Source organism: Ipomoea nil, unplaced genomic scaffold (assembly GCF_001879475.1).
Source record: "Ipomoea nil cultivar Tokyo-kokei standard unplaced genomic scaffold, Asagao_1.1 scaffold1421, whole genome shotgun sequence".
In the NCBI taxonomy this organism is placed as follows: domain Eukaryota; kingdom Viridiplantae; phylum Streptophyta; class Magnoliopsida; order Solanales; family Convolvulaceae; genus Ipomoea; species Ipomoea nil.
This window is the reverse complement of record NW_017617849.1, coordinates 2,061,302-2,193,283: the sequence shown is the minus strand read 5'-3', so window position 1 is coordinate 2,193,283 and position 131,982 is coordinate 2,061,302. Positions and strand designations below refer to the sequence as shown.

At 32.5% G+C, this 131,982-nt stretch overlaps 12 protein-coding genes and 1 long non-coding RNA gene across 22 annotated transcripts; 8 read left to right on the top strand and 5 right to left on the bottom strand.

Annotated features, from left to right (window-relative positions):
* Nucleotides 1–10,074: 10,074 nt before the first annotated feature.
* On the bottom strand, nt 10,075–11,148 carry LOC109187797 (VQ motif-containing protein 4-like). Its single transcript, XM_019338125.1, has one exon. The coding sequence runs from the start codon at nt 10,917–10,919 to the stop codon at nt 10,197–10,199; it is 723 nt and encodes a 240-aa protein (XP_019193670.1). The 5' UTR covers nt 10,920–11,148; the 3' UTR covers nt 10,075–10,196.
* A 25,686-nt stretch (nt 11,149–36,834) lies between these two features.
* On the top strand, nt 36,835–39,632 carry LOC109187210 (beta-glucuronosyltransferase GlcAT14A-like). Of its 4 annotated transcripts, none has more exons than XM_019337347.1 (5): nt 36,835–37,054; nt 37,819–38,564; nt 38,640–38,715; nt 38,802–38,917; nt 39,017–39,632. In XM_019337347.1, the coding sequence occupies exons 2-5, from the start codon at nt 38,021–38,023 to the stop codon at nt 39,514–39,516; spliced, it is 1,236 nt and encodes a 411-aa protein (XP_019192892.1). In that variant the 5' UTR covers nt 36,835–37,054; nt 37,819–38,020; the 3' UTR covers nt 39,517–39,632. The 4 variants fall into 4 exon arrangements, with proteins under 4 accessions (XP_019192892.1, XP_019192895.1, XP_019192894.1 ...); XM_019337350.1 differs by lacking the exon at nt 36,835–37,054 and adding an exon at nt 37,106–37,193; XM_019337349.1 differs by lacking the exon at nt 36,835–37,054 and adding an exon at nt 37,346–37,364.
* A 1,636-nt stretch (nt 39,633–41,268) lies between these two features.
* Nucleotides 41,269–47,366, bottom strand: LOC109188394 (protein SPA1-RELATED 4-like). Of its 2 annotated transcripts, none has more exons than XM_019339047.1 (7): nt 45,517–47,366; nt 45,278–45,435; nt 43,779–44,739; nt 43,525–43,695; nt 43,126–43,437; nt 41,991–42,050; nt 41,269–41,888 (listed from the first exon to the last, which is right to left on the bottom strand). In XM_019339047.1, the coding sequence occupies exons 1-7, from the start codon at nt 46,348–46,350 to the stop codon at nt 41,697–41,699; spliced, it is 2,688 nt and encodes an 895-aa protein (XP_019194592.1). In that variant the 5' UTR covers nt 46,351–47,366; the 3' UTR covers nt 41,269–41,696. The 2 variants fall into 2 exon arrangements, with proteins under 2 accessions (XP_019194592.1, XP_019194591.1); XM_019339046.1 differs by having other exon boundaries at nt 43,549–43,695; nt 45,517–46,573.
* Nucleotides 47,367–52,591: 5,225 nt separating this feature from the next.
* On the top strand, nt 52,592–59,247 carry LOC109188334. Its single transcript, XM_019338965.1, has 9 exons — nt 52,592–53,661; nt 53,829–54,074; nt 54,250–54,463; nt 54,570–54,679; nt 55,215–55,414; nt 57,304–57,407; nt 57,736–57,923; nt 58,002–58,201; nt 58,809–59,247. Exons 1-9 carry the CDS (start codon nt 53,409–53,411, stop codon nt 59,019–59,021), a joined length of 1,728 nt encoding a protein of 575 aa, XP_019194510.1. The 5' UTR covers nt 52,592–53,408; the 3' UTR covers nt 59,022–59,247.
* A 2,689-nt stretch (nt 59,248–61,936) lies between these two features.
* Nucleotides 61,937–63,023, top strand: LOC109187271. The gene is made up of 2 exons (XR_002055260.1): nt 61,937–62,086; nt 62,755–63,023. It is a non-coding gene; the product is annotated as an uncharacterized LOC109187271 (long non-coding RNA).
* Nucleotides 63,024–66,698: 3,675 nt separating this feature from the next.
* Nucleotides 66,699–67,170, bottom strand: LOC109187379 (nucleolar protein 12-like). Its single transcript, XM_019337566.1, has 2 exons — nt 66,940–67,170; nt 66,699–66,833 (listed from the first exon to the last, which is right to left on the bottom strand). The coding sequence occupies exons 1-2, from the start codon at nt 67,123–67,125 to the stop codon at nt 66,699–66,701; spliced, it is 321 nt and encodes a 106-aa protein (XP_019193111.1). The 5' UTR covers nt 67,126–67,170.
* Nucleotides 67,171–70,196: 3,026 nt separating this feature from the next.
* LOC109188316 (probable ubiquitin-conjugating enzyme E2 26) lies at nt 70,197–75,012 on the top strand. Its single transcript, XM_019338941.1, has 8 exons — nt 70,197–70,634; nt 70,706–70,802; nt 71,537–71,626; nt 71,719–72,744; nt 72,827–72,890; nt 73,710–73,849; nt 73,926–74,237; nt 74,446–75,012. The coding sequence occupies exons 1-8, from the start codon at nt 70,588–70,590 to the stop codon at nt 74,758–74,760; spliced, it is 2,091 nt and encodes a 696-aa protein (XP_019194486.1). The 5' UTR covers nt 70,197–70,587; the 3' UTR covers nt 74,761–75,012.
* A 1,079-nt stretch (nt 75,013–76,091) lies between these two features.
* Nucleotides 76,092–78,992, top strand: LOC109187378. Its single transcript, XM_019337565.1, has one exon. The coding sequence runs from the start codon at nt 76,092–76,094 to the stop codon at nt 78,990–78,992; it is 2,901 nt and encodes a 966-aa protein (XP_019193110.1).
* A 1,565-nt stretch (nt 78,993–80,557) lies between these two features.
* On the top strand, nt 80,558–82,882 carry LOC109188156 (E3 ubiquitin-protein ligase RMA3-like). Its single transcript, XM_019338706.1, has 3 exons — nt 80,558–80,818; nt 81,579–82,333; nt 82,536–82,882. Exon 2 carries the CDS (start codon nt 81,584–81,586, stop codon nt 82,331–82,333), a length of 750 nt encoding a protein of 249 aa, XP_019194251.1. The 5' UTR covers nt 80,558–80,818; nt 81,579–81,583; the 3' UTR covers nt 82,536–82,882.
* Nucleotides 82,883–85,949: 3,067 nt separating this feature from the next.
* Nucleotides 85,950–87,487, top strand: LOC109188155 (expansin-A12). The gene is made up of 3 exons (XM_019338705.1): nt 85,950–86,113; nt 86,209–86,521; nt 86,815–87,487. Exons 1-3 carry the CDS (start codon nt 85,972–85,974, stop codon nt 87,122–87,124), a joined length of 765 nt encoding a protein of 254 aa, XP_019194250.1. The 5' UTR covers nt 85,950–85,971; the 3' UTR covers nt 87,125–87,487.
* A 4,628-nt stretch (nt 87,488–92,115) lies between these two features.
* Nucleotides 92,116–93,815, bottom strand: LOC109188463 (F-box protein At3g26010-like). The gene has a single exon (XM_019339161.1). It carries the CDS (start codon nt 93,681–93,683, stop codon nt 92,325–92,327), a length of 1,359 nt encoding a protein of 452 aa, XP_019194706.1. The 5' UTR covers nt 93,684–93,815; the 3' UTR covers nt 92,116–92,324.
* Nucleotides 93,816–107,752: 13,937 nt separating this feature from the next.
* On the top strand, nt 107,753–112,241 carry LOC109188398 (choline transporter-like protein 2). Of its 2 annotated transcripts, XM_019339060.1 has the most exons (11): nt 107,773–107,832; nt 107,921–108,149; nt 108,837–109,195; nt 109,324–109,469; nt 109,722–109,905; nt 110,251–110,324; nt 110,408–110,521; nt 110,619–110,972; nt 111,055–111,315; nt 111,501–111,728; nt 111,832–112,241. In XM_019339060.1, exons 2-11 carry the CDS (start codon nt 107,953–107,955, stop codon nt 112,015–112,017), a joined length of 2,103 nt encoding a protein of 700 aa, XP_019194605.1. In that variant the 5' UTR covers nt 107,773–107,832; nt 107,921–107,952; the 3' UTR covers nt 112,018–112,241. The 2 variants fall into 2 exon arrangements, with proteins under 2 accessions (XP_019194604.1, XP_019194605.1); XM_019339059.1 differs by having other exon boundaries at nt 107,753–108,149.
* LOC109188399 (MLO-like protein 14) lies at nt 112,089–117,791 on the bottom strand. 5 transcript variants are annotated; one of them, XR_002055404.1, is made up of 17 exons: nt 117,392–117,791; nt 116,647–117,255; nt 116,279–116,336; nt 115,913–116,148; nt 115,544–115,660; nt 115,374–115,434; nt 114,852–114,946; nt 114,550–114,624; nt 114,115–114,200; nt 113,681–113,730; nt 113,491–113,531; nt 113,182–113,352; nt 113,066–113,101; nt 112,907–112,974; nt 112,767–112,827; nt 112,197–112,677; nt 112,089–112,146 (listed from the first exon to the last, which is right to left on the bottom strand). XR_002055404.1 is itself a non-coding variant. In XM_019339061.1 (15 exons), the coding sequence occupies exons 1-15, from the start codon at nt 116,794–116,796 to the stop codon at nt 112,255–112,257; spliced, it is 1,728 nt and encodes a 575-aa protein (XP_019194606.1). In that variant the 5' UTR covers nt 116,797–117,791; the 3' UTR covers nt 112,152–112,254. The 5 variants fall into 5 exon arrangements, 1 of the variants encoding a protein (XP_019194606.1); XR_002055405.1 differs by having other exon boundaries at nt 116,647–117,233; XR_002055403.1 differs by having other exon boundaries at nt 116,647–117,791.
* Between the last annotated feature and the right edge of the window lie 14,191 nt (nt 117,792–131,982).

The window sequence follows — 131,982 nt, the reverse complement described above, 5'->3', positions numbered from 1 at the left end:
ATGTGATTTCTGTGATTTCTTTCCTTAACATCTATCTACTATACTAACTAATAAGAGCTAATAAAGTAAGACTTTGATGAAATGAATAATTCAAGATTATTTTGATTTTATTTTTTTAATACTTTTACTTTACCCTGTATTATATTTTTTTTTCCTCTTAAATATATTCGTATGTTGTTAGTATAAACTTTACAACAATGCCACCGTGTAGATATATATTCGTATGCTGTTAGCATATTTTTTTTCCTCTTAAATAGATTATTTTGATTTTATTTTTTGTTGTAATTCCTCTTCATTTTGGACTGTTGATTTGGACTAGATCGATATATGGTTGAGATTTAACCCTTTTTTTTAAACCAAAAGCCTTCATTCGCGTATGATCCGTAATATATATATATATATATATATATATATATATATATATATATATATATATATATATATATATATATCCTGCATGGATAAATAGCTCAGTTTGTCACATGGGTGAAGTTTGAGAACAATGACAAGTGATCGAGTCTCACTAGCGTGTTAGCAACCTCTCAAAGTGAAGGTGGGGGGCTCCTTGTGCGCAGTAAGCAATAGCCCTTGTGCGCAGTAAGCAATGAGTTACCATAATTTACATCTTCGCAGATATTTTGTTGGCGGTAAGTAAATGTCTAACATATATGTTCTGTCGTGTCGGGGCGTGCTGGACCCTTGGGTTAGAGATTCAATCTTTTTTGGGAACAATATATATTCGGGTATTGATTAAAAAAATAATTAAATGGACAAATAAATGGCCTGTTGTTGTTCTTGTCAAAAAAATTAAAGTGGTGCATTAGTTGGGCCATAAATTACAAGGAGGAGATCTATCACGGATGGAGTGTCACACCTTTCTTCTAAAAGTCTATCTATATCATCTTTTTAGATTGATTTCTGTTCACAGTTCAGTTTATACTACTACCAACTTTAATGCTGCTAACAACGTCTGCTTCCAATCTACCAAAAAAAGTACCAAGTTTGGTGGCAACCTCGCATTATAGTACACAAAAATAAGGTAGGATTTCTAGAAATGTGAAATTAAAAAATCTCTTAATATTTAACTTTAATATAATATTAAAATCACACAAAATGACAAGAAATTAAATAATAATTGATTGGGAAAGTAAAGAAAAAAAATCAAAGAGAGAATATACGTGGAAATAAAGGGTATTTATAATTTTATATGGACGAACTTAAAATTAAAGAAAAATTGTCAAAATCAATGAGAAGAATTTTTTATTTTTTTAAAACATTATCTGAATAGCCAAGTGTCGCAGTATTGACGGCAAACGTGTCATAACACTCGAAAAATCAGATTGATTGTTTTTTTTTTTTTTGAAAAATCAGATTGATTGTTCTGAGTTCATACCCGTATTTCCACGTAGCTTTAAGAATAGACAAAGACGCTACGTAACGCCAGACCGCTAGTCAACCTTACTCCTTGGTGTCGGCAATTGCATTATACGGAGTAATTTACTTCTTAATTAAGAAAATACTAATTACTTAATTTTTTTTTTGGTGAGTACTAATTACTTAATTTGCATATACTTCAATCAAATCATTTATATTAATTAGATGGAACCAAAAAAATGGTAGATATAATATAGTATTAACATTTTATTATTCTCTTTGTTTCGTACAATTTATATATTTAAAAATTATATTAAATGTATTATTAAACATTAAAAATTGAATTTAAAAGTTATAATAAAATATTAATTAAAAATGAATAAGATAGATCTAATTTGACTAATATAAATCATGACAAGTAAAACAATACATAAAAATATATAGTATTTGTTTTTTATTATATATGGAATATAATTAGTGATAAAATGATTGAACTTAATTATTACTAACACGATAAGGATCAAAGGATGCCATCTAAATTAAATGTGATGTGCTCATGCTATGTATGTCATAATCTGAGATGACAAAGACTTTCAAGAAATAATTTTTAGAGAATCATTTTTTTTTTCAATTAAAAGAAAAAACGTTTTATTTTATCTCCTAAGCTTTTTAACATTAGTAGACCATACTTCTCAAACTGAGCACAATTATTTCACTTTAATTTACTGTATGTTTCATTCAATTGTCATTGTTTTTGCTGTTTCCTAACTGTTCCTTTATCTCTTTAATTTGTTTTTTTCTTTTTCTTTGTAAATATTTTCTTGATGCTGAAATAGAATATATTTTAGAGTTTAGAGGCATGGAAAAAGGAGGGCCAACAAATTAAATGGTTCTAAACTAACTTAGCATTTTGTACGTAAATTACGCAGAGTCATACAACCAATGAACCAAACAACTATAAGAGACAACCTTCGAGCTCTCTCTTGTATTTGGGTGCTCCGTAGGGTAATATGTTTGGCGTCCTGTGCTTTGACTAGGAAGGGGAAGCATAGAAATCCATATCCATTATTTCTGGGTTTCGTGCACCCTTAATCCTAGAAATAACAGGATGGCAATCAAGCACGCCCATCTCGCTATCCTCTTTCTCTTCCTATCCACTTTGGCTTTATCCAAGGTGGTGGACGCGGATCCCGCCTCCGTTTACACCAACCCCGCCACATTCACTGACGTAAACGGCGACGGCTCCTTCATAGAGTTTGGGGAGTCCGAGGGGGAGGAGATGACGATGATGGACTCGGAGTTGCCGAGGAGAATGCGCGCCGGCGCGGAGCTCGTACCTAAGATAATCCGTCTTCGAACGCTAAGGAATTGAATGTCCCCGGCCGTCAGCCCCTAAACCCGCGGTTGCAGCAGGTTCATTCGCTAGATTCAGCTGCGCTGCGGTTGCGTGCATGCATGGATTGGATCCATGCAGCATTATTCCACAACAAAAAAAAAAATCGATTCAAAATACTTTGTTTTCTTTCAAGGAATTAAAATTAAAGATTCCCATTGTGTTTTTATTCGTATTGTTGAAAATAATAAATAAAAATTAACACTGTTATTTTGATATATTAGTTTGAGTGGATTCTCCAAGTTAATAAGAAAATGAAGATTTCTCCTAGATAATGGGTAAATGATAAACAAATTTTTAGTAGCTTTTTATTATTATTATTTTTTTAAAATACTATTAATTATATTACAAGGTAGTTTCTGTTTTATACTTCCTCTATTTATTGTAGTTCAAAGAGTCAATACTCCATCACCAAGGTTAGATCATATGATTTCCTTAAAATGAACCACAAAGGTGCCATCTGAGGTGCTGGGCAACTTTTAGTAGCTTTAATTTGTTCCACCATAAAAAATGGCCTATAATAAGCTCTTTTACTTTATTCATACAAAAAAAAAGTGAATAATAAATTTTAAATTAAAAAAAAATCTAAAGTAAAATTAATAAAATACATAATTCTAACACTTACAATATTATTCTAACTTATAAAATTTATTATCTTAGTCCAGAAATTTCAATATTCTCACATAAAGTACATTATACATTATTCTAACTTATAAAAAACATATTATCTTACCCCAAAAATTTTATTATTCTAACACATAAAGTACATTAATCCAACTCATAAAATACATTATCTTACCTAGAGTATTCATTATGAGTACCTAATTTTTTTTTTTATTAACATGAAGATGATGTTGTTTTGGAATTGTGTGGACCATAATTTGCCCAATAGTTGTATGATGGCCCGGCCTTGTTTGATCTGTGGGCCTCCACAATATATGGATTTCTTCAAGTTCTTGAAATTTAATTGAGATTGGACTTACGAGTTCATTAGGCCGACTAGTGTAGTCCAATACATGAAATTCCGCAGTGGACTGCAAGTTGTGTCATGAGAATTGAGACCATTTGCAATGGGTATTCATCACTTTATAATTTGAGTAATATTACTCAATCCTCCAAAATTTTCACCTCCTAATTCTTCATCAAACACTATTTGAGGGAGCGTTATGCCGTGTAATTGTGTGCACCATGCATGGTACACACGATTAACGACGTCATTTTGATGTCTTTTTAATTTTTTTTTTAGATGTTTATTTCAATCATTCTGGATAGGTAGATGGGTTTTGTCCATAGGAATGAGTATGAAAGTGATTGTTATTGTTTGGTTGATAGGTTTTTAAGGTTCCCTTATTCATTCTCAAGCACTACTATTAGTAACAATTCTCAGTCCACCCTACTACCAAACATATTAAATACGTTCACCAAAACCTATTACCAATACCAAGTATTTGATACCCATTCCAATTCCGATTCCCATGAGCAAATCAAACACACCCTTAGTTCATTCATTCTGGATATTTGATTAGATATATTTTAACCTTCCATTATAAATTAGTGTGGTTAATCAATTTATAAGCACTTAATGATTATAAGCCACATTAGAAAAAAAAGTGAAGTCACATTAGGAGAAAGTGGATGCAGTCCCTTATAATTTTAATTGAAGATAATAATACACCGAACCTTAACCTTAAACTAGGTTGTCTAATTTTAATTTCTCTAACCTGAATGCTTAGCAGAAAATAAAAATGTTAAATATTAAATAAGGTATAACTGCATAAGACATAAAAGGACTCACTCAATTCTCTTTCTCTCAATTTAATGAACTCATTGAAAGTGAAATTTAAAGAAGAAAAGTCAATAGTGTAACATTATAATATGTGTGGATAACTGGATATAAGTAGGGGAAAACAACCTGGCCTGCTCGGTAATAGTATAGTTCCCTCCTGTGTTATGAAAACCAAAAAGTAAGAAATGTCGAATCCAGCATGTGGGTGCACAAGTACGCTTCCAATGCCCTAATTTCAAGGTAACCCTACTGATGGATAAAGGATAAATACTTGAGTTCTACTACATGTACTCCCTAATTTTATTTTCTAAATTTTACTCCCTAATGTGGCGATGTCTGTATGTCCAGAGCTGTCACCGGAACCTCCTCGATGTTCAGATCTGTCGTCGGGCAGTTGCTGCGGCTGATTTCCTTCCAAGAGCATTGTTCCGATTTGATTATTTTAGATTGGAATGAATTGTTTACCTGATAGATTTGGTCGGTGGATGACATTGGGTTGATAGCTAATCGTTTGTTTGCTTGATGGAGTTACCTCGCCGTTCACAAGTTTTAGCAGCTCCGAAGGTGGCGATGTGAATCCAGCACGCTGCAGGTTAGAAATGGAGGCTATTTTCAGTGGCTGTTTTGAGCGGGTCCAGCGATTTTGCCATCTCCATGACTAGTAATGTTGGCTTACCAGCCGATATATGTTTGCCGGATTGACCGACCTCTTCTTCTTCACTTGAAAGGCGGCTGTTTGAAGCAAAATTAGAGAGAAGGCAGAGAAACCAGAGGTATTATAGAGAAGATAAAGAATATTGGAACTTCCTATTTTGTTCTTGTATTTTTACGGTAAAACAGACCGAGGACCACTTTGGTTAACATTTCTATAGTCGAGGATGTAATTGGACAATTTTAAAAGTTGAGGACCAAAAGTCGTGAAATCTTAATAGTCGAGGGACCAAATCGTTATTAACTCTAATAACTAGTGTGATATAAAAAAAAATTCAAAAATTCAAAAATGCCATGGCTGGCTCAGAATTTAGTGGACTGGACATAAAATCTGAACCGCTAAAGGTTACTTTTATTTCGTAATTAATGTGAAATGAAATATACATTGATCATGTACAGTGTACGTAGTCTCCTCTTTAGTCTTGTTGGTTTGTTTGTTTAATTTTTTTTAATAATACTTTTATTATAAAATAAATTATTATTTATGAAAATAAATAATGAAATATAAAATTTATTGTCAATATTATATTATAAATGTAAATAAATTAAAATTTTATCTTTTAAAATTATAAATAAAAATCTATTTTATATGTTTTACATAAATTTTCATAAATTTTATATTATATATTTGAGTTGGAATTTGAATTTGTAGATTTTGATTGATTAAATGATGTTTCAAGTGTATATTTATTAATGTCAATTTGTGAATTTCTTAAAATAAAAAGATTATTTTGTATTTCGGATTTGATGATGATTATTTAATATATGAGTTATCTTATTTTTTAAAAAAATATAAAAAATTTTAATTGAATAATCCGACTATAAAGCCTTTTATGACTCAAAGGGGAAAATTATGGGGTGAACTGTGTCCACCTTACAAGGTGGACACGGTTCCAAAACTGTTCATAATTATGAATATATAGTTAAAAATTATGAATATATAGTTTTATAATTATGAATATAGAGTTGTAAACATAATTATGAATATATAGTTCTGTAATTATGAATATAGAGATTCAATAATTATGAATATGAAGTTCATAAATTATGAATATATAACTTTATAATTATGAACATATAGTTCAGTAATTATGAACATAAAGTTCTGTAATTGTGAATATAGAGTACAATAGTTACGAATATGAAGTTCAAAAATTATGAATATATAGCTTTATAATTATGAACATATAGTTCAGTAATTATAAACATAGAACTGTGTCCACCTTGCAAGGTGGACACGGTTCCACATTATAACGATTGGGCTCAAGGTATTCGGCAAAAATTTGTGTGAGATGGATAAGATATTGATTAATGAGGTCAAAGATTCGACCCATTAATCAAAGATTTGACCCATTAATTAAATATCCGACCTGTCTCACGGATTGTGACAAGTATTACCCGTTAAGGCAAACACTTGTCTGAGACCGTCTCACGGGTCTTAATCCACGAGACGGATCGGATCTTTGGTTAATGAGGTCAAAGATCCGACCCGTTAATCAAATATTCGACTCATTAAGCAAAGATCCAACCCGTCTCACGGATTGAGACCCGTGAGACGGTTTCACACAAGTGTTACCCAAAAGTGAATTGTTTATGTACATAAAGTACATTATTTGAGTATTAAAAGTATATATTATTTTGTATACTATCAAATAATATACATTCAGCACATATATGACGTACTTTTAATATATTAAAAATGTACCTTGTATTTAGTGAAAGTACATTATTTGAGTAGTAAAAGTACATTATTTTGTATAATGTACATGCAGCACACAAATAATGTACTTTTAGTATATTGAAAATGTACTTTTTTTCTATCCACACAGCACTGTGTGGATCATGGTCCACATAATAATTTGTCACACTGGTTGAGTAAGATTGACATCTCTAATTATACCATAATTAAAATAATAAAATATTATTTTCTTAAAAAATGTTTATTCAGAATGTCATTAAACAAAATCGAAATCAATAAAACGAGAATCTTCATATTAATATTTTAGTGATGCAATAGGTCGGGTGTGGGTCGGGGAGGGATACATCCATCACCCGACCCACCTTATATTTTCTCCACCTACCTCCACCTCCCACTCGCATCGAGTGGACATTTTCAAAATTCACCCTCAACCCACCGGGTGCGAGTGCCCACTACGAGTACCCACTAACCTACCATTTATCATCTTATTATTTTTTTTTTCAAAAAATAATACGAAGTATTTAAATTACTTACACATAATAAAATAATAAAATTCATTAGTAATACTAAAGCATAAAACAATAGAAATATTTAAATATAATAACTAAATTGTTAATTTTTAAAAATAAACATAGTAGTTTAGATATAAAAAATAGTAAAAAGATACATAAAGTTATATAAACTTTTATAAATAAGTACATACTAGTACTTATTTTACTATTAAATAAATAAATAAATATATATATATATATATATATATATATATATATATATATATATATATATATATATATATATATATATATATTGGTTCCTGTGAGGTCAGGTCTTCCCGTGCGGTCAGTGCGGCATACACCATTAGGTATGCATAAATGCACCATACAGTGTTCGAAAATACACCAGAATGAAATGTCAAAAAATACACCACACAAAAATAAAAAATGCACCACATATAATAGTGTATTCTCGAACACTGTATGGTGCATTTATGCATACCTAATGGTGTATGTTGCACTGACCGCACGGGAAGACCTGACCTCATAGGAACCTAATCCTATATATATATATATATATATATATATATATATATATATATATATATATATATATATATATATATATATAAACACACACACATGGTGGGTCGGGTGGGGGGTTCTAGGCGGGTTTTGTACATAGAACCCGAATCCAACCCGACCCACCGCGGGTTTACTCTTTTAAGACTCAATCGATATGCTGTGCAATCGTGTGCATCATGCATGCTGTGCACAGTTGCGAATGACGTCGTTTCACTATGGTGGAGTAACAGTGCCGTTAGTGGCACCGTTTAACTCCACCAATAATTTTTTTTTTTTTTTTTTTTAACTCCAATTGACGGGATTTTCACCATTTTCGGTGTGGATATATAGCTCACTAATTCTGAACATATAGTTCACTAATTCTTGATGTATATAGTTCATTAATTCTGAATACATAGTTCACTAATTCTGGATATATAGTTCATTAATTTTGGAAATATAATTCACTAATTCTGAATTTATAGTTCATTAATTCTGAATATACAGACGCAACGAACTGTGATAAGCCAAAACAGAGTATCAGTGATCGGTGTGGATATATAGTTCACTAATTCTGGATATATAGTTCATTAATTCTGAATATATAGTTCACTAATTCTGAATATATAGTTCATTAATTCTCGATATATAGCACGGCAATCGAAAATGAATTTTTTTTAAAAGTTGAAGGCGTTGTTTTTGCAACAGTGTGCACCATGCATGGTGGTCACGACATAATTTACCTTTAAGACCCACTCCCGACCCACCACCCACCATCACCCAAAAAAATTCGATGCATATGGGGTGAATATCCACGGGACGGATTAAAATTGTCATCCCTAAATATATATTATATAGTTATTATATATTGAAGGCAATAAAACGACAGGGTTGGGTTGCAAGTTCCTCAAGTTGTACTAAAGACACAATCATATCCGATATGCCCAAGTTGTTCTTTTTATTTTCTCATTATGTTTTTTTCCTGAAATAAAATTGCATGCTATGAGTACTGTATCACACCATCACTTGTTTACATCGCATGCCAGAGGGTAACTGGCAATCTGAATTCCGACCCCTTCCGTCCTTCAATCAAGCTGGCCTCATACAAAACAAAACCCTGCGTGTAGTAGTATCATATCCTCATCAGATCACTATAAAAATATTCTAATTTTAAACATTTTTGCATCACGTTATAATTATTTACACGTTCAATGTAACTAAGAGACATGTAATTTGATCATTTTTAGTAGTCAGAATTCTCCTAATTTTCATTTATAATGTTAATCAGTCACAATATATCATATATCATATCAGGAGATATTTTTAAATAATTAATAACAAAAGGAAAAAAAAAAGCTGTCACATTTATAATGAGAGGAGAGAGAGGTGAATATGATTCCAGAATCCAACAAATTTAACAAGTGTAGAAATAGTACTACTTTTCAGAGTGATGAGTGTGCAAATATGCGGTAAAGTTAGTGCAGCATATATGTAACCAAAAGAATCTGAATTTGATCCCCTTGCCCTGCCATTACCATTATTTATCCATTCAATTACTTATCATCTTTGTGTAAGTGTTTATATGTCAGCATATATATATATATATATATATATATATATATATATATATATATATGGATGCACAGAATATATGAATTATCTCATCCCACCACCAAATCTAGCACTCACTCTATACACACATTTATTCCTTGTATATATGCATCATCGAAAAGAATCTCCCTTCTCTCTTTGTGGGAGATGGAGCTTTTTGACATTCTTAAACCAAACCAAAAAATAACCAATCTCCTTATCCCTCTTTTACCATAAACTATTTTAATGTTAACGTAACATGTTACAATGAATCAATTCAGAATTACGTGACATGTTACTATGAATCAAGTAATTATTAGAATTAAGTGATTTTTTGGGTTTAATGTGTGAAGGTGGTTAATTAATACAATAATGAAGAAAAGAAAAACATGAGTCCCAAAATTAGTGCAGAAAGGCAGTAAAGATGAGAGGAAAGTAATAAGAAGATGGAAAAGGATGAAAGTTAAGGAAAGAAGTGCTTTTTTTAAATCATGGATGAAAGAAGTCAAATTATACATACAATTAATTGAAACAGGATCTCTGTTACATCGAGTTCCAATTAAGACGACGATGGCAACATGGTAATTAGGTAAGAATCCGGCCTGAAGAAGAAGAACTGGAAACTCGCGGCGAGGTGAGCGGGAAGAGAGGCAAGAGCTGAGGCTCAGAGTCTCTGGGAGTAGATGCCCTGGGAGATGGATGCAAGTAGAATTTCTTCTCGGCGATGGCTTTCTCTTCTTCTTCGGAGGAATTCCTCATGATGGACGGTGAGGATTTGTGGAACGGGTCTTCGTTCAACGGCGTGACGGGGCTGAGGGCGAGCGACGGGAAATCAAGAATGCTGGGCGACAAGATCTCCGGTTTCCGCGGCGAGTACCCGGAATTGGTGATGAGGCCGGCGGGGATCAAAGGGCTGATCATGAGCCCGTTCTTGAGGCTGTTCCTCCTCTCGTAAAGAGCCTTGAAGCCTTGTTTCTTGGGAGGTATGCTGCAGAAGCCCTTGTTGTTGGGCGGTGGCGGCGGCGGATCTGAAAGACCGGGTTTGGAGGCGTTTTTAGCAGTCTCCGATGAGCCGGTGAGCATCTGGACAACCTGCTTGAAGGTAGAAGTGTCCGCTTGAACAAAGGTTGTCGGGTAGGGGCTAGCATCAGATCTCGAAATGGGCTTTGGGGTCAATGGTGGGGTTGGGATTTGATGATGAAGCGGCAGCGAAGATGAACAATTGGCGGTGGTGCTGCTAATGCCGCCGTCGTTTTGGGAGGAGGCCAGGCCGGATTCTTGACGGGGCGGCCTTGAGGTGATTTCCATTGAAGCAGAAGAGATTGCGTATTTAGTGGAGTGAGTGGTTTTGACGAAGAAATGAGGGAGAGATGCAAATGCAATCAGTGGAAAACAAAACAAATTAAAGGCTTCAAGGCAGAAAGCAATGAGGGTTTTTGTTTTCTTTTGGTGTGGACTTGTGAAGTCTCTCTTTCTCTCTCTATATTTTATTTTTTCCACTCTCACTCTACCCTCTTCAACCAACCTGGCTATCTAGCTAGAGATGCACTAATGTTGTCTTCTAATAATGTCTGCGCTAAGGTAGGTACAGCGATATACACTCCTTGCAAGTATAAAATTAACTCACAAAATTTAATTTTCTGAGCTAACATCATCACAATAATAATAAGAATAATTATATAAAGTTCATAATAATAATAATAAGAATAATTATATAAAGTTTGGAGATTTCGTTATAGTTTTATTATTCTTCTCAAACTTCAACTCTATGACCAACTAAAGATTATTTTAAAGTAATTGAATTTGCTTTTACTTATACAACATGTCTTTATATGTATAGTTAATTTCAAGAATGGTCCATTGATTATAGATATTTACAAATTTTTATCATTCGACTTTTAATTAGACAATAAATGGTTCATTGACTATTATTTTTATCAATTTTCATCATCGACTTTCAATTTGACCATAACTAGTTCATTGACTATTGATTTGTTTCAAATTTAATCATTCAATTAAATATCCATTTAGTAAACATTCAATTTAAGAATAATAATGTAAAAATTGATTTGTTGTTGAGATGGACAAATTGAGTTTATAAATTTAATACATCGATGTTATCATTAGTGGAATGTGAAGAACTAAAATGTTTACATTATTATCCTTAAATTTAATGTTTATTAAATTGATATGTAACTAAGGAACCAAATTTGGAACAAAATCAATAGTCAATGGACCATTTATGGTTAAAGTGAAACTTGATGATAAAAAATGGTAAATGTCACAATAGTCAATGGATCATTTATGGTACAATTGAAAGTCGGGGATAAAGATTGGTAAATGTCAATAGGCAATGGACCATTTCTGAAATGCGAAGGAGTTCTCAAGTAAAAAACGGGGTGAAATATTGAAATCTTAGCCATTGATCTAGCAAAAATCAACAACTCTGAATGAAGAACAATTAAAAAACGCACGGTGACATGATAATTTTGCATAAGTTCAAAGCTTAAGCTCTCTATAGACTACAATAAACTAGCAACGTCCACGCGGTCTCACATTCGTACCCACATAACCGCGTTAATTACCACTTTCGAGTCAATATATGACTCAATTAGCTAATCAATTTTTTTAAAAAAAATCAAACTGGAGTGTTAGGAACCCTTACAGGGCGTTTGGTTGGAGGGAATTTAAATTCTCTTCCCACTTAATTCCCACCTAATTTTAAAGGCCATAAAATTCCTTAGTTTGGTTGGAAGAAACTGCAATTCTTCCATTTTCATGGAATTACAATAATGTACCCCTGTGATTTTAATTCTTGAGATTTTAGAAATAAAAAAAGCTAGTGATGAGACAAAATTACCCTTTTTTTTTTAAACCTAAAATTAATACCACATCGACAATGGGCATTTTGGACTTTATACTACTTATTCAGTTATTCCCTTTCAATTCTCCTGTATACCAAACATTGAAATTGAAATTCCCAGTAATTCTATTCCTGCGAACCAAACAATAGAATTTAAATTCCTATTTTATTCCCATAATTCATCTCCCATGACATTGCAATTTATTTCTCACGTAATTCTCCCCTTCAAATCAAACGCCCTGTTAAGGTTGGGGATTCAACTTTTTGAAAAGAATTTAAAAAATAATAATAATTTTATTTCACTGATAATTATAATTTACACATAGAAAAGAGCCTCACAACTTTACTAGAAAAGTTATGATCATGGTGTCAACTTTAATAATGTCAATAAATACATTCTTTTTTCCAAAATTTAATTGATGCGTCTCTAGAGGTAAAAGGAAGAATTGTTGGGTGGTGAGAAATGAAACGAAACGGAAGACATGGCGATGTAGGTGTAGGTGTTATAGATAAGTGGGAAATAGTTGAGTTGAGAGATGAAGGGTGGAAAGAGGCCAATTAACAGCAGAGAAGGATTGGAATATATTGGCGTCAGCATCAAAGGGCTGAAAAGAGTGGGAATTTCAATCCCAATTCCAATGCTCATGACATTTCAGCATTGACTTTAGAGCCAGAAGGTGTGTGATTGGGATTGCAGATGTTTACATTTTATCCACACCGAACCCAATGTCTTTTTACAACCAAATCCTGCTTTCAAGTAAAGGATGAAACTATACATATCATCCGCATAAGTAATTCAGTTAGTTATAAAGGTAAAGTTTAAAAATAATAATTTGAAATTAAATTTTTATTAATGATAATATGAGAGAAACCTCTTAAAATGAAAAAGTTTCTTGTGCTAAGTAAAGGTCTAGCTTTTGTGTTCAGTTGAGTTAGCATAATTCACATCCTCTCAAATACTCTGTTAAGCTGAGTTACAATGATTTACATTTTCCCAGAATCGCAGATACTCTGACGGGCAGAGACATGAGGGGCCCTTGGAGTTGAGGATTCAACATTTTGAAACAAAATAAAACTATATAGATGAGATTCAGGTTAAACGTAAATTAATTTTATTCTTCCAAAAGGTTGAACCTCAACCCTAAGGGCCCCCACACTTCGACCCGACAGAGCATTTGGGAGGATGTAAATCATAAGTAACTCAACTGAATATGAACCACATAGGCTAGACCTTTGCTCACTGCGCACAACGAATCCCCTTACTTTGACAGGTAACAACGTAAATTAATTTTATCGTGGTAGGGATATCAGATATTGTATAAAAATTTTAATTTATGATAATTAGTAAATATAAAATAATATGGTATGTATTTTAAGTCATAAAAGTAATACGGAGTATACAATTTCCTACCGGAAAATTAAAATAAATATGAATTATATTTACCAATTTTAAAATAAAGACACGGGACTCTATATGTCAGTGCATTGTTTTCGTCAATCAAATGATGAGTAAACACTCTTTTTTGACCCTACCTATTCCTAATCATTTTCCCCATTTTCTACATGTCATCATTATTTTAGTAATTGTCAAGATTCCCAACAAAACCTATCCATTACAAGTAAATATTAAGTTTAATCACGACAACAACAATTAATCACTCTATTTTTTTTCCCTTCAATTTTGTCTTCATTCTTTGATCTTCTCCCATGACTAAGCCAGATGGAAAGACAAATCTATAAAATATATCAATGTCATTATTGCAGTGATAACCTTTATCTCAGTAGCAAAAATTTGTATGAGACCGTTTCACTTATCTTTGATCGTGAGATAAGTCATATCAAGATAAAAGTAATAATACTTATATTAAAAATGTAATTCTAATTATAAATAAAATGTTTAATACTTATATGAAAAAGTGTAATACTTTTGATGAAAAATGTAATATGTTTACATTTTGATTTAAAAGTATTACATTTTCTCTTATAAGTAACATACACTTGTCAACATTACTTATAAGAAAAAGTGTAATACTTTTGATGAAAAATGTAATACTTTTACGTCAAAATGTAAAAGTATTACACTTTCACTTATAAAAAACAAACATTTTATTCTTGATTAGTACGAAGTATTACATTTTTAATTTTAGTATAAGTATTATATTTTTATATTGACACCCGACCCGTCTCATGGATAAGGATTTGTGATACGATCTCACACAAGTGTGATCCTTATATTATACCTAATATATATAATTTATTTTCAATTTTATCCTTCTTTTTTTTTTTTTTTTTATTTCTCGGTCTAATAACATCATTTTGATAGACCGAAATTGCAATTCCTTTTTCATTTAATTAAAAGATTAAAAAAAAAAAGGGAAAATGGCACTTCTTCCCCCTAAGTTATATACTTATAGCACTTTCTCCCCCTGAATTATTCAAGTGGCTGTTTTTCCCCATGAAATATTAAATGAACATATTTACCCTTAAAATAAATATTTCATTTATTTTCCTTCTCCAACAAATTATGACAATAATTTGGTTCAAACCAAACAAACACTATAGCAACCAAACCGAAATATTCCAATTACAATTTAGAATCGAAACTCGATATTTAGAGTTTATTAAAATCGCGAACCGGAACGGACGATTCATGTACCGAACTAAAAAAATAAAATATATTTATTGTTGAATTTAGACTATTTAAAATAAAAAATAACATTTTAAAACAAAGACGGTTCAAAATTGTGAACCGGATCTAGAACCGCCGATTCACAGTTCAAGATCCAATTTTTTTTATTCATAATTTTAATAAATTGAAATCTAAATATTAGGTTCTAGATCTGAATCATAACCGAAAACTTTTAATTCAATTGCTATAGTGTCCGGTTCAGTTTGATCTGAACCGTGGTCATCCCTACGTATACGCGATAATTTGTTGGAGAAGTAAAATAAATAAAATGTTTACTTTAAGGGTAGAAATGTCAATTTAATATATCAGGGGGAAAAATCACCACTTTTAGAATAATTGAGGGGTTAATGTGCTTACCTAAATAATTGAGAAGGGAAAATGACTATAAGTATATAACTTAGGGGGAAAAAGTGCCATTTTCCCAAAAAAAAATTCACAATTTGATGGGAAAAGGAATTACAATTCCACAATTGTGAGGAATTGCAAATCCTACCCCTTCGTAGGAATTGCAACTTCATGATTTAGGGGAAGAAAAGTTGAATTAGAAGGACCAAATTACCCTCTTTAATAATTCTACATTCTCTCTTATGAACTATAATTTTCTGGGCATTATGATATTTGTATTACTCAATTATTTTCAATTCCCATGTAAACCAAAAATTAGAATAGAAATTCATAATAATTCTATATCTACTAAGCAAGCAATAAATTTTGAATTTATACTTTATTCACACATTATGTCTTTCTCCAACATTACAACCAATGCCCGTAAGTTATTAAGACCTTAAATATCACTACTAAATGTATTAACTTCTACACTTACAAATTATATCTAATTTTAAATTCCTTCTTTATTTATTAGCTTCTATTTTTTTTTTTACTATAATTTTACTATATTGTTTAATATTACTAGACTTGCTACTTTAATTTCTTTGAAACCCCTATTTCAAATATAACAATGGCTAATAAATTAAAATATTCAAAAGACTTATCTATAAAGTATACCAAACTATTAATAAATTTTATGACTATCAGACTAATAATACTACAAATTATTTCTAATTTTAAATTTACATTATTTATTAGTTTTATTTGTTTATAAATTTACTATATTGTTTAATATGTTTATTTATTAGTTTTTTTTTTTTGAAAGTTATTTATTAGTTTTATTTGTTTATAATTTAACTATATTGTTTAATATGGCCGGATTGTATACGATGAAGTAATGTCATATATATATATATATATATATATATATATATATATATATATATATATATATATATATATATATTAATCTGGGACGATTGACTAAGTATTTAAATTTTTTGTTTTATGTTACAGAGTATATTAGGTGGGCACGCACATTTTATTGACAGTCTTGATGCTTTAAGTTATATTAATTAATAAATGTTGAGTGTAACCAGCTTGGTTGGTGTGAGTGGTTGTATACTCTTATTGCTTAAGAGATGTCGGGAGTTTAGACTCTCTTTATCCCAATTTTTAATTGGACCAGTCCAGTACAAACAAGATTATTTTAAATATGATACGGATTTAAAGTTGTTTCTTATAATTAGAGCATATTCAGAATATCTTATAAAAAAACAAATAATGAATGTTGATAGATTAAGTTAATCCCACTTTGGTTTTGGTGTTTTCCTAGTGATTTCCGGATGCCTTAAGCTTGTATTTTAAACTCCAACACCGCCCACCCTACAATCCTTCACCGCCCATCATCATTAATTTTACGTTACCTGTCCTCCAATCGACAGCTATGACAATTAGTTTCAATTTAATACATTATAATAGCATACTTTTTTTTTCCTTGGAAGAATGAAAATGTTTTATTAAACAACCCGAAATGGTACAAAAGGGGCCAATAGGATTGGATTTTCCCCTCGTATATGTTGACTTCGACCACATTCTTGTTATAGTACAAAATTCCGAATTTGAGAGTATGAAGAGGCCCATCGAGTTCATCAATTGGAATTTGGAGGCCATTTTCCACGACATTGTCCTAAATTCATGACTTTGTGTCTTGCTCTCTCTCTAGGATCAATCATGTGGAATCAATAGAGGGTAGCTGCTGAGTACTTTTTTTTTTTTTTTTTTTTTTTTCATAGAGTTTGATGGATTTAATATAATTATCCAAATTTAACACAAATTGAATAAAAACTATAATAAAGGAATGGATTATACATACTATAGTCAAGGTAAACTTCACTTTCTTATTTATATATGTGTTTGTATACTATACCATTGGTGGGAAATTATCTATTTTCAACCATCTAAAAAGTGGATAATTTATTTTTTATGTTTTTTATCTGCGCCGCGGTGATAGTTCAAAAGCTTATACCTTAATTAATAGAAACTCTAAATTTTGGTAGTTATTCTTATAAAATATACTAATTATTTTAAATTGATAAATGTAATAACTACAAATTAAATAATTTTTAAAAAAAAAAAAAAAGGTTTGGTGAACCAGATCATGCTAAGATTTTTTATTTATTTTATTTTTATTGTTTAGCCCTGCCAATCCAATCCAAGTTTAAATGGGGTAGTATAGCCTAGTCTAAATAGTAACTAAACATATACCTAGCCGGCTCAGTCATTCTACATAAGAGAAGGATACTAAGTAATGAAGACTAAGAACCTATACAAAAAATGTCGTGTTTGGTAACATAGTTAACTTATAAGTTAATTTTGATTTATTTGACTATTATCAACTGTTTGATTTGGTTAAACCATCAATACATGTGTTTGATTAATTAGTTTTTTGTAACACCTTATTGCTCCAAAATGCTAAAATGTAAAAAATTACTCAAAATAACTTTTTCGATCAATTTTTTTGAGAAAGTTAATTTTGCATGTAATCAACTATCAGCTAACAATTAATTTACCAAACATCTTTCTACAATCAAATAATGTTATCAACTAGTCAAACTTATCACTAACTCAATCAGCTAACAGCTATTAGCTAACAATTATTTACCAAACACCCAAAGTGAACCTGAAGGAGATTGTTTCCCACATAAATTCGAACCTTAAAGCTTAATATTACTGGGTTTCGACGCAAAGAAACTCCCCCAAGTCTTAGGGGGGTGTATTCAATCATGACTTTTGTAGAGTTTTAAAAACTTTTAAAATGATAGATTTTAATAAACTTTGATTGACTTTCATAGAGTCGTTCAAAACTTTTTAAAACTTTATAAGACTCCATCAAAGTCTATATAAAAAACATTCATAGACTTTTATCAACTTTTTATTTTAAAAAAGTCTACAAAAGTCATTGAAATTCTAAATTGAATACATCCTTACAAACTTTCAATGATTAGATTCTTATCATTTACAATTTTCTTACAAAACATTTATAATATATCATAAAATTCTTCTTATTATATAGTTCTTCACCCACATCAACATTCTCAACATTATTATTTTTATCAATAGTATGCTGAAACTTATATGCTAATTACTTATATATATTATTAATAAACATCAACAAAAAAAAAAAACTATTTCAATAGAAATTCATAACAATATTGAACAATAAAATTTATAATAAAAGACTTGATCAAATAAAATGTTTAAAATATAATTACAAGTTGCATAAAATAAATAAATAAATAAATAAATAAATAAATAAATATATATATATATATATATATATATATATATATATATATATATATATATATATATATATAATACTAATAATATATATAAAATTATACTTGACATATTGCTAGGCATCATGCAAAAAATTATTATTTGCAATAGCAATTTGAGACTGCAAACAACAACAAGGTGTTATTGTTTGCAACTCCAAATTGTTATTGCAAACAGTAATTTGCTATTCGTAGTAGGTTGTTAAAAAAAAAGAGAAAAATATATATTACGAATATAAACATAAAAAGAATAAAAATCAAAATATATAATTATTTATATGAATATTATGAAATATATACTAAAATTTGACGATGAAAAATTTGATTTGTTCATGTATTTAGGGAGAATTAGAGAAAGTTAGGGATAAAAAATTCATAGAAAAAAATAAAAATCAATATAAACAAGCAATAATGAAGTAAAAATAATATTATTTCGAATTTTTAGATGAAGATTCTAAAGTTTAGGAGAGAGAGAAAAATTGGTAGAGTTTAGGTATAAGGAAAATATAGGATAATGAAGAAAAAAATAATTTTATTAAATTTAGATAGGTTTATAGAGTTTAAATATGGAGAAAAAATAGAGTTTAAATAGAGAGAGAAAACATTCAAAGTTGTTAGAAAGAAAATTTGAAATCTTGGGGTTGATGGTTGGATTTCAACTATTTATATTTGAGAAGTAAGTCCAAGTGGCTTATGGTCCACTGGTATTGGATTGCTCTCCTATGTGGGAGGTCAAGGTTTCGAGCCTTGTTATAGGCATAGATTGTATGGGTATCCCCCTTCCTTTGTAAAAAAATAAATAAATAAATAAATATTTGAGAAGCAAAAGTTCATAACTTTTTGAATACCACACGACTTTTAAAGACTCTTTAAAAATCTTGATCTTGATTGAATACCGCATGACTTTTAAAGACTCTCTAAAAGTTTGAATTGAATACCTCCAAACTTTTAAAGTTCATAAAAGTCTTTAAAACTCTATGAAAGTCATGATTGAATACACCCCCCCTTAATTAGTCTATGCATGAATTGAATTTCTTCTCTCAAAAAGTTGAATCCCCAACCTTAATGACTCCCCACGCTTCAACCTGACAAATTATGTGAGAGGATGTAAATCACAATAACTCAGTGGTTCAGCAGACATGACCAAATGTCGGCGTACACAAGTGATTTGTCCATATTGGGCATAAATGCATAATACCCACACTGCCGCTATCGAGTTTCAAACCTTGATATCTTCTCTCAAATACTGCTTACTAAACAATTTAATTAAGTCCGGACGAGCTATGCAACAATTTCTGTATGACCATCTCGCATGACTGCGTGAGATAAATATCAAATATGTAATACTTTAATTTTTAGAGAAAATATAATATTTTTTATACAAGTCATTGAGTCAACAAGAATTATTACGTTTTCATTAAAATATACTACGGAGTACATATTTAAAATATGTCGTCCGAAAAACGATCTAAGAATATAATGAAGATCAACTAATAATTAGTGTAATATCCCACTTATCTAAAATTGCGCTTTAATTTGTATGCAGTGTGGCATAGTACAAAGTTTATTGTCCAGCAATGGAAGAACATGATGTTAATAGGAAAGCAGGATCGGAGCAGCAGCAAATTAAAGACGATTTGATTGAAGCTTTTGAAAATGAGGACCAAAAGATGAGTAGTGATGATGCATATACATTGCTAGACAAGATGTAAATATAATAATACAGTGCTTGATTTCATCACAAAAATAAAGAAAATTAATTAAAGCAACCCATCCACTAAAGTTGGGTCGAAAAGCAAGCTAAGTATAAAGGGAATCAAAGATGATTGTCTTTGCTTGGCAGCAAGGGCCAAGAGGCATGGAATCAATCCAGTAACCTAACAAACTAAAGTCTTTCTTGGATAGCTACCTGCCTAGCTTGCGTGTTTATTTGGTTGGTTTTACATGCAACTTTCTTACACTAATATTTGACTTCTTTGCTCATCTGTCGGGAGAAATCTTGTAATAATCGTTTGGGGTATACTATATTAGTTTAAACATGATAGCAATTAATTTATTTCAAGTGTGGACGGACAACATTAATTGAACTCAATTAATGTGGTGAGTCTATTCAAATTCAAATACAATAATTAAAAAATACAAATTTAACCTTTTTTTTTTTGTTATGATGAGATAAATTTGTACACACTATTTGAAGGTACGCTCTAGCCTCTAAGTAAATTCTGCTCATGTAATTGTCTACAAACCACACAAGATCACACTAAAAATACCTTGTGAAACATGTTCGATCAAGAGTGTTGGCAAAAATTTAACCTTTTCATAAATCAAAATACTTGGAAATTTTTTTTTTTTTCTTCTAAACTCTCTTGCAAAGCAATCAAGACAACAATTATTAAAAAAAATAACATTAATTGACTTATTAGTGGTCATTTTGATGTTTTTTAGTGGGGTCCACTAACAAGTTTAATTAGATTAGGATGGGTTTCGATTTTCCTAAACCTAGACTAATATATAAAAAGAAATTTATTTTTAAACAAATGTAAAATGTATTGTTAGAAAACTCACTCTAATGAAAAATATAGTTCTATGAGTAAAAGTTTTCGTCGTGATGAATCCTACAATATATAGGTGATGGGTATATAATATGGCTTAGTGGAGTAGTAAAGTCTTATGCTATCCCTAATCTATCTAATCTAAAAATTAATAAGTGTGAATAAATGTTATACATTCATTTATGTCCGTTTTTTGTTACGTTTTTTTTTTAATATATTATATTATAAAAGTTGTACTATACCATATTTTGGACAAACATACATATACCGTTATACCTTCTGTTATATTTTCCAATATTGTTACCCTGTACATGCATCCACCATATATTTTCTTATCTTGTTATATATATATATATATATATATATATATATATATATATATAGAGAGAGAGAGGCGAGTTTAGGTGCGACGGTGCGACGATTTCTTACGGTGCGGCAACACCAATAGTTCAACAAATATGCACCATCAACGTTAGAAAAATACACCACAAAAACAGAGTAAACAGAGCCCTGCATCACCAAACACACACCATTAGGTGTGAGTACAAACACCATACACTGTTCAGAAATACACCATTGGGGGTGGTGAGTTATATGATTTTTTTGAGTCTGTTGTGTATTTTCTGATGTTTTATTGTATTTCATTGTGGTGTATTTTTCTTACACAGTTGGTGCATATTGTTAACACTGTTGGTGTATTCTGAAATTCCGCCGCACGGGAAGACCCCGCCGCATTTGAACTTTATATATATATATATATATATATATATATATATATATATATATATATATATATATATATATATTACACACACACACACATTATATATCGATGTTATATGTTACTTATTTCCTAAAATATAAATATCAAATTTATAAAATATTTTACATTATTATTATTATTATTATTATTATTATTATTATTATTATTATTATTATTATTATTATTATTATTATTATTATTATTATTATTATTTACAATAATACAAATATATAAAATCTAAATAAATCTAAGATTTAAATATAAAGTACTAATATTGGACACCTATATTTGCACATCATGCATAGAAAATACTAATGTATGTAAGTATATATAGGTAATATGACATCGTCATACTATTCTTGCACTCGGGAATCGCATGGAGAGTTGTCCTCTCCCTCGCTTTCTGATCCGAAGTAGTAGGAGTCATGTTATTCGAGTAATTTCCCAACCATGATTGTTGTCGGGAGGAATCTTGTTTATTCAATGAGCATAATTTTTATCGGGTAGGTCGTTCTGAACATAATGGATCGGGAAACTGTTCGAGGGACGAAGAGCCTATAGTGATTGCCAATTAATCCGAATCAGCACAAACCAAACACATAGGGCGTGTTTGGTTGACAGTTTAGCTATCAGGAATGGGTATCAAAGTCATTGTTATTGTTTGGTTGACAGGTTTTGAGAACACTACTATGGGTTTTGATTACCCCCTTAATTGAAGAACTCATTCCCTAATAAAATAAGGGTTTCATTTCATTATTCCTTCTCAGCCTAATCATTCTCATTCCACCCTAGCTACTACCAAACATGCAAAATACTTTCACCAACACTCATTACCATTACCAAGTATTTGATACCCAGCTCATTCCGATTCTGATACCCATGTGCGAACCAAACACACCCATAGTATTGTTATATATATCATGCATGCATGTGGCTCGTCGGTTTTATTAAAGCACGTGGAGGCCGGGGGCAGAACTGTTGCACAGTCGTCTAGTGTACCCTCAACACGTGGCGAACATGTCGAAGGCTCGAATTATGTCTCCCTCTCGTGTCTATATAAATCACATTAAATGTATTGGGAGGGAACACTTTAAAGGAATATCTTCCCTATAGGTAGTTAGATACACAAACATAAGTCTTATCAATATGCATGAGCAAGTAAAGAATACATGTTGAGCTACCGAGTAATAATCTCTAAAGAAGTTAGATCAGAGCAAGATGTAATTGAAAATGAAATGAATTATTTAGTTATGTAGTAAAGATCCTTATTCTCATGCATATATAACTTAGTTGTTTTTTTCAGAGAAATATGTGCAACTAAAAGATCATCAATCTCGATCGAAATTAATTGGTTCCATCCATATGATTAACAATGAGAAAAAGAATGGACAATCTCAACGAAGTTGGTCAGATTGTTGACTAGGTAACCACAATGTTATAAGTTTGACAGTTGGGAGCGACCTATTTAGTTTGAGTCGGTCAACTATAGACAACCTAAGTTGGTTTATTCCCTTGTGGCCTGGTCCTTTGTCGGTGGCACATTGATCTCCTTATTTGAGCCAATTAGCTATGGACAATTTAAACTAATTTATTTCCTTGTGACCGCTTGGCTGTGAATTTCTCTCCTCATCCAAAAAACAATGAGAAAAAGAAAGGTAATTTATAGCTATATGATGGTGTGCAATAGTAGTTGATTAATAAAGAGATTGAGCGTTTAGGGCATGCATCTCCTCCACATCACCATCACTTGTATGCTTGCTGGTAGATGTATATATATATATACCCTTTATCTCTTTTGTTTCGCCCGTGAATGTAGAATTTCTTTAGATCAAATCAGACCCACGACATAAAACAACGTGAAATCAGATCCTCCTCGTCTTACACAACGTAACATTCAGAAGGCCTGGAAGAATGAACAGATGGAGCAACTTCATTTGGGTGCCTCTATCTACATCAGATTAGATCATTGAGATTTGCAAAAACCCATGTGAAAGGCCATGTACAGCAGGTGGTTCAAGCAGAAAGTATATATATTATTATAAAAAAGTTGCATTTCTGAATCTGAGTTGATGAGGTCCCCAGTCCGAGAGACACGGTATTATAGAAATGTGATAAAGTGAGGACCACTTCTGCTTCTATATCAACACAGCCCAGGTTCATGAACAAACTTCATTGCGGCGTGACGAAATCTTGCTGTCAGCTTTTGTGCTTATGTTTTATGCTTTCTGCACATTTTTTACACTAATACATACTTCTATCTACTACTACTATCTATCATGAACATTAATTAGATTACAAGAATTAAATCAAATACTTGTTAGAAACGTAGTATAGTAAAAAATGGTATTTTAAGATATTATTTTGTGGTACAAATACATCTTATGTCTATTTTCGATTTAAGTCAGGTCAAAGTGAATTTGAGTTTTTTGAGATGGGACAAAAAATTAATATATTGTACACTCAAAATCGATAATGAGTGAATGAGAAGTACAAATTAATTTTCAGAATGAGTCTTAGCAACTCAGGCGTGATGATGGATTCTCCTCAGACTATTCGGAAAATTCTTCTAGGCTATGAACTTGGTGGTTCGAGGTTGAGAACTATGTGTAGATAATATTCTTCAGAGTTCTGGGGAGATCCCAAAAAAAAAAAAAGAAAGTGACACCTTTAATGCCTGATTATTATACCATTGACCTGACCACTGATATAAAGTTTTTTTTTTTTTTTTTTTTTTTTTTAAATACATTGAATCATCATTTTTTAAAAAAGTTTATATTTTGTCATTTTATGTATTGAAAGTTCATTATTTAGTGTATTACATAAAAATAAACTTTCAATCTATTAAAAATAAATTTTTAATATATTAAAATTAAACATTTATCCATAATCTATGTTGCAATGTAGACCACGATCCGCCCAGTGTAATTTGCCCTTTACCACCTATGACGCTTATGTGCAATTTCATTACTATTTCGGAGTTTGGATTCATACTTCACTTAATTTGTTTTCTGCAATCATACTATGTTTTTAACTGCGATCCAATGATAAAATTTTGGGCCACAAAAATGCTGGAATTCAAATGGATACTTCAATTTTTATTGCAATTTCTGCCTGTCAATCGGCCCAATCCTTTTGGTCCGGGTTTCCAACATGCGCTGCAGTTGATTAGTAAAAAATCATCGTATCTCATTGACATTCCACAATTAAAATTATATAGTGATGGTTTTATCAAACAAAACCTATCATAGAGTTGGATTGTGAAGGATAAAATTGGTAATTAACAAAAACATTAAATAAATTAAATGTTGGGTCAAAGTAAGGGTGTAAACGAGCCGAGTCGAGCTCGAGCCTAGGTAGGCGAGAGCTCGGTAATTTTCGGGCTGCTCGAGCAACTCGATTATTCGAGTTCGAACTCGAGCTCGAAAAGTTCAAACTCAATTTTGACATTGAATTTGACATATTTAATATCTTTGATTTAAAATTTAAACTATTTTGTTTTATCCATACAAAAATAATAGAAATCTTTTAGGGATTTTGAGTTTAAAATTTTAATTTCTAATTGTTATTTTTATATTATTATATAGGGTAGAGGTGGGGTGAGGGGGCAGCTGCCCCCCTTTGCCTCCGTCCCTGTGCATTCCTATAAAATGTAGGAATAAGATGTCTAGCTAACAAAAATACAAAAGATCTAAGATGCACTCTATCTAAACCATCTACCGAATTTAACTAATATAAGGGCTAAATAAAATAAAATATTCCAATGAATTAAATAAATATTGTGCATAAGTTACCATATGGATGACACATGTCATATCTTGAAGATTAAATATTATTCTCAGAATTTTCTTACATTTCATGAATCCTAAACCTATATAAGCTCTCCACTCCTAAACCTACATAAGCCCCCCGCCCCCCACCTTCCTACCTACCCCACCCCCAACCCCTTAGCTCAAAATTATCTTTTCTCAAACTTAATTGTATATATTGGGTATATAATTAAATATTATATCACAATTTAGCTTGAATTGTAACTATGCACTATCAGCAACTCCGAGCCAATGACTTTGTGGTCTAATGGCACCAAGTGAATTTTTCATATGAAAAATCATGTGTTCAAGCCTCAGTGTGGGCGATATTGATTCTTTATGCTTTAGTAGATTGAGAAAGTAGTTATGAACAGACACTATATTATTACAGAGTTAGTAGTTCTCAAAAATAAAAAAAATAAAAAAAAAAACTTCATAAATTTTGAATTTTAAAAAACTATGAAAATTGTAGAAGATTCTCTATGTTTTCTTATAGAATTTTAAATCACTTTAATCTAACTTTTTATAAGAGAAATATGTCCAAAATATTTAAACATATGCAAATTGACAAATGTTAAAAATAATATTTTAATTACATTTGAACTCATTTACTAGGTTTCTAATCTAAATAAGTGTGAATGAAGATTACACCTTTTATTTATGTCCATTTTTTCGTTACCATTTTTTTTATATATACATTATGCTATAAGAGTTGTATTACTAAGTGTGAATGAAGATTATCTACTTACCGTTATAACCTCCATTATCTTTTCCAACTATTGTTACTATGCACATGCATCCAACATGTATTTTTTTTAATCTTCTTCAATGATAATAATATATAGACATTATATATTGAAGTATACTATATAATTTATTTCCTAAAATATAAATATCAAATTGATAAAAATAGTTTACATTATTGTTGTTGTTGTTGTTGTTATTATTATTATTATTATTATTATTATTATTATTATTATTATTATTATTATTATTATAAATATCTAAAATCTAATAAATCTAAAATTTTAATATATAGTATTAATATTGGGCATCTATTTTTACGCATCACACATAAAAAATTCTAGTATTATAATAAGTATCAAGTAATTTCATACTAGTATTATAATAGAGGGACAATTCAGTAAAATATATCCAAGACAAACAGGGGCGGAGCCACCCCTACCCCAAGGGGGGCCCTGCCCCCCCCCCCCCCACCCCACCCCCATTTTTAATAAATATATAGGTATATATTATTATAATAGGGATAAATTACACTTTTGGCCCCCTCCTAATTTTTTTTTAAAAACAAATAATCTATTATGTATATATTAAATGAACTCGAAAGTTACACTTTTCGTCCCTAAGTTATGAGATAATTGTAGAATTCGTCCATAATTGTTGGTCGTGTTCACTTTTCGTCTCTAAACTATAATTGACGTTGCAAATTTCGTCCTTTAAATGACATGTTGTGGTCACTCTTCCTTTCTAAGCTATACTTCGTTCCTAATGTTTTGTTAGTAAAGGGACAAAATTTGCAACATCAATTACGAAGAATATTTTAGGGACAAAAAGTAAGCATGACTAATAATTATGAATTCTTCAATTACCCTATAACTTAGTGGTTAAAAGTGTAATTTTTCTATTTTTTACTATTGTATAATTTTTGTGTTATGTAAAAAAAATTCAAAAGTAATGTTTGACAATCTTAACGATCGTACTCATATAATTATATATTTCATATATTATTGTACATAGTATAATTAAAAATAATTATCAATAATAATTGGCACAATCATATATGGTATATATATAATAATAATATTGTGTGATTGGTACTAATATGGACTAAGATAATAAATTTCTTCTATAAATTTGGCCCCTCAACCCCAGCTTTCTGGCTCCGCCGCTGAAGACAAATGCATCATATCAAAATAAGAATATTAGTCATGTTGGGCTATATTTTACTTAGACTGTCCTTAACACTTGGAATAAGATCATTATTATAGCATTGGATATACTATTCATCCAAGAATTCCCTTCAAAAATGACTGCTCGCTAGAGTCAGGTTGATCGATGACTTCTCACTTATTGTGTGCAAGGACGTTTTCAAATTTTCAATATGAACACTTTGATTTTACACTGATGTCTAAAGTATGTATGCTGGCAATTTATATTATGGATCCGGGTCCACATAGTATTATAGACCCTGGATTGAAACAACAAGGTACAGAATTCATACTCGTAAGACACAGAATTTTATAACACAAAACACAAAAAATCACAACACAAGACACATAGTATTATGGATCTTGGATTGAAACGACGAGGTACATAATTTCATAACACAAGACACAAAAAATCACAACAAAAGACATACACATGTTATATATTTACTTATTTTTCAAATCCGATTTAGGTGCATAATTTGTGTTCATAGGCACAGAATTTCACAACATAAGACACAAAAATTCACAACATAAGACACAATTACTAATTTGTTCCAGGCACTGTTGTAAAAATCGGCCTAGGCGGCGCCTAGGCGTTAGGCGCCCCTAGGCCATTCCGCTTTCACTATTAGGCGCCCAAAAATCGACCGGGCGCCTAGGCGGCCGGCTAGGCAGCGAAATCGGTCAAAATCGGCTAATTCGGCCGAGTCGGTTGATTTCGTCCGATGTCGTCTGGTACAGCCATCCGTAGACTAGTTTGATACTTTGAATCTTTGGATGGTTGACGTATTTGAGTATTTCATATTTGAGTATTTTTTTCATTTGGGAGAAGTGTCAAATATGTCCATCTACTACTGCCAAGTGCTCACTTCCCACCACGAACTAAATTAAAGGCTAATTAACCACACTTACCTGCTAAATTTGTTCAATTGACTTTTTTTTCCAGGTAATTGACTTTTTTTGCAGGTTACCAATCAATTATTAAAAAAAATAATTTAAATTTAAATTTTTTAAAAAAATGAAATTTCAGCCACCGGCTGTCCGGCGAGGATAGCCGGTGGCTAAGTATTTTAACAGACAGCCGGACAGTCACGGATGTCATGTTTGAGGTCCAGATCTGGACCTCAAACAGCCTGGAACGAGGACTGGCCGCCGCCCTTGTTCCAAACAGCCATGGCCGTCTAAAGAAAATTCGACGGCCATGGCCGTTTGGAACGAGGGCAGCGGCCAGCCCTCGTTCCAGGCCGTTTGAGGTCCAGATCTGGACCTCAAACATAACAGTTGTGACTGTCCAGTCCGGCTGTTCTCGCCGAACAGTCACGGCTGTCCTCGCCGGACAGCCACGGTTGTCTGTTAAAATACTCAGCCACCGGATATCCTCGCCGAACAGCCGGTGGCTGAAATTCTGTTTTTTTTTTATTATTATTTTTTTATTTTTAAAAAAATTATTTTTTAATAATTGAATTGGTAACATGTTAGCAACCTGCAAAAAAAGTCAATTGAACAAATTTAGCAAGTATGTGTGGTTAATTAACCTTTAATTTAGTTCATGGTGGGAATTGAGCACTTGGCAGTAGTAGATGGGCCTATTTGACACTTCTCCCTTTTTATTTTTTAATATTGTTTTGATGTTATGACTTATGAATTATCATTATTTCATTCATTTGGATGTGTTATTTGATTGAATGTTGAAAATAACCACATTAATATTGTCAAACTATAAGGCTGTCACTATTTTTTTTGCACCTACCTAGCGGCGCTTAGATTTTGCCTAGGCGCTAGGCGCTGCCCGTGCGCCCGACTAGCGCCTAGCGCCTATTACAACCATGGTTCCAGGTACAGAATTCATACTTTTAAATTACAAAATTTCATAACGCAAGATAGAAAAAGTCATAACACAAAACATATACACTACATAAAGTAGGGTCCACAGTGCAGTGCGAACCCTGGTCCACGGTATAAGGATTGATGTATGTTGGAATAGGCTTTTGAATCTAGGCAAAAACTTGTGTGAGACCGTCTCACCGATACGGGTCGAGTCGAGTCAGGATGGAAAATGTAATACTTATACGCACAAATGTCATACTTATATGCTCAAATGTAATATTAATAAGGAATAAATTTTTTGTTACTTATATGGGTAAATGCAGGGCCGGTTCTGAGCATGTCTAACATGTGCGACCGCACAAGGCCCCCAATTTTTGGGGGCCTCATATATATATATATATATATATATATATATATATATATATATATATATATATATATATATATATATATATATATATATATATATATATATATATATATATATATATATAGTATACATGATTTTAGGCTTAGTGCAGGGAGATTAGACCAATTTCTGATAGGTGAAATTGAGCCCAATTGACAATTACTTTAAACCCCCCCCCCCCCCCCCCCCCCCCCCAAAAAAAAAAAGAATATATATGTAGGTATATATATTTTCTAATCCGTTGATTCTCTTCCCTGCTTTTGGCAATTCCCAATTCAAAATATCAAATAACAATTAGCATTTTCGATCGGGACATTCTGCTAATTAGCAATTACTATTAATTATATTTTTTAGTTCAATTATATTCACAAATCTCAATGAACAGTGTGCAGTACTGGTGATATTAATGGAAATGAAATGTATATTGAGCTAAAATTGCTCAGAGAGATTTTATCAAAAGAAAAGATATGGGCAGTGAGTATATTGAATTTATTGAAACAGGTGGGCTGTTTTCTAAATGCTACTATTGCATAACGAATATTATTGACTATCCAAATTACTGTTGCCTCTGCAGAAATGTGTTTTTCAAAGTTGAAATTGTTAAAATCTTACTTACGATCATGTATGTTGCAAGAGAGTAAATGAAATAGCTTTAATCTCCATTGGAAATAAGCTTTTGGAATTAGTTGATATCAAAAGTTTGGTAGATGATTTTGCGTCTAAATATGTACGGCGCATGTCACTTTTTAAATGAAAATTTAGATGTATTTTTTTATATAATATTTATATTTTGATACAACTTTTTGAACAACTATTATTTATATATAGAAAGTACCTAGAAAAAAATGGCCTCAAATTAAGATATTGCATAGGCCCCAATTTTTATTGGAACGGTCCTGGGTAAATGTAATACTTTTACATTTCAATTTAAGAGTATTACATTTTTCCTCAAAAATATTATATTTTCCTTATATAAGTAAGGGGCATTTGCCAACATTACTTATTATAGAAAATGTAATACTTTTGATGGAAAACTATATGTAACCCTTCCAATTTTTCTTAACCTCATAAATACTGTTAATTATAAAGCAAATTTTAGAAATAATTTTAATTATTAAAAAGACATTTTCCGAATGGTATTTGTACGTCTTCAAATTGCAAATAAAATAGTCTGCTTCTTAAATTTCCAAAAATGCGATCTACTCTATTCAGTGGCGGAGTCAGGATTTTTCGTCAGTGGGAGCGAAGAAGCAAAGAGAAAATAAATTAAAAAATATTTGAAACTTGAAAGTCAACACAGCAACAATGATATTGAAGTTCCACAAACAGCAATGGGAATCAAACCCTCAACCTTTTACTAGGCCAAATACACATCTGCTAACTCGCCTAACACTCCTATTGTTATTTTTAGCTGTTCTTATATTTATATCTAATACATGTACTATATATATATATATATATATATATATATATATATATATATATATATATATATACATACAAGGGCTAGGGGTGGAGGTGGGGTGAGTGGGGGCAGCTGCCCCCACCCTGACTCCGCCCCTAACTCTATTACTCCGTATTACTTCCTCCAACAACAGCGGATTCATCACAGAGGAAGAAAACAGACAGCTCAATTGGTTTTTGGATAATAAATTATGGGTAAGAACATAAGATTAAGTCGTGGTAATTGTATTATGAGAATTACACTCAATATGATGAGCTTCTTGTAAATATCTAATATTAATTATCTCACTTAATAATCGTTGATCACTGTAATTTACCTTTCTAATATCATGTAAGTTCAGTATCTAAGACCATATGGACGAGGGAATTCTCTTTTGTGAGCAACTGGGCAAGTAAGAAGAGTGTTGATCGCCAGATGTACGGTTCAAAGTGACATTAAGGGGTCGTTTGGTTCACGGAATGTCAGATTATCTTAGGGAATGTTAGATTGCTGGGAATGTTAGATTACTGGGAATGTTAGATTCCTGTGTTTGGTTAAAATTGGGTTATATAATATAATGATGTTTGGTTTAGGGTTATCTTTTATACACACTATAATAGCCTTAACATATTTTCATATATTTTAATAAATTTAAAAATTAAAATAAATAAATAAGATAACGGTATCATATATAATTACATGATTTTAAAATATTAACTAAAATCTTGAACTTGAGAAACAAAATTATTTTATATGCTAACATAAAATAATAAAAATAAAAAATATATATAATTACAAAAATAATTATATATATATATATATATATATATATATATATATATATATATATATATATATATATATATATATATAAACTAACATAACCAAGGTTATCTTACATTACCTAAGATTTTGAAGGGAATCACATTCCCTTCAAAATCCTATGTGGAGGGAATGTGACATTCTTTGGGAATGTTAGATTCCCTAAGATAATATAAACCAAACACCGGAATGTGAGCTTTGGAATGTCACATTCCATTGGTTATGTTATATAACCTGAACCAAACGCCCCCTAATTTCCTACTAGACACAAAGGCAAGGGTAGGAATGTCCATACACAACAGGAGAATTTAATTTTTATGATATGGGATTAGTAATATTATTTATTCCAAACTATTTATTACAATTTCACTATTTACTATAAAATATTATATGTAAGGCTTAAAGTATTAATTATATATGCAATTGTGTTATGGATGTAATGACACTTTATTTTATGCAAATTATCTATTATAGTTTATCTATAAAATATTACATTTAGAGTCCGTTTGGAAAGCAAGAAAATGACTTCTGAGAAATGCTGAAAAATAAATTATTATACAAAAAACGTTTTCTTTTCTAGTGTTTGGTTTATTTTTTGAAAAATGGGCATAATTATTTTTCATTTTAAATATTTAAAATATATTATTATTATTATTATTATTATTATTATTATTATTGTTGTTGTTGTTGTTGTTGTTGTTGTTGTTGTTGTTGTTGTTGTTGTTGTTGTTATTATTATTATTATTATTATTATTATTATGTCTATAAAAATTTAGGTGCAAAAGAAAAAGAAAAAGAAAAAAAAAGAAAAAAAAAAACTAGAACATGTCACTGAATTTTATTTTTATTCTTTTAGATCTTGTAATGACATATAAAAATTGTATATACTTGAACTCAATTCGAATTGTTTTTTTTTTTTTTTTTTTTACAAATCAAATGATTCTTAGTAATTCAATCAATTATATTCCCTGTTCAGAAATTATCAATTATTTATTTTTCGGGTGTCTATTTATTATAAAAATGTTTTAAAATTCACTTTTCTTGCAGTTCCAATTTTCAATCAGACAATAATTTTACTCTCAACAAGTTTTGGCGTTTAGGCGTGGCATGTTTGTAGCTCATACGTCTGCTTTCGTTTGAGCGGAAATGAAAAGTTACGTTCATGCACATGACCAATGTTTGGTTATTATAATACTACAATTATTATTTTGGTGGGTGGTGGGTGGTGGGTGGTGGTGACGGCGGCAACCAGTGATTGGTTGGAGCTGCAAACAGAAAATGACTTCTTAAAAAAAAAAAAGAGAAGTCATTTTATGAAAATCTCTCATATTTTTTATTGACCATACTCTTATTTTTCATTAACTTTCATTTTTTCCCTCTAGCCAAATACGAGAAACCTGAAAAATAATTTATATAAATTATTTTCTAGGTTTCCAAACGCACCCTTATGCTATAACATTCCGTTTGGTTGGAGGAAAATTAGAATCTCATGTTTACCGTGGTATTTCAATTTTGCATTGGTTGTATAAAGTATATTATATATAAGGCTTAAAAGTATTTGAGATTTCTGTAATTCTATTTTGTTATTACTTTATTTTCTGTAAATTATCTATTACGTTTTGCTATGAAGTATTATATTTATGATATAAAATATTAACTCATTTTTTATTAAATTTAACACGTTTTATTAATTAAAACCCATAAGATGGTTCGTTTCACATAAGAGCAGCCATTCTCTTACGCTACACGCCAGCACTGTATTACTTAACGTGCTTCGTGGATTAAGAATTTCTCCTTTGAAACTTCTTTGGTCAAAGTCAACGTGACGAGGTTATATTCTCATTCTGCTCCGTAGTCCGTACAGTAATTGCAATAGTTAATACGTATAAAACTCAATTTTCTCAATTATAGATTGCTTATTTTTTTCTTAAGGAGATGTGAAGTCTGTTAGAAATAAATAAACCCTAGTAAATTACATGTGTAATGCACGAACAAAAATTTGTTATTATATATTTAGATAATAAAATTAAGAATGAAATTATAAATAGTTCTAATATTTGAAAGTGTATATTTATTTAATTATAAAATTAGTGTAAAAGTATTACTAATTAATTAAATAATATATGACTCGTTTGTTTGTAATTATTTTAGAAAATTGATATTGTAATATGATTTAGGCAATTATATTATTATTAAAATAATAAATATGAGAAATAATTTAAAAATTCATTAAATTGTGAAAAAAAAAAATTGGAATCAAACTCTATTTTAATGTTGTTTTTAATCACCTGATTTAGAACTGTTTTGTTCTCATATATGATTGAGGTACTTTTTATTGTAAAATAAATATGTTTCAAACGGAAAAAAAATTAGGCAATTGTCTGGAATTAAAAATAGTTAAAATCAAAAAATGCGAAATTTCATTACTACTCTTGTAAATTTGTGTTAACAAAGATAAAAAATTTAATAACAATTATAATAATACTAAAATATGATAATATAATAAGATCAACGACTCAAATCAAGAATTTTTTTTTTTTAAAAACGAATGTGCTTAGAACTGGATGCATTCTCCTCCTACCATTGTTGAACTGATACACCTTAAGGTTCAAAATTAAGCATCATAAGTTTCAAACGGACGCACCTTAAGGTTCAAACTAACAAACCTTAATAAGTTTTAAACATACGTACATTAAAGGTTTAAAGTGACACACCTTAAGCTTTATACATACGCACTTTAAGTTTTGAACATGTGCACCTTAAGTGTTAAAATGACGCACCTAAAGTGTAGAACTGACGTGCCTTATGTATCAAATTGACACACCTTAAGCTTTCAACAATACGCAAAATTATCATAATGACATTGCTTTTTTTTTTTCTTTCTAATTTATCTTCATTCTGAGCTATTGATTTTTTCAAGATCAATAGCTATGATTTACCCGCATGTTTCACCTGTGAGACGTTTCGCACCTTTTATATATATATATATATATATATATATATATATATATATATATATATATATATAGAGGGAAGGGATCAGGTGCGGGGTGCGGGAGGGACTTTCCGTGCGGTTGGACTCACATTAAGCATTAAACTGGCGCACTTTAAGTACACAACACACGCACATTAAGCACACAAACAAAATACCTTCAGAACATAAACTCACGCATCTTAAGCACAACCCTCACACACCTTAAGCACAAAACTCACGCACCTTAAACACAAAAACACATGCATCTTAACTTTCAACAACTACCCACATTAAGCACAAACTCACGCACATTAAGTACACACCCACGCACCTTAAGTACAAAACTCACGCACCTTAAGCATAAGTCTCACGCACCTTAAGTACAAATTTTACGCACATTACTCACCACAATCACACGGGAAACATGCACCCGCACTGGAACTATATATATATATATATATATATATATATATATATATATATATATATATATACACACACACACACACACACACACACACATTCATTAGCATCATATGAGATCACCTGTTTAGGTGAGATTATGAGATCAAATCTTGTGCATCGATCTAATTAATTTTAATGGTCTAGATTAAGTGTGTGCGAACGCGATTAAGTGTGTGCAGACGCGATTGATCTAGATTGGTCTATGTAAAATTGTGAGATCAAATCTTGTTTATCAATCTAATAAATTTAATGGTCTAGATTAAGTGTATGCAAATGCGATTAAGTATGTGCGAACGCAATTAAGTGTGTGCGAACACGATTAATCTAGACCATTAAAATTTATTAGATTGATGCACAAGATTTGATCTCACAATCTTACCTAAATATGTGATTTCATAGGAAACCTTCCCTATATATATATATATATATATACATATATATATATATATATATATATATATATATATATATATATATATATATATATATATATATATATTATTTTTATTTTTATTTTTTATTTTTTTGTTCCTGTGAGAACAGGTCTTCCCGTGCGGTTATGCGCCATACACCATTAGGTATGCATAAATGCACCATACAGTGTTCGAAAATACACCAGAATGAAATGCCAAAAAATGCACCAGGCAAAAAAAAAATACACCACACATAATTGTGTTTTAAACACTGTGTAGTGCATTTAATCCATTTATGCATACCTAATGGTGTATGCCACACTGACCACATGGGAAGACCTATTCTCATAGGAATCGGACCCTATATATATATATATATATATATATATATATATATATATATATATATATATATATATATATATATATATATATATATATATGCTATTGTGAACAGTATTTTAGAGGTGAATCTAAGAAATACGGAGTAGAAAAGTTTATAGGGAGAGGGGAAGAAGAAATATAATACTCCGTATAAATTAGCATAATTGGTTTTTTTGGATGAAACCAAAGAAATTGATAAACGTGGCCGGTGGCTCTCTGTTTTTTCTACCCAAAAACTAATCCGAAACAGACTCTCCTATGTTTTCTCCGAAGGAAAGCACACTCTTTTTCTCTTTCATTTCCGCTTCATTCAATTTTCTCCCTTCTCGTTCTTGTTTCTTCAGCGTCTTCAACGCAAGACCGAGCTTTCACTTCTAGAATCTCAACGCACAAAAACTAACATAACATTCTAAAGGTTATTATTCTTCCTCTTCTTCTGCTTCTTCACCCACGATTATTTTCAGACACATGCAACATGGGCACGTTAATTTTCAATTAGATTCACTTATATGCTTTCGTTCTCGGAGAGAAATGTATTGATAATGATGTAGTAGGTGCGTGCGCGCGCAAAAAGAAGTCCTTTTTTTGAGCTTTTGTTTGGTTTTCTGCAGCTCAACTATGCCTAAAATTTTCATTCCTTTTTTTAAAAAATAAGTAAATAAATCTGTGAATTTTTGCATAAATTTTAAGCTGCGTTGACTCAGCTAATGATGATTAAATCAAAGGTTCAATCTTTATCAAATTATGCAATTTGGGTTTTCTTTATCTGGCCTCTTTGTTTTTATTGAATATGTTCCTTTATCAGGTTAGAAAACTAGGCAGTCTAAAGAGCGTGTTTGATATCCGATCATTTTCGATGACGTTTTCAAAGGGATTGTTTAATCTTGTTTGATCCAATATATTAGCCGTTTTGATATTCCTTATGCATCATACCTGTCTGTTCGGCTTAAGTATTTGTTTAATGTTACTAGTTCTTCACCCTCTTTGTCCTTCTATATTTTGTAGGCTTACATGTTACTATATATATATATATATATATATAGCTTTTAATGTTTGTTTGTTCTATCTTCATTCAATATTTTCTATGTTTTGTCAGTAGGTCAGAATCTTTTGTGTCTTTATGATGGCTAATTGTCTGATGTGCTGAGGTTGAATTTGTTATGGTGGCTTTTGATTCAGAATCTGTGTTAGAAGAGTACAATTTGGGGGTTTGATTTGAACATAAGATGCATATTTATCCCGCATATCTGGTACTACAATAGGAATCAACTGCCATCAACTATTGGAATTGCCTTTTCGCGACCTTTGGTGTGTGATTTTTCGATAGAGAAGCAATTTTGGTCTGAATTTTGGCAGTGAGATCACATGTTAAGGTTTTGCAATGGGGTCCTTGAGCATGGAGAAGAAGTGGGTGTTTCCTTTTGTTATCAGCGCGCTCATATGTGTATTCCTTCTAGCTACCTTCTTCAACATGGGCATGATCTCTTCGAATTTCCCATCTCGTGTTTCGTTGAATCAAACGAGTTCCTACTATGGTGAAGCGAAAATTAAGCAACCTCTGCTTCCTCACAGTCCTCCCGTTCCACGTTTTGCTTATTTGGTGTCTGGCTCCAAAGGCGATTTGGAAAAGCTATGGAGAACGTTGCTGGCCTTGTACCATCCACGGAATTACTATGTTGTCCATCTGGACCGAGAGTCGTCAGTGGAGGAGAGACTCGAGCTTGCCTACAGAGTAGAAACGGAATCCCTTTTTGTGGAGGTTAGGAATGTCCACATGATTACCAGAGCTAATATCATTACCTACCGAGGGCCTACCATGGTTGCTAATACTCTTCAGGCATGTGCCATTCTTCTCAAGAAGTTTCAGGATTGGGATTGGTTTATAAATCTCAGCGCTTCAGATTATCCCCTCGTGACTCAAGATGGTTAGTTAGTTCATTTGTTGTTCTCAATTCTCTCTTTGATTAGGTGTTTGATTTGTCGTGTTTTTGTGCTTTCAGATCTTCTTTACACTTTCGCCAGTTTAAAACGAGAGTTAAATTTCATCGAGCACACAAGCCGCTTGGGCTGGAAGGAGTATGCTCACTGTCCCTTTCCTCCTTTAAAGATGTCAAAATTAAAGCTTTGATCTTATTGCATCATTGTATATGATAACGTTGCAGGGGTCAAAGGGCAATGCCATTGATCGTAGACCCCGGGCTCTATAAGGATACCAAATCCGACATATTTTGGGTCGGGCCAGGGAGACCTTTGCCCACATCTTTTAAACTATTTACCGGTCAGTATCATGTTACAATGTTTAACTGATATAGAAGTGCAAAAACCGCTTTGATCATTTGAAAACTTATATTCGGGCTGTAAAACTAACCATTTGCAGGTTCTGCGTGGATGATCCTCTCCCGGGCATTCGTGGATTACTGCGTAGAGGGTTGGGAGAATCTTCCTAGAACCCTACTTATGTACTACACGAATTTCGTGTCTTCTCCCGAAGGGTACTTTCAGACCGTGATATGTAACACCCCTCAGTTTATACCGACTGTTGTGAACCATGACATGCACTATATTTCTTGGGATGTTCCTCCACAGCAGCATCCTCACACGCTCACCCTAAACGATACCCGGAGAATGATTAGAAGCGATGCTCCCTTTGCACGCAAATTCAACCAAGGCGATCCCGTCTTGGATAAGATCGACAAGAAATTGCTGGGCAGAAGAAATGTCAACTTCACTCCTGGCGGTTGGTGTGCTGGTTATCCTCCTTGCTCCGAGATTGGAGATCCTGTAAATCTTAGACCGGGTTCGGGCGCTAAAAGGCTTCGCAGTCTCATAGGTAAAATAGTTTTGTCAGAGAAATTTAGGAAGCAGCAATGTAAGTAGAGTTGTTATGTGTAATGTCTCATCCACTCACTGGGAATGAAAGCAGCAGGTGGATTAGAAAGATTCATTCAAAGAATCTGAAAAATAAAATATATGTCTTAGGATGTTGTGTAAAATATGCTTCTGCAATTTTTGATAATATGGTATCCATCCATTTTGAAACATTTTGTTCCTTCCAATTGGAGTTGGCTTCAGATTTAGGCCTATTTTGTGGCCTTAACACTACTTGTCTACTTGAATGAAGATTATGAGATTCCCTTTTCCACATGGCACAGAAAAATTCTTGTGGCCAAGATTATGTCAAATGTGACTCTTGTGCCAGGCAATATGAAGAACAAATTCATTAAAATTCTGAATTGTCAACATTACAATTGACCTGTGTCTTCTCCCAAGTGACCAAGTCCCTGCCCATCCATTAAGAGGATTAAATGGTAGGAACATTATTGTTGAATCATTAAAACCCATGCTATAAATTTTAGGGAAGGTTAGACATTAGATACTTGTCTATTTATTGATTTTCAAACTCAAAATCAAATATATTTGTAACTATCCAAACCCGAATGAATATTACCCTTTATATTGTACTTGTCATAAATTATTTGAATTCTTTTAACAAATTTTGAAAAAGTCAGATACTTGGTATATTACTTAATTCAACATCATCCCTACTAAAATCTAATAGTAAATCCAATAATAAAGATACTCGTTTATACCAATGATGCTACAATATTTTACTCGACTACTATTGTGATTTGTGATTGCCATCTTTGGATATGGTTAACTAAAAAGTATCAAATCTCTATTTATAAATATATATATATATATATATATATATATATATATATATATATATATATAAAATAATTAATAACAATATCCAAAAAACAAAACGAAAAGCATAAATAAATATTTTAAATATAAAGATCCCACGATATGAGTCACAGTAAATTTGAACGTCGAAGGGATTCAAGTTGGATTACTCATTCAAACAGCCCCCACAGGCATCCCCATTCTCTCTTGCCAGATTACAACTGGTGAATTCAAGATTTTTTTTTTTTTTTTTATGGAGAAAATGATCAAATAAGCCCCTAAATTATATTTAAAAAAATCGATTAATTCGCTAAATTTTTAAAAAGTACAATTACACCCTTTAACATTTTATATTGAGACAATGAAGTCCAATAATCAATAAATGACTTGCTATTACGAGTCATTAGAGTTCCAACATCAATTTTATTATCTCCGGCGACCAAACCATCGCCGGTCGCCGTCTATCAGAGAAGGCGACTAGTTGGTCGCCTTCTCATCTCAGAGACTTCCGCCGGGAAAGGCAACCTAGTCACCTTCTCATCTCAAAAGGCGCCAGCTGCCGAATTGTTGGCAGAGATGATAATTTTGACGTTGGAACTCTCATTTACCCATTTTTGGACTTCATTGCCTTAACATGTTAAATGGTGTAATTGTACTTTTTAAAAGTTTAAAAGACTAATTGATTTTTTAGATAAAGTTTAGGGACTTATTTGACTTTTTTTCTTTTTTTTTTAAATTTTATTTTTTGTTGTTATCTTTGTTTTCAGTTTTTTTTTTTATACAGCCTACGAGAGTACGAGAAAGCCACCTCAACATGGGAATACTTGTGATAAGAAATTAGATAGATTATTCAGGCAAGTCGACGTGAAATATTGAAGATTGCAATTTGTATCTGGGAGGATTTGGATATCATTTTGGCAAAAATTATGGCATGTACGGTGTATATAAATGTTTGGTTACCTTCAACAAATTTCTGACATCTTGGAGTCAGTTGAACTAATCTCAATACAAATAAAAGTCATCTTGAGGCAGTTCAACTGATCTTAGTACAATAGTACCAAATATAAGAAGAATATAGGCAACAATAATCTGTTTGTCTTGGCCACAAAACTGCATATTTTTCATCTTCACCCTCTCCTAACTGTTATCTATAATACATTTCATCAAAAGTTAACTCTCGTACCCCAATTTAGTTGTTTCCGCTATTAACTACTTACAAAAATCAGTTTTTTTTTTTTTTAATCACAATTTTTTTCCTTTTTGGTGTTGCTGTAGCCTACAGTTCCTACTATATTTGACCTCAGGTGCCACAATACCTTTGGTTGCAGTCATTTACTTGGTTTTTTTTTTTTTTTTAAGCCTCCAGAGATCTAAACCATCTCCAAGAGCTTGATATTACCCATTGAATTTGCAGCAACTAAGGTGGATGACTTACCATGCCAGCAAACAGACGAGATAAATTGCGCAGCATCCTCCACCACGTCCCCAGAAAGCGGGTCTGTGCTTGTAAACTTGTTGGATACAAATGCGGGCATTGGAAATGCTTTGTGGTATATGAAAACCTGTACCACGTATCATAGAAGAAGCATATCATTGAACGACTTTCTAACAAGATTTAAGTATTTGATAGTGTAATAAAACAATGTATAGACTAAAAATGATACCTCATTTGTTTCTGATCCAGTTGCAATGAAACCTTCAGATACGGACAGGCCAACAAAGTTCTGAAACAAGGAATTCCCCTCATTAGCATTGAAGCATATTTCAAACATATCTTACTTTAACTGGTAATGGATCGTTATAAGTGGCATAAGAAGACAAATATTGTAGGACGAAAAGAAACAGCAGTCGTTATATCGTGCACCGCGGTGCATAATCGATTATGCACTGCATGTCAAAACGGCGCCGTTTCTGCAGTTATAACGGAGTGACACTACAGTGTGTCTAAACCGACACTGTCTCACGTATTATTTTTATATTATCAAATGAAACTGCAGTTATATCAAAATGATACTGTAGTTGTGGTGAAATGAAACTACAGTATATATAAAATGAAATTGAATAACATTTCACATATTTGAGTGTATATTGTACAATGAAGCTGTAATTATATTGAAATGATCATGTAGTTGTGTTTTAATGAAACTATAGTGTATATAAAATAAAATTAAATAACATTTTCACATATTTGAGTGTATAAATATTGAATGAAACTGTAGTTATATCGAAATGAAACTGTAGTTGTGTTGAATTGAAACTACAGTGTATACAAAATGAAACTGAAGAACATAGTTATTTTTTGCGAAGATTCTGTTTCTTTTCATTAAACAAAACGACGTCGTTTTGATGCGCAGTGCATGATCGATCATGCACCGCGGTGCACGATATAATTTGCGAAGAAACAGATACCTCAGTGTTTTGCAACAAATAATAAATTAATTAATAGAAAACACATGAGATGACACATTGGTACTTGATAAATATAAAACACAATTTCAGTGGTTTTAGATTAACAATTCATATAGGTGTCATAACAAGATCCTTTTTCTCTTCTCATAATCTGGAGTTGCCAATTATGTTTACTAGACTAGAATGTAGGATAGAATCACAGGGAATATTAAGCGTAAGTAGTATGTGTTACAAGTTATAATATGGTTTTAGCAAATTTTGTCTCGAAAAACCCAATTTTCTCCATTTTGCTTAACTAACTAGTACTCCGTATTGGATTGTGGAGGACTTGAATTAGAAACCAATGGCTACAAAAATCTAGAAAATTATGGGTGGGTGGAAAAAAAATACCTTTACATTCATATGTCCAGTATATGACTGAAGAGGGCAATCAAGAATCCGAGATGAGCACATTGACAAATCCCAAAGCTTTATCGTGTTATCGGTTGATGCAGAGACAAGTGTTGTTGAATCAATAAACTTGACATAGCTCACCGTCTTGTTGTGCCCAATTAGAGTGCATAAAGGCATTTTAGTATTCCGTAGATCATAGTAATATATCCTGTGATCTGCTGATCCAAATGCAAGAGAATGGCCAGAATCAAAAGGAAATTGAACACAGCATACATTTGCTTTTGTTGTGATGGTTCCAACACTAACACCCTGCAAAAGCAATGCAAACAAGAAAAATAACTCACTACAATTTGAGAATTCACTCTATACTGTAACAATATCTAGTAACTGTAGTACGTTTAGTTTCAAAAGTAGAATTGCCTGATTGATGTTCCAAAGTTTAACAGAACCGTCATCACTGCCGCTGGCCAACATAGTTGGATCTGCTACCGAGAAGTCCACAGACCAAACCCTCCTCTCATGCTCTCTCATTTCCATGAAAAGTTGGCTTCTTGAGACATCCCAAACCTGGAAAATAGATTATAGACAAATTCATTTTTGTGTAATTTCAACGGGGAAAAGTAAACATGACACATAGGAATCTGACCTACCTGCACTACACCTTCAAAGTTACTTGAAGCAATTTGGCTTTTAATATAACTATTCCAACAAATACTGCTCAGCTTTGATCTACTAGCCATTTCGACAACAGGATAATGAATATCATGATCTTCATTTAAGATTGAATTGTATTCAAAAATCTTAATCTTCCTATTTACACCAGCACTTGCAAAAAATTCACCATCACGGTCAAAGCTGAGAGCACATACAAGATTTGAAGAATTTAGAAGATCCCCTTGCTTCAAGTCTGCCTTCACTTCTAACTTACTAAAAGAGAGATACTTGCACAAGCCCTCCAAGAATGAATTGATCCATCCACTTGGTGTCTCCTTATCGGAGTTGGGTTTTGATGACAAATTACTGACAGAACTTCTTTCAGTAGCTACAATAGAACCCTTGCCATCACTACTTATTTGAGAATGTCTATTCGATGGTTTATCTGTAGGTTTTACTGCTCTGCGTCTCATCAAGTAATAAGCTGACTCTAATTTCTTGAAATTTTTCATCAATCGGGAACTTTTTGAGAGAAAGCTCCCTTGATTTTCAACAGCTGTCTTGGATATCTGATACTTATCTGGATGGTCACCAGACTCTTCCAAATTGCAAGTACAAATGCCTGGCCTGGATCGCTTTCTAGATCCAGAGTTCCCAGAATCATCGTTATCATTCTTATTAGTCCTGTTTGAGGCTGGATCTTTGCCTACTTCCATGTTAGATCCTCCCTTTTTCCTCAGGGCAGTCTGCATATTTGTAACTTCTTCTATATCAGAAGAGAGAAAAGATATCGTCTCATTCAAATTATCTGCGGCCTCTTCTTTTCTCTGTTGCGTCAGCAAAAGGAACTCCAGCAACAGTTCCTGCTCATCTATTTTTTCTCTAAGCTCTATTGCTGCTTCCCGGTCTTCAAAATTTTCTCTTGGATTATTAAGGAACTCACTTTGTAACAACTCACTGTTATTATTGGTAAAGAGAGTGTGAGAATGTAAATATGAAGGCATGGGTGGAATTAAAAGTTCATGGTAAAAAAATTGCATGCAATAGAATCTCTTAAGATCCCTTTCAATGTAATTCCAATTCAAAATTCACGGATCATGGTCACATAGCAAATCCATTTTGTCCCATATTATCTGAGAAGAAAAGGCTAAATTTTTAGTGGGCATTAGCCTTCCAATTACTGTTTGAATCATCATGACAGCAGTAATGCACAATAGGCAAACAAGCAATTCACTGAAGTTTGCCAGAAGAAGACATCACTTCACCTGGCAATTTAGTCTCCTATAACTAAAAATATACGGTAAAAATCAGAATAGAAGATTGCATTGCAACAAATGACACTACTTACCAACAAACTCTAGTAAGAACTGACCAAAAAATATAACACAATTTAGAGTGGATAAGACGATATGCAAGGCATTGAGTAAGAAACATGCGGCAATAAACAATTCAAGGAACTGCATATTAAGATCACAAGAGGCAAAAAGAGGCTCACCCCAAATTTGGCCTACTACTGGGCTCAGGGTGCAGTAACCACAAGCAAAATGAAGCTTCTTTGGGCCACTTCAAAAGCAACTGAGGTGGGAGCACTCGATGTCTCAGACTAGACATAGTAGTACTTTTTTCTTCTTGTGAACTGAATGTGCAGAATAGCTGCTCAAAAATGAAACACTCATCTATGAGGCTAAGAAACAATATGTAGACCAGACCGAATTCAGTCTATTAGCTACTAACCTCAAAGAGGAGGACTCCTAGTCGATAAACGTCTGAAGCACAAGAACTTGGAGCACCAGCTACCTCTTCAGGACTAGTGTACCAATTAGTTTCCAAAAGCAATATCTGTTTCATGGGGAATGGATGCTTCTTCTTCTCCTCCTCCGCCTCCTCCGTCTGCTGATTCTTGCCATCAGAACAAGGCATAGCATGGCCTGATTGTTGCTGTTGGCAAATGGTTTCAGACACTATGGGAGAAGGATTAGTAGGATTCCTCCCAGGTTGCAATCTTTGAGTAAGCAACTGCCTTCCTTCTTGTACAGATTCACGGCCCTTACACTGTGCGGTTTGGCTGTTTAATCCATCTTCAAGTGAATCCGAAGTGGAATTGGAGCAGGACGCGGATTCAATAAAAGCAACACGGTTGAATGAGGACATAACAAAGCACGAGGGCCGTACATTATGAACAACAATTCCCTGAGAATGTGCCATATTAACAATTTCTACAATTTGGGTGAATATGTGCAAACATTCAAGTGCATCAACTGTTCTTTCTGGATTGTCCAACCACTTTCTCAAACTAACCTCCCTACCATCTAAGCCACTGCCAACTCTACCAGGCGCTTGCCCATCCTCAGAAAACCCAGTATGGGCACTAAGTCGATTTGTTTGAGGTAACAGAACTCTCTCCCTTCCCTTTCTTGCTGGTATAAACCCAGAATCAAGTGATGCATTACTAGATGACCTTATAGAGCTTCCATGAAGCAATCTCAGATTTCTATCACCGAAGGGCGAGGAATTCAGCCCTCTGGAACTGTCAGACCTCTGCCAACCAGACTCAGATGAACCCTCCATTCCTATCTACGTGTAATTGCAAGAAACCCAATGCACACTCACACAATCAAGAAATTGGGGAATTTTCAGACTCCTAAAACATTCCTTCACTTGCAACATAGCGATGTCTAATAAAGAAAATAGCTTTAACATCAGAAACCACCCAATCCCATCATCTCACAAAACCCATAAGATCACTAGCGACCTTGTGAAAGCAACAAGAATGAGAACACGCTAATCTCATCTCTCAAGAAAACAGAAATAACCCCACAGTCAAAAAAAACCAATGAACCACTGAACTGTAATGCTCTTGATCACATTCATATGAGTTTATAAAGAGAGAGAGAGAGAGAGAGAGAGAGAGAGAGAGAGCAGTTATAGCAATATCAGAGTATCTCCTACACAGGAGAAGGAGCTCAGCTGCTCCTATTTCAGCCAGAGCAAACAAAAGAACAAGAACCACACAACAATACTTCAACTTTTTCAAAAAATAAAAATAAAAATAAAAAAATAAAACACTGCTTTTATTACGAGGATGCACCGCAGCCTCACGAATACCATCTGAGGTCTTCTCACTCGGTATAGTGATCAATTTGAAAGTTCAAGATTAACCTATAAAAATCACTATACATAACCTCATATGGCATTAACTTAAAAAAAAAAAAATCTTTTTTCCAATCCCACAGAAAACACGGACCCCTCATATACTTGTGTATGCCTGTATGTATAAACAATACTTACATTAGTATTGGTCGCAGTAACACTGTGAAGAAGATTTTATTTTCAGAAACCCTAGTGGGCTTCTTTTTTATCTCCATCCTGTTCATTCCCTCTCCTATTCCATCGCATGCAACGTGGCTCATTCTCATCCTCAAAGCTCTTTCATGAAAACCCAGAGGCAAAATGGTAAATTCAGCTTAGCTTCGGACCCATTACCAGCATGCGGCCGTATACGTGAAGGATTCCCAATTTCCAATTCCGGTATCAGAATCAGAAGCAAAACTTTTTTCCAATGTGAGAGAATACTGCTCAGAAACTGAGATTTAATGAATAAAATATAGAGATAGATGCAGTATTAAAATGACACCATTACGAGATATTATTATTTAATCATGAAAAGCACCCACCTTTACCTAATTAATCTTCAACCATCAAATCTTTCTTTTAGTTCTTATCAAAACCCTAATCTAGCCAATATTTTATAGCATAATGTTTCTGGAATTTCTTGTGGAACATCGCAATCTTACATTCTTACTCTCAAGAAGTGAGAAATACCTAGAGAAAATTAAAACTACGAGAACAATAATTTTCGTAAAATTTTTTTTGGCTTTTAACCAGGGTTCATTAGAAAACAACATATAATTTATAATTTGTTATCAACACGCTTGCTCTATATATTTAGTAAATTACGGAGTATTATTTTGTTCAGGTTCATTTTCCTATTATTATTATTTTTAGGTGATTCTAATTTTACCCGAAGTCGATCCACCGGTCAGATTCTCATGACCCTCCATCATTCATGAGTCTTTTTCTCATACATATTTTCAATATAATTTGAACCACACACGACCTCTGGTTATGACTTTAGTCCGACAACGAACCAACTAGGTTAAGTCCGTGGAAGAGATAAGTCGATAAAAATATTTTAAAAAATACAATAACGGTATTTGAATTTCTTATAAAAATAATTCTAAACAAAAAATCAAGCTGTGTGTATCACACATTCTCCTTAAAATCAATTTGTTACTTATCAATGGTGTTAGGAACGTTATAGCGTTAGTATCACATTATAAAATAAATTACAACAGTATATTTGATCACTCAAATATAATTTTTTTGACGAACTAAAACAAAGTGAGAACTTCATAAATTTAAGTTGAAGTAGTAGAATTTCTTCAAGGAAAAAATGAAATTTTTTAGATAAAATAAAACCATTGGTTTTAGGTTGTTCAAAAACTAACTACAAAGGTACCCGGGTTGGACTTCCATTTAGAAGATTATGAGTTCGAGCCTCAGTGGAGGCGTTATTGGTTCTTTGTGTTTCAGTAGGTTGAGAAAGTATATGAACAGATACTACAATGTAATAGAGCCAGTAACTTTCAAAAAAAAAAAAAAAAAAAAAAAAAACTACAAAGGTCATGTTTGGCAGAGTTTATTTAGGAGCTTATAGCTTATTTTAAGCTACTAATAAGCTATAAGCTATGTTTGGTAATGTTCTCAAAATAAGAGCTTATTTTGGAACGCCACCTTAGGTAGCGTTTCAAAATAAGCTCCTAGCTTCCTAATTTTTTTTTCATCTTTATCCTTGTTATTTTAAAGAAATAACATAATTTACCCTTCCCAATTAGAATCATTTTCTCTTCTCCTTTATCTGCAACTTTCACCGCAAATATTTTTCTTATTATTATTATTATTATTATTATTATTATTATTATTATTATTATTATTATTATTATTGTTATTATGAGATTTACAACAATATTGCTACTTCATTATGAGAGGCTAGATCATGATTATGTTAATAGTTTTATTTTCAAATGTTATTTTTTTAAAAGACAAAATGTTAAATTTTAATATGTAAACAAACTAATTTAAATTTTATGAAGCTGTCCTTTTTAGTCTTTTTACATTTATCAACTTATCAAAAAGCTAATTTTACCAAACACTTTCAATCATAACAGCTAGCTTAACAGCTCTTCAGTTTTCAGCTCCGAACTTATAGTTTTTCAACTTTCAGCTCATTTTCAACTTTCAGCTTCTAGCTTATAGCTTTTCAGCTAGGTTTGCCAAACAGAGCTAAAGATATTATGTCCAAAACAAGTATTTATAGAGGACAGTAAAATTAATAGCATTAAACTGACATTAATATTTTATTTAAAATCTACTTGTAACCCTCATAATTGGTCATTTAATTTGGAAATAACACATGCAATTACGTAACTAATTCTTAAAAAGGAAAATAAATTGATTAGAATTAACAAAGCAAGTCAAGTTTTTTTACGAGTTAATTCCATCAGGGATTTCTTGTTTTTTGTGACAATTTCAAATTTAGTCTCAGACTATCATTTTTGTCATTTAATATCCCAAATTATTAATTTTTAGACACTTTTAGTCCTTTTCGGGACTTTTCATATTTTTAGTAAAAGTATTTTTGTCTTTTCATATTTTTCTTTTGTTATTTTTTCAGTTTCAACCGGTTTAATTGGTTTAGAACTTTACGTAACTTCTGCTTTTTAGTAATCATATTTTTCAACCGATTTTTAGTAAAATCATAAATCAATTAAACCTGTTGAAATAGGAAAAATACCCATAGAAAAGTATGAAGGGACAAAAGTGCCTTTACTAAAAATATGAAAAGTCATGAGAATGACTAAAAGTGTCCAAAAAATATGAATGTTAAATGATAATAGTCTGAAACTAAATTTGAAATTGCCACCAAAGACAATGGACTAATGATGGAATTAACTCCTTTTTCATACTATTTTTAAATTTGATTTTCACCCAACTAGGTACAACCCTAAAATCATTATCATATTATTTTTGTTTGATCACAAGTTGAAGATTTAATGATCCGGACCAAGGAATTGTCAAAAAAAAAAAAAAAAAAAAAAAAAAACTAATTAATGATTGAATAAAAAAAATATAAACAAATGTAACTTCGAAGTATATCCTAAGGTTCCCACAATAAGGAAAATGCAATTCACATTGCTGGGCCAACTTCTTGATGATGATGACACGGAAATGAAGAGAAAGCAACATTATGGCAAAACCAAAGGCATCATCTCTAAATTAAATTGATAGGCCGGCTAGAATAGTTGTAGTAGTTGAAAGATTAGAATAAAGCATTAATTTGCTCATTAATTGAGTGAAGGAAATGATGCAGAACAATTCCCATTTCTACAATGCACTAGAGCATACATCATTGGTATGTGACCACATGTTTTGCGCCAGATCATATAAGTTATCGATACATGGCATATATCTTTGTCTATAAAAATCCAATTAATTGTGAAGACAAATGCATATCAATGTAATTCGATGCCAAAAGTCTTGTGATCGAGCGGCATAGTTGTGGCCCTTCAACTTCAGGTTCGAAAGTATGTATGAACATATACTACATTGTAATAGGGTCAATATCATTAAAAAAAATCAATGTAATTCGATTTGTAAAGCGGAACCAAACATTCCCTATAAAGTTTAGGTTTCAATTTCAACAATTCTCATATCTTTAAATGCTACTTTAGAATTGAAATGAGCAAATTTCACTTTTAATTATCGATTATTGTGTCATTGTTACATTTAGTCCTGTTATTTTCATTTTGTCTGATCACATCATTGACTTTTATTTGGTTAATGATACGATTAATTATCTATTTAAATTTTTGTTATTTCATTGTTTAGTAAAGATGACTAACATGTAATTTTGTCATTGAGCATGCTATTCTTCTGACTAATAGGGAGTTAGCATAATAAAGGTGACTGTAGCAAGGGTATGAGTGGTGGGGTGGAGGTAGTGAACTGCGGTCACCAACAATCCAATGTAGTTTCAGGCTGTGGTGGATCCAAATCCAATGAGAATTAACCAATGGACGTGGAAAATACTAGGCAAGAAAAATTGATGAATGGAAGACTTGCTGGATAGGCATGTATGGATCAATGAGTTTACTTTGCGGAATTGTCATGGGCTTGGCAACCATACGACAATTTAGGCTTTGGTGGACCTGAATTAATAAGGTGGGCTGTTGCGTTTTTATAGAAACAAGGTGTGATGCAAGGAAGATGGAGAATATTAGAGTAATAATTGGTTTTAAAGAAATGTTTGTGGTGGCGAGTGTAGGAAATAGTGGATGTTTGCCATTAATGTGAAAGGATGATGTGGTGCTGTATATCATGGGTTATTCCCACAATCATATTGACGCTAAAATAACACATAGCATAGTCCTCCGAGGTTGGAGATTCACTGACTTCTACAACTTTCCCGAACGGGCACGTAGATGTGATTCGTGGCAACTATTGAAAGGTTTGGCAAATGCTAGCAATATGTCATGGGTGGTGATGGGGACTTCAACGATATGCTGGTCGCTGAAGGCAAAAGGTGTGTTCACCCACATCCATATTACTTGCTAGCAGGTTTACATGATGCATAGCAAACTTAGGGACTTCCATTTTGAGGATACCATTTCACATAGGAAAGGTCGATGAGAACTCTAACTTGGGTGGAAGAGAAACTAGACAGAGTCAAGGTGGCTTTAGTTATGTGCAACTATATCGATAATTTGCCACAAACGTTGAAACCCTTTTATGGACTTAGACGTTTGGTTTATTGTCTAAGTTATTGGAATGCTTCTGTGACTTGATTATCTTTTGATCACATAAAGTTTTGGACATATCATTTGTGATTAATTGTATGTAATATGATTAAATTTAGCCCACAGACAATTTCGTTATATTTGTATAATTAATCAGGATGAAATAATGGACTACGGTCATATTTAACCCACAGGCAATTATGTATCGGAATGTAGTTTAGTAGTTTTATCAGTGACGATAGAAAGGACATCGTTGGCTCATACGTAATTGCATTTTGTAGTTCCTTTGTTCAAACTAGAAAGTTGATTACTGATGTTTGAGGGCAGGCGCATGGTCTTTGGATGGGTGATCCGTGATAGCGATGGGATTTTCTCAGGGCGAAAGGAAGTCGAAGCTATGTGTATTAGGGAAGTCCTTAGCTGATTGAAAAGTCTGGAGATTGACATGGTGGATATCTAGACTGACTCGCGGTGGGTGACTAACCCTTTGGCTAGCTAACTCCTAGAAGAGTCAGTTTGGGGCTATTATTACCGATATTAAAGAAACTTCTAGTGATCTCGTTGACGTGAGATTTGATTTTTGTTAAGAGATTAGCGAACTTTCCCTCCTACATTGTGGCTAGGGAAGTCGTTTCTTCGCCTAATTCTATTGAGTGGTATTTTATTCCAACTTTATTTTTGAACTATGTTTTATCCGATGATTTAATGAATAAACTGTTACTGTAAAAAAAGGTCATTAAACTTGGGCCCAAATGGATTATTTGGCTTCTATAATGTGTTGGTCTGATATAGTTTGCAACTTTTAGGCCTGGTAGAGAATGTTTTAAAGCCCCTATTTCCCTCTCAATTTTCTCCCTCCGGGAACTCCAGGTGGAGTGACGGGGAGTTGGGTCCCGAGGAAAGGAAATTACTATATTGTATGCCAAAACAGAAAAATGGAAAAGCCCAGGGAGCGAAGTGCAAACAGTGCACCAATTAGGAGCGAAGTGCAAACAGTGCCCGAATTAGGAAGCAAACACTATCCGAAGGATTTCCCTTTTGAGACGAAGAAACCGCTGGCTGCCACACTATCCGAAGGATTCCTGTAAAATCTTCAAAATAGCTTTCTCTCAGATTGCTCACTAATCAGTTTGTAATACAGGTGATTCAATTTTCCTCTTTTGCTTGTGTTTTGATTTTCCGGGGCTTGATCTGTTTGGGCCCAGATTCGGAGTTGGCTTCGGAGTTTGTATTAGATTTGCTGATGAAACCTGCTGAGCTTTGCCTTGATGCCTGAGTTTTTCATTCGATGGGAATATAGTGCATTAGACTGCTGAAATCCAGAGTGCCTTGTGTTTGTAGCTTAGATTGTGCATTATTGAAGCGAGTTTCGATTTTTTGAATGCGGTTTCAATTGGTGATTCAGTTTCGTATTTAGTCACTTCACATTGAGATCGCGATTTTGAGAGAATGTTGGTGTATTAAATCTCAGCTATGGTCCTTTATGTTTTAGAGCACGAGGTGAAGAGTGTACGGTTAAATCTTTTTTGAAACTTTTCCTCCATTGAGAACCATTGGATAGCATACAATCAAATTTTAAAATGGTAATTTGAAGTGCTGTTTCAAGTTTAAGCATTGACTTGGTGGTACTTTGTTTGAGATACTGTTTGCTAGTGGATAGTTTGGACTTGGGAATATTTTAGGATCGTGAAAACTTGTGGGCTTTAGTGAATGAAGGGGTATTTTAAGGAAGAACAAAATGAAGGGTGATATATTGTGGTCGGATGTACAATGACTGGGGGATCATTGGGTGTTCGTACTGGGAGCTATGGATCATTGCCACAGGCACAAAATGGGATGTTGCATTCTCAACATGCATTTGTTTTGCGGAAGCCTTCAAAGATGTCACTTTCTGGTTCCCGGGAGAAGGAGAGGTTTCTTCCCTACATTGGCAGATTTGTACTTCGAAGACAAGTGGGGATGGTAATTTTGATTACATTTGCACTTTTGGTTTTTACGACAGGATTCTTAACAGTTAATAAAGGTTTGAATTCTTACTATAATTACTATCTTTTCTTTCCTTTTCATTTCCTTATTACTTGATTCAACAGTTAGTTATTGTAAGGCGCATTTGTAGCATTAATTTATTATCTCTTTTCTTAATGGTTATGCAATTGATTCATATAAGCTGTGCATGATGTATTGCTACAGAGGATGTATTGGGAAGAAGTTCGCATTTAGACTTCGAAGAAAGGTTTTGGAGTCAAACATATTATGTATCTTCACTGTTGACCAGAAAGGCTGTGACCTGTGCTGAAAATAAGAGCCAGATGCCTTATTCCAATGCATCTGTCACAATGCTTTCTATTGGCTCTACTGCTGTTATGACTCATCCATGCAGAAATTTTGCATTTCCTCCTCCTCCACCTGGTGAGAGGAAGCGGATTGGACCACGCCGTAAGTTTTACCTAGAAGTTTGCTGTAAATGACGCTGCAATGGCATTGATACATACAAATATTAGATTCTAAATTTTGTATCCCCTTTTTCATTTTTGGCATCATGCACTGAATGAAAATGTGACTAATAGTTTCTTCACTTCTTCTTCTTCTTCTTCTTCTCTCTCTCTTTCAGCATGCCCTGTATGCTATCTCCCAGTGGACCAGGCTATAGCTAGAATGCCTAGAGCTCCTTCACCATCATCTGTGCTTCAACATCTAACTTATTTTCATGAAATAAATCCTACAAAGAGTGAGCCTCATGGAGGTTCAGACTTCGGTGGGTATCCTTCTTTGATGCAGAGGAATGATTCTTTTGACATAAAAGAATCAATGACGGTACACTGTGGGTAAAAGATGCACCCTTCTTCTCATTATAAATTGATATTCTCAAGATTGTTTTCCATAATTGCAAAATATGTTTCTGTATTTATTTATTTATTTATTTTTTGTTAGATTTGTCAAAGGATGTAAACCTGGAGATCAAACTGGGTTTGATATTGATGCTTCTGATCTAAGGGAGATGGAGGAGTTCCATGAAGTTATTGTTGCATCGGCCATATTTGGTATTGTTGATCAGAAGATGTTCTTGAGAGTTTCATTGTAGAATTGTTTATGGTATTTCAGAATTGATGGTGTAATGAACACCTAAAATGCTAAATGGACTAATGGAGTGGTATATGAAAACCAAAATGTAAACAAATAAAAAAGTGATGCTCTACAACGCATAATGTTCTACCTTATATTACTTTTGTCATGATTTCATTTTTGGCAAAGGTCAAAATTTTCAATGTCATGCTATATTTGTATTCCAAGAGGAAATTCTTTCCTAGTTTTTTAGGTGTCCTCTGCCACTAGATGATAGAGTAGGTCTAATAATCTTGCTCGATCACTTATTGAACAGTATATTTTTGTAAAGATCTTGTTACAGTTATTAAGCAGCAGTAAATAGTAATTGAAGTTTTCACTTCTGTTTTACTCTAGTCAAATGGTGTTTTGGTACTTATGTGAAGCATAAGATGCCTGACATGACTTAAACACAGGAGGAATGGTTTACTTCTTTGCTTTTTGCTTATACGTGCTGGCATAAACTGTCCACAGGAAACTATGATGTGATTCAACAACCAAGGAATGTCAGTTACATTGCAAGAAAAACCATTCCCTTCTACATGTTTGTTGATGAAGAGACAGAAGCATCTTTGAGGAATTCTAGTCATTTAGACCGCAACAATAGGATTGGATTGTGGAGGATAATTCTAGTTCGCAATGTGCCTTACACTGATGCAAGACGCAATGGGAAGGTTTGTCCACTTATTTCATATATTTCTTTCTTCCTTCAATGTATTTCAAAATGCTAAGTTTGGCAGCCTGGCACGTATACTGCTTTTTAAAGACAATTTGCCAATGAATTTTGTTTAAGGATAGGTTACAGAATGGATCTTAAATAGATAACTTCTTTTGAAAAATACCTTGTTGCTATCTTTTTGCTTTATTTTGAATCACTTTTCAAGAAAGCTACTGGTGTGAAAAGAGTATGCAAGATGTGATTATACCTGGAGCATTTGAATTTCATAGGGAAAGAAAATGTGGTTCTTTTTAATGGACACCTTATCCTTTTACAGTGAGCATATGTTTTGGCTTTGGGTCTCTATCAGTTAATCATATTAGAACAATTGTTGTTTCATAGTTTAATTGACAACACAAATCGTATTGGTCTTGACTGTTCAAATTTGTTACTATAGCATTTTTGTCTAAGACTCTAATCACCTTGAAGAAGCACACAATTACTTTTCCTCTGCACATTTTTTTCTTGTGCCAAAGTCAAAAATCATTTAATGCTCAATGATATTACTGTTCACATGCTATTAGATGAATAGCAATCCTGAGATCCAGTGACTGTTCTTTTGTTGTTGATGTATTTCTATTGAAACCCTGTAATATTTAGTGTTTTGTATGTAATTGTTTTTTTTTTCAAGCTAAAACATAATAGTGAACAATACATGGGGATGACACTGCAGCGAAAGAGCTACAAAACTGTAACTAGGGTAGCCTTAGGGTCAACATTGATGGTCTAGCAAGATGCTACCATGTATTTCATCTCTGTATCTTTTATGAAAGGTCTTGTCAGTAGAATGTCCAGAGTGAGCGAATACTGTATAACCTTTATATTAGAAACCACAAGAAGCAACAAATTTAAGGGGGTGTTTGGTTTAAGTAATGTTAAGAGTCCCCATTGAAAAAATAAGAGAGAACATATGAGTTTATAAGGTCATGGGTTAGAGTAGCTAATTGATTGGATTCAGTCATTTAGTGTGGTTTGGCCCATGTGCATTATAGCCCAATTGAGTGACCTTGGCCTAACCTTAGATTATAACAAGTAATATGAGACGAGTAATATGAGATTATCAAGGTAATGTTGCATTGGAAGATTACACAACAATTAACAAGTGTTTGGCTCATGTTATTTGATATTCCAAGGGAATGCCACACCAACTTTTTCCCTTCTCTTTAGGGGATATGATTCCCTTGGTTTTCTAAGGTTATTTAAAATTACCTTGCATTGTAGCTATTTTTTTTTTTTTCCTTTTTTGCCCTCATTCTCTACCCAAAAAAAAAAAAAAAAAAAAAAAAAAAAAAAAAACAAAACAAAACAAAAAACTGTGCATCTCCATTTGTCTCCACCTCTCTCACTCTTTGTCTCCAGGTGGAGACATTATTTTATTCTTTCATTTTTTGTATAAATTTTTTATTTTAATAATTTTAAAAATCACAGACAAATGAATATATATATTAACATGTTAATATTTGATACCTCCAATCTTAACCAAATACAATTTGAGCATGTTCCTACTTCCTAGAAATCTGACATTCCCATAGATCTACGTTTCCTAAGGTAACCTGATATCCTGTGAACCAAATACCCCCTTATAGTAACAACAGTGAGAAAAAGTTATCTGAAGGCCAATTTGAGTCTAGTTTTCTTTGTAAGCCAACTGAAGTGAACTTCTTTGAATAAAAGGATCTTGTGTCATATCTGACTGGAAAAAGCTTAGGCAAAGAAAAGGTGGCGATCCAAAGTTTCAGGGGATGCTCAGCACAGAATGTATTAAGTTATAAAATCAACTGAATGGACAAAGATAAGCATTTATGGACTTTGAATTGCATATGACAGAGCATTTGTGTGTTGCAGGTACCAAAACTTTTACTTCATAGGCTCTTTCCAAATGTCCGCTACTCGATTTGGATTGATGGAAAGCTTCAGCTTGTGGTGGATCCATACCAAATTCTTGAGAGGCATGTCAGCTCTTTAACTCATTTGCCTTTCATCTTTTATATGTGCCGAAGAGTGTTCTTTTGGTTTGGTAGAGCTCCTGTGTGCTGGTTAGGGCATCTATAATTTTTTAAAATTTTAGTAATATTGTTTTCAATTTACACAGTATTTTGTTTAAGCTTTTACTGTAAAGTTTCATGCATATCACATTATCACATTCTTGGATTCTCCGTCCTGCAGTACTTACAGAAGGCTGAATCTGGAACTTTTCAGATTCATTCCCCCAGCCCCCTCTTCTTTTTGTTCCAAAGCATTTGCTTTTAATAATTTTTTGTTTCATTTGATGCTCAGGTTTTTGTGGAGAGAGAATGCTACTTTTGCTATTTCAAGGCATTATAGACGCTTTGATGTATTTGAAGAAGCTGAAGCTAATAAAGCTGCAGGAAAGTACAATAACGAATCCATTGATTACCAGATCAATGTTTATAAACGGGAGGGTTTAACGCGATATTCTGAGGCTAAGCTTCCTATAACAAGTGGTAGGTCCCTCTTTTGTTTTTTATTTTTCAGTTTATTTGTGTCTCAAAACTTACTCTTCCCTTATCCAAATTCTGCAGATGTTCCTGAAGGATGTGTAATCATTAGGGAGCATATTCCTATTACAAATCTCTTTACCTGTTTATGGTTCAATGAGGTTGATAGATTTACCTCCCGGGACCAGTTGAGCTTTTCCATTGTAAGGGATAAAGTGATGGCAAAAACAAACTGGACAGTCAATATGTTTTTGGATTGTGAAAGGCGAAATTTTGTGCTACAGGTAATTTTTTTTTTTTTCTTTCTATCCCAAAATGGAGGTTTGTCAGCCCAGAATTGAGGACGATTATAAGATGTGATTACAAATGGGATTGGATTGTTAAGCCCGTTCTGGTCTAGAGAAGTAATGGGAAATGAAAGTAATAAAATTTATACGGAGTATAAAACAACAAATCTCAAAGGGTGGGGTTAAGTGATCTAGAGGTAGGTTGGGGGAGGGAGAAATTGGTTAATTTTTATCCCCTAGCAGATGGGATTGCATCTCCTCGGTTTCTTGCCTAAGAGAGGCAATCCTGACCTTCAACTCTGTTCCAAACAGTTGACTATTGCTTAGATTGATATACCGGATCCTCCTATCCCCCTTAACCAAATGACTTCTCTGTGTTCTGGTTGAACTTGTTTTGAATCTAAGAACCATTTATAGACAATGAGGTTGTTGGTCCTGTAAACTTGATCAAGGAGTAGAACATGTCTGTTGAGTTCTCTTGACTGCAATTAAGTTACTTTCTATGCTGTCCTTGGAGCTATATGTTTCAGAAGTGAATTTGTGTCTACTTTCATTCCAGTGCAATCTTTCTGAAATTTCAGTCTCTGCATTCAAACTTTTGCAGGCATATCATAGAGATGTACTGGAGCAAAAGGCTCAAGAGGCAACTGTAAGAATTCATTCTCATCCTCCACCAGCTTTGGTTCGTGATAGGTCGGCAGTGGCTGTGAAATCTTCAGTTAGGAAAAGCCCCAGGCGCGGAAGAGGTGAAAGGAAGTCTGGTTCTAGGCGGCATCGGAAAATTGGAGCTGGAAAGAGGAACAACACATCAATTTGATTCTTTTTTCTTTTATGCAAAGTCAAATCTTTGCTCTGTTTTTTTTTTTTTTTTTTGGTGTCTATATTGAGCAGCAAGGGAAGAACAATTTTGATAGAGTATTCTTACACGGAAAAGACATTAGTTCTAATTTTTGTTTGATGATGTGAAATGTGAATATCAATTTGTTTACACTGTAGATACCAATTAATTGAAATAATAGGTTCATTGATTTTCCTCTAGCAAATGGTGCTGCCATTTTTATAAAATTTTCCCAAACAGATTGAGGATATACAGACATACAGTGGTATGCCTTTATATGCCATCGAAATCTGTTAATTTCTTGTACACTTGTATGTTTGGTTCTTGGAAAACTATTGAGGAATTGAATTTAAATGATATATATATATATATATATATATATATATATATATATATATATATATATATATATATATATATATATATATATATATATATATATTGGAGATGGTTCACGTGCCAAGGGTCTCTCAGGTAGGGATGGCAATGGGTCGGGTGTGGGTCGGGGAGGGCTACATCCATCACCCGACCCACCTTATATTTTCTCCACCCACCCCCACCTCCAACCCGCATCGGGTGGACTTTTTCAGAACCCACCCCCACCCCCACCGGGTGCGGGTGCCCACTACGGGTACCCACCCCTTATCATCTTATTATGTTTTTCAAAAAATAATATTTAAATTATTTACACATAATAAAAAAATAAAATCCATTAGTGATACTAAAACATAAATAATGGAAATATTTAAATATAATAACTAAATTGTTAATTTTTAAAAATAAACTTAGTAGTTTTGATATAAAAAATAGTAAAAAGATACACGGAGTTATATAAACTATTATAAATAACTACATACTAGTATTTATTTTACTATTATATATATATACACACACATGGTGGGTCGGGTGGGGTTCTAGGCGGGTCTTGTACATAGAACCCGAATCCAACCCGACCCACCGCGGGTTTTCTTTTTTAAGACCCACCCCCGACCCACCACCCACCATCACCCAAAAAAACCCGATCCATGCGGGGTGGATTCGGGTGGATATCCACGGGTCGGATTGAAATTGCAATCCCTACTCTCAGGTGAAAAATGGGATGAGATCCGAAGTGAAGGAAAAAAAAAGTGCTTCCAGGCAACATGGATGTGAATGGTCTTAAGTGTCTCGAACTGATGCACTTTAAGTGTCAAACTTATGTATCTTAAGCTCTGAATTGATGCACCTAAGTCTCGAACTTATGCACCTTAAGTCTTGAGCTTATGCACTTTAACTTTTGAAATGATACACCTTTAAGTGTCGAAATTATGCACCATAAGTACTGAATTGATGCACCTTATCGTAGTGATGTTTTCAACAAAAAAAAAAGAAAAAAAAAAAAAAAGTTTCGAAGTGATGTACATACTGAACTGATGCACCTTAAGTCTTTAAGTTTCGAACTTATGCACCTTAAACTGAAAAATAATGCACCTTAAGCTTCAAATTTATGCACTTAGAGCATGGAAGTCGATATTCCTAATGAATCAAAGTTATGCACCTTAAGAGTTAAATTTATGCACTTTAAGCTTGAAATTTATACACATTGAGTCTGTAACTCGTGCACCTAGAGTAATATAAACATAATCGCGCTAAGGGTCCGTTATGATACCCAAAAAATGTTTTTCTGGAAAACAATTTGTGAAAAAAGGGTTTTTTTCTAAGATTTTTTTAAAATTTTGTTAGCATTTGGTTGAATGGTAGAAAATAATTTTTTTCATATTTAGTTAAATTAAAAAATACAAATTGTAATGATATTTTATTTTCTAAAAAAATAACAAAAATCTATTATAAAATATTAATTATTTCAATAATGAGAATAATTATTACTTATATTAAAATAACATTGAGTTAATACTCAAAATCGTCCTCGACTATAGTGGTTTTTCTCAATTTCGTCCTAAACGACTTTGATGACCTAATATCGTCCCAAACTTTTGTGTTTCGCTCAATTTAGTCCCAGTCTTTTGTGTTTTTGCTCAATTTAGTCCCTCATTTGTTATTCTATCCATTTGGTGTTAAATAAATAGACAATTCAGTAATTTTAATATTGACATCTCTTTACTCATAGACATGTGAACTGCGAAATCCTTTTTTTTTTACGAATTATTAAATTTGATTTGCAGGTCCGGGAGTAAATCTGGGTGTAATTCATACAAGAAAGAAGAATTTCGCATTTCACAAGTTGAAAGTAAAGAGAGATCAATATTGACATTACTGAATTGTCCCTTAATTTAACACCAATTTGACGGAATAACAAATGGAGGACTAAATTGAGTGAAACACAAAAGTCTGGGACGATATTAGGTCACCAAAGTCGTTTAGGACGAAATTGAGAAAAACCACTATAGTCGAGGACAATTTTTGGTATTAACTCAAATAACATTATAAATTAAAATTGATTATAGTTATAAAGATTACAATAACTCTAATAAAAATATGTAAATAAATAACCTTTTAACTTGTAAATTATTATAATAAAAATAAATACATACATTAATAGATATATAATTTTTTTAAAAAAAAAAACATAAATTGATAAATATAAATTGTAACTTAAATTTCTTTTAAAAAAAAGGTTGTGGCCAGACTATATTAAGATTTTTATTATTCGCTTTGACTTAACTCGACTCGGTTCAATCCATATTTAATCTGACAATGATAAATATAATCGAGGAATAACCTTATCATGAGTATATATAATAATAATAATAATAATAATAATAATAATAATAATAATAATAATAATAATATATGAAAATTAAAAATTAAAACAGAAAATAATTAAGAGATTAAAAATATTTTTTTTTTTACCTATTACAAATGTTGGGGCGAATTTGACATTTCAAACTTAAGCCTAAAGGTCGGTTAGTCGGCCCTAGAAAGTAGAAACCTTGTAATATGTAAAGCCTCTGACTATAAAATTTTCTCCGCCTCGCTCGTACGCTGTATTAGCAGTCGACCCATCAACTCAAGAACAGCAAGATCGAAGCAGAACATCAAAGAAGGTTTTTTTTTTTTGGGTCCTTTTCTAATTGTATTTTTATTTTTATTCAAATCTGAAGTACATGAATTGCGTAAAGGCTTATTCGTGCATACTGCTTCTGTTTTAATTGTCGGAGTATCTCCCATTCTATTAATTCACCTGAAATTGTCCTTTTTTCGGATTTGATTTTCTTTTTTCCTCCTCGAAATTGCATTGCGATATTGTATTTTTGTTGAAATTATGATGCAATACTGTTTTTAAAAAAAATTTTGTTTGTGTTGTTGAAGTTATGATTTGTTTGTTTGTTTTTTTTTTTTTTTCCTGCTTATTGAACTCCTACTTTATTGCATGGAATTTCAAAGCAGAGGTGCAAAAGATGGTTTTGTTGATGGTTTAAATGTTTCATATACTAAAACAGGACAAAAAAATCAAATAATATGATTGTAGTTCTGTGCAATTCCTGATTTTTCTAGTTACTTTCTTGCTGGGAAGAAAGGATTAACATTTGATGCTGAGATTAGTGCTTAGATCATAGTCAGTAAAATGCTGTAAAAGCACATAGTATACCCACTCTCTTTAGAATATCTATGAATCTTAGTAGAACAGGTGGACAAAGTAGTAGTCTCTGTAAGATGAAGTTGAAGCAAGTTTAAATTATTTTCTATTAGGTTCATCCTTTTTTGTTGATAGATGAAGTAATGGTGAAAGTTGGGTGCTTTTCAATGATTTCCACCACTCACACCCCAGGGATTGTGGATTTGTGATATTTTGGTGGTTGTAGATTTATTAATGTTAGGTTCGGTTTCTCTTAAGAAGTTCACTTATCTTTGTAATGCCAAAAGATGAATTCATGGATGTAATAGGATCTGGATTGCCTTTCAGAACCATTTGTCGCCATGTACACCTACTGCATTTGCATCTAATTTCATCCTCGGGCAATGAGGAGTTTTGATGTTCTAGAATCAGATTAACCACTGGCACTTATTTTCTCTAGCTGGGTTACTCATAAGGCTCCTTTGAGTAAATCCGAACGATCTCAAGACAATCTTTACTCAAATCTGTCCAGAATAAGTGCTGATTGTTCCTTTGAATGAAAGTGCATTTTGGTTACTATCAACAATGCATTGAAGTTTCAAAAAGTCATATGAATATCACAAAAGAGAAATAAGATTCGGATGCTGGAAAGATAAAAGTATATACATTCAAATATGTGTTTTTGGTTTCCCTGTCTGGATTCTGGTTAATGTAAACAATAAGGATTGCTCGAGAGATGAATACATTCTTGTTCTGTTTACTGTTATAGATGTTTGCTTGTTACTTTGACATTTGATGGTTGTGCTTCTATTTGAAAAACCTCACTTGTTTAGGCATCTATCGCTCTTATTTTCATATTAAATATCGATATATCATCCAGGCTATCTTCACAATGGGTGGACTGCCAATAGAGAGCTCATCATGTGCAATAGCTTTACCAAAATCACCAGAAGACAAGAGCCCAGCAACGTCCACTTCCACTGGGCCTGTTTCTAAGCCAAAAAAGAAGATATGTTGTGCTTGCCCCGACACTAAGAAGTTAAGGGATGAATGCATAGTGGAGCACGGTGAATCTGCTTGCAAGAAATGGATAGAGGCTCATCTCAAATGCCTTCGCATGGAAGGCTTCAATGTTTAAATTGGGTGATAGAAGCATATGCCAGATTGAATCAGAGTACCTATACTATGCAATTGACAGTTTTTATTTTTTAAGTTTTTTAACAATAGGATTTCACAGCATGAAATTTTGCGAAATTGCTCAGATTTGTTGGGCCTTTACATACATTGATCTGCATTACTTATAGCAGATGCTTACGAATAATGCAGAGGTGGCTAGGTCTCTGACTGTGGTAGCAATAGAATCCAATGTTTTTTCATTGTGTAGAAAAGCAGTGTGGGATTAGATCATATTGCATTTCAGGCTATTAATAGTCAGATAAGGATTATTATGAATGCTGGGCATGCATCACCTCCAAGTGTGTTTTGGTATAATTGTGTATGTTATATTTTCCTTTAGGGCAAAGGGTGAAATTCCTTTGGTTATATATATATATAACTTTTAGCTTTTTAATAAAGATAAAGCTCATTTTTTTTTCCATCATATCAATATACACACAAATTTTTTAGTTTTAGAACAACCCTAACCTTGAATCTAGTGACCTGTAGTGAAGTCCATCAACATGTTGTTTTACGCAATGAAGCTCAAAAGCAATTAGTAATTTATAATAATGTGTCATTAGGGTTTCGACGATACTCCTACAACATTCTAATCAATTTTGGTTACATTTTGAACAATTTCGAGACCATCTTTGATGAAATTAGAGAATGCGACCAATTGTCACATTTTTTCACATAAACAAGGCAATTGACGTTGTCGTTAGGAGTTGATTTTGTTCTGGTTCAATGACAACGGTCAACCATAATTAAAGATGGTCAGCGACATTTAGTGGTGGTCAACGGTAGTCAACGGTGGCTTGTATATTGGTAAAAAATGAATCTATTTGAATGATTTTAATTAGTGTTTAATTGCACTTTCATAAGTTTAGTGATCTAATTATACTTTTGTGTAAAGTTGAAAGACCTATTTGATCATTTTCTCTATAACTATAATATAATAACAAAAAATAACATTTAAATTTACAAGGTAGTATGTATTCTATACTCATGATCCTATGATGACCATCTATTAAAAGGATAACAGAGGTGTCATCATGCTACATAGTAATATATTTATATCAAAACCATAAATATATTAATATGAGAAAAAGTTGTAAGAATGTGAATATGGTAATATCAATTTGTTTGTTTGCTTTAAGGGATGTGAAATTTTCAAATTTAATTTTAATTATTTTTTGTAACCTTCACTGGAATCACACTATAACATTCTTAAGTCATGTGAAATTCTAGATAATATTATATTATCTCAAAACATTCATTGAATCAACATGTTAATAACACAAGAAACTTGGCCAAAAAAAAAAAAAAAATCAAATAAGCATGTTAATCTATACATCCAAAACGATGAACAAAATAACCAGTAAAAGATATGAAAATTAGCCTAAAAGCAAACTTCTATGCAAAATCATCCAATTGTTATATTGTGTACCAAATTAGGGATCCACCATGCGCATGCCGCATGGTACATCTTATCCAAATTATGTGCAAATATATTATCTACTTTCATCAATAAATTATGTACATATATATTACAATTAATATATTATGTACATGTAGTTAACATATTATGTACATTCAATTCATTTATAGACAATTAGGTCTATAATATGTTGGCGAAATGTACATAATATATTAATTGCAAGTACATAATTTGAATGTCATTTTATATCAGACTTGACATTGCAAAGTGAACCATGGTTTATAGTATAATCTACGAAGCAAAAGCATTTTGGAACCCAAAGCTTACACCAATTGGTAAGCCAAAAAAAATTCCGGAAAACTCAATCAATTAATTATTTTATAGCTTAAGTTATCATCAATTCCTACTTTCAACACCTGAGAGTGACAAACCATGTTTATTTTAGTAAAATCCTCTACCATGCTACAAATTTTTTCAATAATGAATCATTAAAAAGATTTTGGTTCCTGCATATTATTCCACAACCACAAATTGGTTAAAACATATTTAATAAGTCTTTCTTCATATGTCACAAATGTCAATCAAAAACACTTCTATCAATCTCTACTTTTGTCAATGTCCAAACTTACCTAGAATAAGCACAAAGGTGTGTGAAGTTAAAAGTTGATTCCCCTTTCACATTGCATACAAGACAAATATTATATTTCTTATGTGCCATTCTTTTAGCCAATCCTACTGGAGGGCAATAATGTTTGACCCTCTACTAAAAGATTTTTATTGTTGGTGGATATAATTAAAATCCTACAATTTTTTTTTTTTTTTTAATAAACCCCACAAGATTTTCTAAGATTTGTTGTTCAAGTTATGTGAAGTTGAGGAATTTTGGAATGTGATTTTTAGGAAGGGTAGATGGATGATAATCTAATATTCATTTTTCAAAGTAAATTCTCTCATTGTCCAAAATGTAATATAAGCTCATTATCTTGTATTTTTTCTTTAATGAATTTTTCAAAACAAATTAGTTCAACATCTTCATCAGCTCGTAAAAGGAATCAATTCCCCACCCCACTTGTTTGCACATGTTAGAATGCAAAAAATGGTGCATATCTCAAAATGTGAGTATTTATTCTATGGTTTTTCCCCTAATTTAACTACTTTAATTTTTTTTTAATAATATTAGAAAATTAGCTAAAAATAAATTTTTAAATAATCATTATGAGGTAATATATTAAATAGGGTCTACTTCCAAATTGGGTCAGATCAAAAGTGGATTTGAGTTCAATTTGAGGTAATATATAAGTCGAATGTTTAATTTGATATATGAAAAAATTTCAATTTTGGTCCACTGACTATTGGAGTTGTTTTAATTGCAACATTTGACTTTCAAAAATGTTAATTTAGTACCTTGACTATGCAATTTCTATCAATTTTGGTCACGCCGGCCAAATTGCCGGCCAAATCTCACCGGAAAAATTTAATAGGGCAAATAATGAGGGTGTTTTAGTCATTTTACTAATGTTTTTTCTTCTCGATGAACTTCCCTCCATTTCCGGCGAGATTTCTCCGATAAGCTTGTCTTTGATTGCTTCGTATCAACCTTCCTTGTCGAGGATCTATCGTTGATTTCTGACTTATCTACCTGCAGGCAAAATTAAACAATGCAACTTTCTCTCAAACACAGTTCCATCACAGCGTGAAAATTACATACAAACCAGACAGAAGGCAACGGGGAATTAGAATCTCACCTGGTCAACATCATCAGAATCATTGTGCTGCTCTTTCTCTTCATCCTCATCCTCGTCAAGAATATCAAAGGGGTTTCTTCGAGAAGCAGAGGAAGATTCGGGGGATTCAGAATCATCTTCACTGTCTTGTTGGTGCAGAGCAGCTTCTTGCTCTTTCAAGATTTTCTTCATTAATCGAGCCGACATTCTCTCTCGCTTTCTTTGCACTTCTCCTTCCTCCAGTACAAATTCCTAAACTCAAAAACTATTTTAAAAAAAATAAAATCAAATGGTGACAAAATTCAAAATGGCTAAACATTTGAACCAATGTTATATGAAAAGAACCTTACATAGTTATGGTTCTCTGTAACAAGAACTCATGGTTGTGGATAATTGGTTCAATTGACAGTTTCTTTAATAGCTACAAAAATCCCCAAAACGCAAAATCCCTAGCTCATTAATCCAAGAAATCTCGCTGACAGTTTCTTCAAAAAATCTCGCTGTCCCCTTTTCCCGCAGAATCAGATGCCAAAAATCCAAGAATTCAAGAAAAATGTTGGAAGAAAGTCGCCGGAAATAGAGAAGAACGCCGTCGGAAATGGGGAAGATCATTGGAGAAGAAAGAAAATAGGTAAAATGACTAAAATACCCTCATTATTTGACATATTAAATTTTTCTGGTGAGATTTGGCCGGCAATTTGGCCGGCGTGACCAAAATTGAAAGAAATTACATAGTCAAAGTACTAAATTAACATTTTTGAAAGTCAAGTGTTGCAATTAACACACCTCCAATAGTCAGTGGACCAAAATTGAAATTTTCTCTTTGATATATTATACATTCAAAATGGATAATAAGTAAATAAAAATTGATTATGAAAATTTACTAATTGAGTTGAGAAAAATTGAGCTTGGGCCCTATGAGGGATTTTTAAGTAGCATTTTTCCTACATTTAGCGATGGATATGAGCTTGTATTAATATAAAATACAATTCAACTCTTTTAGAAGTTTGAATTGTATATCATAAAGATTATCTATTACGCTTGTGATTGAAAAGAATTATTATTTTCTTTTTGTATGTATCACAATTTTTATAAGATTTAGAAATATGTATTAGGTTGCTAGTGATAAACAAATAATTTTTTTTAAAATTTAAGGTATAATTTAGATTATTAAACTCAATATTTAGGATATCATATTTACATTGATTCAATTTTATATTTTTACCATATTTTTTTAATAGAAAATTAACGAATAACAAAGATAAAATTTAGTACAAAAAAAAACAAAGATAAAATTTAGTAAAGTTCAAATAGTATTTCCAAGAATCATAGAACAAACTAAAAAATAATAATGTCAATTGAATAAACTACTCATTACTTATTTTTTGAATTGTTTTTTAAAATAAATTTTACACAAAATGAAATAGAAACAATAATTTTTTAATAAATAATTTTTTTTAGTACTAACTCTGTTACAATACTTTATTTAATTTCATTATATATGTTTCTTTTTCCTTCTTTATGGCCTCGTTTAAAAACAATTTTATTTTTTTAAAAAATAGCAATATAATAATTATATGGTAAGATTGTAAGAAGGCATCACTTTAACCTTTACAAAGCTTTATTAAGTATACAATATGTAACTTTTAAATTAACTAGCTTAATATAATGGATACCAAGACTATATGGTATAATAGTATCCGCGTTGGACTTCCATTTGAAAAAAATTGTGAGTTCGAGCCTCCAATAACAATTATATCCAAACATTTAGGTTGGTGAAAACACCATTTTGCTAATTACATCCAAACATTTAAAATTTGATTAAAAAAATCTTAAATATTTGTATTTTGTGACAATATAATTATACATTTATACTAAATACATAGTAATTATATTAAAGATCTTTAATTTGACAAATCAAACATTTGTGTTTTGTAACTATATAGTATAGTTTTCAATCCAAAATGGAATCCAATCTAACCTACCTATTATTGAGTTTGTGCATAATTTATTTTAAAAATTACAACATAATATCATTTTTTTTTTTAAAAGAGATAATGTTTGATTGGGTCCTTCGTCTAGTCACCTATACATGCACAATGACATAATTTTGTCATTGACTTTAAAAGTTACATTTTTTTGTTCATTTGTACATAATTTAGTCCATAGAAAAATCATCAAATGAATATTAAATTTCAGAGAGATAATAACGAAAATAGTCCATCGACTATCTCATAATTCTCAATTTAGTCATCAATTACAAACTCACCTAAAATGATCTCTCAATCATGCAAAAATTTACTCAATTTAATCCTCAATATAGGTAACGAAGGACTAAAATGAATAAAATTGTGCATAATTAATGCACCATTTCATGTAAATTAATAATTGATGATGACCAATTTAGAAATTATGATATAGTCGAGATCATTTTCAGAGTTGAGCACAACCTAAGGATTTTTTTTCATTGGATCACACACACACACACACACGCTTATTAGTTTTACATTTATTTTATTTAGTATTAACTTCAACAAGGAAAAAATTCTTAAATATATAATTTTTTTTGAAAATAAAGTCTATAAATCCTAAATTTTCCTATAATAATATTGTAATGCTCTCTCTCTCTCTCTCTCTATATATATATATATATATATATATATATATATATATATATATATATATATATATATATATGTATGTAGAAAATTATAATATTATTATGGGAAAATTTAAGATTTTTAGACTTTATTTTGAAAAAAAATTATATATTTAGAAGTATTTTCCTTGCTGAAGTGAATACTAAATAAAATTAATGTAAAATTAATAAGCATATTATGCTAAGTAGTAAGAAATTTATATATAGAAAATTACAATATTATTATAGGAAAATTTAGGGTTTTTAGACTTTATTTTTTTTAAAAGTATATATTTAGGAGTTTTTTCTTTGTTGAAGTTAATACTAAATAAAATAAATTTAATATTAGTGAGCATATTATTCTAAGTAGTAAGAAATTTATATATATAGAAAATTACAATATCATTATAGAAAAATTTACGATTTATAGACTTTATTTTTTAAAAAAAATACCGATCGTTGTTGAAGATAATACTAAATAAAATAAATATAAAATGAATATGCATATTATGGTAAGTAGTAAGAAATTTGATAATTTATTTAAGTAATCACATCACATTGCCCATAAAATAAAATTTACTTAATCAGCAAGAATAGATGATATGGACGGGGAAGTAGAATTTAGAATGTAGAAAAGAGTGTAGAAAATGATCAGAATTCCAACCGTGATGACACCAAAACAAACAAAGGAAAGTCTGCCCTTATAAAGAATGAAATGATTCCCATTTTTCACCCTTCAAACGCACTCTGAATAAGCCACCTTGGAGTTCGACCGCCTCTACTTAGCAGGCGCCAAAGCCACTGTCGGAAAATCAAGATTCTCCCGAGAAGGAAAGGGTAGGGATGAAGTGAGAAATTTACGGGGTTCTCTTTTTGTGGGTTGTTTTTATGTATGTAGGGATCCTCGGGAATTTTATTTTTTCTGATGATTATCTGAAAAGTGAAGAGATTGACACAGCCCAAAACTCTCCTTGCCCTAACTGCCTCTTCTATATTGGGAAGTCTTCTTTTTGTTTTCTAGAAATCCACCCATGGAATCTCCGCCGCCGCTCGCTCGATACGTTCCCCACAGTTCTAAGTAAGGACGCACACAACCCACTCTCTGAATTTTATTTTATATATATACTTATCCGTGTTGGATTGGTGCAGGAAAAGAGTGTTCCCCGGCGGAAGCTCAATGGAAGAGGAAGTCGTTGAGATTGCGCCGCCGATTAATCGGACTTCCAACTCTCTTAAACGGAAGGAGGTAGGGAATGCTCACGCCATTTGAAAACAAAAAAACTTTATTATATCTTATCGTGCTATGTAGATTTTTTCTTCCTCAGTTTCTCTCTTAGAATTAGTTGTATGTTTGGTAGTGGATTATTAAGCATGGGACTTAGTTGGAACTATCTTGTTTTATGGCTCCAGAATTCGCCAGTTATAATGTTGTTGATGACTGGGTTTAGTTTTCTTTTTAGCTTTTATTGTTTTGGTGTGATTATTTGATATTGGTGCATCTTTGAAATAGGAATAGGGAGGGGGGGGGAATAAATTTTTTTGGCTCTTGTAAGCAAGGTTTGGGAGGTCTTTTTCTTCTTTTAGCAATTGGCACTAGACAAAGTTAATCTTGGATAAAAATCAGAATGAGGAGGAAACAATCTTAATTTTTTCAGTGTTGTGCTTTTCCTCACTTTGGTTCTCAGCCATCCGGCCATCCCCTTCATTTATATTTTGAAAACCCAATATTTGTAGGAACTGAGTAATGTTGTAAACCTGTCATCTAAAGCATGCTTGTTAAGAGAATCCCCTCTTAATATGGATCCACTAATGTCTGAACAAAAAACCAATGTTTTTTTTTTTCTTGAAGTAGTTGTGGAAAGGAGCTCTAAGTGCTAAAAGATTTTTTGAATCTTAAAATGACATTAAATCTTTTTTTTTTCCCCTTAGCATTTGATTTGTTTCTCTTGGTGGCAAGAATAATGGAACCCGTTTTTCCAGATTTATGATATAATTGATGTTGACATCGAAGAAGATTGTAATGATGCTCGGCTTGGAGAAGGGAGTTTTATACCAAATGGCAAAGGGAAGGTAATTTTAGTTTCTTGTTTTACTAGGAATATATTGCTGAATAATAATCTTAGTTATGGGCCTTACATTTGTCCAATAATTCTATTTCTTAGGAGATATTTGTCGATCTTTCACTTGGTACCGGTGGTGGTTCAGAAAATACTGCAACAGTCAAGGGGTTTCTGACTAAAAATAAGAATTTCACTTCTGAACCACAAAATGTAATAAACTTGGAGGACTCTGATGACTTATATGGAGATAATGAGCATATGGACATGTTTTATGATGAGTCAGCGCTTGATCAGTACAAAAATTTGCAAGTGTACCTTGATAGAATGGATGTTCCTCCAGGAATTGAGGCATCAATTCCCTGGTGGCCTGCTCCTAGTGGGGATAAATTGAGTTCAATCTGTAGCAGCACTCCATCTTATTTGTCTCCTGCGCAGATGAAAACTGCAAGCATGTCTTCTGGGAAAATGTCCACTCCATCTTCTGAGTTAGTTAACTTTCACAAGATGAAGGAAAAGGTAACGTCAAGAAGTGGCTCCACGTTTGGGGATAGGTCTGGTAGGACCAGGAAGCTTGGGATATCTGTGCCATTTGTAGAACCTGCTTTAGGGGTGAAGAGATCAGCTGCAACTGGTAGTTCAGTTGGCACTGATTCAACATACAAAGATTCTGTAGAGTTATCACCCCCGGGGCAAGGGCAGAAGGTATTTGGTCTTCCTGGGTTCTCTCAGTCTAAAAAGAGGTCACAACGTGCCACCACCTCTTTTGGTTCACATAACCTATCTACTCCTCTGGAGCCTTATTTTCCTAAAGTTACAACAAAGTCTTGGATGGCTGATTGGATGAATGTCCTCCCAACTTCAACGAACCACTCTATTGCAGATCCTCCAAGTTTATTTTCTCACGTTCTTCATGATGGTGTTTTGCCTCCTGTAGGATTTGTCTCCTTGTACCCAGATCCTGTCACAAGTCACAAGAATACAAATGCTACAGAAAATGCACCAGCTTCAATGCAGTCTACAAATATAGATGAAATTGTTGAGAGATTCCGTGCTTTCAAAAAGTTTGACACTGTGCAGGATTATGCAGACCATCATTATTCTAGAAATGCTTCCAGAAAAGTGAACGCGGTAGGTCTATCTTTGTCCTTTGAAGCCATTTCAATATTTGTTCTCTAATTTTTCCTTATATTTATTATTCTTCATGTTATAGGCATCAAAAACATGGGTCAAAAGAATACAGGAGGAGTGGAAGATTCTGGAGAAAGATCTGCCTGGTAACCTTGAACTTTCACTTTTTAAAATTCCTTATATTAGCAAATGGAATTCCAGTTATGAGCCTTTTGAAGTTCATTAATAGGAGTAGTCATCTAATGGTCTGTTTTGGTTTGGAGGCTAATATTTCTGGTTTGGCATTTTTATCAAACCAAAACTGAACCAAATATTTCGATTTGGTTTGAGTGCCAAACCCAAACCCCAAAATTTAAGTTTGGGTTGATGTATAAAGAAAAATCTGTAAGTTACTAAAAATCAGTTTGGTTCTTGTCTAGCATTTATTCAATCATAGAATATCATGGTTGGTGATTATGTACTAGAAGAATTAGTTCAACTTTTGGTTGCATGGCAGTGGTTTTTCTACCTTTAGTCTATGAATTTAAAATCAATGAGATTTGGTACTCCACTATCACAACAATGCCAATTTTAGTCCTTTGTAAGAAATTCCGTTCAGAGGCTATCAATTTGGTTCCTTATTTTGCTGAAGCTACATTATGAGAAAGACAATTTTAGCTTTAGGGGAACTTCATTTCCTGCAAAAGCTACAGATTGGAAATTGATAAATAATATACAGATTACTGGCATAAAGCTTCTATCAAAGGGCATATAATTTGAAAAGATTTAGGGGCTGTTTGGTTCAAAATGGGAATGGGAATTGGAATTAGAATCAAATACTTAGTAATTGTTATGACTTTTAGTAAAAGTATGCCATCTGTTTTGTATAAACATTGGAATCGGAATCAATAATAATTTTGGTAACCTTCAATATTCTGCAGTTGCCTTGATTTTTACCTTACTCAAAATCATGTTTTATTGAGCAGATACGATCTTTGTTAGAGTCTATGAATCAAGAATGGATATTTTGAGAGCAGTTATAGTTGGAGCTGCAGGAACTCCCTACCATGATGGGCTTTTCTTCTTTGACGTTTATTTTCCTAGCAGCTATCCTAATGTTCCACCGGTATGTCACATGGTTTGTTGTCTATTCTCTTATGCACTATCTTATGACTAACAGTTTTCAATAAAACTGTTCCCAGCAAGTGTACTACCATTCTGGTGGTCTTCGTATTAATCCAAATTTGTACAACTGCGGAAAAGTATGCCTGAGCCTCCTCAACACTTGGAGTGGCCATGGGAAGGAGAAGTGGATGCCTCGTGAATCAACCATGCTGCAGGTTTTGGTTTCTATACAAGGGCTGATTTTGAATGCAAAGCCCTATTTTAACGAGCCAGGATTTGCTGGATCCGAAGGGACAGTTGCAGGGGAGAAGAGCTCGCTACAATACAATGAGAACACATATATCTCAAATCTCAGAACAATGCTTTACTCCATACGGAAGCCACCTAAGGTGCATTACATGTTTTCCTTTTGTATAAATTTCGCTTTGATATTTGATCTTTTTGTCTAATCGAGAATAACAAATCCAAATGGAATAAATAGGGAATATAATAAAATGTTAGATGAGCTTTGTAATTGGATGATAGTGATGGCCTTTTCAAGCTATTGGTTTAATCGCTTTACTGATTAGGATTTGCTCGTCTTTTTGTTTTTGGCAGCATTTTGAGGATTTAGTCAAGGGACACTTTGTTCTGCATGCTCAAGATGTTCTGGTGGCATGCAAAACATATATAGATGGTGCTCAAGTAGGTAGCCTAGTTAGCGGAGGGGTGCAGGATGTTGATGAAGGTGACAAAAGCTGTTCAGAAGTTTTCAAGAAATCTGTAGCAGGCCTCATCAAGACACTTGTAGAGTCATTTACTCAGGTTGGCGCTAAGGATTGCGATAAATTTCTATATCTAGCAGAAAAAGCGACCGTGCCTCTGCCTGTTTCTGCATCTGTATCCTCCTATGCTTCTTATCATTATTACTGACCTGATGATTAAAGGGAGTAGAGGGGCTGAGAATTTGGTCTTTAAACACAGAAAGGCATCTTGAAATTTAAGGTTAACATAACAATCTAGCCTTGATGTTGATAATTACAAATCAGATTTGGTGGTTCTCTTTTTAATTGGAGCTGTATATGATGTTTTGTTTATAAGTTAATCGATTTACTCATAGTGAATCGTGTATGGGAATGAATGGCTAGTTGCATTATGGAAAGTCGGAAAGATGCTTCTTGGGTATTCTTGATATTGCATTTTTAGTTTCTAAGTTGTATCTATCTCGGTTCAATTGGTCAGATAGTTACTTACTTTCACCTTCTTATTGATCATACCTCGAGTTAAAACTTTTTTTTTTTTTAACTCAGTGATACTTGCCATGAGTATCTAATTTAATTATAGTTATTTGTTATGCGTTAAAACCTGAAGATTTATCACCACCAGGAATGGAGTATTTACATTCAAACTTGTCATGCGGAGTATATGTGAAAAGAAAAGATTAGTGGAAATTGAAGATGCCCACTGCCCAGTATGTTGTTCCCCTGGAAAAGAATAAAAATGTCCTTATGTGCCGTTTGATTTACTTGGTTGTTGCCTAAGTCAAGTTTTTAACATTATTTTCCACATTGTGGACTAGTCATGCATGGACTTTGGTGCACCCTATTTTGGTTAAGATTAAGGTAAAGGATAAAAAGTCCAAGATAGCTTTCATCACTAAGCTATAATGCAATCCTTATACTATGTGCTAGGATTCACAGTGCACTGTGGATCCTGGTGCATGTATACGTGTCTTTTGTTGCCTGAAATAAATTGGTAATTGTGTCTGAATTTTTGTCTTTGTGTTGGTAAAATTTTGAATTTTTGTGTCTTTGTGTTGGTGAAATTTTGTGCATATGAACACAAGTTGTGTATGTGTTTGTGTTGTGATTTTTTGTTTTTTGTGTAATGAAATTTTGTACCTTACGAGTATGAATTCTGTACCTCGTCGTTTCGATCCAGGGTCCATAATTTTGTTATGTGGATCCTAATCCATGATATAAATTACCGCAATAATGCAACCTTATCTCTATGCTACCTGGGGTGGTTTTTGTTTGGTCCGCCGGGAGTGGGCGACTTTGTCAATGATAGATACACACAGAAACGTTGAAAATTATGTGCAACTGATTTCCATATTCATTCGATGCAAAATTAAAAGTGGAAGAAAGTGGAAGGAAACTGTGGGGTTGACTTGGGGCTGCCAAGTCTTGCTGGATACGTAGAACTAGCACTATAAAGTAAAGATTCCCATTGCAGGAATCTTCATCTTTCTCCATTGCATGATTATGGCTATACACCTTTCTTCTTCTTCTTCTGTCATCTTTCCTTTACCTGTTTTCTTACTTCTCTCTATATTTTGCTTATCCTCAGTTTCTTCTTCTTCCAATATTCCTGAAATTCCATACTCTTATCACTGCTCTTCATATGTATCTGAGTCTACCCCGACTCAACGTGTTCATCATTCTGACATTTTACCTTACCTCTCCACTGCGAGTAGCTACTACCATGGCGGTGAGAGTTTATGGACCAGTAAATCACTTGGTCAGTTGTCTAATACCTCCATCAATTCTCTTACCTTCCAGCCCACCCAGAAATCCGCTTACACGACAGAGGATCCTGAAATTTTTAAACTTAAAGCGTCCTTGACGCTCAGACCCTCTTATGTGGAGGATGATTCTTATAAATATTCCAGATATGGATCCTATGGGTGGTCGTATTATGCTGCTGGGAATTACAGTGGGCCACGGGAATTGTCGTTCCTCTTGAGCGGCTATTTCTCGGAGAGTTCTGGGAAGCTTTGCATGGTGGGATCAGCTTCCTGGTATTCCAAGGAAGGGAAGCCTGAGTATGTTGAAGCCGTTCTCAGGCTCTCTTTTGCAAAGAAGAACTCCGACATCTCCAGCGGTTTTGTTCATGGAAGCCTGCAGAGCCTGGGGTCAAACAAGGATTCGAGGTATTTTGAGGAAATTAAGATATTTGCTTTCACTGATGTTGAGTCCTACAAGTATTCACTGGCGTCCAAGGATCTTGGAGCTGTCTGCAAAGGCGGAGTCACAACTCAGAAGAACCAATCACTTAGCGTGCGGCGAAGAAGCTTTTGCTCTGCAATTCGGGAGAATTACGGTAGTTTTGAGTTGGAGCATGCTGGGGACTGTAAACCTTCAAAGAACTGCAGCCCTGTGGATGGGGTTTTGGGATATTCTCCTCGCTTCATGTCCCTGAATCAAATTCAATGTTCTGATCAAGAAAGAAAGGTGAGATTCATGGTGAAGTTCCAAAACACAAGCTATGATGATTATTACCGAGGTTTTAATCCCAACACAACGTTTGTTGGAGAGGGATCATGGGATGACAGCAAGAATCAGTTCTGCATCGTGGCTTGTCGAATCTTGAATCTGCCCGGAGATGGTGGTGTCGGGGATTGTTCTTTAAGGTTGAGCTTGAGGTACCCTGCTGTCTGGACAATCAAAAATGCCTACAGAGGTGTGGGAGAAATGTGGACAAACAAGACAGCCCAGGATTCTGGGTACTTCCAGATGATGAAGTTCAGAAGCACTGAAATCAACATGGATGGATATTATTATTCTCTTCCAGGTCTAAGCTACAAGTACACAGAAACAGAGAAAGTAACAAAGCAATGCCCGCCACTCAAGGCCGCCATGAAAGATGAGGAGAAATACCCAGATGGGAAATCTCGTGATATGAGACTTGACATCTCTGTCCAATATTCTAAACAACAACACTCCTCGACCTGGGGCAGTGCATTTCCAATCTTTGCTGGTGATGAACTCTTTGAAGATAATTATGTTCAAGTATCTGAAATTTCTGAAGTTGGCGGTGTTGAAGCTGAATTTTATGGATTTAACACAAGTTCTCAGAAAGTCAGTTCTAGCAGCCCTTTGAAAATGAGTTACTTGATCAGCTTCTATGCATCTTATATCGATTTCACAAAGGAGATTGCCTCGCTAAATTTATCTCTGAATTCTAGAGGTAAAGTAGAGATCATTGCTGAGGGGATTTACCATGGCAAAACGGGGCATCTGTGCATGGTTGGGTGCAGAAAGCTGGAATTTCAGACTCAGAAACCAGAACAGGATTCTCAGGACTGTGAGATTCTTGTTGAATTCGACTTCCCCTCAGTAAACGCCAGGAGGAGAAACCTGATGAAAGGAAGCATACGAAGCACACGAAAGGCGTCTGATCCTCTCTACTTTGCGCAGCTCAACATTACTTCAACTGCTTACTACACTAGGTACGCCAGGGAATCGATATGGAGGATGGATTTAGAGATCATAATGGTGTTGATTTCCAACACCCTCGCCTGCATCTTCGTCGTTCTACAGCTTTTCTATGCGAAACGCCACCCTGAAACGCTTCCTTTCATGTCACTGCTAATGCTGGTTGTCCTCACCCTGGGCCACATGATCCCTCTGGTGCTCAACTTCGAAGCCCTCTTCTTGAGCAGCCATCAACGAAGAACACGACGCTCCATGTTTGGGGCGGATGGATGGATCGAAGTGAACGAGGTGATCGTGAGGGTGGTCACCATGGTAGCCTTCCTCCTGCAAGCCCGCCTCCTGCAGCTAGCATGGAGCGCGAAATGGGAAACCGGGAATGGAAAAGGGCTGTGGGTATCAGAGAGGAAAACAGTGTTTGTTTCCTTCCCTCTTTACATTGCAGGTGGATTGCTCACCATCCTGGTGAAATGGATGTGCAACAAAAACATGGCTACAGGGACAACATTATCTTATTATTCTCCCTATCAGGACAACATTAATCCACAATCTTCCACCTGGGGTGGTTTAAGGTCATACGCAGGATTCATTCTGGACGGTTTTCTGTTCCCACAGGTTCTCTTCAACATCTTCCACAGCTCAAGAGAGGCGGCGCTGTCGCGGTGGTTCTACATGGGGACCACCTTAGTGCGCCTGCTGCCACACGCGTATGATCTTTACAGGGTTCACAACTATGCTGCTGCCATGGAAGTAGAAGGGTCGTACTTGTACGCGAACCCGAGGGCGGATTTCTACTCCACGGCTTGGGATATCATCATTCCCTGCCTGGGAATGCTGTTGGCTGTGATCATTTGGTTGCAGCAGCGGTTCGGTGGCCGGTGTTTGCTTCCCCGGAGGTTCAGAGATTCTGTGGCGTATGAGAAAGTTGTGGCTGATGATAGCGGTGCATAGTTGTTGTGGTGATTTCAAGCCTCTCATGTTTTTGGACTTTACAAAGCTCATTTCAAGATCAGAGTCATTTTTCTGGCTCTGGCTGACTATGTTGTTATGTGTTTAAACCTGCACTTTATCTACTTTGCAATGATATAAATATTGTGTTGTTAGTCCTACCTAGTTCACTTTGGCAAACTTTTGTGAATGAGAAGCAAGTACTCTCTTGAAAGCTAAATTATAATGTAATTAGCTATCAGCTAACAACTAATTTACCAAACATCTTTCTACAATCCGCTAATGCTATCAACTAGTCAAACTCACTAACCCAATCAGCCGCTATTTGCCAAATCTTCCTTTGAAACATGGTTATTTATTTGTTTTTTAAAAAAGGACACACATGCACAGTTTGAGACAGTATGTATCTGATGGCAGAAGAAGAAGTTACCAAGATACTGGGAAAAAGGGTCTCCAATTTGTGTGGCTATTCATTCTTGTAGGACTGAGTGTTGTTTATAGAGTGGATAGATGTTCATATTTTATCCTCCGGCGTGCAAGTGATTAAAGTTGATCACGAGACTCATGGTGTTGACATCCCGGAAGACGTAGATAAGATAGAAAGCTTCATGCGTGAACGCAACTTGTCATAGTAAAACCGCAGACCGCGCTATTCCCTTATTCAAGGATTTTATCATTTCGCAATTTTTATTTTTATTTTTTAAATTTCATAGAGATTATTGTAGGTAGTGCTAATATTGATGCTTTGATGGACCAAATAAAATAAAATAAAATAAAATGTATTATTGACGTGAACCAAACATGCTCTTAGAGTATTATTTTTGTAATCTAATTTGTAAAAATTGAACAAAAAAAAAAAAGAAAGAAAATGTAAGTCATCTTTTAAAATCAATGTTCAATTAACACTCATTATGTTTGTTTTTTCATTAGTTAAGCATCAATAGTTTGGTTATTTCTTTTTGGAAAAAGACAATTTTTTTTTGAATTATTGGGAATTAGTTGTATTTAATGTTATTATCCATATAATTTTTTTATCCATCAATTGTTTCCAAGTGTTATACCCAATTCTAACAAAACTCTCGGACAAAAATAAAAATCACTTTGTAAACAATTTACTTAAAGTATCTTCCGTTCCGCAAGAGAATATTGCCATCCACCTTAGTGATTGTCATAAAAGTCATTAATGAATTTCTTCAAAGCTTTCCTTTGTTGATAAATTGTTAAATGGTGAATGGATATGAATGAAAGATACTCCGTACTAGATAATTTTGATATTTTGATACTATATAATTTTGATATTTTATCAAAGATCATAACATCTTGATTTTAATTGTTAATGATTTTTGTGTTGGTGATGTTGACAAAATGAGATTTTGTTTTTTTCAAAAAAGAAGAGTAATAATATATATAGGTAAAAATTGTATTTACTCATTCTTTTACTCTATTTTATACTTTTTAGTTTTTATTTTCTTTCTCTAATAAAATTAATGTATATGACTGGAGCAATCAAAATCCAAAGAAATAGGCCCACGCGCAGGTGGGTTGAGTCCAAGTGTCACTTGGAGAGTAAAAAACGGTCACACGCGCCTCCATCTCTGTCCAATTTCCTCCGTCCACGCCGCTACGAGGGGTTAAGAATTAAAGCGCTTCCACCCTTTAAATGCACAAAATCTTTTTCCCCTTTCCTATTCATTCACCCTCTTCTCTTTCTCGATTCTCCAATCGCCATTAATGCGCTCCTTCTCGGACAAGCCGGACTTCAAACAAAATTTTCTACGACCTCTGCCGATTTCCGTTCGACCTATCGTTTCCAGTTGATTCTTGTACCGGTACGTTCTTCAATTCCTCTCTCATTCCATTCATGTTATGTATTTGTTTTGTTTTATTTATCCGCTTCCCGTTCTAAAATTGAGCAGAAACGCGACATTGCGATGATTGATTGATCTCATCTCTGATTATTTGGATGCCTTTGTTGCATTTGCCTCGTTTTCTTAGGGTTTTGGTATAATCGAAATGAAAGATTTTATGATTTAAGCAATTGAAACGTGGAATTGATGTTTGAGCTGGTGGAAAAAGATTACTCCGTTGTATTTAGCGTAACCAGAACAGGAAAAACATTCTTTGTTAATAAATGTTATTGTTAACGGCGTTTTCATTCTATGTGCTAACTTTGAAGCTTAGTAATTAGAATGGAATTTGAATATCACAAGTTTTGATTCAAGGCGAATTTCAATAGAGTTTTGGAAGGGATACTGTTGTTCACATGTTCTTGGCGTTAGACCAAATAAATTCAGGCTGTTTGAGTCTTTATTTGTTATCTGAAAAATCTGCCTTTAGTTTATGAATAAGTTGATTTGTTTGTTGCTGGTGAATTGCCTGTGATTGAAGTTGATAAAATTATCAAATGAAGTGATCCCCAGGGATTTTGTGATTTTTATGACTACCCTTGTTTTTATCTTGTTTGGCTACAAGTTTCTCTTTTAACATCATAGCCAAGTGAATGATAAGAAAATGACAAGAAAAATTATTCAGTATGTACTTTATATGCCAAGTGAATGATCAATTTGCTGTTTTTCTTACTTTGAGCAGATATCATGGCATTTGAACAAGGCTTTCATGAGCCCATTATGCATTCGGGAAGTGATGGAGATGTTTCCCTTAAACAAAAGAAGGATGCAACTTCTGTTCCAAAAATGGTCTCAGAAGATGCTAAGAGCTATTTTGATTGCAACATTTGTCTAGATCCTGCCCATGATCCTGTGGTTACTTTTTGTGGTCACTTGTACTGCTGGCCTTGCATTTACAAATGGCTCGAGGTCCAGAGCTCCTCCACAGAATCTGCGGAGCAACCTAAATGTCCTGTTTGTAAGGCATGTATCTCAAAATCCACGTTTGTCCCCCTTTATGGCCATGATTTATCATCATCAGACTCCGATTCCAACAAGTTTCAGCTAGACTTGCCCATTCCTCAAAGGCCACCAGCTCTTGGTGTGAACATGGTGCTAAACACTTCAGCTCCGAACTCAATCCTAAATCCACAACTTCAGCCCAACCATTTTCATCCTCGGCCACCATCATTGTACCATCAGCAATACTTCCCCCATGCCTTTGGCAGCTATGCTTCAATGGCACCATCTGGCTTTTTCAGCCCCACCATTGGGATGTTTGGAGAAATGTTCTCTGCAAGGACGCCTGGAAGCATGGACACAACTTTACTTGCTTATCCAAGTTCCAGTGGTACCACCCCTAGAATGAGGAGGCAAGAAATGCAGGTGGACAAGTCTCTGAACAGATTGTACATCTTTCTCCTCTGCTGCCTTCTCGTATGCCTTCTCCTATTCTAACATGGAATTTAGAGTGCACGGGCGCGAGATTTGCGCCTCACGCGAGGCAACTTTGCTTTTTTTTTTTCTTTCTTGATAGGGCCCAAAGATATGACAAAAACCAAGGTCCTTTAGCAAAGATCAAACTTTCTCTCTTCTCTCTCTCCCCTCCACATAAGCATTGCCTCCTCAAAAACCACTACCACTATTGTGGTTGCCCCGAGTTCTTTTCCTTGTACAGTTGTTCGACTATAAATTCCGTGTCAGAGCTTGCCAACAGTTATAGCATAGATATTACTGAAATATATACGTAGCTTAGGTTTCCAGGAGAGATTACAGTGAACAAAGACATTCAAGAAAAAGGTTGCTTTATTTTCTGTGATCTGCTTTCGTGCACTGGATATTGGAATCCACTTTGATTGTTTGACGGCTTACATTCGGACACTTTTATCAACGTCAAAGCTTGTAAGTAGTTGTTTGCTCTCAAATTCTGTAAGGCCCACTTATATGGGTGGTTATGTATAATATATTATATAGACTTTATTTTTATTATTATTATTATTTTGGTCTCACGACTATTAGTTGTTTTTTAAATTTTGTGCAAGCAATCTGTCCAAAGAGCCTTCCTACAAGTTGCAGTATTTGGGTAAATTCACCCTTAAAGAGAAGAAAATGTTAGTGATAATATAGCAAAGAAAGAATAAAGTCTTGGAGTTGAAGATGAGAAGTGGGTTTAGCTAAACTTTTCCATTTCGTGAGTGAGTTAACGCATAGAGAGAAATCCAACTCAGTTGCCTGCCCCTGGGATGATGGCGATAACCTTCAAGCAGTAGAATAATTATAATTTAATGAATAGCATATTGTAGATAACTACCAATTTCACATATGTTCCTTGTCTCTATGTCAAGTTGGCCACTGAACTTATTGACAATTTATATCCGGCCTAGACCGGGGTCCACTCTCCATAGTGCACTATAGATCTTGATTCAACACACATAATTTGACTTCATAATGTACATAATTCTCATAATACACATATATATAAACACAATATAATGAAGACACATAAACACTTAACATAATACACAGAATTTATATTCATAATGTACATAATTCATGTTCATAATGCATAGAATTTATGTTCATTATATCATGTTTATGTGTATGTGAATTATGAACATTAATTCTGTGCATTATGAACATTAATTCTGTACATTATGAAGTCAAAATTATGTGTATTGAACCAGGTTCCACGATATAACAATTGGAACTTATTGTGCAATTCGATCAATAAACTTAAAAAGTATGCAATCAAACCATTAAACAAGAAAAATATAAGCAATTAAGATATTTTTCTAATTTTTTCTAGTAGAATTTGATTATATTGATTACATATATAGTATGTAATAAGAGTCGTCCATCCTTTGCCATACTAGTTGGGAGGAAAGAATAAAACGTTTTCCACTCAAATTGCAATAAAAGAAATTCAAAAAAAAAATCTCAAATGCACAAAATTTTCTTATTTGATAGTTTAATTACACATTTTTTTAAGTTTAATGACCTAATTACATAAAAGTGATAAATTCAATGGCGAATGACACAAAAGCAATAACCTAATTCATCATTTTTGTTTTGAGCATTATATTTTTATTCCCATTTTTTCCCTTCATCTTGCTATTAGAGTATAATAAGTTGAATAGTTGATGCTGCATTAAAGAAAGCACAGTTTGTGACAGATTGGTGGGTAAGATGTGGGTTTAATTAGAGCATGTGCTCGAGAAGAAATGGATCTGACATGATTTGATTGTGTTATGTGTAGTATGCTTGAAATTACATCCAATTTTGTGCCACGTACCAGTTCATTTTGACAGGAAAACGGGTAAAATGGATTTACATATTTGTGCACCAAAAGTTAAAAGCTTTTAAAGTTGAGGATTAAGATTAAAAATCCATTAATAATCGTGGAACTATGATAAAAATTCTAGCACTTTTTTTTCCTCTATCATAGCAAATATAGTTTCAATTTGACAATTTCAAATTGTCGAAGATTTGATTTAGGTTACTACTTGAGTTTCACTCCTACCTTAAATTGTATGAGTGGTTCAGTTTCAACTAAAAGTCTAAATTGATAATTGAATTGCACATTTATGTAAACTTTTTTATGCCAAATTGAATTGAAAGATATGTTCTGTCTCAACTAAAAGTCTAGAATAATAGTTCGATTGTAAATTTATATTTATATACGGAGTATTATATTACTCCGTATATATTTAACACTTTGGAGGTTTCTTTATTTGATTCTTTTGTGCTGATAATAACTATATAAATATGCATAGTTATATAGTTACAATTTGATAACATTTGATATTCAACCACTCGAAAATGTGAAAGAAAGTCTAGGGTTTTTTCAATTATATTTTAATTTGACCATATATTTTTGGTGCTGGCATGTTTTTCCTCAACTAATGTTGCACTTATAATAAAGGAAAATATAATAATTTTGATAAAAGAATGTAATATTTGAGATAAAAATATACATTTTTAAAAAAAATATTACATTTTTTCATATAAGTAATAAACGTTTTATTTCTGATTTAGTAATACATTTACTAGTATATGAATTACATTTTATAGTGACCCGATCCGACCCGACCCGTCCCATGAACAAGAATATGTTTCCTTAATGCTAAAATTATTTCGTCAACCTGAGAAAAATCAATAAATAATATGTAAGCAGATTATATTCCACAAGGCATCGGAAAAGCAGATTATCACCGACAAACTGAATTGTTAAAATACAGATTAAACGGCATCACATGCTCTTGCCCTTTCTATTTTCAACGTAACATGCTCCATGTCCTCCTACGACTACGTACGCCTCCGTAGTCCGTACCGCCAAATAACGCGCAAACTGAAAACATTAATCAATACCACATTGTTTAGGTTTTGTTTTATGGGAAACGATAGGCTTACGTAGCGGTGCAAGTCAATCAAATTATTCGAGAACAGACCGGTCCTATCATTTTATAAGTTGACCAAGAAGAGCCTAATAAAAATAAACCCTACATAAAGTTAAGAGCAATCTCATAAGTGAGGTTTTTAGATTGGTTTTTGTCATACTATAAAATCATCACGAGATGTCATCTTAAGTTTTGTTATTACATTTCACTACAAAATATTGAAAAAAGTTACAAATAGGCTATTGAACTATATGGAGATAGCAATTAAGTCATCGAACTCGAATAAGCTCCGAATTCATCTATGAGCCTGGAAAAAAAGTACATGTTATATTGATTCATGTGATAAATTTTGATCTTTGATTTTATGAATGAAGAAAAATAAATAAACAAAATTTAACATTCACCTTTTGTTCTATATCAATCAAAACATGTTATGTTGTTACACCCTTAGAAAGTAAAAGATTGAGTAAAGATGGTAGCACATGCAGTATTACTTCTGATTTTATTTTATTTTTAAATTTTTTTGTGTAATCACCGACAAACCGCGTCCCACTGTATACAACGTTGATTGAAAACATGATGCTATTGAATTGGTTCATTATAAATGGAGCTCAACTACTCAGCTTTAGCATATACTACTCAATTCAATTTTTCTCCAACAAACCATCCTATTAGGTCACTTCGGTCTGAAGTAATATAATGGCTGTGTCGATCCGGCAATTTCTTGAGTTTATTGTAATAAGTATTAGTGTTCTTATCCATGGGATAAACGGCCAAACGAACCGTTGGATTAATGGCCACGCAACCTTCTATGGTGTCAACCAAGATCCCTCCACCTTCGGTAAATTAATTTTCCATTGATATATTTTACGATTCAATGATCATCTCTATCATATCGTTAATGAATGAATGAATATATAATGTATGTATATGCAGGTGGCGCGTGTGGTTATGATAATCCGTATCATGCCGGATTTGGAGCACACACGACGGCGTTGAGCTCTGCGCTGTTCAGAAACGGGGAAGCATGCGGCGCTTGCTACCAAGTGAGGTGCAACTACAGGGTGGCGCCCAAATGGTGCCTCCCCACCCCCGCCTTTGTCACCGTCACCGCCACCAACTTTTGTCCCCCCAACGGCAACGGCGGCTGGTGCGACTCCCCCCGCCACCACTTCGACATGTCCTTGCCCGCTTTCCTCCGCATCGCCCGACAAGCCAACGAAGGCGTTGTCCCCGTCCTTTACAGAAGGTATCTATCTGAATTGTTAGAATCAAACGGTTACGAGTACTTATATCAAAAATTATAACGCACAATGTTATTTACTTATCGACTGCCATCACATTTTCAAAAGTCAGGCGCTACTTACCCCTTTACTGGTCTCTTTCAAATAATTATGGTAGCTACATAGTACTGAACTTGACCCTTACCAGCCTCCGCTCAACATTAATAAAGTTTGGAATTATTTAAACTTTATGATGGAATAAAGTAACAAGTATATATTATGAAAAGATTGTGATGAAGGCTTATTATTATTGGTGCAGGGTGGGGTGTAGGAGGAGAGGGGGGGTGCGTTTTACGTTGAAAGGGCAATCGAATTTTAATATGGTGATGATATCTAACGTGGGAGGAAGTGGAGATATAAAGAGTGCATGGATGAGAGCATCTCGGACAAGAACATGGGTGCCTATGGTTAGAAACTGGGGAGCCAATTGGAGCACCAGATTCGACATTCGAAGCCAAACACTTTCTTTCAGACTAACCTTGACCAATGGCAAGACCATGGCCTTCTACAACGTTGTACCTTCTTCATGGAAGTTTGGGCAGACTTTTGCCTCCCGCAACCAGTTCTAGCTAACTAAGCTTATACCACAAACAACATGCATGCACATATTTTATTTTGATGCATTGCATGCATTATCTGTTCCGAAAGATGCATTATATATTTTCTTTTATAATCATTGTTATACAGTTTCTTTTAAAAAGTAATGTTACATACATGTATATGCATGCTGAAGAGAGCAGGCACTCTTTATTGTTATGGCTGGTTTGTGGGCTTGTAGATTTGTTAAGGCATTATTATTTGCCATAATCATATAATCCCACATGGAAAAAATATTCCAAAAGCCAGTGTAATCTTTTTTAAGTTCCTTTAAATTTATGTTTCTAGTTATATGATTTGACTTTTTACTTAATGCAAAATTGTGATTTATATTATATTTTCATTTTGACAAGTAACTTATGATTATTTAATGACATATTTTCATTTTGACAAGTAACTTATGATTATTTAATGACATTACTGTTGTTTTTATAAGAAAGGTTTTAAGTTTGAGCTTTAACCAGACAGAATTGGCATAATTAGAACTACTCAAAAAAGTATTCATATTTCCATTTTCATATTTGTTACAAATATATATATATATATATATATATATATATATATATATATATATATATATATATATATTATAATTCGTTTGGTCAATGATAATATTAAAATTAGTCCTCTCAAATTTTTTCTCAATAAATAGCATTATACGGAAATCAAAATGTTTTATTTACCTATAAAATATATATTGACGTGGACCACATGGCGAAGCGATCTATTTCAACTTTTATATATTTTAAGTAGAAAAAAATAATGTGACGTTACCACGTTAAGGTAGTGCTGTGCTGATTAACAAGTTAATATGATTAATAGGTGAAATTAATGTGTTAATTTTTATCCTTAATTTTAATAATTCTAAAATTACAATAATCAAATTTATCAAAATTTTAATTAAGAAAAAAATTGTTATATGTAGTAGGTGATAAGAGACAAAGGGTGGTTTAGATAATGGCTTGTCAGCCAAAGTTTTGACTTGTTTGATCAATTTTAGTTGATTGATTTAGTCAAATAACTAAATTGAGTATTTGGTAAAACAATTTTTTGGCTTGATCTATTGATGTCAATAAACTAAAAATAAAAAAGATACTTCAAGTAGTTTTTTTTTATCAGCTTATTACATTTTCTTTTTTAAAATTTAATTTATCCCTAATAGTTTTTTGTCATTGTAGTGTTTATATTTATTCAATTTCAGTCATCGGCCATATTGTCATATTTATTCATATTATTTTAATTGTATCTTATTACATCCTTGACTTTCATTTTACTTGCCACAATTACTCCATTTTAATTTTTATCATTTCATAGTTTTTTTTTTTTTTTTTTGGTTTGGCATCATTTCATAGTTTAATAAAAATGACTAGCATGTAATTTGATCTTCCAATTAAAAGCGTTTATGAGAGAGGAAGAGATTACATGTTGGGGCAAGAAGTTTAAATGGTTAAATTACATGTAGGCCCTTTTTATTTAATGTTGAATGACTGATTATGGCAAGGAAAAAAAAATCAAAGATGTAATGAGGTAAGATTTAAAATAAAATAAAATGTAGGAATATTACAATACTTGATGACTAAAAGTAAAATATGGAGTAGTACTTAAATTTATCCAATTCAATAACATTCAATTAGCCTGATTACTTAAGTAAAATGGATAATTTTAAACTTAGCCCAACTTTTAAGTGTCTTGGCCCAAGGATAATTATGATGTTACCTACTATTGTGTTGCACGGCAAATTATGTTGTGGATCCGTGTCTACTTTGCAAGGTGGACCCGTGTTATGTTCACAATTTTTGAATTTTATATTCACAATTTTAAGATTATATATTCACAAATTTAGATCTTAATATACAAAATTTCATAATTCAATATTCACAATAGCAAAACTCTATATTCACAATTTTTGAACTATATATTCATAATTACAGAACACTATATTCACAATTTTATAACTCTATATTCACAATTACATAACTGAATATTTACTCGCTGAGTTATTTTCAATATTTAAAAAAAAAAATCAATAGTTGTGAATATTCAGTTCTAAAATTGTGAATATAGAGTTAAAAAATTGTGAATATAACACAGATCCACCTTGTAAGGTGGACCCCGATCCAAGGGCATAACTATTGTGTGTTGCACTGCATGGAAACGCAATCAAAGTCCAGGTGTGCATTGTGCTATGTAAAGTTTGAAGATTGATATTGAAGCAAGGATTTAATTAGATTAAATTGTATATTTAAGTTGTCTAAAGATTTAATTAGATTAAATTGTATATTTAAGTTGTCTTGTTATTCACAAGATTTCAAGTTCAATTCTCTATAGAAATTGTTAATTAATTTTCTAAGTTTGAACCCATAAGCTATGTGCAATTATAATTGGTTTTCCTATTTGTAGTTATTTAAAATTTTACTGACAAGAGTTACAAGACATGCTTCAACTGAAGTGTAATAATGACATGGTACATATCATTCTCACTATTATAAATAGTAGTCTATATTATTATCAGTACTATAAATAGTAGTCTTTATAGTGATAAGGTTGGTTGAGGTGCAATCCCGCAATCCAAATTTTGGTCATCCAAGCCATCCCACAATGAATCCAACAATGGCCTCCTTTGAGCATCTCAAAGAGGGGGGTTTTGCTCAATTTTTGTTAGAGTTTTGCAAGGTGGCATATATGAAAAGTATGAGAGAGATAGTGGGTGTTTGGTAAACGACCGTTAACTAATTGGATTAGTGAGTTTGACTAGTTGATAGCATTAGCTGATTATAGAAAAATGTTTGTTAAATTAACTGTTAGCTGTTAGATAATTACATACAAAATGATTTTCTCAAAAAGTTAATCAAAAACTCAACTTTGAGCAACTTTTTGAATTATAGCATTTTGGAATAATAAGTTGGTACAAAAAGCTAATTAATTAAACACTCATATTGATATTGTTTAACCAAGTCAAACACGGCAAATTATGTTGTGGACCCGGTCCACCTTGCAAGGTGGACTACAGGACTAGGTCCAAAACGACTCCATCTGAATTTTTTTTAAAAATTGCTTCCTTCATTACCGTTAACTTGCCATTTGTCATAACTCTATATTCACAATTTTTGAACTCTATATTCACAATTTTAGAACTCTATATCCACAATTTAAAAATGGAATATTTATAATTTTAGATCTCAATATACAAAATTACAGAACTCAATTTCACAATTGCAGAACTCTATATTTACAATTAAAGAACTAACTCTATATTCACAATTACATAACTCTATATTCAACAATATAACATAATTTTTTAATCTATATTCACTATATATATCATTAGCTGAGGAATCAGTGCCACTAACGGCACCGTTATTCCAGACGTGCAAAGGTGTGTCGTTTTGGACCTGGGTCCACCTTGCAATGTGCATCCGAGTTCATGGCATAACAATTTTCAAACAGCTAATTGAAGCATATGTTCCATCTCAACTAAAAGCATAAGCATGGCTATATGCTCAGTCGCTTATGGGTGGCGCAAAGATTTCTGGTTCTAATATCAAATTGAAGCATGTGTTCCATCTCAGCTAAAAGCCTAGGCTGATAGTTGGATTGCATATTAATAACTATATGCTCAACACAGCTACTAGTGATCAAATAAGTCAAATTTGATGATAGACTAACTATTTTACCAAAAAGCTAAAGAAAACATTAATAAAAGTATAGTAGCAAAAACCATTGCAGTCCACCCCAACGAACATGCCATCCAGCAGGCAACGCCTATAATGCACTTCCAACATCCTAAGCACCTGACACCAACCATCTTCCAACTCGTCCAGAACACAACCCCAATTTTAGTAAATGAGCAACTATCAACACATATATTATACTAATATGTGAAAGTGAGATTATTTTTAAAAGTGTGTGAGTATTATAGGAATGTAGACGATATAATGTTGGAAGTTTGCCAGTCGGCCGGAGGCTTGAAAAGGGATTTGGCACTTGCTCCTCCTTAAAAGATGAGTCAGCAAAAAAAATATATAAGGTTGCATTGGAAGTTAGGCAATTGGCGAGAGACCTGAAAATGTAGTCGAAACTTAGTTAACTCGCTCTTCCTTGGAAAAAGAGTTGGCAAAAAGAAGATATAAGTTTTGAAGCTAAGCAGTTAGCCGAAAGCTTGAAAAGTGAATCAGTGCGCGGTCAACTCGCCCTTCTTGAAAAAGGAGTCGACAAAAGAAGGAATAAACGCATTAAAAGGTTGGAGGACGGGTAAAAGAAGACAAATGTAAGGGGCAAGACAATAGAGTCCAAGCGGGATCGCATTGAAGAGGAAGGATGACATGAAGAAGGAAGGTTGAAGAAGTGATAACATGCTAATTTCCCGCGTCGTCAATAGGGTGAATTATGAAAAGTGAGAGACTAGATGATTGATAGAAATATATATACCCGACAGGGTGATAGGAGTCGGCTCAAGTTGTTGTAAGCAATCGGATAAACGCGCATACTGAAAAGAGCGCCATGATTTAGGGAGAAAATTGAAGGATGCACTTACCATTAACTAATAAATTGAGATTGTAGACTAACAGTCTCCATTTTTAGTTAAGTAGCTTTCAACACAGACTTGTTCCTTTATTGATTATTGTTTGCACCGGATTGGGGTGCCACATGACAGCTCAAATGAGTAGATTTTATTGTAACTTATTATAAATACTAGATTAATGTATTGAATTGGGGTCAATTTTTTACTCAAGTATTTATTTCTTAATAATCTTTCTTAATATTGATGGATTAACTTATGTTAGGATCTAGGTTCTTAAACACCAAGACATATTATCCTCTTGAATGACCTGCTTAATTAGGTATCAGACACGCCTGGACCCCAGATGTTCGCCACCAAGATAATATAATGTTTCATACACCGAATAAAGATATATAAATAAATAAATAAATAAATAAATAATAATAATAATAATAACGGATTAAATCTTTGGGAAAGCTACTTGTACATATTTTACAGACAAAAATAACACCACCACATTTTATGCCTTGCAAGTTGCAATGCAACTAGATAACAAATCCTGTTACATGAATCATAAGCTACCAACCAAAAGTAAAGCAAAACCTATGATCACATATATTAATGAATGTTTTAATAAGAATCATTAAATATATAACTTTACTTTTTGGATCTTACGGATGGGAGGGAATGGCAATGGATGTCGGCCATGTCGGGAGCAGAAACAGGGATGTCTGCCACCAACAAGGCTCCCCTTTCAGGCCACCGTTCCGAAGCGTTTCTCCGTTTGGGATATCAACACCTTCCAGTTTTCTGGTCTTCATGTTGTAAGAGACGAGGACGTCGCCCCATCCTAAGAAAATCATGTCCGCCTTAAATGGATGGAAGGCGATTGGAACAGGGATGAACCCCACTAGCACGTCAATATCCAGGTTGTCGGCAAATGAGATATCTTTGATCTTGGTTTTCTGATACAGCGACCAACTATTGCAGTCGTCGTAATCTCCGAGCACCCACGAACAGAAACCTGAGAACTGGAAATCATCTTCGGATGTGACCAGGACTTCGAAGTACCATAATCTTCCTTGATGTCCAATGCAGAGACTAGGAATCCCGTTATATATGGTGTTGTTACACTGCTGATCAATCCCGGCCGGGAACCCGATGATGCGGCAACGATCGCCGGGGGCGTGATAAGGATCGTAAGCAACAATCCCTAGCCGGCGATCTACCCAGTGCAAATTCCCGTTGAAAGACGCCGGCGTCCTTCGCCAGGCGACTTCGATTTCGTGATCCGTGCGCACCACGGCGTCCTTCCACTCGCCGGTCTCGGAACAGAACACCTCGAACTCCAGCGCGTTGAGACAGCAGCCGAGCCTCACCACTTTGAAGCTCCTCAGAGAGCCTCCCTCCTCGACTCGGGTTACGAAACCGGCGGTGCTCAACATGAACCGCCGCGACGGCGGCGGAAGCGCAACGCATTGCCCCGTCGTGGGGCTGTAGACGGTGAAGTTCGTTAGCGTAGTAACGCCGCACTCCAAATACACGCGCTGAGCGTACAGTACAAATCCATCGCTAACCGCTACGACGTTATAGCTCTTCCCCGCCGAGGCCTCCGGTGAACCGGGGAATGAAATTGCAGAGAGACTAGGAGGGCAATTCTCGTCATCGGAAAACTCGGCCGACAACAACATATGTTTGGGGAAATTAGAGTTTCCGGAGCCGGCGACATGGAGAGTACTAGAAAGAAGGGTCCAATGCTGTTCTCGAAATCGAGAAACATGGAAACGAACAAAGGAAGGATCGGAAATTAAAGAAAGTAACTGCTTTGAAACAGATTTGTACCTTAAAACATACTTGGCAGGCAATCTACACAGAATTTCAATCAGCATCCAATCTGGAATGTACCCATTCCTAAACCCAACCTCGGATTCCCGTTTTACAAGATTTCCCCTTCTCTTTCCCTCTGAAACTACTTTTCCAACATCAAGAACATCAAATTTTCTGGAAATTTCCATGCTTTTAATAGCCATAATATAGACTCAATAAACGAAAGACCAGCGGGAAACTAAGATGATATTCAAAGACTAGTTTATGGTGGAGAAAAATCAGAAGAAAACAAATGGTGGATAATACCTATATATTGATATTGATATTGATATTGATATTGATATGGAACGAAGTTCATTTCTGAGCCCTTTAATATTTAAAATGCAGTAGGTTTATCGTTGGATTCTACAGGTTCAACCGTTCAGGTGGCGCCCAGGCGGTGGGCCGTGGGCGGTTAATGGGTATCTTCCTTCCATTTATTTTTTTATTCTCCAGTGACGTGCAACAATTTATTCAAAAAAAAAAAAAGTAGAATTTGTAATTTCTTATTTTATTTTATTTTCAGCAATATTGAAAGTTACTTTATCTATTACTATAAATAAAAAATATAATTACATTTTCGTAAATAAAAAGAATCATCATTCATATTAATAAACATAATAATATATTTTGACATTTTAGAATTTTACTATCAAAATAGGTTGATGGTGTAATATTTTTTTAAAAATAACAATTTTGATTTCTTAATTATAAAAAGTAGTACAATAATTTTCTCAATTTTTTGTGTTACCCCCTAACGTTTATAAGTTGACCACGAATGTGTATTCTAGATGAAACTCGCATTGTAAGTCTAGCCGATAAAGAATCGGACCACAAAAGATATATCAATATAATTGTTCATAGTTGACTGACTCTATTTAAAAGGTTAATAGACAGCTTCTATACGAGTCAAGCTTGAGACCTTATGATTACTAAACAAACTAGTTAACTAACTCAGTTAGAATTTACATTTTTTTAACTTGTAGAGAAGAATGTTGCAAATTTATTTAAACATAATTGAATGACTTATTGTTTAAGATGAAGGATGAAAAAGTGTATGTCACTTGTCTAAATTTTCTTTAATGGAGCAGTTAGATTGATTGAAACTGTTTTTTTTTTTTGGAAATAATTGATTGAAACTGTTTCTCACTTTTGTTTGGACATCTCAACATCTAGCTGCACAAAAGTTGTCATTCCAATGGACCACTTGCCAAATGGTTGAAGGTGATGATGGCTCAACCAATCATATTTCTATTCTTTTATTACATGTATTTCTAAATCTACTTTGATCTTTTTCTTTTATTCTATGATTTAGGCTCTGTATGACAAAGATTATTTAAGAGCTTATAACTTATTTTAAACTATTAATAAGCTATAAGTTTTGTTTGGTAATGTTCTCAAAATAAGCTTCTAACTTTCAATTCTTTTTCCATCTTTATCCTTATTATTTTAAAGAAATGACTTAATTTATCCTTTCCAATTAAAATAATTTTTTCTTCTCCTTTATCCGCAACTTTCACTGCAAATATTATTATTATTATTATTATTATTATTATAAGATGAGATTTGCAACAATATTGCTACTTCATTATGAGATGTTAGATTATGATTATGCTAATAGTTTTATTTCAAAATGTTAATTTTTTAAAAAGATAAAATGTTAAATTTTAATAGGTAAACAAACTAATTTAAATTTTATGAAAATGTCCCTTTTAGTCTTTTTACATTTATCAATTTATCAAAAAGCTAATTTTACCAAACACTTTCAATCATAACAGCTCTTCAATTTTCAACTCCGAGCTTATAGCTTTTCAGCTTTCAGCTCCATTTCAGCTTTCAACTCATAGCTTATAGCTTTTCAGCTAAGTTTGTCAAACAGAGTCTTAATAAATAATGATAAGATATTTTTTATGATGTGGGTTTCAAGAAAAGTGTCTATATCAAAAATTTGTATTAGGAACTAGAAATTTATGTAATATTTTTCTATTCCAAATGCTTGAGAAATACAAGGTGGGATCTTTAATGTTGGAGATTGTTTATAGCATGGACCATATATTGATTGATTCTAATTGGTCAATTCGACAACGGATGCATACAACGACATTACGGCACAACCAATCGTATACTTAACAAATTCGTTCGTGTTAATCAATATGCGTGTACGACTTATTCCTTCAATTCAAAGAAACCTAAAGATATAGGGGTAATTATTTTTAGATGATGAAGAAAATTCGTCGTTATTATACACGATCGAAAAAATATAATTACACTTTTTGAATGTTTCACTTCATGCTAGGGTACTAATTATTGTTAATTTCGTCTTAAAGTATGTAACTATTTAATAGAATTATCATTTAAATTTCACAAATTACCACCTTAATGTATAATGCATAGTAATCCGTATACCTATCACTCACAAACTTGTCATTCTCTAATGTGACAAGTTGTAATTGGTTAAGATACGTAATTGGATTCTACTTTCACATAACTAGATTTGTAATTCATTTATTATTTTCAAGAGTGGTCACACTTTCACATCACATTAAACAATTATTATCTTTTGTTAATAAATCATAATTTATCTCTACAATTATTATTTTGTATCAATATATAAATTACAATAAAATATTAAAAATAACACAAATGAAACAATATGTATATAATTATTTTTAATAAAAAAATTATTTTTATTATATATATATATATATATATATATATATATATATATATATATATATATATATATATATATATATATATATATATATAATTGAATAGAAATTATATTATGTAAAAATTGAAATAAAGTAATTCATGTTATGTAACTATTCGAATTGTAAAACTAATACTTAATTAAAACTTACATATTCTTTTGAAAACTAAAACTTACATATTTGAAACAATTGTTATGTATTGTTTAGGGTATCAAGCAATGAAAATGTTATGCATTAATAATTTAATAACATAATACAAAATAAAGAAATACTTATTTAAAAGAAAAAATCGAATTAAATATAAAAAACAATACAAATACATTAAAAACAAAAAAAAAAAACAAAAAACAAAATATATAAATAATAAACACTAAAAAAAAGGTACAAAATAAAAATGCAATTTTCTCAAAATTTTTTTGAGTACCGACTCAGTTGCAAAGCAAATATAAATTAATTATCAAAATTTTATTCAAATATATTCTCTCTTTATTTTTATTTTTTTTTTGAAAACTTCAAATATATTCTTTTAAATATGTATGTATGTTTTTTTTTTCTTTTCAACAAAATAGTTTTTCTTTTTGTTTGCTAAAAGTTTAAGCAATAAATGACATTGTACCAACAAGTGCTTAGTTGAGTTATGTTTCTATATATTTGAAGAGATGGTAAATCGACACTATATATACATATATATAGTCATGAGTTTCTTTTCAAAGAAAAAAAAATCATGAGTTTCTACCATTCAATGTCAAAATATTTGATATTTTATTTAAAAATTTAAGACCGACAATGAATATACTTTATTAAGTGTTTCTTCTATTCTAAGGTATATATTTTACTGACCTTCAAAAAAAGGTATATATTTTACTTGGATAACTAAGTTTGTTTTAAGTTATTTACAACTATTTCTTAATAAATAATTTTGTTTTAATAAATATAAGTTATACATTTCAAATTACCTTAAAATCCATGTCCAAACAAAAATAATAATAATTTAAAATTAGAAAAGAAAATATTAAAGAAAAAGATAGAAAAAAAAAAGTTAATTTGATTGATGATTAAAAAAATAGTACAGTAGAAAGTATCTGTATAGCACCTAGTGTTGTCTGATATTATGAATTGGATGATTTGCAACCTCTCAAAGTGAGGGGGCTCCTTGTGCGCAGTGAGCACCGGTCTAGCCTCTATTGTTCATGTTCGGTTGAGTCACCATGATCTACATCCTCCCAAATATTCTGTCAGGCTAGGGTATGGGGGGCCCTTAGAGTTGGGGTTCAGCCCTTTTTGGAATAATGAATTGGATGACTTTTCTTTTGGTTGGTCTCTTGGAATCGGCGAGTTGTGTTGTGGATACCAAATTATAGCGTGGGTAAAATTAATAGAGCAATAATAAATATTTATTTTTTAGTATTTTAAAAATTTATTTTTAATATATTAAAATTTTGTTTTAAATTAATATATTAAAATGAACATGTAATAATAAGTTAAAAATAAATATTCAGTATGTTTGAAAGTGAAATTATATGTTTGTAGTTGTTTTATAATGTGAATTATGATTCTTCTTTTCAAAAGGTTGAACCTCCAATCCCAAGGGCTTCACACCCCGACTCGACAGAGCATCTGGGAGGATAAAATCATGATAACTCAATCGAACCATCGATACCTGATCATTCTTTTTAAATTTCACCCCTATAATCAGTTGAGCTGCACATGCAGCCATGTGAATTATGATCCTTGTTATAATGATTAGTTGTGGATTAAGGCAAGTAATACCAAAGAATGAATAATAAACGCATGTTCCGATGCCGCAATTAGTGAAAGTTAAGGAATCTAAAAGCCTTGTTGTGTACTGTATACATTAACATTTTAAGGAACAAGCACATGAACCGAGGAAATAAAATACGTGATCCTGCTTCACCGCCAAAACGCTACCGAGTAACCAAATGCAGAAGCGTCATGAACTTTTCTCCGACGCGTTTGAATTTTATATCATACGGAAAGTTATCCAATCATAACCGCCACAGATTAAGCTTAGTCCAATTGTTGAAACATGGCATGATCATTTTTTTGTTTTCGTCAATAAAATTGTTTAAATAATATTAAATATAAATATATTTTAGTTTATTCAGCTTTAAGTATTAAGTTCTTTTTCTTTTTAAATTTATGTGTTATTTCACTTATAGTACTTTTTTTAAAACTATCTCATTAATTTTAATATTATTGTGATATGTTTATTTTTATCTTTCGTTAATAAATATATTTACATAACATTAAAAATAATGTTATTAATTACATAAAATTATCTTTTTTTTGTTCTTTTTAGTAATAAAATTGTTATCAATACATAATTCTAGAACAAAATGTTAAAAAAAAAATAATTTGCAATTGAAAACTCAATTAGTGAAATTTAAAATTTGGGGAATCGGCGAGTTGTGCGGTGGGCTAAGGCAAGTAATACGTGTGGCAGACCGACTGGCAGTCAATGAATCAATGATACATGCATGCATGTTCCTAGGCCGCAATTTGCGAAAGTTAAGGAAAACATTTGGAAGGAATTTGAAGCTCTGTCGTGGACATTAAGATTTAACAAACAAGTGTGTGTACATGAACCTAGGAATTCAACAACGACACTAACGGACAATATAATAATAATAATAATAATAATAATAATAATAATAATAATAATAATAATAATAATAATAATAATAGATTCTATTTTTGTCCTAAGTGTCAATACATTTTTAATCAGTTTGTTTAAACATTTACGTTTGATCCTAGTATTATATAAATCTAGGACAAAAAAAAAAAAGTAAAATGACTTAACACTTAAAACTGAATAGACCAATTATGTCATTGTATTTAACGTCATTTAAACAATTTTATTGACAGAGGACAAAAAATAATCATATCACAAAAATGGACCAACGGATGATGTTTTGAAAAGAAAAAAAAAAAGACTAAAAATAGACTGACACCTATAAATTAAATCTAAGACAAAAAATGAAATGAAATTAAATATTATAATAATAATAATAATAATAATAATAATAATAATAATAATAATAATAATAATAATAATAATAACACCAACAACAAAAACAACAACAACAACAACAACAACAACAACAATAATAATAATAATAATAATAATAATAATAATAATAATAATAATAATAATACCACTATTTACTTTTCAAAAAAATAATACCACTATTTAATAACATCAAATGACCACCCTGTCTATTTTAGAGGTATATAACTTATATCTCTATTTATATTCTTGTGATATTTAATATATTAAAAAAAATATGCAGCATCCATAATTTTAAATTAAAAAGCTCATTTCAATCTCTTAAAGTGCATTAAACAATTGTTCATTCACTCCACCAAGTGATAATAATGAATTAATAGCAACTTAAGTGATTCACTCCACCGATCTACATGTTAAGCATGAAAACTGCTATTTTTCCCTCTAAATTTGTTTCTCAATATGTGATTTATAATAATTAATTATATGAATTAACGACCTCACATACTTTTAATTAAAGACTAAAATAATCTATTATATAATATTTCATAAAGAGAAAAAATAAGGAGAAAATTTTTAGAGGGATGTAAACAATACAAGTTAAACATATATTATATAAATATATAATTCAATTATTAATTTTTATTTCAATTTAGACTCCTGGAAAAAAAGTTTTAGACAAAGTATATTCATTAATTTCGTTAATTAAAACACCAAGTAAGCATATTAAGATTCTGGAAGCGTCACGGATTTAACTCAGTCGTGTTTCAATTTGATTCCCTGAAGGCCTATTTAATTTACCTGAGCGCCAAAACGCCACCAAGTAACCAAATCAGGAAGTGTCGTGAATTTTCCTCGGACGCGTTTGAATTTTATATCATATGCGCTGTCCAATCATAACCGCCACTGATTAAGCTTAGTACAACTATTGAAACATCTTTATTCTTATTTATTAAAAAGAGTTAAATTTCGAATACTATATTGTAATTAGAGCCGTCAAAACGGGCTTAGCTCGCCGGGCCGGCCCGTCCCGCCCCTACTTAGGTAGGGGGCGGGTTTCAAAAATAGAAGCCCGCTAAAGAGCGGGCTTTTTTTGGCCCGCCCCGTTTAGGCCCGCGGGCTTGGCGGGGCGGGCTTGGCGGGCTGCGGGCTAGCCCGCCTGTTTTTTTATTTTATTTTATTTTTATATATTATATATAATATTTACACTTTATTACTTTAGATATTATTATAGAATAAAGAGTTCAGACGCCACAACCCACAAGTCCACAACAAATCCTAGTCCCACTCTCCAAAACTCCAACTTCAATTTTGTTTGATTCATTTTGCATTCTGCATTTATGTTAAATTGTGTGTTGCTATGCGAAAGTTTAATGAATTGAGTGGATTCTATCATTTCTGTGTGTGAATAATGAATTGAGTAGATTATGTTAATTTTTTTTACGTTAAATTCCAGAATACCAGTTGGATAAATTTAGCAAAACAAAACAATAACCAATAAGTTAATAATTAAAAAAAAATGGTTTTGAGGCGGGGGCCCGCCTAGCCCGCGGGCCAAAGGCGGGGCGGTCCGGGCCAACAAAACCCAGGCCCGCTAAGGAGCGGGCTTTTTTGGCCGCCCCGTTTAGGCCCGCAGCCCGCCGGGCTTTGGCCCGCCCCGTCCCGCCAGCCCGTATTGACAGCACTAATTGTAATAGAGTCAATAGCATTAAAAAAAAAGGTTAAATTCTTTTTTAGTCCTAAATTGATAAGATCGAGTGATTCTATTTTTAGTCCTTTTTTCTTTTCTTTCTTTTAAGAATATTTCATGTTAATTCTAGCGTTATTGTGACATTATTATTTTTTGTCTATCCGTCAACAAATATTTTAAAATGCATTAAAATTGAGGACTTTTCGGTTGATTCAACACACCATATTCTCTCCCATCTTTGTTCAAAGAATTAATTCATTTCTTGGTCCTAACATTATTGTGACATGACAATTTTTTGTCATAACATTATTGTGACATGACGGTTTTTTATCTTCCATTACAAATCTGTTTAAAAGCCATTAAATATATATGAGTGCATTTCAATCTATTCGTCCTACTACCATCTGATCTCAACCATCTGATCTCAACTCATCTTTGTTCTAATAAATCCTCAACTTTGTAGACCTATGCTAATTTCATACTTAAAGCTTTATCTTTAATAACCCACTCAATAAATCCTCAACTTTATCTTTAATAATCCACCTTTAGGTTTGAAATTTGGTTTGCAATGTTAATGATTTATTAGAACACATAGGAGCTGAAAGGATATGCGAAGATGGTAGCTAGACTGAATAAATAAGGAATAAGGTTCAAATTGGCCACTGAACGTAACCTGAAAATGCAATTAGGCCACTGAACGAAAAAAAAGTGCAATTAGGCCATTGAACACTCAAAAAATGTGCAATTAGGTCACTGGACTCTCCAAACGTATGCAATTTTACCGGATAGCAGGTTACTTGCTTACGTGGCAGCTTAGTTGGCATTTTTAATAATTTTTAATAATTAATTTTAATAATAAATTTTATAAAAAATTAGAAAAAATTAAATAAAAAATAAAATAAAGTCGTTTTTATTTTTTTTAAAAAAAATTAATAAAAATTTATATTAAAATTTATTAAAAATTAATTAAAATTTATTAAAAATGCCAACTCAGCTGCCACGTAAGCCAAATAACCTGCTAAAATTGAGGGTAACCTGCTATCAGGTGAAATTGCACATTTTTGGAGTGTTCAGTGGCCTAATTGCACTTTTTTTTCGTGCAGTGGCCTAATTGCATTTTTAGGTTACGTTCAGTGGCCAATTTGAACCTTATTCCAATAAATAAAAAATGCCCTCATGTTTAAGTGTTTAACGCATTTAAACATAATTATTGGCGAAAGACAAAAGATGATCATGCCATAATAATACTACGGCCAACAAAAGAATTAATTTTTAGAACAAAAAAGAGTGAAAAGATGGTAGGCTGAATGGACCGAGATGTCCTCATGTTTACGTCATGTAAATAGATTTGTTGATAAAAAGACCAAATATATGTATGATACCATAATAATAAGAGCAACACGAGATATTCATTTAAAAAAAAAAACTAAAAATAAAATGACACTTATTATATATTTAGGAAAAAAAATTAACTATAATAAAAATATATGATTTCACTTATACATTTATCTGTGTATTAATTTAAAATATTTGATTTAATTATTAAATTGATTAATTTTGGTTTTATACTATTATTACAAATATAAAAATAGTAAAAAAAATATAATAACTAAGTAAAAATCTTAAAATTTTCAATAAGAACAATTAAGTTTTTCTACGTAATTATATGTCGAATTATGTCATTCACTTACAAAATTACTAATAGAAAAAAAAATTATTTATCAGGGATAATCACAAACTTTTAAATTCGACTTTGAGTGAGAACTATTTATTGATTTTCTTGATTTGAGTCCATCATTTATTTATTATGATGAGAAGGTCAATAGCTAAAAGTCTAAAAATGTCAATTGTACTATTGTGCCAAGTTTAGGTGTCAAGTTAAAATGTTTTTTTTTTTTCTTTCAAATTTAAGGCTTAATGAATTTTTTTAATATAAATATTAAATATAAAAATAACATATTATTAGGGAAGCTCTCAATTCAAAACCTACCCACTTAAAAAATAAATAAATTAACAGAATAATTTTGTTGTCATACTTTTTTTTTTATTAATGTGTTATAATTCAATTATTTTAATTTTATATTTATTTAATTTTTCTTAATATAAAGAATATTGACTATTTATTAAATGTAATTATTTTTATTTTTATTATAAAATATATCTTTACAAGTCTTTTTACAAGTTAATTGCAAACATTAAATAATTAGTTTTATCAAATATCTTACTGTAATCACTAATACAATCTATAGATCAAAATCACTAATACAATTCATTATTTACCAACCACTAACTAATTCACAAACAATTAACAACTAATTGCTGATCGCTAAAAAAAGCCTTTAACGTTTAAGGGCAAATTTTACTATGGACCATGGTCTATGTAGCAGCATGGACCATGGAGTATGTATCATTTTAATTACACTTCAATTTCATTTGACAATATTACTATGTTTTTTAGTTTCATTTCCCCCCACACTAGTTTCATTATACCAATACTAAAGTATCATTTTAATTTCACTATAATTTTATTTGATAATATAAATTATTGCTTGAACTTTATTTTTTATTTTTTGTTTCATTTTTGACACACTAGTTTAATTATAGTAATATTAAAGTATTATTTTAATTGCACTTCAAGGTTATTTGACAATATATGTTATTGTATAACTTTGGATTTAAGTTTCATTTTCCACGCACACTAATTTCATTATAGCAATACTAAAGTATCATTTTAATTATACTACAGTTTCATTTGACAATAATGTGCTCTGTCTTTTAGTTTTATTTTTCACACACACTAGTTTCATTATAGTAACATTAAAGTATCATTTTAATTATATTACAATTTCATTCGATGATCATAGTCCATAAAGCGATGTGTGGACCATGGTCCACTTTATAACAACTGACGTTGAAGCGTGTGAGCCTAAGTGTGGTTGGTTAAGGAGCTAGGCCAACCCCGGCAAATTATGCCCTGGACCCGTGTCCAAAATTCATTGTGGACACGGACCCAAACCGACATCGTTTTTAAAAAAAATGCGTCATTTAGTTAAAAAAAAAAAAATCGCGCGCGTTTTGCCGTTAACGGCGTTATTCGTTTTTGGATTATGAATGTACAGTTATGTCGTTATGAATGTACAGTTATGCCGTTATGAATGTACAGTTATGCAATTATGAAATTATGAACACAGAGCTCTAACATTATGAACTTACAATTATGAACATATAGTGATAAAATTATGACCATGGAGCTTTAAAATTGTGAATATAGAGCTTCGAAGATTATGAATGTACAGTTATGGAGTTATGAATGTACAGTTATAGAGTTATGAATCTACAGTTATGGAGTTATGAATCTACAGTTATGGAGTTATGAATCTACAGTTATGAGATTATGAATCTACAGTTATGGAATTATGAATGTACAGTTATTGATCGAATTATGAACAAAGAGCTCTGACATTATGAACTTACAATTATGAACATATAGTGATAAAATTATGAACATAGAGCTCTAAAATTGTGAACATAGAGCTTCGAAAATTATGAATGTACAGTTATGGAGTTATGAATGTACAGTTATGAAATTATGAATGTACAGTTATAGAGTTATGAACGTACAGTTATGGAGGTATGAATGTACAGTTATTAACATATAGTAATAAAATTATGAACATATACTCCTATAACGAAGCGGTCTGAAATTATTAAAAAAAAAAAAAAAAAAAAAAAAAAAAGAGAAATAACAGTGCCTAACGGCACTGTTACCCGTGTCCAGCATGCATGCTGAAAACGGGTCCAACGCATAACGATTGGCCAACCCCATGTTGGGCTAAGCTATGGGCTCTTTTGAGCTTCGTCCCCTTTGAGCCGAACTCCAACTTTAATTTTACGTTAACTCAAATTATTTAATTATCCATCAAAGATTTATGAAGTTACATCACTAAATTATAATTAAAATTTTAAATCACTAACTTACATCTACCAAGGCAGATCTTATCGTTTTACAGGTATAGAGAAAAATAAAAATAATGAGCTTTTAATATGGAGCGTTATGCCATGGAATCGTGTTCACCATTCATGGTGAACACGGTTCCAACGGTGTTAATACACCGTTATTTTTTTTTTCTTAATTAATTGCGTGACTTTTCTTCTTCATTTTCACATTTTGGGGTTTTACTTTAATTTGAGGTGAACAATGATTTCGGACATTCATAAATTATGAATTCATGCCTGCACATTCACTTTGGAACCATACCTACACATTCCTGTCCGAAATCACGGACATTCATAAATTATGAATCCATGCCTGCACATTCACTTTGGAACCATGCCTACACACTCACTTTGGAACCATGAGATTATGAATTTTCTGTTATAAGATTATGAATTTTCAGTTATGAGATTATGAATTTTCTGTTATGAGATTATGAATTTTCTGTTATGCGATTATGAATTTTCTGTTATGCGATTATGAATTTTCTGTTATGCGATTATGAATTTTATGAAAATTCATAATCTCATAACAGAAAATTCATAATTTGATCAACGCGCGCCATTAACTCCACATCCGCGATTTTTTTTTTTTTTTTTTTTTGCCTAAAAACAATGTTGTTTGGCCTTGTGTTCACCATTCTCGGTGAACACGTTTCCAGGGCATAATTTGCCTTTTAATATATGAACTTAATGTATATATAGTACCAACGATTTGCTGATTATATATACATTTTACATTATTTAGTTCAAAAGATAAAAATCATAAGTTCAAATAAAAGTCATTTTAAAAATATAATTAACTTTAAAAACTTGCTATTAAACACTCGTAATTTTGGTACATATAAGTCCAATAGTCAGTTATTCATCTGAAATAATCAGTCATTAAAATTTTGATGATGAAATCGGTGATAGGCGAACAGTCGTCATTGTTACTGGAAAAGCGACCAATTGGTCATGTTTTTTTTTTTTTTTTGGTGGATGGTGACGACTTTGTTATCAACTGGCGGCGTTAAACAACCACCAATGGTGGTTATTATGCCAATTGCCAAGTCATCGTAACTTGTTGGTTATCGCTAAGTTATTAACCATGTTTAATTGCAACTATTTTAAAGGTTAGGAATCTAATTGTTTTTTCGTTTTAAGTTCATGAGCCTATTTCACTCTTTTCTTTCAATTTTATATATTCAAATTTTATCGCTTTGCCAAGACCTTGTGGTCTAATGCCATCCGAGTTGGACTTCCATATGAGAGGTTGTAAGTTCGAGCCTTAGTGGAGGCGTTTATTAAGTTGAGAAAGTATGTTTGAATAGATGCTACAATGTAATAGAGGCACTAGCATCCAATTAAAAAATTCCATCCCTTTTTTTTTTTCTCCAAAATAAAATCTAAAATCTTGATATAGATGCCATGGCTTATTTGACCATGTTTAATTGTACACTTATCATGCCAGTTAGTGGTAAACAACTTATTTAACGATGTTTAATGGCCCTAATTCTTTTTGTTTTCTTTTTTCGTATAAAATTCAGGAATCTATTTGATTCTTTTACCTCAATTTTATATATCCAAGTTCCATCTTTTTGTTTTTTTTTTCTTTTTAAAAATTTAAATCTAAAATCGAGATATAGATGCCACAATGGAAATCCTTTAATTTTAAATAATAAATATCAATTTTTTTTTTCAAAATTAAATATAAAATAAAATTGTGATATAGAGGCCATAATAACAAATGACAATTCTAGCCACTCCTATTTATAGTGAAACTTGTAACTTTGTAGTTATCAAACAAACTTGATTGAGATTGCCTCCACATGTCACTTTTTTTAATTTTATTTTATTACTGATGTTGTCTCATGATATTGGTTATTAATACTAGCTCTTTTATTTTTTTTAAATGTATAAATAAAAACTCCATTATCATTATGAAAGATTGAAAGTGTAGGACATCTTTTTAAAAAAATTATTATGAAAAAAGCAGACTTGTTAAGCTGTAATGATAGGGTCATTGAAAAGGTAATTAATCTATTGAGTGGTAATAATGGTCTTTTTTTTTAATAGTACTAGTTTATTATAATATAATATTACTTTCTCAACCTATTGAAGTAAAAACATTCAATACACTATTAGAATTTCAACCTTTGACCTCCTATTTGAAAAGTCACAAAGGTGCCATTGTTATCTTACATAGTACCATCATTTTCTTAGAAAGAATATATATATATATATATATATATATATATATAACAACATGCATGCATGGGCTTATATCACTGATTCAGTGAATAATATTTGAGAAAGTGAGCAGATCCTTTCAAATGCTTGGACCTTAGAGTTGGAGATTTTCGGAGAAGAATATCCAACAACATCTTTGGCCCTGTTTGGTAAAATGGCTGTTAGCTGATAGCTGTTAACTGTTAGCTGATTGTGTTAATTAGAATGTATAAATAGTTGATAACATTAGCTGATTGTAGAAAAGTGTTTGGTAAATTAGCTGTTAGCTAATAACTGTTTGGTATAATTTATTTTCTCAAAAAACTAATTGAAAAAGTTGCTTGGAGTAGCTTTTTGAATTTTAGCTTTTTGAAGTTGCAAAAAACTAATTAACCAAACATTTATATTGATATTTTAACTTAATCAAGCAATTAATAGTGATCAAAAAAGCTAAAATTGACCTATAGGCCAATTTTTTCCCAAACAGGGCCTTTGTCTTAATTGCAAAATAGCTTTTTCAAATTATTACATTAATATGAACAATTTTATAATGTCAAACAAAAAAATAGTACTGTAATAAATATTTCAGAATGGCATAATTATTGCATAAACCCCTGCCGGGTTTTGGCTCCCTTTTCTCTCTCTCCTGCTTCAGCTGTATGTTGCCCCGCTCCAGACTTGTACTCTCACTCTCCATCTCTCTCTTAGTACAAGTGCGAAGTGTGTATTCCTATATGGTTATATATCTTAAGACCCTTTGATTTGTAGAGGTGGGGAGGGGGAGCTATAGTCTATAGAGGATGAAAGGTCCATTTGGAGCAGTGGTAGGTAAGTGCCCTTCAAGTGATGGGAATGGTGAAGTGGACGGTGGCAGTGGGGGTATTGTAAAAGGCAAGAGGAAATGCAGAGATGTGGCGTTTCTGGTCATCTTCATTGCCTTCTGGGTGGCTATGATTGTCAATTCCAGCTTTGGATTCAACCAAGGAAACCCATTGAGGTATAACAACTCAAAGCTGATTGCTTTTTACTGTTATTCTTCCTTTTTTTTTTTTTTTTTTTTTTTTTTTTTTTTTTTTGGTTCTACTACGGAGTATTATTTTATTGAAATCCTTCCTGCTTTTTGTCTGTATGCATTTTGATCATTTACTATTAGATTATAGTCTTTCTTGTAAGAAAGTTGTGTTCTTTATTCTTTTATAAGTCCAATGGTGGGTTGATGTTCCTTTATATGCGTTATGATTTATTTATTTATTTATTTATTTTTAACTTCAGGACAGTTTCAAATGTTGGGCTTTATGTATGTTAGACAAATTTACTTCAAGTGCGGTTGTTTTTTCAGAGTGTGTAGGCAAGACTAAGTACATTTCAGTTAAGAAGAGTGGAGTGGCACCTACATAAGCCTAAAATGGGCTTGCTGGTGGTGTCTAAATTTGATGAATTCAAAAAATGATACCTTCTGGGTTTGAAATCTATAAATCTTTGGCAGTCTGGAGATTGATCCATGTGCTGAAGAGCTTGTTTTGCTTGCTCTTTCAAACCATACCATACACACACGCGTGTGCGCTTGTGCACACATATGTATATGTATATCAGTATATGTAGGCATGTATATCATGTATGTGCCCCTTGTAACTTGTGCTTGGACATGTAATCGCTCATGGTTGTGCTTTGTTTGGTTTGGCAGGCTAACTTATGACCTGGACTATAAAGGCAACATTTGCAATGACAGACATGCAGAACTTGACCTTCGTGAGTTGGAACTCAGATATTGGCTAAACCCAAATGTGGTTTTCCAAAGTGGTTTGAAGGGCAGCCATGTCCAGCTTGCCAATGCCCGAAGTATTTGCTTGATGGACTGCCCTAATCCCTCAGAAGACTCGCTAATTTGGGTCTGTGACTATCCAGAGGGTGACATTCATCTCTCTGTTGATGACTGGATTGATAGAAACTATGATTATTTTGAGGACCTTACTCCTGATTTAAGGAACACTTCTCTTCTGCTTCAGGGTCCTTGCTACCCAGTCTTATTTCCTACTGTTAATGGTAAGTTACGAACCTACTTTCGTTATTTTGTCAGTTTTCATTCAGAAAATCTCTTGGCTCCGGGCTCCTCCTGCTTCTTAATTCTAATTGGTTTAATTTTAATTTTACTCTTAACCTTGCCATGCCAGTTTATAAGAGCTGTCAAATTATCACCCGTGCATCAAATGTGTCTTTGCGGCATTGGAAGGAGATGGGTGGACTAGACATTATAGAAGAAATTGTAATAGATAAATACATTCACAATTCCATCAACTCGCTGTCATCTGTCCTAAAGGTAAGTTACTTTAACACCGTGTACATCTTTTCTGCTCTATCAAAAGATATTACATTGAAATATTTACTGATCTTTACCTCTCTTTTTTTCCTCCTTCCACCTTTCTGTTTTTAATAGTCAACAGAAAGTATAAATTTTGGGTTGCCCCTAAACTTGGTGCTCTTCTTTTTCTTCATGTTAATTTAACACTACTCTCAAATCAGGATTTGTTTATAAAGTTTCAATATTATGTTATTTGATTTCTCTTTGCAGAGATATATAGCTGATGTTGCAAAATCATGGCCTGTCTTGATTGTTTGTGGAGGAATTTTGCCAGTATTCCTGTCAATTATATGGCTTTTGATGATCCATCACTTTGTTGCTGCTATGCCATGGATAACAGTTATCCTTTTCAATATCCTCGTTATATCAGTTACAATGTTCTACTACTTAAAAGGTTAGGAGATGTCTTTACCGGTAAATGATCTAAGATGGCTCCCTGCTTATTTGACCAGTATTAACTGTTTGACTTGGTTAAATAATCAATATGAGTATTTGATTAATTAGCTTTTTGTAATAACTTATTGCTTCACAATGCTAAAATTCAAAAAGCTACTCAAAGTAGTATTTTCGATCAGCTAACAGCTAACAGCTAACAGCTAATTTACCAAACACTTTTCTACAATCAGCTAATGCTATCAACTAATCAAACACACTAACCCAAACAGCTAACAACTATCAGCTAACAGTAAATGCCTTTCATGGAGTGTAGTAAATGTGTATTCATGTTTCTTATTTCCAGCTGGATGGATTGGAAATGATGCGATATCCCCCATAATTGGACAACATGATCCATATTATCATGTATCTGCAAGGGTATGCATGGATTCTGTTTGATTTCTCTTTAATTGCTTTTCATTATCTTCCTCTGCTATTTATTTGGTTGTTCAACTTTTTAGGAGGTAACTCATCTCCATGTTGCTGCAATTATTATGACTGCTGTCATGATTATTGCCTTTTTATCATCTATTGCCATAGTCCGACGTATACTTACAGCAACATCTGTTTTGAAGGCAAGTTCATCATATCTTCCCTCCCAAGCAGTAAATAACATTATGGTTTAGGATCATAGTACCTTATTGTGATGCATCGAAACATGTCCTACCACAGGTTGCTGCAAAAGTCATTGAAGTAAAAGCACTAATAATCTTCCCCATGATTCCCTATGCTGTCCTTGCAATCTTTTACGCGTTCTGGTTCTCAGCTGCTTTCCATCTTTTCAGTTCTGGGCGGGTTGTCCAGAACGAATGTAGCACTAATTGCTGTGCTTATGATCTTAAAGAAAAACGGGTGAGCTGTGAGGGTTGCTGTGGCTATAGCATCCAACAGACTCCACATATTGCGGCTGCAATTCTTTTCCACCTATTTGGCTGCTACTGGGCTACACAATTTTTCGTGGCATGCTCTTCTGCTATCGTTGCAGGGTCGGTTGCTTCATATTATTGGTCTCGAGGCAAAACATCGGTGAGGCATCTTTTGTTTATGAGTTTTATGCAGCCCAAGTTCAGTAGCCTGTAGTTGACTCCGTTTTACCATTGCAATGCAGCCAGAGAGTCCATTTGTCTCGGTTTTCTCCTCAACGAAGCAGCTTATACGCTACAGCATTGGGTCTGTTGCTCTTGGTTCTTTGATAGTATCCTTAGTCGAGTCTATCCGGTTCATACTTGAAGCACTTCGTCGCAAACTTAAAGTTTCTAGTTCTAGATCAGAAAACTGGGCGGGGAGGATGGTGTTTTATACCTCTCAGGGTTGCTTGAAGTGCATTAGCTGGATCGTCAAATCTGTGAACCGTAATGCTTATGTAATGGTAAGTAGGAATTATTGCATTTACTCATAATTCACTTTTTGTTTACATATTAGCCAATGATATTTACCTTAGGTACCACATCTCTATGCTTGAGCAAGAACATTAGATTTTTCTTTGCCTAATATATCAGAATCTTCTGCCATTATACATATCAGTACTCTTTAATGTGCTTGCGATTCTTACAGATAGGTATTACGGGAAAGAGCTTCTTTAAAGCTTCTGAGACAGCCACAGAACTCATTATAAGTAACATTCTTCAGATAGGAAAGGTGAATGTTATTGGTGATGTTGTCCTCTTTCTCGGGAAACTATGCGTGAGTCTTGCAAGTGCACTTTTCGGGTTTCTCATGTTGGATGCTCACAAGTACAAGTCCACACATCACAAGATCTCCTCCCCGCTATTTCCTGTGCTGGTACGTCTATGATTCTCTCTTGCAGCTCATAAGTAATGCTGATTTAAGAGGTATATATAGATCTTGTGAACTGGGTTTTGATGCTCTTTCGTGAACTGAACAGGTATGCTGGAGCCTCGGGTATGTTGTGGCTTCGCTTTTCTTTGCAGTGGTGGAGATGTCGATCGATACCATCATCCTTTCGTTTTGCCAAGACTCTGAACTGCACCATGGAACTGCCCAATACGCCCATCCTTTGCTAATCGAGACTTTGAATGACCAAAATGAGATGCAAGGACTTGCAGAATGATCATTTTGATGCAAAACTGCATTGTGTCAGGTAAAATATGGAGTGATGGAATGGTTATAACCAAGTTGTGCTCAAATTTTCATGGTTACTCTTGTACATTAGTAGGTTTCTCTTTTCAACACCATACATTCTTATACATTTAAAACCTGACATGTATATTGCACATGTATGTTACAAGAACAATCTATCAAAGTATTAGTGGGAATCATTCCAGTTTCCATTTCTCTATCGTTGCATTCAATCTTTTTCCAGTTCTCTTCTTATAGGCATTGAAGAGGATCTCGAAATTACTTCTGTAAGGAACCTAGGTGGATCACTGAAAGAGATAGAAGCACAGGGTCGAATGAGAGGTGTAACAGCACGACTCGAGGCTTCGTTAACGTTCATGCAAGGACCACCTTCTTCAACAATACTGGGAGCCTGCAATTCAATCCCTGCATTCGTGCCATAGCTTTTTCGAGGGCTATCAAGCGACCCGTGATCATCGTCTTCCTCAACAGACAACACCGTGCTCGCATCAGTGTGCACCGTTGTTGAATCATCATACATGCTTCGATGATGATGATGATGCCTTCTCTTCCTCCTCGCTGCCTTCCCCCAACCATGCATCGTTTCTCTTATTCTCTGTGGGATAAGGGCCGCCTTATAGTTCGTTCCCATCTGGTTTGTAGAGCAATACACCTCGCTGATTAGTTTGTTCTTGCACATTTTCTCACAATCTCAAATTATTTTTGAAACCATAATTTTACCTGAGTAACCAGTGCATAGAGTGGTAAGGTGCTATAGCTGCATAGAAACTGCCCCGCAAACCTGAGTGGTGAAGAATAGAATTAGCCTCAACTACCATGAAAGTCGAGTCACGAGAAAAAAGATTGAAAATGTTGCATACCCTAATATTAGCCGTAGATACACTAGTGTGTGGTTGAATATAAAGCAAGAATTATAGCCAAACTGCCACTGCAATAAGGAATAGCTCCATTAAGAATTATAGCCAAATGCTAACTCATCTTGATCTCAGAACTAAAAGAAATAGGAGTAAGGGATTTACCCAGAACCAGAAGAACGAAGCTAGCTCAAACGCATTCTGCAATGAAAGACACAATACATTTCAGCACAAAAATTTACGGTTGAAAAGAACAAAATGAGGAATAAATTAGTATCGACCTGGAAGAGGACAAAGTGAATCAGGGATAGCAGTAGTTCTGGCTTCTTGAACCAAAAAAGTTCGTCCCTCGGTTTTAGCTTTGCTCCCGGGAAATAGCCAGTTATTCCAGCACTCTCCAACGCCAATGTTGCTATGACGTGTTGCAGTTTTGTGCCTACCAGTAGAACAAGCTGCCAAGAAACGGCGAAATCAGGGAAAGATTGAACGAAACTTGCCTGTATATACCCTCCTTTTTATATCAATTGTCACTCCCAAATACCCAATAAAAATGATTTGCAGAAATAGAAGGAAAAACTAAAATAACTCACAGTGATTGGAAATAGTGCAATCCAGAAATAAAGATTTGACCCTGCGAATTAAACAAAACGAGGATGAGCATATCAACAAGGTCTAATTTCTTAGGAATGGGTGGGGAAGTATTCCTTATTAATTTAAAACAGCATGAATTAACAGTTCTTCAAACTCGAATGATAAGTGATATGGAGTAATATTCTATACCTTTGACATTAAACATCATAAAAGCAACAACGAATCCCCAGAGTGGTGCACTACAAAAATACAAGATAGAGGAGTATCAAAAACAATTCTATGCAAAATCTCCAATAGTATCATCTAAAGATGTAATAAATCAGCTGTAGAAACCACAATGTGGTCCGGGTCTTTCTCTGTCCGTTTAACGGTCCAGGTCCACCCAGTTCACTCCGAGAGGCACAGAAGCTGGCCCAGAGGGAATCATCACGTGTGGAAATTGAACTCAGGTTATCCTGGAATCTCCCCCACAAAGAGAGCTCATTTGCCATTTGAGCTACCCTCTTGGGTTTTTGTTGTATTATATTACACAAAGGTTACATATGAGAAGGAAAAATGTATAAGAAATGCAATCGTCTTCTAGATACAATATAAATGTCGGCTTTTCTGATGTTTATGCTTACCTGACACCGACTATTCTTTGGAACTCTTCTTCCATGGATCGAATCATATAGCTATGAAAATCATATTTTGATGTAAGGTTGTGGTTCTGTCAGGAATTCAAAGAAACAACCCCTATAACGATCAATAATTCAATATAACTTTGAAATTACAGTACAAATAAATTACGAGGAAACAAAAGCTTGTGTTGTAAAATAAAGTGGAGCATAAAACAAACTGTCTGGATGATGATGGATATAAAGACATGCTCAAGAATAAGGAAAATGATTAAGCTGTTAATCTTAAGAGGATGCTCTAACGGATTCACAACAAATAAACGCCTGCTAAGACTAATTCCAATAAAATTTACTATAATTCCTCCAAGCTCATTCCTAAGGCCTTCTTCCCCATTTATAAACTTGCAATGGTGTAGTTAAGTTCTGTCCACTGTTGCATACCATAATAAAACCCTTCCGTAGTGAAAGGTAATCAGCACGAACAACTGAACGCCCAAATTGCCTGAAGAAACATGTCTGCAGAATGTGTATATATTACCAAAGAAACGTGTTAGATTTATGAAGTCACAAAATTGTAGTTCTGTACCCAAAATGAAGAAAGGGCAAAATCTTCTTCTAGGGAAGGTAAGGATAACTGAATTTCGCATGTTGGAAAGAACTTTTTTTACATAGAAATACTCAAATGCGTCGGGAAATGTAAGTATTAGTATTAGTATTAGTATTGTGACATATATTACACATACCACCCAAATGAGAACACTATTCCTAGACATAGGATTCGATGTATGGACTCTAACAAAAGTTGACTGCCTTCGCATTGTCATTGCTCTTGTCCTATCTGTAAGACCAAAACAAAAACAAAAACAAAAACAGAAACAAAATGAGGAAAAATAAAACAAAAAAGAAAAGAAGAATATCATCATTTATTTCCCTTTGCAGCTTTGCTCGAACACATAAATTCTTCCTACCAAAAGGAATGAATAGTACAAGAAATCAAGAATCAAGTTTACAATTCTGTGTTTGCTAATATTGCTAGTATATTAAAGTCATGGTCTACAAATAGGGCAAGCCTTAATATTTGAGTGAGCTAATTTACCAATTCTCTAGACCTCTATTTTCCGTGCAGGATCATACTTCATGAGCGAGGTACCAATTTTTGCACTATTAACAGTCATTGCTATTTTTCTTCAAAAATAAATGAAGGCAGAAAAGTTAAGGACAAGAAATTGGAGACTAGTAGGTTCCACCTGGCAGCGATAACTTACCAGTTAATGCTCCATGTCGGTCCATGTGAGCTTCATCCTCCCAAACTCTCCAAGTATGAATCTGGCAAGAATCTTAGGTATCAAAAGACGAGCAACATCGAGTACATGAACAACAATCAATTAACCTCAGGAGGTGGAGAACAATTATGGTAATTTCATATGAATACAACCTTGACAATAGCCAGTAGCATTGTTAAGCAGCTGTAAGATATATGAGTAATGGCCATGACAAAGATGAAACGGTGCAGCTGCTCTAGGCCTTCATATGATACAAATGGCTCATGATTCTGCAGAAAAAGAATTTTTTTTTAAAAAAATTTTCGTTAACTCCTTTGGTTGTTTGGAAGCAAGAAAATGTATGGATAGAGGGAGAGGGAAAGACAGGGTGGAGTAAAGATGCAACGAACTAATGAATCAGTTTCTAGTCCTTTCAAATTTAGTTGCTCACTTGTGTTATTTGCAGCACAAGTGAATAACGTAAAACTAAAATATATCGTAACAAGTGTAGACTTATAATTTCAGAAGGAAAATTGACATGCCTCTGGACAGGTATTTTTGTTCAAGCTATTAAGCATTCTTCTTAATGGATGATCAAAAACAAGGTCCATCAAAAGTTTTCGCTTTTTGAAATCTTCATTTTCATTTTCTTCTTCAATTTCAGACTTTTTGCAAGGAGCAAATACACCATCATAATACTTCGATGGGATGCAAATATTGGATATAATGCTTGAGGTGGCCGTAAGTAGGAGAGAAATGAAGCCAAGTAGCATTAACTCTGCTCACAAACATTCAAACAAGGTTTTGGGTTAGAGTTGCAAAAAATATATTCAAAGGGGAATGGGATGAAGGAGAGAGAACAAGAGATGTCAAAGAGTTGAGTTGCAATATAAATTAATAGGAAGTACCTTCTTTCATTTTCTCCACAGCTGCAAGCAAAGGTTTTCTATCAGTTTTCTTCAGCCACTGAAAAAATAGAATTTATTCTAAGAACTTTTTACATTCAAATTATAGTTTTATATAAACCATTAAAACAAGGGCAAATATGCAGGGTATGGTAAGGTACTGCTTTGTTGTTTCACCAGTTTCCATTCTGAATATGTAAAAAACAAATTTGTCAAAAAGAGCAACTTTGCAAAAACAGGAGAAGATACAAATGAAATGGATTATATTACTATTAATACACAGAAATGTTAAATCTTCAGCACCATAGTTCAATATGTCAAGTCTCTCTAGGACTACTTATAGCTCAAAGTGAGAAAAGCTTATCACTTACATTGCACAATCGGTGTATAGATCGCTCCACGAGCAGTGAAACTACGACAAATACAGTTAACACAGTAGCAACAGACCATGTTGGTGTCAATGCCAATGATCGAAGTTCCTTCGAATTTTCTGATGCTTCAAATGACTTCGATTCAGACATCTTCACAAATGACTCTTATCAAAAACTTCACACCCTCAACTAAACCTCACCCTTACTTAAACTCCCAAAAATCAGAACTTCCACCTAAAAACAAAGCCAGGATGGTATGACCAACCAGGAGTTGCACTGTGAATCTTTTATACACCTTCACATTTAGTAGCACGCAAAGTTTGTAACTAAAATTCCTTTACCCCATGAGCTTCGGAGCCCAAATTTAGTACTGCAACATGACTGAGGACTGACAGTTGACTCTGCTCCAAGATCCAATCTTTAAGAAGAATACTTCAACTTGGACCATCAAAAAGCGTCGAACAAGCAAAAGGGGTATTCTTGATTAGACCCAGAGTAGAAATAAGAACATTCTTCTCCTTCATTAGCCCAATTTCACATTCACTGGCATATCCCCAGCTCCTGTAACAACATTTGGATTTCTACACCTATAACGGAATCAAAATCCCACTAAATCAGTAATCCCCCGGTTTACAAAAAAAGAAGAAACTGTTACTCCTTCGATATATAGCATACGAACAACTAAATGTTGATGTGTATAGCTTTCCGACAGAGACAGAAGACTATAAAAACAAAAAGAACCCACCTTTTTGGAGCAGAGAAATCAGAAAACTTAAAAGAGTGATGAAAGAGGATATGGGTTGGAGTTGATTCACATAACTTTACAGGTACAAAGGTTCTGCAGGTGGGGACAGAAAGGATTGTGAATAGCAAAATGCAGAGGTATCAAAGATTCTCTGGGGGCTAAGTTAAATGTATGAGGCTATGAGCTGGAAGCCTGAAAGGCTGAAACCTCCTGGAGTTAAAGAAAAATGGGGCTTCTACGTAGCTTCTTGGCTTTGGCTTTTATGTCCCACAATGAATGGAACCTTCACCCGGACAGATTTACACCATTTCTCTTTCCCTTTCCCAAGCACAACCGCACCACTGCTGTCGGGGGGACCGTCGGAGTGGTGAATCTTTGAAACTTGTGATGTAAATAAATGGTGGAGAGCGGAGAGTGAGGCCAAAACTTCAAATTTCCATAAGTAGGGACCCATTGATTCGGTAGACACGTACATCACCGTCTGTTATAGGACTTAGGTTGGCAAATTCGGAGCGACTTTCTTTATTACTCCATTATTTGGAGTAAAAACTGTTTGGTGTAAACATTTTGACCCATTAATTAGGACCACCAGCCCTTTATGTTCTGAACTGGCAAGTGTGAATACAAGTTTTTCCGTTGCACCACAAAAGGAGCACACCAGATTATGTGTAAATTCAATATTGTCAAGTATAGATCATGTGTTATTGTCTTGTAATCGATCTATTATTGTCTGTGCAGGCTAAATACATCTTTTGTCGGGTTAAAAGATGCTATTCATTTTAAATAACTTGTTAAACAATGATTAGCGTGCCATAGTTAAAGAATGAGTCATAAGCCTCTGGTGGAACGAGCTGAAAGATAGAGTTGTTGTTTTGAATAATGTGTAACAATAATGTGTAAGAATTTGAATTTAATTTGTCTGATTAAAAGATGCTATTCATTTTAAATAACTTGTTAAACAATCAAGGCACGATAACAATGAAAAAACACGACACATTAGCGTGCCAAAAAGGATTGGTGATGAGTCTTGATGTTGTGTGACAATTGACTTAAATCTAGTGCTTGAATTGAAGCATTGTTAGTATATAAAAACCGTTAGCATTTTCTTTTTTTTTTCTTTTTTTTTTCTTTTTTAATTACAACTCTAATATACTAGTTTTTATTACCGACTTGATGATACAAGTTATTATAATCAGTTGTATGCAATCTTTATTTGATTTATATTGGTTCAATAAGTACATAAAAGTTAACGTCAATAATGTGCATTGTCTAATTGTTGGAGAGTCAAAAACTATTATATGTATATTAAAAGCTTTGGGAGCATGTGAGCTTATTAATTTAAAAGACTTAAATTTTTGCATCCCGTAATTAACGCTGTTAAGGCCATATTTGACTCCACCCAAAAGAAAAAAAAAAGTTATGAAAATTAAAAGAGATGAAGCTCCCGTGTCACGTTTGACTACATCCAAAAGAAAAAAAGAAAAAAGGAAAAATCTGTTACTTTTAAATAAAATAAATAAATAAATAAATAAATATATATATATATATATATATATATATATATATATATATATATATATATATATATATATATATATATATATATATATTAATTTATTAAGTTTTTGTGTGAATATGACAAACCCAATTACACGAGACCATGAAAGTTAAGAGAAAAGGAACTCCTACATCATGTGAAATGCACAACTTGTTACAAACCTTTACGTTCCATTTTATATATATGCATGCTTCAATTAATAAAATTTGATTAGAGTTATTTATCTTAATCCAAATCACTCTATTGCTATTGCTTACTCTAGTTAACCTGCCTCACTATGAAACTTCTTCGCATTTTGCCTTTATTAATTAAACTATATATAATTTGTTTATATAATAATTTAATTTCATTAATTTGCTTGCATATGGTTACAAACATTCTACCATGAGACACATTTTGTCGATTATAGTAATATCTCGATTGTTAGAAAGTTTTATGGTATGTAATTATGATTTTACTTTTTGATGTTAGGTTGTTGTATGTATAAGTGGATGGAAACTTACCATAAAATTATTGAATTATTGTGTTTGTATATTATTACATTCATCACTTCTCATGGTCCTATATATTCCCATTTATAAAGCCGTTTAATTTTTATTTATTTATTTATAATTTTTTTTTTAAGTTGAGGGAAATGGAAGCTATCATAGCTAGCTGTGAATGTAGAGGATGCGATCAGACAAGGAGGCATTATATTGGCATGAATTTTAGTGTTATTTGCATGAGGAAATTAAAAGGTAATTAATAAGGAAAGAAAAGCCAGATACGATGAAAGATGGATCATTAATTTTGATGAAGAGATGGCAAAAGGATATGTAGGTGGATCTAGAACAATATTGGACGCACGTGGGAAATGGCAATCCATGCGTGCAAGAACGTGGATGCATGAACACACAAAACAAGAATCATTATCTAAATTCTGGGCAGCCAGGTAGGATTAATATAAATATATATGTTGCAAAACAGATATTAAAAACTGCATATTTCTGCAATTAACATATATAATTTCAGAACTCCACTGTACTTTCGACTGGATCGATCGATAAGGGAATTCACTGATTAGTTATATTATAAGTCAACAATGGCGTATACTATGCATGTCCATTTCCCATGTTGCGCATTTCATAATATGATGTTTCATTCTTGTTAGGATTAAAGGAGTATAATACTATGATGTGTTTTCGGATCCATCATGAACAAGTCTGGTTTAATAATTTATTTTGAGTTTATATATATATATATATATATATATATTATGTGTGTGTAGACCAGGTGCAAAGATAACTTCCCGGTGCGGTTAATACAAAAAGACACAGTTAATTACACAAATCATGTACCTTAAGCACACAAACAAAGCATATTAAGAACACAAACCATGCACATTAAGTTTCAACAACCGACGCATAGCATACAAATCACACACCTTAAAATGAAAACAACGCACCTTAAAAAGGAAAATCACGCATCTAAAGCTTTAAGCAAACGCACCTTAAGTTTTAACAACTAACTCAGATTAAGCACCTTAAGAAGGAAAACCACACACCTAAATCTCTAGACCAACACACTTTAAGTTTCAACAACTGACTCACCTTAAGCACAAAAACCACACACCTTAAGAAGAAAAATCACGCACCTTAAATTTGACATAGATGCAAAAAGACCAAATTGCCACCTCATTTTTTTAATCATTGTCAATCATGAACGTTGATTTAGACAATATGAATGACTCAAATTTAATCGCACAACCGCACAAAAAACACCCAACCACACGGGAGTTGAATTATATATATATATATATATATATATATATATATATATATATATATATATATATATATATATATATATATATATACAATTTTGCTTAAAAATACAATTTAATATCCTCTTGTTTTTACTACAATCTTTGTCACTAAATTAATATCTTTGTGAATAATAGACTTTTTAAAATAGTTATAAATTCAATAACATGGTTATACTAAAACAAAAGTATATTTACTAACAACAATAAACTTTAATCTTGCTCCATTCTAAAAGTATTGTCCACTTTGATTGGACATATAGATTTATGAGAGTATTTAATGTATTGACTAAGTGATATATTTATGTTTTTGTTCGCCATAACAAATGAAATGGGTTTTCTTTCTTTTTTTTTTTTTACTTATAATAAATACAGAGTACGCATTTTTTAATAAATATAAGTTATAAATGTTATTGTATTTATAGAAAATGATTTTTCTTTTGAGAACCCAATAGGAGGACAATTTTTATGTTATGTTTTTTTTTTTTTTTTTTTTTTTTTTTTTTTTTTTTTTTTTTTTTTAAATTGAACTCTTAAAAATTGAGTCTCTTAGTTGCACATGACTGGTGGGGCATTCTATTAAAAAAAAAAAAAAAAAGAGCAATATATTAGTAGAATTTTTGTTAACTGCCTCCATGGTAAACTTCTCTGGTTGAGTGGTTATGAGTTATGAGAACATGAGATTTGGGCCCTTAGACAAAGACGACCTGAATATTCATTAAAGTACTCTCCTCCATTAATTATTATTCTTCAATGTCCTCTACTTCTGTTGACTATGGAAAGGATTGGCTACCTTCTCTCTTCTTTTATATATATATTGCTTAACATTTTTCTACATCTCCTTTTGGCTACCGTCACTGTGTCACATACATCATCTTCCTTACATAGGACCATAATTTTTTCAATGTACATCACTAGATAGTGGCTATAAATTTTTTCCTTAATTTAAAAATTATAATTTCTTCTTTTCATTTGAATTCAAAGTAATATTATCTTAGAAAAAATTCGAGTCAAATAAGCTCATTAAATCAAATAAATAATGCAATTAAGTCTTTAATTAAAAAGATCCATCCAAACTCCCCTTAAACTAACAAAAAGTGTAATTGAATTATAATCTTAATTATCTGTTTAACATGTAAGTTTTTCAGTTGATTTATCAAATCAGTGCTACATTTTAATAAAATAACACATAGAAGTCATTTACGGTCAAATTAACGATAACATATTAAACATGTAACATTAAGTTTCAATAGCACTTTTTTGTCGAATTATGAGATTTGAATGATTTTTTTTTCTTCAGTTTAAAGATCAATGCTTAATTTGATTTTTTTCTTTCCTTATATATATATATATATATATATATATATTTTTTTTTTGAATTCTACTTACTCTATTACATTGTAGTATATGTTCATAACTACTTTCTCAATCTACTGAAACACAAAGAGCTACTAATGCCTCCGCCACGGAAGTTCGAACTCACAACCTCCCATATGGGAATCTAATCCGGGTGCCATCTGTGATTAAGTTTCAATAGCACTTATGGTCGAGTGATTAGAGTGAATTTCATATTTGGTCCTACTATTATAGGAGCTTTTCCAATTTTAGTCCACCATAATTATTTTTGTCACATTGCATCCACTATTATTAAAAGTGTTCCAATTTTAGTTAATTTTTAGATTTTTCGTGGACTAAAATTGGAACACTTTTAATAATAGTAAACGCAATGTGACAAAAATAATTATGGTGGACTAAAATTGGAATGACCTCTATAATAGTAGGACCAAAAATGGAATTCATTCGAGTGATTATTTCCCTAAAGTTATAAAATAATTTAAATAATTTCATTTTGTCATATTGTGCTTCCTAGCTTGTTGCAATTTATTAAAAAATAAAGACTATTTATTTTTATTAGTTATTTATGAAGTAATCACTCGACCATAGGTTTTTGTTTTTGTTTTTTGAAGGCCGGTACTCCAACATAAGTTTATAAGAGATTCATGCAATATTTTAATACAATGGTAACATGTCTAAAATGCTTTTAGTAAGGAATGTAACATGATACTTTAAAAAATTAACAAAATTTGTTGCCTGCTTTAATACTATTGTGTTTATTAGTAGACAACTAGACACCGTTAGTTTCATATCTATTCAAGTATAATTTGAGTTTACATGTAATATTTTATCATAGAAAAATAATATTTTTCCTCCAAAATTGTTTCTTAATATTTCCTCCTAAGATGTGACTTAAAATTATTATTGGTGTCCATGAATTGGGTGATCCCACCATATATAACAAAAAAGAAAGTTAATTGCCCAACTCGATCTTCTTCTCTTAAGGCTGTATCCTAGCAAAGATGACTATTAACAAGATGATGCGGATTAAAAAAGTATATATATTTTTTGGCTGTCATCGTGGATAGCAAATTTGCTATCCACAGCTTTTGCTGCCAAAATGGCAGCAAAAGATGACACCTCCATACTTTTTTTTTTTTTTTTTTTTTTAAATTTATTTTTTTTATTTTTTATTATATTTATAATATAATATGAAAGTGAGAGAAATTTATATGTAAAAAAAATAGTAAAGAATTTATAAATTTGATTATGTGAAAGCAGGGTCGGAGTTCGAAAATTAATTGAGTGGGGGCAAAATTTAAATGGCGATAGAAATGTCAATTACAAAACATCAAATCGGCATAATAAGGTTAAAATACAAAATACTTTATAAATTACAATAGAATATTTTTATAGATTACACGATAGTTAGAGTCGGAGCCAAAAATATACTTGTGTGGGGTGAAAATGTAAAAATATTTATGACAAAATATGAAACATAATCCATTAGATAAATTTTTTTGAATAACACTATATTTCATAAATACTTTTAAATTTAATTCTTTTTAGTTAGATCAATTGTAAGTTTTTCTAAATTAATTTGAATACAATGAAGTAGGCTAATGAAGTAGATCAACTAGTAAATTAATTCGAATAAATTTATATGAAGTATAATATAAACTTGTGTACTACATTAATTAAATGATTCATAAAAGTAGACTAAAATATTAATTTATCTTAGAAAGGAATGAAAGAGATAAAATAAACAAGTGTTGTTAATGAGTTTTGAACCCATTACCATATACTTTTTATTAAAATAAAATTTGGAGTCTAACCAACTAAACTACTCAAACAATTAATACATTAAACATAAATATAAATTTTATATAACATTTAATGCTATATATATATATATATATATACATACATATATATAAAGGGGTGGGGCGGGGGGAGTGGGGGCAGCTGCCCCCACTGCGCCCAGGCTAGCTCCGTCCATGTGTGAAAATGAGACTCATTTTTAGAAATGAGATAGATTTGTAGGGATAATGATATCTTAATAACTTTATGATTGAGACTTTCAAAACCTTAAATCATCCCTTTCCTCTCTCCCATTGATTTTTTAAAATTTGTTATTTATTGATATCACATAAAATGATTAGTCAAAACAAAGTTAGGCCTTAGTGATTACCAGTTAAGAATGTAGAAGAACTATATATCATATGGATATATTTTCGCTTTCATCATTGGACATATTATATCATAGAACCTGCCGACTTTGAAGACATTATTTGTAAAACAGGATGCTAAATAAAATTTTTATAATAATAATAATAATAATAATAATAATTATTATTATTATTATTATTATTATTATTATTAGGGAAAATAGCACTTTTTACCCCTGAGTTATATACTTATAGCACTTTTCCCCCCTCAATTATTTAGGTAAGCACATTAGCCCCCTCAATTATTCTAAAAGTGGTGCTTTTTCCCCCCCTGATATATTAAATTGACATTTATACCCTTAAAGTAAACATTTTATTTATTTTACTACTCCAACAAATTATTGCGTATACGTAGGGATGACCACGGTTCGATTTGAATTGAACCGGATACTAAAGCAATCGAATTAATAATTTACGGTTATAATTCAGATCTAGAACCCAATATTTAAATGTCAATTTATTAAAATTATGTATCAAAAAATTGAATCTTGAACCGTGAACCGGCGGTTCCGGATCTGATTCGCGATTTTGAACCGTCTTTATTTTAAAATTTTATTTTTTATTTTAAAATAGTTTAAATTCAACAATAAATGTATTTTATTTTTTTCGGAACATGAACCGTCCGTTCCGGTTTACGATTTTAATAAACTCTAAATATCGAATTTCGATTCTAAATTGTAATTGGAATATTTCGGTTTGGTTGCTATAGTGTTTGTTTAGTTTGAACCAAATTATGGTCATAATTTGTTGGAGAAAAAAATAAATTAAATATTTAGTTTAAGGGTAAATATGTCCATTTAACATTTCAGGGGGAAAAACAGCCACTTCAATAACTTAGGGGGAAAAAATGCTATAGGTATATAACTTAGGGGGGAAAAGTGCCATTTTCCCTTATTATTATTAATTTTTTAGGGGAAGACATTAGATACGAATGTGATTTGTAATCACTCAATTTAGAATGTAGACTGTAGAGAATTAAATATCATATCGATTTGATTTTGAATTATTTCCGCATCCATCAATGGAGAGGTTCTATCATAGAAGCTGCCGACTTTCACGACACTACAAATTACACATCTCCTAATTTATAACAATTAAGTTTAGTCTTCAAGTATTATCTTTTATCACATTTAGTACATAATTTATATTTTTGTCACATTTGGTTCTTTCAATCAAATTTTAAATTTTTAGTCAAAAATAATTAGAATTTATCGCATTTCTACTTGAAAATCATACAATGATATCTAAAAGCATCAAAATGTTTAAGTTGGTATGATTTTGAGTCGAAAATGCGATGAATGGTAGTCATTTTTTGACACATTATATTTAATTACGTCTATCAGATTTACAATTCATTGACATTTCAATAATTAGGTCATGCATTATTAATTTTGAAGATAAATTTGACATGCATGTCTGATGATATAAATGTAGATACGATTCTTTTTCGTCGATGGTCTTGTCAAATATTTGAAAAATAAATTATTAGTTTGAATTCTAGTAATTGCTATAATCGGAAGCTAGTCAATAGTTTGGCATGAAGTATATAATGAAAGTATGAAAGATACAGTCCACCAGCAACACAAAATCCAACCACATATTACATAGCAATGTTGGTTGGAATGGCAATGGGGTCCTAATTGTAAACTAAGGCCTAAGAAGCATTTATGAGATGCACATGCGATTGGAAATGTAGTAATTAATCAATCTACCGAATCCCAGATGGAAGAGAAATAGGTGCAGCCAGGCCAGCAATACTCTCATACATGAATTATGAGTTCAACTTCAATTCATTCATTCATCACATCCATCAATATCATATCACGAGCTGTGACTCCCACCATGTCATAATCTCCAGATTAGGTTCTCCTAAATTCACCGGTAGAGAATCTTTTAACTACACTTTTTAAACTCGTTATGAAATTATATATTTTAAGAGTATGAATTTTGTACATGAAACAATTATGTTATGAATTTCTGTCTTGTATATGTGTTGTAAAATTCTGTGAATATGAACACAAATTATGTACTTAAATCATATTTTAAAAATAAAAAAATATATTACGTGTGTATGTGTCGTGCTGTGATTTCCCAGATTTAGATGCATAAATAATACGGAGTAACAAATTAATCAACATGCATCTATGTACAAAGAGGGCCATCAATCAAAACGCGAAGCAACAGATCAGTTGTGCAATATATTCTTAATGTTAGTCTACTATTATGTTTAGTGGTTGGTTATCATCATTAGCTTGCACAAATTATTGCAATCCTTATACCATGGACCTGAGTTCACAATGCCTTGTGAACCCTGGTGCATGTTTATGTGTCTTATGTTGTGAGTTTTTATATCGTGTGATATGAAATTATATATTTTAAAAATATGAATTTTGTACCTGAAACAAATTAGTAATTGTGTTTTATTGTTATGAATTTCTGGCTTGTATGTGTTGTAAAATTCCGTGAATATATGAACACAAAATATGTACCTAAATAAATTTTGTATCTTACGAGTATGAATTCTGTATCTCGTCGTTTCGGTACAGGGTCCATAATGCTATATGGACCCTGGTCCATAATATAAATTGCCAAATTATTCATATATACTATTTTAATATACTGGTTTTTTTTTTTTAATTTTTTTCCCTTTATTATATTTATTAATTTACAAAAATGACATCATCTACCATTCATTAATCGAAATCATAATATCTTAGTTTATCATTTTATGTCTTTTACACTTATCAGCTAATTCAACGATTACTTTTACTATACACTTTAATTTCAATTAGTTAGTTTATTAGCTACTAGCTTTTCAACTTTTAGTTAAACGTGTCAAACCGAGTCATTGTGTACTTTCAATTAACAAGTTAGGCATACAATTGAATGTACGTACACAATCTATTTAAAAAATACATAATATATTAATTGTATTTACATCGTCTGGACTAATATACATAATGTTCATGGTGAGCCTTTGTCCACGATATAATAATTGATTATGTTGTGGTTGGTTATTCACAATCGCTTGTGTATATATTCATGTGTATATTAAAAGAGTATAAATGAATAATGTACCATGTTAATGTATAAAGAGATAAAACTCACATTACATTATTCTTTTTTTTTTGAAAACCACATTACATTATTCATGTGTACGCATCTAGTATACTAATAAGAGCCCAAGAGAGTTAGACCTATAATAGGTAGAAAAAATGGCGGTCAAAATTTTTAATCAAATGAATGGCTCAGATTGATCAGATTTTAATTTTTCCAGATAAGAGCCCAAGAGAGTTAGGCCTAAAATAGGTAGAAAAAATGGCGATCAAATTTTTTAATCAAATGAATGGCTCAGATTGATCAGATTTTAATTTTTCCTTAAGATTTCCTAATTTATCCTTAATGAATATGATTATCTGTTAACTTTTCCGTTAAATATTATCTTTTCCGTTAATTTCTGTTAGTTCACCGTTAACTTACTCATTGATTTTAATAAGAAAGGTCTTAGGTTCGAACCCCATCCCAATCAAAGTCGGCATATATAATTAATACTCTATTTTACTCTTATCAAATTAAATAATAATTTAGTAGCTACAACAAAAAATAATACATATGCATTTCTTTAATTTAGAATTATGTGTCTACAATGTATTTATTCAAAAAAAAAATTATTCATTATCAATAAATTAAATAAGAGAAATAATTTCATTAGTTATATTGTCTTTATTTTTCTCCAATATAAAAATTCTTTATATTCAAATTCATCAATTGATTATATTCACTACACTGCCCCTACAATGTCTTTATTAAAAAAAAATTATTCATTATCAATAAATTAATTAAGATAAGCAATTTTATTAGTTATATTGTCTTTATTTTTCTCCAATGTAAAAATTATTTACATTCAAATTCATCAATTGATTATATTCACTACGTTGTCTTATGTCATTATCTTTTTTTGTGCACTATTTTTTTAATTAAATATAAAAGTTATAATACAAAGTAATGCTATATATTTATTTACCAAGTATTTTATTAATACCATGAAAAAATTAAAAAAATATCACTCCAAAAAACCACAAAAATAGCGACGAATCTAGCGACGAAATAGCGACAAATTAGTGACAGATTTTCATTTTTTTGTTAAATGGATATTTAGCGACGGATTTGTGATGGATAGTGCAATGAAATATTTCAGTCGTTAAATACGTAGCTGAATTTAGCGGTAAATATTGGCAAAAAAATTAGAGACAGATTTGCGATGGATTTACGATGAATTTTTTGCGGGTTAATTCCATAATTTTAATTTATACAATTTAGCGACGGATTTTAATTCGCTACATTGTCCCTACAATGTCTTTATTAAAAAAATTATTCATTATCAATAAGTTAATTAAGAGAAATAATTTCATTAGTTATTAGTTATATTGTCTTTATTTTTCTTCAATGTAAAAATTTTTTACATTCAAATTCATCAATTGATTATATTCACTATATTGTCTATTATCTTTTCTGTGCACTGTTTTTTAATTAAATATCAAAGTTATAATACAAAGTAATGCTATATATTTATTTACCAAGTATTTTATTAATACCATGAAAAAATTAAAATATATATATATTTAATAAAGCCAATCATATTAACTACGTGAGGGATTTGTTGACAAAGAGAGTATTCAAATCACACAACAAATTGAAGTGAACTACCCCGCAATGTCCTTGTTTGACAAACAGCATATAGCGGTTAACGTTAGCGGATTTGACCAGCGAATTATATCAACGGTTGGTAAAAAGATATTTGAAAAAATTATATGTTTAGATTAACATTTAAATGACCTAAGGGTATAATAATAATAATAATAATAATAATAATAATAATAATAATAATAATAATAATAATAATAATAATAATAATTGTTTTTAAAAAACAATAATAATAATTTAATAAAAGAAATAAAATAAAAAAAATAAAACAAATAAAACATATGGGAGCCGAACGTTCGGCTCCCCTTAGTTTTGCCACTTTTTCCACATCGGTGGAACAAGTGGCATGGGAGCCTTGACTCCTATAAAAGGAGCATTAAGGCTCCAATTTAAAAATTAAGCTTGCCCATCCGGTGATGGGCAAGCAGTGAGCCAGCGAAATCGGCTCTTATTATTCAAGGAGTCGAAATGGCTCTACAGTAAATTTTTTTTTTTTAAAAAAAAAATATAGAGGTGTTTTGGAAAAATCATTATAAAAAACGCTAAGTGAAAATATTGTAAATTGCAATGTTTGTATTTTCAGTGGTTTGGAACAAATTGTTGCTTCAAACTGTTGAATAACCAAACATTTTCTTTAGCATTTTGATCTTTGGGTTACATCATATTTACCAATCGTCCAATATCTTTGGATTACATTATAATTAAAAATTTTAAATTTTTACTACATCTAAATTCCTTAAATTAGGAATTTCTTTATCCATAATAATTTATTCAACAATAATGGTTGAACAAAATGAACACTAAGCAAAACACCTAAAGGACTGGTATCGTTGATTCATTCACTGATCTTGTCTATATGTGCATTCATTAAATATATTAGAACCCTTTGCAACAAAAATACTTGGTTACTATTTAATAAAAGTTTAGTAACAATTATAATGAATCTCCTATATTACATTGTATTCATATACTATGAGTTACATATTTAAATAAACAAATTCGACATTAAATTACTTATGTATGAACTTCTCATATATAATTTTGCATTGATATACTTTCAAATATTTATTTAATTATAAACATTGGGTATAAAAAATGACCGTCAAATTATTAAATCAAATAAATGGTTCAGATTGTCCAGATTTTAATTTTTCGTTGAGATTTTCTAATTTATCCTTAATTATATTATTATCCATTAAATACCGTTAATTCACAGTTAGTCTAATTGTAATATTAAAGTCTAATATAGAATTATAACTACATCATTAATCTAATTCTAATATTAAAGTCTTAATAGAACTCTAACCACAAATCCTACTGCCGGAATCTCCTCAAATAATATTAGTATAGATTTAATATTTTATGCCCTAATTTCATTTGCTCCACCTTATGTCCCGTATTTGGTTTCAACCATACCCATGCAATTATTTTATTGACAATTATAATCAATCTTGACTATATTATCTTGCATTTGTAAACTTAGATTTATCTATTTAAATACGCAAATTCAACATTCAATTATCTATGCATGAACAGTTTCAATATAATCTTGCCTTGATATGATATACTTTAAAGTACTTATTAAAAAAAAAAACATTGAACATTATCCAAATTGCGCAATACGCGTAAAAAACTAGGACATATTATAAATATACAAGAGGATGTAAATAACAAATCACAATATAATAGATAACCAACCGCTAACACAATATATACCACAAAACTGTTATTATATATATTAGCATTCGCATCATTTAAAAAATTTCAACAAAATATTTTTTTTACATTGATTTATTTTTTTAAAAAATAGAAGATAATATATTTAACTGATAATTGGTCAATTGATATTTTTCTAATCAACCTTCAGTATTGTTATTGATGATTTTATATTGTTATTGATTATTTTATCGAGACTAGGTCTACCATCAACCGATTATGTATGTACACGATGGTGTATAAAAATAATAGTATTATTGCTCAGAATGTTAGATCCAAAAGTATATATAGTGCTCGAGATAACGATCCAAATTATAAATAAATAATAGACAATATACCCAAACATACGAGTTGAAGGTAAGGACCAAACACCACTGTACTAGGAGTGTTGTAAAGACTATATAATGATTTCTAAAAGGGAGACATGAGACTCCTTATATAGTGTCTAGACCCCCTCCATTCATTGACATATATATGGTCTTCATTGGCCTTTCATCTTAGCGATACATGCGTTCCATCTTTACCCCTCAGTATTTTGCTGCCAACGTCCTTCGTCATAATAAGTGTAGGCTGATGCGCCTTTCTATACAAGAAAAACGAGAAGTTAAGTAGTTTGGTGGGTTGGGCATTGCTTGAGTCAGTTGAGTGGTTATGTAAGAGGACAAGGTTTGAATACAAATTATTGCGTCTCTTTTATATTTTGCTCCCTAACCTTCCAATTGTTATACCCTACACCACGGCGTGCGCCGCGCGCCTCCCAAAACGACGTCGTTTTGGGAGGCGCGGTAGGAAGTTGCTGTGACTATGTATATTTGTTCATACAATTATGTACATTTTTTATACAATTATGTACACTCTTTTTATACAATTATGTACATCCGAATCAGAAAATTTTTGTGTATTATGTTAAGAGTTGATGTGTATTATGTTAAAAGTTTATGCTTATTATGTATTATGTTAGATTATGTGTATTATCTTTTAAAAAACATTATGTATATTTTGTTATATAGTTATGTACATTCATGTATACAATTATGTACATTCATGTATAATATTATGTACATTTTTGAACATGGGTTTTTTTAAAAGAAAAATTAACTGCCAAACACTGGAGCGGGAAATTTCAAAAAAAAACAAAAAAATAAAACTACGTCATTTTGTATCTGGGCACACAATGCAACACGCGTCGTGGTGTAGGATATAAATTGCCCTTAACCTTCTTCATCTTTTAATAAGCCTAATAACAACC

Coding starts and splice junctions, on each gene's coding strand:
- LOC109187797 (XM_019338125.1), bottom strand. CDS start 10,919: ATGGAAATCACCTCAAGGCCGCCCCGTCAAGAATCCGGCCTGGCCTCC.
- LOC109187210 (XM_019337347.1), top strand. CDS start 38,021: ATGGGGTCCTTGAGCATGGAGAAGAAGTGGGTGTTTCCTTTTGTTATC. Junction 38,565..38,639: donor TCCCCTCGTGACTCAAGATG/GTTAGTTAGTTC, acceptor TTGTGCTTTCAG/ATCTTCTTTACACTTTCGCC. Junction 38,716..38,801: donor AGCCGCTTGGGCTGGAAGGA/GTATGCTCACTG, acceptor ATAACGTTGCAG/GGGTCAAAGGGCAATGCCAT.
- LOC109188394 (XM_019339047.1), bottom strand. CDS start 46,350: ATGGAGGGTTCATCTGAGTCTGGTTGGCAGAGGTCTGACAGTTCCAGA. Junction 44,740..45,277: donor AGTAGTAGGCCAAATTTGGG/GTGAGCCTCTTT, acceptor CAATAATAACAG/TGAGTTGTTACAAAGTGAGT. Junction 41,889..41,990: donor CTGGATCAGAAACAAATGAG/GTATCATTTTTA, acceptor TACGTGGTACAG/GTTTTCATATACCACAAAGC.
- LOC109188334 (XM_019338965.1), top strand. CDS start 53,409: ATGACTGGGGGATCATTGGGTGTTCGTACTGGGAGCTATGGATCATTG. Junction 53,662..53,828: donor ATTCTTAACAGTTAATAAAG/GTTTGAATTCTT, acceptor GTATTGCTACAG/AGGATGTATTGGGAAGAAGT. Junction 55,415..57,303: donor ATGCAAGACGCAATGGGAAG/GTTTGTCCACTT, acceptor TGTGTGTTGCAG/GTACCAAAACTTTTACTTCA.
- LOC109187379 (XM_019337566.1), bottom strand. CDS start 67,125: ATGTCGGCTCGATTAATGAAGAAAATCTTGAAAGAGCAAGAAGCTGCT. Junction 66,834..66,939: donor ATTCTGATGATGTTGACCAG/GTGAGATTCTAA, acceptor TTTTGCCTGCAG/GTAGATAAGTCAGAAATCAA.
- LOC109188316 (XM_019338941.1), top strand. CDS start 70,588: ATGGAATCTCCGCCGCCGCTCGCTCGATACGTTCCCCACAGTTCTAA. Junction 70,635..70,705: donor TACGTTCCCCACAGTTCTAA/GTAAGGACGCAC, acceptor GGATTGGTGCAG/GAAAAGAGTGTTCCCCGGCG. Junction 71,627..71,718: donor TACCAAATGGCAAAGGGAAG/GTAATTTTAGTT, acceptor TCTATTTCTTAG/GAGATATTTGTCGATCTTTC.
- LOC109187378 (XM_019337565.1), top strand. CDS start 76,092: ATGGCTATACACCTTTCTTCTTCTTCTTCTGTCATCTTTCCTTTACCT.
- LOC109188156 (XM_019338706.1), top strand. CDS start 81,584: ATGGCATTTGAACAAGGCTTTCATGAGCCCATTATGCATTCGGGAAGT.
- LOC109188155 (XM_019338705.1), top strand. CDS start 85,972: ATGGCTGTGTCGATCCGGCAATTTCTTGAGTTTATTGTAATAAGTATT. Junction 86,114..86,208: donor CCAAGATCCCTCCACCTTCG/GTAAATTAATTT, acceptor ATGTATATGCAG/GTGGCGCGTGTGGTTATGAT. Junction 86,522..86,814: donor GTCCCCGTCCTTTACAGAAG/GTATCTATCTGA, acceptor TTATTGGTGCAG/GGTGGGGTGTAGGAGGAGAG.
- LOC109188463 (XM_019339161.1), bottom strand. CDS start 93,683: ATGGCTATTAAAAGCATGGAAATTTCCAGAAAATTTGATGTTCTTGAT.
- LOC109188398 (XM_019339059.1), top strand. CDS start 107,953: ATGAAAGGTCCATTTGGAGCAGTGGTAGGTAAGTGCCCTTCAAGTGAT. Junction 109,196..109,323: donor CTTATTTCCTACTGTTAATG/GTAAGTTACGAA, acceptor TTGCCATGCCAG/TTTATAAGAGCTGTCAAATT. Junction 111,316..111,500: donor ACCGTAATGCTTATGTAATG/GTAAGTAGGAAT, acceptor CGATTCTTACAG/ATAGGTATTACGGGAAAGAG.
- LOC109188399 (XM_019339061.1), bottom strand. CDS start 116,796: ATGTCTGAATCGAAGTCATTTGAAGCATCAGAAAATTCGAAGGAACTT. Junction 113,532..113,680: donor TATGATGTTTAATGTCAAAG/GTATAGAATATT, acceptor TTTAATTCGCAG/GGTCAAATCTTTATTTCTGG. Junction 113,353..113,490: donor TTGCACTATTTCCAATCACT/GTGAGTTATTTT, acceptor GTTTCTTGGCAG/CTTGTTCTACTGGTAGGCAC.